Source organism: Phyllobates terribilis, unplaced genomic scaffold (assembly GCF_046119375.1).
Source record: "Phyllobates terribilis strain yellow unplaced genomic scaffold, ASM4611937v1 Scaffold_13__5_contigs__length_258822181, whole genome shotgun sequence".
NCBI lineage: Eukaryota > Metazoa > Chordata > Amphibia > Anura > Dendrobatidae > Phyllobates > Phyllobates terribilis.
In genome coordinates, this window is record NW_027362773.1 from 114,046,325 (window position 1) to 114,190,503 (window position 144,179).

Genomic DNA, 144,179 nt, shown 5'->3' on the forward strand with positions numbered 1-144,179 from the left:
AGTGTGCCCCAGATATTCAATTTCTCGTTTGAAGAGACGACACTTACGAGGCTTAATTTTCAGGCCGTGCCTTTGAAGCCATTCTAACACTTGTTCCAATCGGCGGAGATGATCTTCAAACGTAGCGGAATAGATAATTATATCGTCCAGATATATTAAAGTGGCTTCAAAGTTGAGGTCCCCCAAGCATCTCTCCATCAGCCGTTGGAAGGTTCCTGGCGCATTTGTTAGCCCGAACGGCATCCGATTGAACTCAAGCAGGCCCATAGGGAGAACAAAAGCTGACTTCGGACGATCCTTCTCAGCTACTTGGACCTGCCAATAGCCACTGGCCAGGTCGAGGGAAGAGAAGAATTTGGTGTTTCCTAGTGCAGATAGAGACTCCTCAATTCGGGGGAGTGGATAGGAGTCCCGTACTGTACAGGCATTCAGCTTTCGATAGTCTACGCAGAATCTCAGGGTACAATCCTTCTTCTGGACCAGCACGATCGGAGCCGCCCAAGGACTCTGACTTTCACGGATCACACCGTTCCGCAACATGTGGGCCAACAGCTCTTTCACCTCCTGGTACATTTGAGGCGGGATCTGCCGATATCTCTCTCTGATGGGAGCAGTATTTCCGGTGGGTATTTCGTGCTGAATGTCCCGAGTGCACCCGAAATCATCTTCATGCTGTGCAAACACTCCCTGATATCGCTGTAGAAGTTGTTCGATCTGCCTTACTTGTCCAGCAGAAAACTCAGTCAGATTAGCCTCCATTTCCTCCAAGAGGTGGCGCCCAGCCAACGGTTCTCTTCCATTCTCTTGGCTATTGAGGGACACCTCCAGGGTCCATGGCTTTCCTTCCACAGGTGCCAGCCCTATAGCGTCAGCTCTAGTAAGGGCTTCTGGCATTATACACACTTGCGCCACCTCTTGTCGGGGCAACAACTGTAAACTTGTGCACTTAAATTGATGCAACGCACGGGTACTCGACCGTGCCGCACGGTGGCCAGGGTCCGAGCAACCAGGAGTCCAGAAGGCACTTCCTCTCCCTCCATTGGTTCAATTTGAATGTCCATGCCCTCTAAGGACACATGTGCCAGCACCGGTAGAGTGAGTACTGTCTGTCCCACTGGCAGTGTCATTGTGGTTTCGGGTGGTGTCGATACCTTACCAAGGTACTGAGAGGTAGCGGGCAATTTTTGAATCTGACTGACCCGCACGAGATGCTGGAATACTCTCTTGTTAGCTGGGTCTCGAGTGGCACGGGTCCAGTTGTTTTTGTTATAGCCCTCAACCAGGAACTGTCCGACCTCTTTCAGCACATTCATGCCCAGGGTTACAATGGGCCCATCGCCTCCGGTCAGTACGATCCCTCTCCGACCGAGGTCCTTTCCACATGCCCGAACGGACATCCATACTACTCCCGCTACTGGGATAGGTAGTTGATTTGCCGCCACCAGTTTGACAGTGGGTTCCCGGCAGGAACGAGCGACTTCAGGAAAGTGACTTTGGAAATACGTCTCAGGCATAATGGTCACTTGAGACCTGGTGTCCGTTAAACAGCGGATCCGCTGCCCATTGAATTCAGCCCAGATAATGGGCCTCTCGGAGACAATGTCTTCAGAGCTCCCTCTTCCACTCTCTGAAGCTCGAGACCCCACGGTATGCTTCACAACCGTGGGGCATTTTAGTTTAACGGCTGTCCCCTCCTCCTTCTTTCTCGGTTGGGACAGTCTTTGGAGCTATGCCCCCTACCTCCTCAGGTCCAGCACTCTGGTCCTCGTTCTACCGATAGGTCGGGTACATGCCGTGCTGGGGTCGGGTAGGAAAGTCTTTCTCACTCTGGTCTCCGTCCGCGTTGGGCAGTACGGTCCGTCGGCAAGGGGGCAGTAGGGGTCTTTCTAATAGCATTCAACTCACCCCGAATGTCTCGAATTTCCTGACGTATTTCCCATACCCAATCAGGCTCTTTGTTGGTGAATCCAGGGGTAATTGCCTCATGACTTCTAACTGTGGCTTTGAGAACAGGAACTTCTCTCTCCAGGACTCTAGCTTCAGTCCCTACCTCCAGGAAGCCCAGATCAGGGATCAATCCCAGCCGCTCCTTCAGGATCTGCCTCAGGGAAGGGTCTTTCAAGCCAGCAATCAGTTGGTCACGCAACACCTCATCCAATGGTCCCAGTCTTCGGTTCCCATCTCGAGCTTTCTTAGTGATATGGGCCGTCACTTCCTGTAATGCATTAACATACTGATTTACTGTCTCATTTTCCCCTTGGACTCGCTGAAACAACCGTAAGTGCAAGTGTCCCAAATCTGTAGTGTCACCGTGCATGTCCTCTAGAATTTTTATCACTTTGTCCACGGTGTCACGGTCCCCAGGTGGGCGGTACATCACAGTCTGCCGGGCCTCTCAATCAAGGGTTAGGAGGGCCAGCTCCGCCTGGGCTAGGGGATCGAGGGGATACATACGTAGCATACTTCTCAGTCTTTCTACCCTGTCCCACAGTGACATGCCATCCCCCGTAAACTTGGGTAGATGGCTGAGCATAGCCCCCAAAGGTATATGGCTCCGGCCGGACCCAGTCACAGGCTGCTCCGCCATCTCTGCGTCTGAATGTTGCATCCTGCCAACTACGCTAAATGTAATGCAGGTGCCGGGATGCAATGCACAGAGACACAAGGCGAGAACAGTAAGAGTTGAATATAAACAGTTTATATATATATATATATATATATATATATATATATATAACAGGTACGCTGAACAAGGGATTGCAACAAGGGTAATAAACAGTAATTTGAAGTATTAGCAAAATGCGAAGTCTCTCAAGGTAATGTGGTGCCCTCTATCATGGGAGACACCATGTGAGTTCCTTAACTGTGCATATGGCTCTAGCGGGGGTCACCAGTTATTCCCGCTAGGCCGTGAGTCTTTTTCCGGATAAATTCAATTAGATCACGTTGAGCTTCTTTAGCCCCAACCGTCCCCCTCCCAACCTGAGTACCTAAACCCAATTGTCCCCGGTACCGTGGGTGAACAGTAGAAGTGACGGCCCTGTTCACGTATGCAGCTCCTCTGCTTTCGTTGGCGTGACTTTCCTGGGGCAGCCGTCTCTCAAGTCCTCTCTGCTTGGCCGTTGGAGGCAATCTCTCGAGCCTTGGGTAGGGGGGTCCAGACCTCATCTGTCGGCAGGCGACGTCGGGTTCCGCGAACTCACTCAGCACCGCAAGCAGGTTCCGAGTCTCCTCAGCAGGCACAGCACTCGGGTCACATCTGTGAGGGATCCGGAGCTCTTCTACTGGTGCCCGGCTGTGGCACCTCACAGGCCTCTGGCTTAGGCCTGTCACGCGGGGCTTCTCAGCACGCAGGGAACACGTCTGCTCCTTTCTGCTGCTTGGCGCCAAAGACCCCTTGGTTCCTCTTGACTGTGTCTGGCCAGCAGATGGCAGCATCTCTCCATCTTTGAAACATCATGTAGGAGTTCCCTTACAAGCTCTCTCGCCTTTGCTACACATACACCGTGACAGTGGCGTGGTAGCGTGTTTTACCCCCAAACAAGCGGAAGAGAAATTGGCATCCTGGAAGATTGCCTATGCTGCTAGACAACCTGCTAAAGGCAAGAAAATTGCGCAGGAATGGGTATCAACCTGAAAGAGGGGTGAGGACGCTATCCTGGCTTAGATGGAGCTGTTGGAGGATCGCTGACCTTTTTTTTTCTCTCTGTGTTTTTCTGAACTCTGAGTGCCTTTTGGCTTATTGACTGACGGTTCTCTGTTGTTCGGCGGAAGCCGTCCGGTTGGTGATCCTCTGGACTGTGATAAATCTTGCTGAGTGACGGCGAGATTTGAAAATCTCACGGGACCGTGGTCAGACTTATGTCAGAAGAATTAACTTTTTTGACTGAAGTTTTCTCTATGTTTTTTTCTGCGGACTTCTTCCCGCTGTGTTTTTTCTTTCTTTTTACTGTTTTTTATCTGTTTTTTTTTTCCAATTTAACCTGTGGTATATTTCCTCTATTGACGTAACTGCTGATTGTTCTAAGGATATATTTGCCCTTTTCAGTGAATGGCTCATAGCAATTTCCTCCTTTAGGTGTAAATATGAGTTTACAATTTCTTTCGTTGAATGTGAAAGGGTTAAATTCACCTGCCAAACGCTCTATGTTGTGGAGGGAGGTGAGGAAATCGAAGGAAGACATAGTGTGTCTGCAAGAGACGCATTTATTGGCAGCTGATAATCATAGATTGCATCAGGCACAATTCCCCCATATATTCTTTGCAAATGCCAAGACTAAGACAGCTGGAATCTGTATTATGATAAAAAATTCAGTGGCCTTCCAGAACATTCAGATGTGTGCAGACTCCATGGGTAGATACTTGGTGTTGGTGTGCACATTGAATGGGACCCCTCATACGATTTCAGTACTATACGCCCCAAATTCTGCCCAGCTCCCATTTGTGCGAATAGCCCTCTCTACTATTTCAATACTTAAACAAGGGGAGGCTATTGTATGTGGGGATTTCAACATGCCAATGGATGGTACCTTAGACTGCTCATCTAGATCGGGTCGCCCTCGGAGAGATTTGGGCAAGTTGATCAATGAATTTAGTCTGCACGACTTCTGGAGATACTCTCACGCCAGTGAAAGGGACTATACCTTTCATTCTCTCCGACACGGGTCCTACAGTAGGATTGACTTATTCCTAGTAGACAATAGAGCTCTAAATAGATGTATATCTGTGGAGGTTGGAACTATTACGTGGTCTGACCACGCACCGATCTACCTACGTGTACATCTTGCGCACCAATTCAACCCAACACCACACTGGCGACTAAACACCTCTATATTATTGAATGACTCTATAATGACAAAAGCAGCAGAATTGACATCTTATTTTGAATGAAACGACAATGGCACAGTCTCCGACGAGACTTTATGGACAGCGCACAAAGCGGTGATACAACAAGTGTCACAATTGAAAAGAAAGAGGGAGCAACACAGGACTGACCTCCTGACTGAGTTGAAAGAGCTAGAAATATTAAATAAAACCTCCCCCTCCCCGGCTACCACTGAGGCCATATATCAGTTCAGATTTAAACTGCGCTCTGATCTGCTAGCAGTATATGAATATAACCTCCGCAAGTTCCAACTTAGTCACTACGCCATGGGAGATAGGCTGGGAGCTGTTTTGGCCAGGCGGGTCAAGAAAAAGACTGCTAAATCCAGAATAGATCATATACGGGACTCGAAAGGGTTGATAGCCAGAAGTCCGAAGGACATAGCTGCAGTCTTTTCTGCATACTATAAATCTTTATATAACTTAAAAGATGATGTTGATACCCCACAGCCACAACAGTTACAATTATTGAATGCCCCCTTCACAGAAGTAGAACTGAAAGATGTTATTGATTCATCCAAATGTCATAAGACCCCTGGCCCAGACGGCATAGCTAACGAGTACTATCGTGGTTTCCAAAAAATTCTTACCCCATACCTTATGAGGTTATACAATTCCTGGAGAGACTCGGGAAAGGTAGCAGTACCTAATTTGGAGGCTACGATCGTCACATTGCCTAAGCCTGGAAAGACCCCTGATTTTCCAGGTAATTTTAGACCAATAGCACTTTTGAATAGTGATGTAAAGATCTTTACCAAGCTCTTGGCTGTTAGACTAAATTGTGTCGTTCCTTCCCTGATATCCTCGGATCAAGTTGGTTTTGTAGCTGGTAGGGAAGCTAAAGATGGTACGAGGAGGATGTTGGATCTGATTAAAGTGGCAGAGTTGAGCGGCCTCCCCAGTGCACTCCTGTCGCTAGATGCTGAGAAAGCGTTTGATAGGGTGCACTGGGGATACCTGAAAAGTGTTTTGCTTAAATTTGGACTAAAAGGACCTATTCTGTCTGCGATTAACGCATTGTACTCCACTCCTTCCGCTAAGGTTTTGACGTCTGGTTTCCTCTCTGAATCCTTCCCCATAACAAACAGGACATGGCAGGGCTGCCCCTTATCTCCAGTCATATTAGCTCTATGTATGGAGTACTTGGCTGAGAAGATTAGAAATAACTCAGAGATTTCCGGCATCTCGGTGGGGGGTCCTCCCACAAAATCGGTCTATATGCAGACGATGTGGTTATCCCGTGCAATGATCTGGACAGGTCCTTCTCTGCCATTATGTCCGATCTCAAAACGTTTACAAACATCTCGTATTATAAACTGAATGCAGCTAAGACAGTTGTCCTGCCGATTCTTGTTCCGTTGTCACTTAGGCAAAGACTGGAAGGGGCATACCCTTTTCAGTGGGCGCAGGAAGGAATGACATATTTGGGTATCACCTTAACCCTTTCAAAACAATTGGTGGAAGTAAATTTTACTAGACTGATAAATACGGTGCGGGAGGAGCTGGCGGTATTACAAAACGTTGTTGCATCGTGGATAGCCAGGATAAATATTTTTAAAATGAAGGTCCTTCCAAAAAATGTATACTATTTTAGGTGTATCCCAATTAAAATCCCTTCTAAAATCATAAATACCCTTCAAAGACTGGCTAATAATTATGTTTGGGACAATAGGAGACCGAGGGTGTCTAGTAGACTTCTGTATTATCCATATGACATGGGAGGGATGGGCATGCCCAATCTCATAGCCTACTATAGAGCGGCGGTCTTGACGGGAATCAGGAACTGGTGGAACATGGACAGCGGCCACAAATGGTTGCAAATAGAGTCCTTACTTGCCCGAAACCATTCTACCTGATTGATATTGGAGACAGAAGTAGTTAAGCGAAGCACTATGGTCGCCGAGTTACCAACATCAGAGGCTACTATGCACTGTTGGAGGAATTTGGCATCCAAACTGCTGTACTCCCCAGGACTGAGATCTCTTTACGACCTCTAGAATATCATATTCCATATATTAACCTTCAGTGTTGGGTGTCAGCTGGAGTTCAATCGCTAGCAGACCTGTTGGAGGATAATGTAATAATTCCTTTTGATAAACTAGTTATGAGATTCCTGGACTAACGGCCCTTGTTTTACCAGTATTTGCAAATAAGGCATTTACTCCACTCTACACAGACATCCCCCTTTTGTATTCTACCTAAGGATAAAAGAGCTATGGGTTACTTTCTCCACTCTAAGACCGGTTCTAACGGGGTGTCTATACTTTATAGGGCTCTAAACGACCCAGATCTGGACGATAAATTAACGTATATGACTCGTTGGGAACGGGATCTAAGAATTTCGACTGACCCTCAGGACTGGCGGGATGGTTTGGGTGAGGTCCAGCGAGTTTCGTCGTGTTTAAACCACCTAGAGCAGTTTAAAAAGACGCACATGAGATGGTACTACTACCCGGCACAGATGGTACACTTCGGGTCGGAATCATCATCTTTATGTTGGAGAGGATGCAATGGGGAAGGCTCGTTGGGCCACATGTGGTGGTTTTGTCCAAAACTTCAATCACTATGGGGGGCACTGGATAGTTTGATATGGGATGTACTGGGCACTCACCTAGAGTTAACACCTAGTATGGGAATACTTCATATAGGATTATTGGATGTCCCCTGGGAAATTAGAGGAATTTGGTCACATATTCTGATTGCAGCTAGATCAGCTATCGCGGCTAAATGGAAAGGAGTGGACATCCCTACGGTGGGGGAGATAGTGACCAGACTGAACCCGAACTGTCAATATGAAAGGGCTCTGGCACACACATTCAAGGCAAAGAAGAAAACTGATAAAATATGGGAACCTTGGTTAAACAGCCCATTGTCTATACATGGGGAACGTTGAGGAAGCGGGATATTTTGTGTGCCGTTCTGAGTTTGGGTGACGTGCGGGACGATTCTGGGCCCCTCTCCCTACCTTGCACCTCCGATCTTGCAATAGTGTAAATATGAGCCATGCGACATTCACGGATATAAATTATTTCTCACAACCATCTAATATATGGGGAAATTAATGTAATAAATCCATTCTTTTTTCTTTTGTTTTCTTTTATGTATATGTATTTTTCTTTTATTTTATTTTTATACTGTTCATTTTGTACAACTTGTAAGCCCAGAGGTTGGGGCACAATTTTGGGCATCTGTTGGCCATATAGATTGTATGTTCTGATTTTTGTGCAAAATTCAATAAACACATTGTTTAAAAAAAAAAAAAATAAGGGTGCTCACCACACATCTAGATAAGTTCCCTCAGGGGTCTAGTTTCCAAACTGATGTCACTTGTGGGGGTTTTCCACTGTTTAGGCTCATCATAGGCACATCCGCTAATTATTCAAGCAAATTTTACATTCAAAAAGTCAAATGGCGCTCCTTCCCTTCCGAACCCTGCCGTGTGCCCAAACAGTGGTTTTAACCCACATATGGGGTATCTGCTTACTCGGAAGAAATTGCACAACAAGTTGCATGGTGCAATTTCTCCTGTTACCCTTATGAAAATGCAAAACTGGGGGCTGAAAAACATTTTTGTGGGAAAAATGTGAAAATTTTATTTTCACGGCTCCATGTTATAAACTTCTGTGAAGCACCTGGGGGTTCAAGATGCTCACCACACATCTAGATAAGTTCCCTGAGGGATCTAGTTTCCAAAATGGTGTCAGTTGTGGGGGGTTTCCACTGTTTAGGCACATCAGGGGCTCTCCAAACACAACATGGCGTCCGCTAATTATTCAAGCAAATTTTACATTCAAAAAGTCAAATGGCGCTCCTTCCCTTCCGAACCCTGCCGTGCGCCCAAACAGTGGTTTTCCCCCACATATGGGGTATCGGCTTACTCAGGAGAGATTGCACAACAAGTTGCATGGTGCAATTTCTCCTGTTACCCTTATGAAAATGCAAAACTGGGGACTGAAATACATTTTTGTGCGAAAAATGTGAAAATTTTATTTTTACGGCTCCATGTTATAAACTTCTGTGAAGCACCTGGGGGTTCAAGATGCTCACCACACATCTAGATAAGTTCCCTGAGGGGTCTAGTTTCCAAAATGGTGTCACTTGTGCGGGGTTTCCACTGTTTAGGCACATCAGGGGCTCTCCAAATGCAACATGGCGTCCGCTAATTATTCAAGCAAATTTTACATTCAAAAAGTCAAATGGCGCTCCTTCCCTTCTGAGCCCTGCTGTGCGCCCAAAGAGTGTTTTTTCCCCACGTATGGGGTATCTGCGTACTCAGGGGAAATTGCACAACAAATTTTGGGGTCCATTTTTTCCTATTACCCTTTCAAAAATAAAAAAATTGGGGTCTAAAGTAACATTTTTGTGAAAAAGTTAAATGTTAATTTTTTTCTTCCCCATTCCTGTGAAGCACGTGAAGGGTTAATAAACTTCTTGAATGTGGTTTTGAGCACCTTGAGGGGTGCAGTTTTTAGAATGGTGTCACTTTTGGGTATTTTCTGTCATAAAGGCCCCTCAAAGTCACTTCAAATGTGATGTGGTCCCTAAAAAAATGGTTTTGCAAATTTTGTTGGAAAAATGAGAAATCGCTGATCAACTTTTAACCCTTATAGCGCACTAATAAAAAAAAATGTTGGTTCCAAAATTGTGCTGATGTAAAGTAGACATGTGGGAAATGTTATTTATTAACTATTTTGTGTAACATATCTCTCTGATTTAACGGAATAAAAATTCAAATTTTGAAAATTGTGAAATTTTCGCCAAATTTCCAATTTTTTCACAAATAAACACAAGTGATATAGGAGAAATTTTACCACTATCATGAAGTACAATATGTCTCAAAAAAACAGTCTCAGAATCAGTGGGGTCCGTTGAAGCGTTCCAGAGTAATTACCTCATAAAGTGACAGTGGTCAGAATTGTAAAAATTGGCCTGGTTATAAACGTGCAAACCACCCTGGGGGGTAAAGGGGTTAAAGAAAAATAAATAAAAATATGCCAAAAAAGAGTATTGGATGTTGTTAGAAATTTTTAATAAGTTAGAGTAGGGCTCGGCCAGAAGAGTCTCCATATCGTGGTGGCGGCTATAAAAATCTTTTGGCCAAAACAAAAGCTGCTGGCTATGTATGTGATCTTGTCTTCACTGGGTACTGGTAATGTGTGATTGGTGAGGACGTGGTGTAGAAGTGGAGTTTTTCCAAGAGTGGGCAGTGGGACTGTAGAAGGTTCAAGGGATGGAGGCGGAGCTGGGGTGGAGCCTGGCGGAGTCTCAAGGGGGCCCGAAAATTTTGCCAGTATGGGGCCCTGAAATACCTGGTGGCAGCCCTGTTGCCCAGCATGCAGCAGCTGCCCGGACTTCCTCCATCTTCTGCAGCTAATGCCATCAGACTGTTTACTGGATCTCAGAAGACTGTGAGTGGCAGCAGTTTTCATTTTTAAATATTATTTCATATGAAATTGATATGTGTGCAATAGAACAGTGTATATAGAGGTGCATCTCACAAAATTAGAATATCATCAAAAAGTAAATTTATTTCAGTTCTTCAATAAAAAAAGTGAAACTCATATATTATATAGAGTCATTACAAACAGGGTGATCTATTTCAAGTGTTTATTTCTGTTAATGTTGATAATTATGGCTTACAGCCAGACCTTAATCCCATAGAAAACTTATGGAACGAGTTGAAGCTCCGAGTTGCCAAGCGACAGCCTCAAAATCTGAATGATTTAGAGATGATCTGCAAAGAGGAATGGACCAAAATTCCCCCTGACATGTGCACAAACCTCATCATCAACTACAAAAAACGTCTGACTGCTGTACTTGCCAACAAAGGGTTTGCCACCAAGTATTAAGTGTTGTTTGCCAGAGGGATCAAATACTTATTTCTCACTGCAAAATGCAAAAAAATGTATCTAATTTATACAATGTGATTTTCTTGATTTTTTGGGGAGATATTCTATCTCTCAATGTTAAAATTAACCTACCCTTAAAATTATAGACTGTTCATGTCTTTGTCAGTGGGCAAACTTACAAAAACCGCAAGGGATCAAATACTTATTTCCCACACTGTACATACCAGGATGAGGGATATTAGTATAGAATTGGGGTACATTTCTCCTATAACAGTGTCAGCAGCAGACCCCCCACCTCCATAGCAGTACATCATGATCACATTTTGTGCTTAAATTTTTTTTTTCCTATTTTCCTCCTCTATAACCTAGGTGCGTCTTATAGTCTGAAATATACGGTAGCTATCATGATTTACACATTAGAGTGAAATTGTCGTTTCAGGAGAACTTGCAGTAGAATGTTTGTCTCCGCCTCTAACTCCACCCTCCTCCCTCCATAGAACTTTATGAGCACCAACTGTCATCTTCTATCTCAGTAATGGGAAAATCTGTATTCACTGAAGATTTTACCCAAGAATTAAGGACTTTGAGAATGAATGATCAGTCCAGGAGGAGAAAAAAGCAGATCTCTTTAAAAAAATATATTATAAAGTTTCTTATTTTCACGTGTACTATTGGTTTCTGAAATAAATTAATACATTTTACTTTAATACATTTTATGCTAGAGTTACATGGGGGCATGTGTCAGGTGACGTTTACATTGTGCGCCTCATTGCAAAATAGAATCTAACAATTTCTTATGCTGTCACATTGCGATTTTAACCTGCTATGATTACGACACAGAGATACAAATGTCTAAAATGTGCTAAATTTTCTTGATTACAGGAAAATAAAGGAGGCAAGACAAAGTTATATTTATAATCTTCTGTATTTTATTACTTCCTTATTCTTTAAACTTATAAATTTAAGGTTCTTAGTGTACATTTTGATCAAATTGTGCAAGCCCATCTGCCAACGACAAGGCGACCTCATCAGATGGGGCCCTACACTAACTAACCTATTTATTGTATTTATCTTATTCTTATTATTATCCTCACAATATATTGATTATTATTACAATATTATTGCTATTATTACTCTAGTACTATGAGATCCCTAGAATTAAAGCTGTTGATCCAGAAGAAGGCAAAAACCCCTGGACACATTAAACCAATTAGTGTCAAGGGGAAAAATTCCTTCTCGACCCCGGGAAAAAGCGATCAGTCCTAGAACCCTGGATCAAACCTGCTGATGCCTAATAATATCCTATGTTATTATTATACTATTTCTAATAATGCTATACTATTATAACTTATATTGCTATTTTATTACTACCTCTATTTTTTTTTTATATTTATTTATATTTTTTTACTTACTATTAATATTATAATTATTGTTACTAATATTTCTATTATTTCTCTAGTTACTATTAATTAGATCCTACTCCTAATGTTATTGATCCAGAAGAAGGCAAAAAAAAACCTGGACACATTCGGCCAATTTATGTCACAGGTGAAAAATTCCTTCTTGACCCCGAGAAAAGGCGATCAGTCCTAGAACCCAGGATCAAAACCCTAATATATATTAGTTATCTACTAAATATAATAATTACCTTAGATATTATTTTTTGTATTTCTATTATTTGTGTTATTTTAGTTTCCTGCTATTTTACTGATATTATTACTATTATATTACTAATATTCTACTCTTAATATTTTATTCTAGATATTTTTGTATTATTGCTATTTTATTCTTACCATTATTTCTAACATTTGTATTGATATTTTACTAAAACTAAAAATTGGATCCTAATTCCTAAAGATGTTGATCCAGAAGAAGGCAAAAACCCCCGGACACGTTCGGCCAATTTGTGTCATGGTGGAAAAATTCCTTCTTGACCCCGGGAAAAGGCGATTAGTCCTAGAACCCTGGATCAAATCTCCTAATACTTATTCAAATTGTAATAATTATTAATAATATTTTATTTTTAATATTATAGTATAATTGTATTATTACTTTACTAGTGACATTATTCCTGTGTTATGGTCACTAATATTACACTTTATACTATATTATATTACTACTCCACTAGTGCTAATTCTACTATAACCTTACTAATTCCTAGGTCATTATTCCTTAAGCTGTTGATCCAGAGGAAGGCAAAAACCCCTGGACACATTCAGCCAATTGGTGTCTCAGGGGGGAAATTCCTTCTTGACCCCGGGAAAAGGCGATCAGTCCTAGAACCCTGGATCAAACCTGCTGATGTTATTTTTATGTCTCTACCATTATTTCACAATTAATATTATATTACTGCTATTATTACTGCTCCTAATATTATTAAAGTCTTTATTATGATTTTACTACATTTTTAAGCTTTCTTAATCTAATAATAACTATTTTATGTCTATTATTTTTATTATTTTTAGATTTGAAGCTGTCGATGTTCCTACAGCAGGAATGTGGATGCCATAGAGTCCATCAGCGTCTCATTGATTTGAGGAGGATAGTCCAGATGATGTTCCTCCTTCCTCTGAAGTTGGTATTGACGTATTTAAGAAAGGACTGCTGGCGGATCTTGTGTCTTCCTGCCGGCTGGTTCTCAACTCTTCTGGCCCAGGTGTTGTTCTTTTCTTCTTTTGCTTCTGATTATTTAGCATCTTCTTCTTTTTTCCCCTTGGTATCTTCTGCCTTATCTTCTTCTTTCGCCTTGGTGTCTTCTGTCTCATCTACTTCCATTTCTTCTGCCTCCCAATACTTCATTGCCTCCTTCATCTCCTCTTCTTTCGGCTCTTCTGGCATCATTGATGTTGGCTCAGGTTTTTCTTCATCTAAAGGAAAAGGTAGATATTTCTTCTGAGCTTCTCTGTTGGTCTGCATGAGGCGCTAAGAAAGGAAGAGATTCAGTCAATTGTCTATTGAGACGTTCCTTTACATCTTTGGACAGAACATGGACGACATAATCTGCGGGAGGTTTCCTGATAGGCCTGGGCCTGGAGGATCCGGAGGATCCTCATAGAAGAGAGGGTACTGTTAGAACCCTCCTGTTAGTTTTTGCTATCATGTGTTTTGCGGTCACGTGACCAGCTGCCTATATATTCCAGCTCCGCCCTTCTGGCCTTGCTGGACTTCAGTGTTTTCTAGACTGTCTTACTAGCCAGGTGCTTCTGTGCCTATTCTGTCAGTTTGCTTGGTCCTCTGGGACCTCTAGTACTTTTTGTCAGTTTGTCTTTTGCTCTGCAACAACTTCTGTTAGGAGGCGTCCCATTTTTGTCCCAGTCCTTAGTTCTTTTAGGGACCCCTCCCTTTATTCTATAGGTCTCCGTTCAGACTAGCCGAGGACAAAGGCGGGTCTGTTCGCAAGGTACAGGCAGCCCGCTGCATCGTAGGGATTCAGCTTAGTCTTACGGTAGGGACAGCTTTGCCCTATCTTTCCTTAGTTTATGTTGCAGATGATAACACAGACCCTTTGCTCAGACACTCATATTTAAGTCACATACTGTCCATTTCCTTGTGATCCTCCTTGAGATGGTTCTACTCCTTCATTGGAGTCCAGCTGTGTTTAATTAAACTGATAGGACTTGATTTGGAAAGGCATCTAATAGGGACGCCACTGTCACAGTTCCACCTGTGGTGGAAGACGGCGAATATGAAATTTCTCGTATTTTGAATTCTAGATTGCATAGAGGGAAATTACAGTATCTTGTCTCCTGGAAGGGTTTCGGTGCCGAAGACAACTCCTGGGTAAGGACGGATGATGCTATTAGATACATAAAAAAGAAACTACCGCACTCCTGGAGTGGTGGTGGTGCCCAGGTAGGGTTACAAGCCCGTATAGATACAGAAAAACAACCTGGCACTCAGAAGACTCATGGGTTCTTTTAGTGATTTTTAATAAAGTAATGTAGTAAATAACAAATAAACAGACGTTTCGGTCACAATAGACCTTCATCGGTGTACTACAAAAGCAAAAAAATAATAGTGAGTACCACATAGAAATATGCAATTCATATAACATAGGTTTGACAGAATGAGATCAAAATTCAATTGGTCATGGATAATGTACATACAGAAAATACAACATCGGGAAAAAATAATAATATAGTAGAGGATCTGGGGAAAGGGGATGGGAAGGAGAACTAGGTTAGGAGGGAAAGGGAAAAATAAAAAGTGACATACCGGTTTTATTAAAGGCGTGATGCATTTGGGCCGCTGTCTGTAGAAATTTGTAAACTAAGGGAACACATATAAAAAAAATTTTTTCAAAAAAACCCTTTAAAAAAATTTTTTTAGAGGTCTAGAACAATGTAAGATGTGTGATGACACTTAGTATAATCGGTGGCTATGAGGTTAGAGATACCCCGATAGGTGCTATGGGATGAAGAACAATGAAGAGCACATAAAGTGTGAGGGCAGGGGATGAAAAAAACGTACCCGTTGCTTGCGGTAGGTACTTAAAGGTAATGGCCTGGTCGGTGCCGTAGGCTGTATAGAGGATGGAGTAAATAAATTAATATCTATGGGATATAGGGGCATTAAGTATAGTAGGAGCCAATAAAGAAAAAAGAAAAACATACCCATAGGAGAAAATGAATAACCAGAGGCAGTTGCCCGCTAGGAAGTTTTATGCTAAGGGAAAGAAAAAGGGCACATTAAATGAAGCCCCAATAAGTATTAAGGATAAGGGGACCAGTGTAGGAAGCGTACCTGAATTGTAAAGGACGCAGGACGCGGTATCCACCGTTTGTCCAGAAGCATGTGGCAGGATAAGGCACCAGGGGGCTTTAAATAGGGGGTAGGAGGGGTGAAAGGTTGTAATAGGAACCAATCATTGGTGGTAGTGGTGTGGGAACGCGCTTTACTAGCTTCTGGGATAGGACCTGAAAACCGGAAGTAGCGTCAAATGACGTTATTCAGGTCCTGTAAGGAAAAAACCGGTCACGTGACCGGAAGTGACATGTGTATGTGACGCGCCCCTGGGCCTGTGTCGCGCTGCGCTGCGCATGCGGGAGCTTACCCGGAGCCGGATCTGTGGAGGGTTGTAGTCTCGTGGCGGTGACCCGGTCCGTGCCCAGGGAGTCAAACTAGACGGCAGTCCATTAGTAGTAAATGGTTGATGACTACGCCACCCGTTGAGTGCAGCCAGGGGGCTGCTGCTGCAGGGCAGACCGCTGAGGACGATGGTGGGATTGTGCAGCGTGATAGTATAACCCCCAACGGGAGGGGTATGGCCTCAGGGCAGCCGACGTGGATGATGGGGGTAGCAGGAACCACTCAGAGACGGTACGGTGTAGTTCAGGGTCTTTACTGGTAACAACAAAAGACCCTCCCGGAGTACTTGCTAGCGGATGGGGCCTGGTCAGTCCTTGAGCAGATGGGATCTCCCCTGGCCAGGCGTAGTTGTAGGCCTCCCAAACTGACTGTACTCTTCTGGCTACCTTGCTAGGAGCTGATGTAAGTAGCCCACGTCCCTGAGTGTACCGTGTGGTGCTCACCCGTATGGCCGGTGACTCGGGGCCTTCTAATGGCTTCCGCTCCACGATGGCGGTGCTGGTCCCACGCGTGTGACCGTGCCTTCGGGCTTCTGGGCCAGAGGACCTGAAATCCCCTGCCTGACGGATTCTGCTGCTGGGCAGGAATTAGTCCCCACAGCCTCGGACTCCGGGTCCGGTAAAAAGTCTTCTTAGTCAGGGCGAACTCTGCAGCTGCCAGCCCCTGACTCCTTGTAACTGCTGTTTCTTCCTATGCTGTCTCTACTTCTTCTCTTCTTCTACTCACTCACCCTGCCTCAGCCCCAGGTTTATATAGGGGAAGTTCTTCCCCTCCCAAGACTGGGCAGGAGGTGTGGCATGCACAGGATCCCTGACTAAAGGACCTCCCACCTGCTCTCAGACATAACATTACGTTACTGTGGCAACCAGACCCCTGGGGTGTCACATTCCCCCCTAGTAAAATTTAGTACTCCGGGACTAAACACATTTAGAAAACATAACAAGGCAAAACATTAATAATACAATAAGAAAACACATAAAGATGGTTACGGCGTGTCCGCAACCGGGTGCAGTCTCTGAAGAAAGCAAGGTGTCCATTTCACCAACACAGGGAGACGTAACCAGGTAGGGGTCTGTTCTACCCCGAGTCCTTGACAGTCTTTAGTCCATCCTGGGTTACGCTCCAACTATATACAAGGATTCCCGGTAAATCCACCAAGGATTCCTAAAAACAACTAGAAATACAAAATTACACACAAGCAACTATAGACAGGTAAACATTATAAAATAGCTTAAACATTTAGATCCTCCAACGTGCGGGTAACTGGCCTCTAGTGGCCCTAGTGGACCTACGGAGCTGACTGTCTGGCCCTGAACTACAGGGTGTAGGAGCTGTCAAGGGTAAACTGGGCAGCTGTCTACCGGCTCTTTGTCTCACTAGGGGTACGGCAGGCTCACTATAAGCAGAGGGTTGATTCTCCTGTTCTACTTGTGTGGAGTCTTCTGCCTCCTGGACCGGCTGTTCTTCCAGCTCTACCCGTTGCTCCGTAGGTTCTTGGGATGATGGTTGGAGGAAGGTGAGTACGGGTACCACAACTGCACCATTGACTTGAGTCCAAGACCGAGGGAAGTCCCCGAGCACGGTACTAACCATATCTTCCCTTTCTCCCACGGGTCGATGGTCTTCTTGTTCCTCTTCAGGGTTCCTCAGTTGTTCGGGACACTTCTTCAGGTGGTCCCGGGATACAATGGCTGTGGTTTCCCCTCCGTCTTTACTGATGGTACAGACCTTCGGGTTCTCGTGGCTTGAGGGCAGTACGGTGTACGGGTCCTTCTCCCACTGGTCATCCAACTTGTGGAGCCGTCTTTTCCTCTTCAAGACCTGCTCTCCGGGTACCAGGGGAACAGCGGGAGCATACTGGTTGTAAGTCTTCTCTTGTCTTTCCCTAGCCTGACAGAGACTTCGCTCCACGCTCTCCTGTACTCTCCGGTACTGCTGCTGCCTCTCTGTGTCCCAGTCTGTTTCTGGTGAAGTGTCCTCAGGTGTCAGGACTCCCATTTCCAGGTCAACAGGTAACTTACCAGGTCTTGCCCTCATTAGGTAAGCCGGGGTACAGTTGGTGGAACCTACCGGGATGTGGTTGTATAGGTCCACCAGATCGGGCAACTTCTCAGGCCACAGACTGCGTTCTTCCAGGGGCAATGTTTTTAGAAGATCCATTACCACCTGGTTCATTTTTTCACAAAGTCCATTAGTTTGCGGATGGTAGGGTGTCGTCCTTATCTTCCGGCAGCCATACAGATTGCAGAATTCCTGGAAGACCTCCGCTTCAAAGGCAGGTCCCTGGTCCGTCAGCACTTGGTCCGGGTACCCGTGTGGACGGCAGAAGTGCTGCTGGAAGGCCCTAGCTGCTGTTTGAGCCGTTAAGTCCTTGACGGGGACGACAACCAAGAACCGGGAGTAATGATCCACGATGGTTAACGCGTAGACGTAGCCACTTCTGCTTGGGGTCAGTTTTACATGATCCAAGGCTACCAGTTCCAACGGTTGCCGGGTGACGATGGACTGCAGGGGAGTCTTCTGGCTGGCCCGGTCCTTCCTTCTCAGATTGCACGGGCCACAGTCTCTGCACCACTTCTCGATGGTTCCCCTCATGCCTACCCAGTGGAACCGCTCGCGCAGCAGGAACTCCAGCTTTTTCCACCCGAAGTGTCCAGCTCCGTCGTGGTATGCCTCCATCACCATGGCTGCGTCTCTTCGGGGCACCACTACTTGCCAGAGTAGTTCATGCATCCGGGAGTTGACCATTCTGCGGCACAACTTCCCCTTGTAAAGGAATAGTCGACTCTTCTCCGCCCATAGTTGTTTGGCTTCCTCCGGAGCGTCTGGTTCAAGGCGAGCCTCCGGCCGAGTCAGCATCTCCTTCACCAGTCGGACGGCAGGGTCGCTGTCTTGCGTTTCCGCCCAGTTGTAGTGGGGTAAGGGGTTCAACGTAGCAGCCTGCTTACCCCTTACCCGGTGGGAATACTGGATAGTCCCATGACGGTGGAACGCAGGGAGTTCAACTTCTTCCAGTCCCTCCGGATCTTCTCCTTCGTCCGGCAGGTTGGGCATCCTGGACAGGGCGTCCGCGTTAGTATTGGAGCGTCCTGCCCGGTATTTGATTGTGAACTCGTAGTTGGACAGACGGGCCATCCACCTCTGCTCCAGGGCACCGAGTCTTGCCGTGTCCAGGTGTGTCAACGGGTTGTTATCCGTGTATACGGTGAACCGGGAAGAAGCGAGGTAATGCCTAAAGCGCTCGGTGACTGCCCATACCACGGCCAGGAACTCTAGCTTAAATGAGCTGTAATTTTCGGGGTTCCTTTCGGTGGGTCGCAGTTTTCGGCTGGCATAGGAGATTACTCGTTCTCTCCCCTGCTGAATCTGGGACAGTACGGCTCCTAGCCCGATGTTACTGGCGTCGGTGTAGAGGATGAAGGGCTGGCTATAGTCCGGGTACGCCAAGATTTCATCCCCCGTGAGGGCCATCTTCAGCTGGCGGAAGGACTCTTCTTCTAGCTTTTCCCATTTGAAGGGCGGCTTCTGGTTCTTGGCCTTCCAGGACTGGCCTATCAGGAGGTCCTGCATAGGTGCTGCCTTTTTGGTGAAACCGGGAATAAACCTTCGGTAGTAGCCTACCAACCCTAGGAACTGCCGCACTTCTTTTACGCTGGAGGGGCTTGGCCATCCCTTAATTGCGGTGATCTTATCGGGGTCGGGAGCCACTCCGTCAGCGCTCACCACGTGTCCCAGGTATTGCACCTTTGGTTTCAGGAGGTGACACTTGGAGGGTTTCACCTTTAGGCCGTAACTCGCCAGAGCTTCGAACACCTCCGCCAGGTGTTTCAGGTGGTCCTCATAAGTTTTGGAGTATACGATGACATCGTCCAGGTACAACAGGACCGTCTCGAAGTTTCTGTGGCCCAGACAGCACTCCATTAATCGTTGGAAGGTTCCTGGGGCGTTGCAGAGTCCGAACGGCATGCAGGTGAACTCGCCAAGTCCCATCGGGGTGGTGAATGCGGTCTTCTCCCGGTCCGCCTCTGCTACAGGAACCTGCCAGTACCCGCTAGTGAGATCCAAGGTAGAGAAGAAGTTAGCAGATCTTAAAGCAGCCAATGACTCCTCTATCCTTGGTAAGGGGTACGCATCCTTGTGTGTGATACGGTTGATTTTCCGGTAATCTACACACATCCTCATGGTGTTGTCTTTCTTTTTGACTAAAACTAGTGGGGCTGCCCAGGGGCTACAGCTATCCCGGATTACCCCAGCCTCCTTCATGTCTCTAAGCATCCCCTTGGCGTGTTGGTAATGTGCAGGGGGTACGGGTCGATACCTCTCTTTTATGGGAGGATGATCTCCCGTGGGGATGCGGTGTTCTACCCCCTTGACTCGCCCGAAGTCTAACGGGTGTTTACTAAACACTCTCTCATACTCTTGAACCACCCGATAGACTCCTTGTTTCTGATGTGAGGGAGTGGAGTCAGTACCCAGATGTAGTTGCTGACACCAGTCCTCCATGTCTTTCTTAGAGCCGTTACCTTCCTCCGGGTGAGATGGAGGCAAGGGTTCCACAGATTGTATAGAATTTTGATTAGTGGTATATAATTTGGCTAGCGTGGCATACCGGGGCAGGTACACTTCCCTCTCCCCGATATTTATTATGCGAACGGGCACCCTCCCATGGCGTACATTGACCACCCCCCGTGCTGTCAAAATGGTGGGCCTACTGTCTGAGTAAACTGGTTCTACCATTGCCTGGTAATCTCTACCTCTCAGACCAATAGCTGCCCGGCACCAAATCATCATTTCACTTTTTGGGGGCATGGCAATAGGAAAAGGGTCACACATTCTTACGCTACCAATCTCACCGCCGGAGAGTTCCACTTGTTGCCGTTGCATCAGTGCCCGGATCTCTTTCTGGAGCACCCGCTGCTCGCCGGAGCTGGCGTTCTTGGCAACCTGCTGTAAAAGGAAAATCACCTCTGCAAGACAATTTTCAATTACGTTAGTTCCTAGAGTTATTTTTGGGTGACTCTCATGTTTATCAATATCTACAATGATCAGTCCCTGTGCGGCCAGTTCGACTCTACCGATTTTGAGGGTCACCTCTTTAAATCCGATCTGTGGCACGGGCTGGCCATTGCTGGCGATGATATTCAAGTCGTCGTCAGGGTAGCGGGTAATATCCGAGTCATTCCAGTACTGCTTGAAGAGCACGTACGGGATGGTGGTGACCTGTGACCCGGTATCCAGTAGGGCACTCATGGGAATGCCATCCAGTACCACAGGCAAGACTGGACGTCCTCCCACATATCTGTCGCGCCAGTTCGATGGGCCTGGTGATCTTTTTCCTGGGGGTTGGCCCTCTACCCCAGGTTGTGCCCATTTAAAGAACAGTACCTTTCCATATGTCCGGGTTGATTGCAGCGGCGGCAGATGGGTCGTCCGTCCTCGCTGTATCGGTCACTGGGTCTTCCTCTGGCCGGTGGGGTCCTCCTTGGTCGACGCCACGGGATGTCCTCCGGTCCGGATGCCAGCTGGATCTTCCCTGGGGTGGAAACCTGTAAAGACTGCACAGTTCGGGTTAGCGCAGCAACGCTCTTAACTAGCTCTTGGACCTGATGGTGTAGGTCTGGAGCCGGGTCATTGTCCAAAGCCTGCGCATGAGCTCCCACAGGCCCTGTCGACAAGGGCGCCGCCTCCTGGTGGTAAGTGATAGCTGGGCGCCTGTGGGTCACAACGCCACCCGGTGCTGGTTCTCGGAGCACCCGGATAGCTCTATCCTTGAACTGTGCAAAGTCCAGATGGGGATCCTGTAAGGCCATTGCCCGCAACTGGGTTCGGTGGGCATTGCAATATAAACCCTCTATAAATTGTTCAGTCAACAGCCTGTCCTCATTTCCCACCCCATCAGGGTCGGTCTGCTTTATGGCCCTCAGGGCCTCTTGTAGGTTTAGTGCATAGTCCCTTATACTCTCATGCGCTCGCTGCTTGCACCCGTAGAATCTAAGCTTGATCTCGGCTGAGGTGCGGGTATCGAAGGTGTCCCTCAGCCGGGTTAGTATCTCTGCGACAGTCCTCCTCCCAGGTGGCCAAGATTTTACTTCTCTTTTGGCTGCCCCGGTTAGTTGGGCCACCAGGATGCTCACTTTTTGCTCTTCTGTGAGGGGGTACACCTGGAAGAGGCTATCCAGCTTTTCTCTAAAGTCATGCAGGGTATGTGACTCCCCTGAGTACTGGGGTAGCCAAGCTGCTCCCGGGATATAGGGCATGGTGAAGGGCATAACTGCAGCAGCGGTAGCGCTGGCGGGGGTTGAGGCAGTGAAGCTCTCCTCCGTATCCGACATCTTCCTCCCCCCTAGTGGACCGTGGCCTACCTTGCGATGATCCTCTTCCGTAGGCCGCGGCTCCGCAGTGGATCGTCAGGGTTGAGGACCTTCCGTCGCGCTCCTGTGACGTCGGCGTCTGCTGGGCTCCTTCCAGGACCTTACGCAACGTCCGGACGTGAGGCGGGGCTTCAGTTCTCGCGCGCTTTCGGAGTCCACGCCCCTCTTCTTCCCGCGCGGCGTCCTCAAGATGGCGTCCAATGGCGGGAAAACTCCACGGATGGCGGGAAGAAGGTCGAAGATGGCGCCGGATGGCGGGAAACCTCCACGGATAGCGGGAATCTTCACCACTGGTAAGTTTGAACAGTCTTTGCTTTTCAGGCACGCAGTACCCGGTGGTTGCGGGCACGAAATCCTGCCGACTACGCCAAAGTTGACGCGCCCCTGGGCCTGTGTCGCGCTGCGCTGCGCATGCGGGAGCTTACCCGGAGCCGGATCTGTGGAGGGTTGTAGTCTCGTGGCGGTGACCCGGTCCGTGCCCAGGGAGTCAAACTAGACGGCAGTCCATTAGTAGTAAATGGTTGATGACTACGCCACCCGTTGAGTGCAGCCAGGGGGCTGCTGCTGCAGGGCAGACCGCTGAGGACGATGGTGGGATTGTGCAGCGTGATAGTATAACCCCCAACGGGAGGGGTATGGCCTCAGGGCAGCCGACGTGGATGATGGGGGTAGCAGGAACCACTCAGAGACGGTACGGTGTAGTTCAGGGTCTTTACTGGTAACAACAAAAGACCCTCCCGGAGTACTTGCTAGCGGATGGGGCCTGGTCAGTCCTTGAGCACATGGGATCTCCCCTGGCCAGGCGTAGTTGTAGGCCTCCCAAACTGACTGTACTCTTCTGGCTACCTTGCTAGGAGCTGATGTAAGTAGCCCACGTCCCTGAGTGTACCGTGTGGTGCTCACCCGTATGGCCGGTGACTCGGGGCCTTCTAATGGCTTCCGCTCCACGATGGCGGTGCTGGTCCCACGCGTGTGACCGTGCCTTCGGGCTTCTGGGCCAGAGGACCTGAAATCCCCTGCCTGACGGATTCTGCTGCTGGGCAGGAATTAGTCCCCACAGCCTCGGACTCCGGGTCCGGTAAAAAGTCTTCTTAGTCAGGGCGAACTCTGCAGCTGCCAGCCCCTGACTCCTTGTAACTGCTGTTTCTTCCTATGCTGTCTCTACTTCTTCTCTTCTTCTACTCACTCACCCTGCCTCAGCCCCAGGTTTATATAGGGGAAGTTCTTCCCCTCCCAAGACTGGGCAGGAGGTGTGGCATGCACAGGATCCCTGACTAAAGGACCTCCCACCTGCTCTCAGACATAACATTACGTTACTGTGGCAACCAGACCCCTGGGGTGTCACATATGCGTTCCACACAGTGTTCTATGCGTTCCACTGAGCGAGGGGAGCGCTGTAATACCTCTAACAGTGCTGTAGAGCAGAGGAGGCCCACTAATAGATGTGTGGTTGCGTTCCACACAGGTACCATGCGTTCCACAGAGCGGTGGGAACGCTATATTACTTGTGACGGCATAGTAGAACAAGGGAAAGCCAGGATAGGAGTCCAGGAAGGATGGGGATCAGGAGGAGGGATGCCATATTAGGATGGGATCTGGAGAAACAGATAATGACAGCATAAGTTATTTAGGCAGAAAATACGGTGTATATCATAAAAACCACAATAGAGTGTAGTCATATCATCAGGACCCCCCAAGTAACAAATAAAAGAGGTTCCAACAAATATACCTGTGGTCTTGGTAGTGAATACATGTATATATGTAATCCGTGTTGTGTGGCAAGAATCAGTCAAAGTGGAAGAACTTTATTTTGTTAGGAGGCTCACACCCATAAACACACATATACATTTATATATATCCACATGCGCATATGCACACCCATACTGAGGTGGCTCTAGTCGTTTAGGTAAAGGAGCTGAGATCGTATTCCTTATTTAAGCCCCTTGGGGATAACGACTGTAACTCGTGGATCCAAAAAGCCTCTCTATATTTAAGAAGGCGAATACGGTCGCCTCCCCGTCTGGGAGGGGGTACGTGTTCAATCACTTGGAATTTAAGCTGTGCCACTGAATGGCCAGCTGATGCAAAATGTGATGGAACCGGAAGAAGAAGGTTTTTACAACGTATGGTCGATTTGTGTTTCGAGATCCTATCTTTAACACACTGGGTGGTTTCCCCCACGTAAATGAGACCACAAGGACATTTAAGGATGTAAATAACATAGGAGGAGTTGCAGGTAAAGTAGTCCTTAATTTTGTACTGTTTCCCCGAGTGTGGGTGGTAAAACGTGTCGCCTCGGATGATATTGTTGCATTGGTAGCATTGAAGACATGGGAATGTCCCGTTTTTGGGTGTGGACAGAAATCTTTGTCTAGGTTTAGTGATGGGGGTGCCTACGTCGGAATGGACGAGGCGGTCACGGATGTTAGTGGGTCTCTTGTAGCATGGTAAAAATGGAGCTTTGAACTCTTGAACTGTGGGATAGGCTGTTTGGAGTATGTTCCAATGTTGTCGTATTTTCTTGTGTATTATCGAGACTACAGGATGATAGGTATGGACAAACGGTATACGGTTATTGGTGGAAGGTCTGGGTCTGTTGATGGGTTCTAGGGCTCGAGATAATGTATCAGGTGAGTAACCTCTGTTGAGGAACTTCTCTTTCATCTCGGTGATCCTGATGTCCCGTGTGGTAGGATTGCTAACAATTCGTTCAACGCGGTGGAATTGGGACTTGGGCACCGAGGTGAAGATGGATTTGGGGTGGAGGCTGGTATAATATAAGAGGCCGTTTCTGTCTGTGGGTTTAACATAAAGGTCCGATGAGAGGTGTCCCAGATTATCTTTTAAAATGGTAGTGTCGAGGAAGTTTATGGATTCCCTGCTAGAGGAAATGGTGAACCGTAGGCCCTCCCAGGATGAGTTAAGGGTCTCAAAGAATCGTGATAGGGTTTCAATGGGTCCCGCCCAGATGCAAAAAATGTCATCAATATAGCGTTTCCACATCCTGGAATAGGTTTGGAAGAGTGGGTTCGTATATACCACCTCTTCTTCAAACGATTACATGAAGCAGTTTGCATACGGTGGGGCTACATTGGATCCCATGGCGGTACCCTGTTTCTGTAAGTAGAAGGTATCCTGGAAGAGGAAGAAGTTTTTGGACAGGACCAAACGTAAAAGGTCTAGACAGAGGTGACTAATTTCAGGTGGTGTTTGGGACAACTCCAATAGATTTTTGACGCAAATGATACCCTTTTCATGTGGGATCGAGGTATATAAGTTGTTTACATCTAAAGTGACCAGTAGGGAGTCTGGGTGGACCTGTTTGATTTCTCTAATAATGGTAAGAAAAGCTCCTGTATCTAGAATAAAGGATGCAGTTTGTTTAACCAGAGGGGTCAGAACTTTCTCCAGAAAAATGGCTAATGGTGAAAGAATAGAATCAGTGGCGGCGACGATGGGACGTCCCGGGGGATTATCCATGTTCTTGTGTATTTTAGGTAGTATATAGAACACTGGAGTAATTGGGAATTTGTTAGTTAAAAACTCACAGGTTTTGATATCTATCGTCCCGTTTAGGGAATGGTGTTTCAATGTTTCGGAAATGGCCCCCCTGATCGTGGAAGTTGCATCATGTGAGAGCTTCTGATAAACTGAGCTGTCATTCAGTTGTCTCTGGATCTCACCCAGGTAGAAGGATGTGTCCATCACCACTATAGCTCCCCCCTTGTCTGCCGGTTTTATGGTAATTGAGGGGTCGGACTGAAGTGTTTTGAGTGCCTGTCTATCCAAAGAAGATAGATTCTGGTGGTAGTGTAACCGGCCCAGGTCAATGTCCGACCGTAGTTTTAGAAAGGATTGATTAATAAAATCGATAAAGGTCTCTGCTGCGTGATAATGTTGAGGGGGTCGATATGTGCTTTTGCTTCTCAAGCCTAAACTGGTTGCTGTGATGCTAACGGAGTTGTTAGTGGGTATAGTGGTGTCCGTAATAGTTGTCTGGGAGAAATGTGTCTTCAGTCTGATGGACCTAAAGAACCTCTGCAATTCCATTTCTAAGACAAATGTATTACATTTATATGATGGGCAAAAGGACAGGCCTTTTTGTAATACCATTAGTTCCGCTATACTAAGCGATCGAGAAGAAATGTTCACAACCAATGGGGTCGTACCTGGGAACGTGTGACTCTGGTGAAGTTCCTGTCCCCTCCTGTTGGTGCCGCCTCTCCTCGTCCTCCTCCTCTTCTGTTGTATTTCTTCCGGTAACCTGAAAAATGATGGGTAGAGGTGGAAGGTTGATCCCGTCTGTCCGTCTCCGAGCCGGAGGAGGATAGATCGGTTGAGGAGCGTCCAGGATACCCCGGTCCATGTTTTATGGTAGAAAAGTCGCGCCATTTGTAAACTCGATTTTTCTGGTAGTCCTCCGTATCACGGATAAATTTCAGCCTTTTCCTGTTTTCTGTATCTCGACGATGCTGTTCAAGGTTCTGGTTCACCTTGATCTTTAAGGAGCTTAACTCTTCCGCGGAGGTCGTAGATGTCAGTTGGGATTCAATGTTAGAGATTTGTTCTTTCGATATGACTATTTCCTTCTGTAAAGATTCAATTGTTAGGGTCATCAAATCAAACGAGCATTTGTTCAAAATACGTTCAAATTTTAGACAGTAGTCTTCTTGGTTGCTAAAAAGAGTGGGGCGTAATGGGACCCTAAGTCCCCTTGGAATACGTTGAACTCGAACGTATTCAGAAAGAGTCGCACAGTGTAATTCAAGATTGGTGCAATGGCGTAGTTCCTTCTCCCAATCCCTGCTTCTTGTTTCCCTGGGCGGTATTTTCAGAAAGTCACAAGAAAAATTGGAGTTGGAGATGATATTGGAAGTTTCCTCGGCGTTGTAGAAGAAGGTGTTGGTTGTCATGACACCACAGGGTGCTGGTATATAGAAACCAAATATATAAAAAAGAAACTACCGCACTCCTGGAGTGGTGGTGGTGCCCAGGTAGGGTTACAAGCCCGTATAGATACAGAAAAACAACCTGGCACTCAGAAGACTCATGGGTTCTTTTAGTGATTTTTAATAAAGTAATGTAGTAAATAACAAATAAACAGACGTTTCGGTCACAATAGACCTTCATCGGTGTACTACAAAAGCAAAAAAATAATAGTGAGTACCACATAGAAATATGCAATTCATATAACATAGGTTTGACAGAATGAGATCAAAATTCAATTGGTCATGGATAATGTACATACAGAAATTACAACATCGGGAAAAAATAATAATATAGTAGAGGATCTGGGGAAAGGGGATGGGAAGGAGAACTAGGTTAGGAGGGAAAGGGAAAAATAAAAAGTGACATACCGGTTTTATTAAAGGCGTGATGCATTTGGGCCGCTGTCTGTAGAAATTTGTAAACTAAGGGAACACATATAAAAAATTTTTTTTCAAAAAAACCCTTTAAAAAAATTTTTTTGTAAAAAATTTTTTTTAGAGGTCTAGAACAATGTAAGATGTGTGATGACACTTAGTATAATCGGTGGCTATGAGGTTAGAGATACCCCGATAGGTGCTATGGGATGAAGAACAATGAAGAGCACATAAAGTGTGAGGGCAGGGGATGAAAAAAACGTACCCGTTGCTTGCGGTAGGTACTTAAAGGTAATGGCCTGGTCGGTGCCGTAGGCTGTATAGAGGATGGAGTAAATAAATTAATATCTATGGGATATAGGGGCATTAAGTATAGTAGGAGCCAAAAAAGAAAAAAGAAAAACATACCCGTAGGAGAAAATGAATAACCAGAGGCAGTTGCCCGCTAGGAAGTTGTATGCTAAGGGAAAGAAAAAGGGCACATTAAATGAAGCCCCAATAAGTATTAAGGATAAGGGGACCAGTGTAGGAAGCGTACCTGAATTGTAAAGGACGCAGGACGCGGTATCCACCGTTTGTCCAGAAGCATGTGGCAGGATAAGGCACCAGGGGGCTTTAAATAGGGGATAGGAGGGGTGAAAGGTTGTAATAGGAACCAATCATTGGTGGTAGTGGTGTGGGAACGCGCTTTACTAGCTTCTGGGATAGGACCTGAAAACCGGAAGTAGCGTCAAATGACGTTATTCAGGTCCTGTAAGGAAAAAACCGGTCACGTGACCGGAAGTGACGTGTGCATGCGTTCCACACAGTGTTCTATGCGTTCCACTGAGCGAGGGGAGCGCTGTAATACCTCTAACAGTGCTGTAGAGCAGAGGAGGCCCACTAATAGATGTGTGGTTGCGTTCCACACAGGTACCATGCGTTCCACAGAGCGGTGGGAACGCTATATTACTTGTGACGGCATAGTAGAACAAGGGAAAGCCAGGATAGGAGTCCAGGAAGGATGGGGATCAGGAGGAGGGATGCCATATTAGGATGGGATCTGGAGAAACAGATAATGACAGCATAAGTTATTTAGGCAGAAAATACGGTGTATATCATAAAAACCACAATAGAGTGTAGTCATATCATCAGGACCCCCCAAGTAACAAATAAAAGAGGTTCCAACAAATATACCTGTGGTCTTGGTAGTGAATACATGTATATATGTAATCCGTGTTGTGTGGCAAGAATCAGTCAAAGTGGAAGAACTTTATTTTGTTAGGAGGCACACACCCATAAACACACATATACATTTATATATATCCACATGCGCATATGCACACCCATACTGAGGTGGCTCTAGTCGTTTAGGTAAAGGAGCTGAGATCGTATTCCTTATTTAAGCCCCTTGGGGATAACGACTGTAACTCGTGGATCCAAAAAGCCTCTCTATATTTAAGAAGGCGAATACGGTCGCCTCCCCGTCTGGGAGGGGGTACGTGTTCAATCACTTGGAATTTAAGCTGTGCCACTGAATGGCCAGCTGATGCAAAATGTGATGGAACCGGAAGAAGAAGGTTTTTAAAGGGTTTTTTTGAAAAAAAATTTTTTATATGTGTTCCCTTAGTTTACAAATTTCTACAGACACCGGCCCAAATGCATCACGCCTTTAATAAAACCGGTATGTCACTTTTTATTTTTCCCTTTCCCTCCTAACCTAGTTCTCCTTCCCATCCCCTTTCCCCAGATCCTCTACTATATTATTATTTTTTCCCGATGTTGTATTTTCTGTATGTACATTATCCATGACCAATTGAATTTTGATCTCATTCTGTCAAACCTATGTTATATGAATTGCATATTTCTATGTGGTACTCACTATTATTTTTTTGCTTTTGTAGTACACCGATGAAGGTCTATTGTGACCGAAACGTCTGTTTATTTGTTATTTACTACATTACTTTATTAAAAATCACTAAAAGAACCCATGAGTCTTCTGAGTGCCAGGTTGTTTTTCTGTATCTATACGGGCTTGTAACCCTACCTGGGCACCACCACCACTCCAGGAGTGCGGTAGTTTCTTTTTTATATATTTGGTTTCTATATACCAGCACCCTGTGGTGTCATGACAACCAACACCTTCTTCTACAACGCCGAGGAAACTTCCAATATCATCTCCAACTCCAATTTTTCTTGTGACTTTCTGAAAATACCGCCCAGGGAAACAAGAAGCAGGGATTGGGAGAAGGAACTACGCCATTGCACCAATCTTGAATTACACTGTGCGACTCTTTCTGAATACGTTCGAGTTCAACGTATTCCAAGGGGACTTAGGGTCCCATTACGCCCCACTCTTTTTAGCAACCAAGAAGACTACTGTCTAAAATTTGAACGTATTTTGAACAAATGCTCGTTTGATTTGATGACCCTAACAATTGAATCTTTACAGAAGGAAATAGTCATATCGAAAGAACAAATCTCTAACATTGAATCCCAACTGACATCTACGACCTCCGCGGAAGAGTTAAGCTCCTTAAAGATCAAGGTGAACCAGAACCTTGAACAGCATCGTCGAGATACAGAAAACAGGAAAAGGCTGAAATTTATCCGTGATACGGAGGACTACCAGAAAAATCGAGTTTACAAATGGCGCGACTTTTCTACCATAAAACATGGACCGGGGTATCCTGGACGCTCCTCAACCGATCTATCCTCCTCCGGCTCGGAGACGGACAGACGGGATCAACCTTCCACCTCTACCCATCATTTTTTAGGTTACCGGAAGAAATACAACAGAAGAGGAGGAGGACGAGGAGAGGCGGCACCAACAGGAGGGGACAGGAACTTCACCAGAGTCACACGTTCCCAGGTACGACCCCATTGGTTGTGAACATTTCTTCTCGATCGCTTAGTATAGCGGAACTAATGGTATTACAAAAAGGCCTGTCCTTTTGCCCATCATATAAATGTAATACATTTGTCTTAGAAATGGAATTGCAGAGGTTCTTTAGGTCCATCAGACTGAAGACACATTTCTCCCAGACAACTATTACGGACACCACTATACCCACTAACAACTCCGTTAGCATCACAGCAACCAGTTTAGGCTTGAGAAACAAAAGCACATATCGACCCCCTCAACATTATCACGCAGCAGAGACCTTTATCGATTTTATTAATCAATCCTTTCTAAAACTACGGCCGGACATTGACCTGGGCCGGTTACACTACCACCAGAATCTATCTTCTTTGGATAGACAGGCACTCAAAACACTTCAGTCCGACCCCTCAATTACCATAAAACCGGCAGACAAGGGGGGAGCTATAGTGGTGATGGACACATCCTTCTACCTGGGTGAGATCCAGAGACAACTGAATGACAGCTCAGTTTATCAGAAGCTCTCACATGATCCAACTTCCACGATCAGGGGGGCCATTTCCGAAACATTGAAACACCATTCCCTAAACGGGACGATAGATATCAAAACCTGTGAGTTTTTAACTAACAAATTCCCAATTACTCCAGTGTTCTATATACTACCTAAAATACACAAGAACATGGATAATCCCCCGGGACGTCCCATCGTCGCCGCCACTGATTCTATTCTTTCACCATTAGCCATTTTTCTGGAGAAAGTTCTGACCCCTCTGGTTAAACAAACTGCATCCTTTATTCTAGATACAGGAGCTTTTCTTACCATTATTAGAGAAATCAAACAGGTCCACCCAGACACCCTACTGGTCACTTTAGATGTAAACAACTTATATACCTCGATCCCACATGAAAAGGGTATCATTTGCGTCAAAAATCTATTGGAGTTGTCCCAAACACCACCTGAAATTAGTCACCTCTGTCTAGACCTTTTACGTTTGGTCCTGTCCAAAAACTTCTTCCTCTTCCAGGATACCTTCTACTTACAGAAACAGGGTACCGCCATGGGATCCAATGTAGCCCCACCGTATGTAAACTGCTTCATGTCATCGTTTGAAGAAGAGGTGGTATATACGAACCCACTCTTCCAAACCTATTCCAGGATGTGGAAACGCTATATTGATGACATTTTTTGCATCTGGGCGGGACCCATTGAAACCCTATCACGATTCTTTGAGACCCTTAACTCATCCTGGGAGGGCCTACGGTTCACCATTTCCTCTAGCAGGGAATCCATAAACTTCCTCGACACTACCATTTTAAAAGATAATCTGGGACACCTCTCATCGGACCTTTATGTTAAACCCACAGACAGAAACGGCCTCTTACATTATACCAGCCTCCACCCCAAATCCATCTTCACCTCGGTGTCCATGTCCCAATTCCACCGTGTTGAACGAATTGTTAGCAATCCTACCACACGGGACATCAGGATCACCGAGATGAAAGAGAAGTTCCTCAACAGAGGTTACTCACCTGATACATTATCTCGAGCCCTAGAACCCATCAACAGACCCAGACCTTCCACCAATAACCGTATACCGTTTGTCCATACCTATCATCCTGTAGTCTCGATAATACACAAGAAAATACGACAACATTGGAACATACTCCAAACAGCCTATCCCACAGTTCAAGAGTTCAAAGCTCCATTTTTACCATGCTACAAGAGACCCACTAACATCCGTGACCGCCTCGTCCATTCCGACGTAGGCACCCCCATCACTAAACCTAGACAAAGATTTCTGTCCACACCCAAAAACGGGACATTCCCATGTCTTCAATGCTACCAATGCAACAATATCATCCGAGGCGACACGTTTTACCACCCACACTCGGGGAAACAGTACAAAATTAAGGACTACTTTACCTGCAACTCCTCCTATGTTATTTACATCCTTAAATGTCCTTGTGGTCTCATTTACGTGGGGGAAACCACCCAGTGTGTTAAAGATAGGATCTCGAAACTCAAATCGACCATACGTTGTAAAAACCTTCTTCTTCCGGTTCCATCACATTTTGCATCAGCTGGCCATTCAGTGGCACAGCTTAAATTCCAAGTGATTGAACACGTACCCCCTCCCAGACGGGGAGGCGACCGTATTCGCCTTCTTAAATATAGAGAGGCTTTTTGGATCCACGAGTTACAGTCGTTATCCCCAAGGGGCTTAAATAAGGAATACGATCTCAGCTCCTTTACCTAAACGACTAGAGCCACCTCAGTATGGGTGTGCATATGCGCATGTGGATATATATAAATGTATATGTGTGTTTATGGGTGTGTGCCTCCTAACAAAATAAAGTTCTTCCACTTTGACTGATTCTTGCCACACAACACGGATTACATATATACATGTATTCACTACCAAGACCACAGGTATATTTGTTGGAACCTCTTTTATTTGTTACTTGGGGGGTCCTGATGATATGACTACACTCTATTGTGGTTTTTATGATATACACCGTATTTTCTGCCTAAATAACTTATGCTGTCATCTGTTTCTCCAGATCCCATCCTAATATGGCATCCCTCCTCCTGATCCCCATCCTTCCTGGACTCCTATCCTGGCTTTCCCTTGTTCTACTATGCCGTCACAAGTAATATAGCGTTCCCACCGCTCTGTGGAACGCATGGTACCTGTGTGGAACGCAACCACACATCTATTAGTGGGCCTCCTCTGCTCTACAGCACTGTTAGAGGTATTACAGCGCTCCCCTCGCTCAGTGGAACGCATAGAACACTGTGTGGAACGCATACACATGTCACTTCCGGTCACGTGACCGGTTTTTTCCTTACAGGACCTGAATAACGTCATTTGACGCTACTTCCGGTTTTCAGGTCCTATCCCAGAAGCTAGTAAAGCGCGTTCCCACACCACTACCACCAATGATTGGTTCCTATTACAACCTTTCACCCCTCCTACCCCCTATTTAAAGCCCCCTGGTGCCTTATCCTGCCACATGCTTCTGGACAAACGGTGGATACCGCGTCCTGCGTCCTTTACAATTCAGGTACGCTTCCTACACTGGTCCCCTTATCCTTAATACTTATTGGGGCTTCATTTAATGTGCCCTTTTTCTTTCCCTTAGCATACAACTTCCTAGCGGGCAACTGCCTCTGGTTATTCATTTTCTCCTACGGGTATGTTTTTCTTTTTTCTTTTTTGGCTCCTACTATACTTAATGCCCCTATATCCCATAGATATTAATTTATTTACTCCATCCTCTATACAGCCTACGGCACCGACCAGGCCATTACCTTTAAGTACCTACCGCAAGCAACGGGTACGTTTTTTTCATCCCCTGCCCTCACACTTTATGTGCTCTTCATTGTTCTTCATCCCATAGCACCTATCGGGGTATCTCTAACCTCATAGCCACCGATTATACTAAGTGTCATCACACATCTTACATTGCTCTAGACCTCTAAAAAAATTTTTTTACAAAAAAATTTTTTTAAAGGGTTTTTTTGAAAAAAATTTTTTTATATGTGTTCCCTTAGTTTACAAATTTCTACAGACAGCGGCCCAAATGCATCACGCCTTTAATAAAACCGGTATGTCACTTTTTATTTTTCCCTTTCCCTCCTAACCTAGTTCTCCTTCCCATCCCCTTTCCCCAGATCCTCTACTATATTATTATTTTTTCCCGATGTTGTATTTTCTGTATGTACATTATCCATGACCAATTGAATTTTGATCTCATTCTGTCAAACCTATGTTATATGAATTGCATATTTCTATGTGGTACTCACTATTATTTTTTTGCTTTTGTAGTACACCGATGAAGGTCTATTGTGACCGAAACGTCTGTTTATTTGTTATTTACTACATTACTTTATTAAAAATCACTAAAAGAACCCATGAGTCTTCTGAGTGCCAGGTTGTTTTTCTGATGCTATTAGATACGTCAGCCTTTTTCAACAAGGAAACATGAAACACAGGATTAATCTTCCAGGAAGTAGGGATATCCAACCTGACAGCAGATGGGTTAACAACCTGAAGCACTTTAAATGGACCCACAAACTTAGGACCCAGTTTTTTAGAGGGAATCCTCAACCGCAGGTTCTTCGAGGACAACCAAACCATGTCACCCACAGGAAACAAAACCTCTTACGTTTCCTGTCAAAATACTTCTTGGACTTCTTGTTAGCCTCTTGCAGGTTACAACGTACATTAGTCCCAACTCTCTCCAAATCACCGGAAAAATTCTCCTCCTCCGGCACCGCCGACCCCAATTTGGAGAACGAACCAAAAGACGGATGTCTCCCAGTACAACAAAAAAAAGGAGAACACGCAGCAGAGGAGGATGTATGATTGTTACGAGCAAATTCTGCGAGAGGCAGAAACTCAGACCATACCTCTTGATTGTCTGCCACAAAACAACGCAAAAACTGTTCAACATCCTGGTTCTTTCTTTCAGTCTGTCCATTAGACTCAGGATGATAACCAGACGAAAATGACAAATGGACTCCCAACCTGTCACAAAAAGCACGCCAAAAGCGAGCCACAAACTGAGGTCCTCTATCAGAAACAATATCCGTGGGAAGGCCATGGAGCTTGACAATCTCCTTAACAAACGCCTTAGCGAGAGTCTTGGCGCAGGGCAACTTAATGAATGGAACCAAATGACACATCTTACTAAAACGGTCTACGACCACCCAGATGACAGTAAACCCCTCAGACACAGGAAGATCAGTAATAAAATCCATAGTGAGATGCGTCCAAGGCACACTAGGAACCTCCAGAGGACAAAGCAACCCCGCAGCAGGAGTATGTGAAGCCTTTGACCTAGCACACACAGTACACTGACGCACCCATTTGATGACTTCCTTCTGCCATCCAGGCCACCAAAAACTGCGACTGATAAGTCTCTTAGTCTCGGAAACTCCTGGATGACCTGCCAACTGAGACTCATGACACTCCACAAACAAATCTCTCCTAAAGGCCCTAGGCACAAACAACCTCCCATGGGGAGTGTTAGATGGAGCATCATCTTGAGCATTCAGAATCCCATTCTCCAAATCGGGAGTCTAATGCCGCCTCCACAACTCCTTTCTGCAAAATGCTCTCCTCCTCCTCGGCACCGACCGTAGGAGAGAAGCTGCGAGATAAAGCATCAGCTTTAACATTCTTAGTACCAGGGATATAGGTAACAGAAAAATGAAACCGAGAAAGAAAAAGTGCCCACCTAGCTTGACGGGCATTCAAGCGCTTGGCAGCATCCAGTTAGATCAAATTCTTATGATCTGTGAAAACCTGAATAGGAAATCTAGCGCCTTCCAAAAAATGACGCCAGTGTTCAAACGCAAGTTTAATAGCCAGCAGCTCCCGATTACCAACATCACAATTCAGTTTGGTTTCCGAAATTTTTTTCGAAAAGAAGGCACAAGGATGTACTCCACCCTTGTTCTCTTGAGACAAAACTGCTCTGACCCCCACTGATGAAGCATCGATCTCAACCAAAAAAGGCTTGGTCTCATCAGGCTGCATAAGGATAGGGGCAGAACTGAACCTCTCTTTGAGATACTCAAATGCTTCAATGGCTGGGCCGTATTCGCACCTTTCCTGGTGAGATCGGTTAGAGGTTTAACAATTACAGAAAAATTCTTAATGAATTTCCTGTAATAATTGGCAAAACCCAAAAACCTCTGTATAGATTTCAAACCAATAGGCCTAGGCCATTCCTGCACAGCCTGAACCTTCACAGGGTCCATCTCAAAGCCCTCGCTGGAGATAATGTAGCCCAAAAAACTAATTTTCTGCACAGCGAACTCACATTTCTCCAGCTTAGCAAAGAGTGAATTATCACTCAATAACTGCAAAACTTCACGTACACTCTGCCAATGGGACTCAAGATCTGGTGAATAAATCAAAATGTCATCCAAATACACAACCACATTCTTACCTATCAAAGGTCTCAGGATGTCATTAATAAGGTTCTGAAAAAATGCAGGTGCATTGGTAAGACCAAAAGGCATTACCAGATTCTCAAAATGACCTACCGGAGTGTTAAAAGCAGTTTTCCATTCATCACCCTCCTTCACTCGTAACAAATTGTATGCCCCTCGGAGATCAATTTTTGAGAACCACTTGGCCCCCACTAACTGGTTAAACAAATCAGGAATTGCGGTAGGAATTGCGTACGGTAATCTTATTAATTTCACGAAAATCCAGACATGGACGTAAACCCCCGTCCTTTTTTTTAACAAAGAAGAATCCGACTGCCACAGGCGACTTAGAAGGTCTAATGTGACCTGCAGCCAGGCTAGTCTGTATGTACTCCTCCAAGGCCTTTCTTTCAGGGATAGTCAGATTAAACAAGCGACTTTTGGGAAGAGTAGCACCTGGACAAACTCAATGGCGCAATCATAATCCCTATGAGGAGGTAAAACTTGCGACTCCTCCTCCGAAAAAACCCTTCAAAAATCTTGAATAGGTACTGGTAATTCCCCTTTTTCCACAGCCGCCATGCGACCATTACAACAATTATCATAGCACTTCGGACTCCAAGACTTAATCACCTTAGTAGACCAGTCCAACAAAGGATTGTGCAATTTTAACCAAGGCAATCCTAGAACAACTGGAGAGGACAAATTATCCAAAACAACCAAGTCCAAAATTTCTTGGTGAACACCATTGATAGTGAGAGGAAATGCAGCAGTCTTGTGAGTTATACATTTCAAAGGAGTGTTAGCGATTGCAACCACCGAAATAAGTGATGACAAAGGTTTGGATTCCAATTTAAGTTTTTCCAAAAACTCTTTATCAATCACATTAAGTGTTGAACCACAATCCACAAATACCTGAAATTCAATCAAATCTCCCTGCAGAGTAGTACTCCCAGAAAGGAACACTCCTGCAGAGCGTAAACAAGCTATACGGGCGTAACTGACTTTTTTTTTGTTCTTTACTTAAACGACGCTCACAATACTTAATCAAATGATCAGCTTTGCCACAATAAAGACACAAACCTTCGGCGAATCTCCGATCTCTTTCTTGAGAGCGGAGTGACATCGCCCCAACCTCCATTGGTTCTCCGCTGTCAGAGCAGATTTTCTGGAAACTAGGACCTGAAGTTACAGGAGTTTTTACATCATTGACCCTGGACCTTATTCTCCTGTCCACATGAACAGCTAACTGCCTAGCTTCCTGCAGAGTCTCAGGTGCAGGGAATGCAATTAGCAAATCCTTAACCCTTTCACTCAGACCAGCAAGAAATAAACATTTCAGCGCAGAATTATTCCATTTAACTTCTGAAGCCCATCTCCTGAAGTGTGTGCAATAAATTTCAACATCATCTGACCCCTGATTCAAACGTCTAAGTTCTGATTCAGCAGATGAGATTCGATCAGGATCGTCATATAATAGCCCCATAGCAGAAAAAAATTCTTCAACAGAACTTAAACACGGATCATTAGGGTTGTGTAGAATGGGAGGAAGAAGGCGCTATTAGGCCGCTCACTATGGTGGCTGCAAACTTGTAGACAGGGAACCGATACCTGTCCGTATGGATGTATATATTATAGATATAAAGTTTAAAATTGCGCCAGCAATAGTGGAATAGATTGGGGAGACAGGCTAATTAGTTAAAATTCCTTTATTGGGTTACAATTTGTTATAAAAATGTGTAAAATTGGAATAGAGTAGGATAAAAGATAGTCCGTAAAAAGTACACTAGGTCCGGGTGTGTACGGTAAATATTCAATAGATAAAATAAAGTAAATAGAGTGCATAAAATTCAATACATGGGTATCAGTCAATAGGCCAGCAGGTAGTTCAATTGGACTGGGTCAGTACGGGCATATGGTTCCGGTTTTCCTTGATGGAGGTATTGGTGCGGAGACCTGGTCAGACGTGGTGATTGTTCCTCAGCGTAGAGGGGTTTTTTGCTCCTTTTGGATTTAGCTAGCGAGGAGGAGGAGGAGGGAAAGAAAATTTTAGTATAGAGTTGTGTATGCAGTTGGGTGATCAGGAATGTGATCACGTACCTTCTGCTGGATGTGATTGGCCCACTTTTATCGTTGATCCTGTCTGTGGGATCTGTAGGGCCTGTAGACTTCACAGTGTATTAGTCATATTCAATCGCTGGGTCAGATTCGAACATGGCCAATGTCCTGAGGAGGAAGAAGCGGGGTAAGTAGGATCCTGCCTGGGGACCCTGTTTAAGTGGGGTCTGACCTAGGTGGGGTACCCGTCCTTTTGGACGTGCTTTAGTGTGTAAGTTCACTGACCTGTGATGGGTCCAGGGGGTGGGTGTCCTTACTGGAAGTCACCTGGGTTTGAGCGTGGTGGGTGCAGCAGGAGGCTCTGGCTGAGCTGTCCGTGGCGGCTGCGATGGAGGTTAGCGTCCTGAGGGGCTGAGCAAAAGTGAGCAATGAGGGTGGTCCCAGAGTGATGCAAAGCAAACACAGAGGGGTTTCTGAAGTGCAAGGGGTACTTACACCGAGTGGTTGTGCCTTTTGTAAGCCAAGGGGCTTAGTGGTGGTCCAGAGAGGTGGTAGTAGAATATTATGGAGAAGCGCTCGGTGTCATACAGTCAGGTACGGCAGAAGATGCACTGGGTTTCCCAGGGTCACATGTAGCAGGAGGCTCTGGCTGCCCTATAGGGGAACAATGGTAGGCAGTCAGGAGGTTGCCACAGGGTGATGTAGGCTTATGTGGAGTGGTTAATATAGTGCAGGAAGTACCTTATATGAGCTGCAAGCCGTATTGGTGGTCCAGAGGAGTGTCAGAGTTCAGTGCAGGGACACTGGGTCTCATAGGGTTAGGAAAGCCACCTGGTCTCGTGCGGTCAGATGCAGCAGGAGGCTCTGGCTGCACTATGGGGAGCAGTGGTAGGTAGTCAGAGAGTAGTTTTACATAGGAATAGATTGTATATGCTAGGGGTCTAAGCCCACTGGTACTCACGGTCCTGGTGGTCCTGGGGTTTGGTTGTGACGTCCGGTAACCGGAGCGGGTGCGGTGTCCCGGCCGGTGACTCGGTGACTGCCGCAACCCGCGTAGTTCCGGTGTGAGGAGGTGGAGAGGAGGAGATCAGGACGCGCGCTTCCTGCAGAGAAGCGCGCGAGATGCTGAGCGTGTGACGCGGCGTCACGTGGTGAACGGAGTGCACGAGGTACGGAAGCCTGGGTGTGCTTCCTGGTCTGAGTTAGGGACCCAGCGATTGAATATGACTAATACACTGTGAAGTCTACAGGCCCTACAGATCCCACAGACAGGATCAACGATAAAAGTGGGCCAATCACATCCAGCAGAAGGTACGTGATCACATTCCTGATCACCCAACTGCATACACAACTCTATACTAAAATTTTCTTTCCCTCCTCCTCCTCGCTAGCTAAATCCAAAAGGAGCAAAAAACCCCTCTACGCTGAGGAACAATCACCACGTCTGACCAGGTCTCCGCACCAATACCTCCATCAAGGAAAACCGGAACCATATGCCAGTACTGACCCAGTCCAATTGAACTACCTGCTGGCCTATTGACTGATACCCATGTATTGAATTTTATGCACTCTATTTACTTTATTTTATCTATTGAATATTTACCATACACACCCGGACCTAGTGTACTTTTTACGGACTATCTTTTATCCTACTCTATTCCAATTTTACACATTTTTATAACAAATTGTAACCCAATAAAGGAATTTTAACTAATTAGCCTGTCTCCCCAATCTATTCCACTATCGCTGGCGCAATTTTAAACTTTATATCTATAATATATACGGATCATTAGGTTGGAGAGAAAAGGCCCACCCCTGTGGTTCTTTGCGCAAAAGTGACATAATAAAACCAATGCACTGTGATTCATTCCCAGAGGACCATGGTCTCAAACGAAAATATAACAAACAAGCATTTTTAAAGGAAAAAAAATCTTGCTGTTTACCATAAAAAATATCAGGCAGTCCTACCTTGGGTTCGACAAAATGCGCTCCAGGACAGCTACTCACATGTTGCTGAAGCTCGGCCACCTCCAGAGACAATCCCTGCAGGCGTTGAGCCAACTCCTGGACGGAAACCATACTGATCCCCGAATTTCTTTCCTATAGTTTTTTTTTTTTTTGGGCTGGACTTACTGTTATGATCTGCAACATATACTAAGGAAAGATAGGGGAAAGCTGTCCCTACCGTAAGACTAAGCTGAATCCCTACGATGCAGCGGGCTCCCTGTTCCTTGCGAACAGACCCGCCTTTGTCCTCGGCTAGTCTGAACGGAGACCTATAGAATAAAGGGAGGGGTCCCTAAAAGAACTAAGGACTGGGACAAAAATGGGACACCTCCTAACAGAAGTTGTTGCAGAGCAAAAGACAAACTGACAAAAAGTACTAGAGGTCCCAGAGGACCAAGCAAACTCACAGAATAGGCACAGAAGCACCTGGCTAGTAAGACAGTCTAGAAAACACTGAAGTCCAGCAAACCCAGAAGGGCGGAGCTGGAATATATAGGCAGTTGGTCACGTGACCGCAAAACACAAGATAGCAAAAACTAATAGGAGGGTTCTAACAGTCTGAATACTTATGACCATGTGATATTTCAGTTTTTCTTTTTTAATAAATTTGCAAAAATTTATACATTTCTTTTTTTCAGTCAAGATGGGGTGCAGCGTGCACTTTAATGAGAAAAAAAATGAACTATTTAGAATTTACCAAATGGCTGCAATGAAACAAAGAGTGAAAAATTTAAAGGGGTCTGAATACTTTCCGTACCCACTGTACCCCTCCCTCTGCACTTGGCACCATTTTTTTAATTTCTTCTCCATTTAACCTATTGTATGCCTGTAACTGTTTATGTATAAACCAAATGTACCAAACCTTTCACGTGGGTAAGACCCTATTGCGCTGTTGCATTTCTTTACCCCAGTGTTCAGAGCACAGCAGAGTAATCATCACACTGACTCAGCCGTGTATCTAATGCCCATCATGTGATACAACCTAGAGCCGTGTATCTAACGCCAATCATGTGATACAACCCAAAGCCGTGTATCTAACGCCCATTACACCACTGCTCCCATAGAAGTGGATGGAGAGGGGTCACACATTACACCACTGTTCTCATAGAAGTGGATGGATATGAGTGACTGAGCAAGGTGTCTGAATACTTATGACCATGCGATATTTCAGTGTTTTTTTTATTTTTTTTATAAATTTGCAAAAATTTCTACATTTCTGTTTCTTTTCAGTCGAGATGGGGTGCAGAGTGTACTTTAATGAGAAAAAAATGAACTATTTAGAATTTACCAAATGGCTGCAATGAAACAAAGAGTGAACAATTTAAAGGGGTCTGAATACTTTCCGTACCCGCTGTATGTACAGTCACATGTCTAAATACTGTGTATAAAGTTATATGATTGAATTTTTTTTCTAGAAAATAACAAGAAGAAATACTTATATTTAATTCTAATTCAAAATAAAGTGATTAAAAAATTGTAAATACTCTAGGAGATATGATGCTAGTAATGGCGGGAAAGAGAAAAATGGTAGAATAGCTTTATACACGGTATTTAGACATGTGACTGTACTTACCCCTCCCTCTGCACTTGGCGCCATTTTTTTTATTTTTTCTGCATTTAAACCATGTATGCCTGTAACTGGTTATGTATGGTTGTCATGAGGAAGGAGTCAGTGGACTCTGAAACGCATTGACAATACACCTACAATTCTATTACCAACATTTGTGTCGTATTCCGGAGAGCGCAGAAATACTTCCTATCCTGCTATATGTCTACTGAACACTGCGGTGACAGTGGCTGAGAGCGGTGATCAGCAGTATTGTTCTGCTAATGTCAGGCTGCAGAACACTACTCACCACCGCCGATACTCATCTCATCCTGAACCTCCGCTCAGCGTTCACCGCATCCCTGCGCCTCCTGTCACTGCTCGCACTGAGCAGTGTGAATGGTGACAGGGGGAAAGTGTAGATCGCTGTACAACTGTGGGATTCAAAAAACATAGTGCTGATCTCCTCCCACAGTTGTGACCTGGACAGCCCAGGAGGCGTGCCTAGGTCACAGCAGGAGGCAGCCACAATGCAGGAGGTGCAGTAGGACACAGTACGCAGTCTCCTATGTACAGGGCTGCCATATTTGAAGTGTGTAAGTGTCGTGCTCAGACATTTACAAAACAGCAAACTAATATGGCTGACCACTGTGGCTGTAGATAAAGTTAATAAATTAAAAAATATTAAACCAGTGCATTTAATTTTGTATTAAAAATAATTGATTATATAATTAATAATTATATTAATACCTAAATAAAATCATGGCACCTTCCATTTAAGATGGACATTGTACACTCCAGTCTTAATGAAGGAGTATTTTATAGTTAGATGCATCAAATTTATTAATGAATTAATCACATCTTCTCAGTGGTGTCGCCTCTGTGTATTCTGCTGGAAATGTTACTCCAGTTTCTAATCTTTCTGGTGTGAGTGACGCAACTAAAGTGATGTAACTTTTCATGAATAGGACAGGCGGTCACGTCCACACCCTGTCTTGCCCATGCTCTCCTCACTTTTTCGGAATTGGCTGGGTCTGTAGTGAAAAGTGTTCTATACATTATTAGACTATCAAAGTGCCATAGAAGAGTTAATTAAATTACATTACTTTCAATAACCTCTTCTAGGACATTATATTTTGTGTCTCTTACATGCTGGTGGTTTAGAGGGTATGGGGGACCTGTCAGGTTCCCATAACGACACTTATTGTTACAATTATTTAATTTTTCAGTCTGCCTTTAAATTACTGAATATAGGGTGTTTTTTTTTCTCTTGTAATGTAATATATGTTATACTTTGTTGTGTTGCTTGCAATGTATTACTGTGACCTCTAAATGGCTTTGGTGCAGCAATGATATATAGCACATTACTGACAAAGAGTACTGAGCGGTGTGTGTTGTGAGCCACATGGACTGTCGGGGAAACCTGTTACCTGCTACCACAAAGCTGAAGGACCTGGAATATATAATTGTGATCAGTAAGAAAAGAGGCCAGCAACAGAGTAAACTGAGCAACTGAGAAAAAGAAGCTGCAAGTCCTGCAGTAATCATCGGCAAGGCAGCCATCAGGGCATTACTGCCCTTACTACTGTATGGGGCCCGGTGAACAGAAGCAAAAAGGTGACCACCCTCTCTTTGCTTCTACTCACCGGCCTCAGGGAGTCAGGCTCAACAGTTCAGAGCATAATGCACCCGGCGGTCGGAAATGAGTGCTATACCTTTAATCCGCGGTCGGGTGCATCATGGTCCTGACACCGGTCACGTGACACGCTGCACGCTCATTTTTATTCCGGAGAAGAGCAGCAGCGTACCACACGTCTATTGGGACCCGAGACAGGCAGGCTTAGGCGGAGGCAGGCAGTGTGTGTTACAGTGAGGAGGAGGAGGTGGCAGTAGCGGGCAGTGTATGAGGACTGGGGAAGGCTGCTGAGGGGTTTCTGGCGAGGGGAGGAGAGGCTGCTGAGGAGATTCTGGTGGTGAAGGGAGGCTGCTGAGGACATTTTGGTGGTGAGGGGAGGCAGCTGAGGAGATTTTGGCAGTGAGGGGAGGCTGCTGAGATTTTGGCAATGAGGGCAGGCTGCTGAGGAGATTTTGTCAGTGAGGGGAGGCTGCTGAGAAGATTCTGGTGAGGAGGCGGTTAAGATGACAAAGGCTAGTCGACGAGGATTACATTCAAGAGAGTGCCAACCAGAAGGTAGGAACAAGAGTAGTTGAAAAATCGGGTGATCCCACCCTTTTTACTCTTGGCTACTTGATATTTTTTTTATTTCATCACTTTTTTTAGTTATGTTTTGAGGTGTATTTTTATTTATATTCTAGAATTTATAGGTTTTTAATGAATACTTTGTGACAGAGTCACTGGTGTGTTATATGAGGGGAGGTATGTGTCACTCAGGTTGCTATCCTGTGTGAACTGAGACCTAATGAATTTCCCCCAGCATGTTATATTCTGGGGGTTAACTCTTTTAAATGGCGTGGTTTTATGTGAATGACATAGAGACGGGAGGGACGTCATTCACCATACCTCCCCTCAGGGTATGGCTGAGCATGGTTTTAATGTTCAGTCCTGTTTTTTTTCATTGTTGTTGGTTAGTCTTGAGAGACAAGTCTCCAGGCTGTGTAACTTCAGCTCAGAGAGGAGTTGAAGGTGCTGCAAACTGGTGCAGGGCAACCCGCACAAATATGGACTGTGTTTCCATTTGTCTTTTGTTTCACCTTTATGCCATGAAGGCTGAGTTTATTTTTGCTGAAGTCTTCAGTGCTTTATGCTGACATAATAAACCTGCAGACGTAACCGTTCCTGTGTCTACTTCCGAATGAGTCGTCTTGCCACAACATATAAAGATATTTTTAGTTGTGTATATTCGGTGAATATATACGCAATAAAATACACTGGTTACATTTATTAATTCAATGACCACAGGCTGAGGCGATGGCAGTGGGTAGGCTGAGGTGGTGGGTAGGCTGAGGCGGTAGGCAGGCTGAGGTGGTGGGTAGACTGAGGCGGCCATTAGATTCTGCTTGACTGGGCAGCGGGCGCGGTGGAGCCACTGGCTATGTGAGTAGCTAACTTAAGTCCATTTATTCATTTGTCCATCATCTCAGTACGTGATTGTAGGATACAATCATTCTCTACCCTCACCCTTTCATCCCTGAACCAAAATGTATAAGCTATTGGATGATCCTGACGCTGCTGCAAGACCCAATGCCCAATTACAACATCAGTGAGCAGCGCTCAGGATTCTCCAGTAGCTTATAAATTTTGGTTGGAGGTTTGAAGGGGGGAGGGAATGATTGATGTAGGTGGGTATAAATGATTGGAAAACATCTTTATTAGATACGCTCGGCCTTCAGTGCGTGGACTGGGCACCAGTCTCATGACCCGCATCCTCATACATGCTGTGAGGCTGCTGAGCTCAGGTCAGGAGACCTGTGGCCAGTCCAAATGCAGACTGATATTCACCGACGGCTGAATGAGCCTTAAAGGTGCTGTCCAGTTTAAATCCACAAGTCTGAAGTTTCTCTGCATCACTCTGACTGCAGACTTGTGAATCATCACATTGTTTGCACTGTGAGGATTTGCCAGTATCAGAGCCGGTAATGGTGATCACATGGCTGCAGACTCACTCAATACACTTGCATTAAGTGAGGCTGCACTCCTCAAGTTGGATTATGGCTGGGAGTCTGCATTTCACAACCTTGATCACGTGACCGCCGTTCCCGGCTCTGATACTGGCAAATCCTCACAGTGCATAAAAAGTGAAGATTCATAAGTCTGCAGTCAGTGACTCAGAGGAAGGTTGAGGGGCGGAGATTTAGCTGGGGTGGAGCCTGGACGGAGTCTTAAGGGGATCCAAAAATTTTGCCACTATGGGGCCCTGAAATTCCTGGTGGCAGCCCTGATCATCGGCATACCTGTAGTAGAAGGCAATGAACCATCAGGAGAACTCTTGCAGGATGTGCCAGAGATGAGGAGAGATTGCCATCTGCTGGCCAGATGAAATCAAGCGGAACCAAGTTGTGCTAGAAGAGTTGAAGGGGGAGCAAATTCAGATGCCGGACCTAATCAGGTGACCTCCAGGAAGGATTTCCTGGATATAAAAGTCCAGTGCACCAAGCCACAAGCAGATTTGGTGCCAGGTTGCAGAGTGGAGCAGACGTGCTCCAGAGGTACCGCAGAGCCCAGCGCGACAGGCCTCAGCCGGAGGCCTGTGTTGAACAAGAGCCGGATACCGCCTGATAAGCTCCGGACTCCTCACAGAAGTGTTCTGTGCAGGTTGATTAGAGTCAGGACCTGCGCCCCACTCTGAGTAAGTTCCCGGAATCCGACGTCACCTGTCAAGAGCCGAGGTCTGGATCACCTTACACCAAGCCTGAGAGACTACCGTCGACGGTCAAGCCGAGAAGAGCTGAGAGAGGACTGCGACAGCAGAGACATGAAGTTACTGGTATTAACCGCTTCCCGACCGCCCACTGTATATAAACGTCGGCGCTGTCTGGGCTCTGTGCAGCGCCGATGTTTAAAAACGGTGGGTGGTCCCGTAGTGCTCAGGACCCCCAGGGTCCTGCAAGCGCTGCGGGTGCAGTGCAGAGCGATAGCTCTGACAGGGGACATCATCGGGACCTGATTCGATCAGGTCCCAATGATGTTAACCCTTTGCTATCTTCTATATGCCGCGATCTATAGTGATCGCGGCATATAGAAGATAGTGAGAGCAGAGGGGGTCGTCCACTTACCTCTCCGACGGCCCCTGATGTCTTCCAGGACCTGCCGTTGTTATGGCAGCTGGAGGTCACATGACCGCCTACAGATCTGCCATATATTTTGTCCTGCTAGGCTCAGCCTGCAAGCTAAGTCCAGCAGGAGACAGACAGTGTGAAACTGTCAGCATAGATCTCATCCAATGCAATACATATCTATTGCATTGCATGAGATCAGTGATTAGAAAAATAAAAAATAATGTCCCATACAGGGACTAAGTAAAAATGTAAAAAAAAGTCAAAAAAATGTTTTCAAACTGTTAAAAAAAATCACAAAATAAATAAAAATAAATAAATAAAATATTAAACCAATAAATCCGTATATTTATGCAAAAACAAAAAAAGTACACATATTTGGTATCGCCGCATCCGAAACAACCCAATCTATAAAACTGTCACACTAATTAACTCCTTCTGTGCACACCGTAATAAAAATAAATAAAAAACGGAGCAAAAAACTATGCTTTTTCATCATATCGCCAAACAAAAAGTGGAAAAAAATGCGATCAAAAAGCAAAATGGAAATAAAAATGGTACCGCTGAAAACGTCATCTTGTTCCGCAAAAAAAAAAGCTGCCATACAGCTCCATCAGCCGAAAAATAAAAAAGTTATAGCTCTCAGAATAAAGCGATGTAAAAAAAAATTTTTTTCTCTAAAATTGTTTTATTGTGTAAAAGCGCCAAAACATAAAAAAATATTCAGTAAGTGTACTATCGCTGTAAATGTACTGACCCGAAGAATAATGCTGCCTTATCACTTTTACCACACGCAGAACGGCATAAAAAAACCCTGAAAAAACAATTCCTGAATTGTTGGTTTTTGTTAATTTTACCTCCCAAAAAACGGAATAGAAAGCGATCAAAAAATCTCACGTACCCTAAAATGGTACCAATAAAAATGTCAACTCGTCCCCCAAAAAACAAGCCATCACATGACTCGGCCGAAATATGGAAAAATTATAGCTCTCAAAATATGGCGATGGAAAAACTAGATTTTGCAAAAACAAGCGTCTCTTAGTGTGTGACAGCTGTCAGTCATAAAAAGCCGATATAAATCTGGTATCTCTGTAATCGCACCGACCCGAAGAATAAAGTAATCTCATCACTTATACCGCACGAGGAACGGCGTAAAAAATAAATAAAACCAATTCTTCACCTGCTACTGATTTGTTTATTATGTCTCCCAAAGATCGCAGTAAGGCTATGCTCACATTTATCCTGCGCTCTGCGCTGAGCACTTACACCAGAGTTTCCGTGTAAATCTCTGAAATACGTGATTCAGACGGAACCCATGATGGAAGATTCCCTGTAATGAGGCAGATATAGGCCACTGTGGATGCCGTCTGGCCTGTGATCCCATGGTGTCAGTTTTTTTAGGCGTGCATAAAAGTGCGGTTGGCCACAGTTTTGTGCACTTCTGAAAAAAAGGACACCACTAAACAGAGGCCAGACGGAGTCCAGAGTAACTCTGCTGCCTCATTACAGTGAATGGATCCCACAAGGGTTTCATCTGAATTACATCACTTGGAAATTTAGATGGAAACCCCGATGTAAGTGCTCAGCCTCGAGCGCCGAATAAATGTTACGTAAAATGTTCCCAATAAAAGCTTCAACTCAGTCCTCAAAAAAAGCTAGTCCCCACTCAGGTCCGTCATCTGTTAAAAATATTCCAAGTTACTGGTAGCAGAAAGGCTCTGGAAAAGCGAAATGGCCCTTGCCCCCAAAAAATTCAGAAAATTTTGTGCTCCCAAATCCAAATGCCTATTCTACAATAATTTGTTCTCCAATTGTCAAATAGCGCTCTGTCCCTCCCAGATCTCGCCGTATGGCTAAGCGGTACGATACAGCCACATATGGGGTATTGCCACTTTTAGAAGAAATTGTGTGACACATTTCGGCACCATTTTTACCCACTGCCCTGTGTGAAAATGTAAAATCTGGGGGTAAAACATTTTTTTGTGGTAAAAATATAATTATGTTTTTTTACTGCCCAATGGTATAAATTTGAAAATTAAAAAATACTACTTCCCTAGATGAATTCCTTGAGAGGTGTAGTTTACAAAATGGGGTCACTTGTGGGGGTTTCTGCTGTTTCGGCATGTCAGCGACTCTTCAAATGTGACATGGTGTCTGCAACCTATCCCAGCCAACATAGCGCTCCTTTCTCTTCCGAACCCTGCCGTACACCAAAGCATTGGTTTTCCCCCACATATGGGGTATCGGCGTACTCAGGAGAAATTGCACAACAAATTTCATGGTGCAATTTCTCCTGTTATCCTTATGATAATGCAAAATTAGGGAATGAAAAACATTTTTTGTGGGAAAAATGTGAAAATTTTATTTTTACGGCTCAATATTATAAACTTCTGTGAAGCACATGGGGGTGCAAGGTGCTCACCACACATCTAGATAAGTTCCCTAAGGGGTCTAGTTTCCAAAATGATGTCACTTGTGGGGGGTTTCCACTGTTTAGGCACATCAGGGGCTCCCCAAATGCAACATGGCGTCCGCTAATTATTCAAGCAAATTTTACATTCAAAAAGTCAAATGGCACTCCTTCCCTTCCAAACCCTGCCGTGCGCCCAAACAGTGGTTTTCCCCCACATATCGGCATGTTCAGGAGAAATTGCAGAACAAATTTCATGGTGCAATTTATCCTATTACCCTTATGATAATGCAAAATTAAGGGATGAAAAACGTTTTTGTGGGAAAAATTTGAAAATTTTATTTTTACAGCTCAATATTATAAACTTCTGTGAAGCACCTTGGGGTTCAAGGTGCTCACCACACATCTAGATAAGTTCCCTAAGGGGTCTAGTTTCCAGAATGGTGTCACTTGTGGGGGGTTTACACTGTTTAGGCACATCAGGAGCTTTCCAAACGCAACATGGCGTCTGCTAATTATTCAAACAAATTTTACATTCAAAAAGTCTAATGGCGCTCCTTCCCTTCCGAACCCTGCAGTGCGCCCAAACAGTGGTATTCCCTCACATATGGGTTATCAGTGCGCTCATGAGAAATTGTACTACAAATTGTCTATTCCATTTTTTCCTGTTACCCTTGTGAAAATAAAAAAAATTAGTACTAAAGTAACATTTTTGTGAAAAAAAGTTAAATGTTCATAGTTTCTTCCACATTCCAAAAATTCCTGTAAAACACCTGAAGGGTTAATAAACTTCTTGAATGTGGTTTTGAGCACCTTGAGGGGTGCAGTTTTTAGAATGGTGTCACTTTTGGGTATTTTCTGTCATAAAGGCCCCTCAAAGTCACTTCAAATAAGATGTGGTCCCTAAAAAAATGTTTTTGTAAATTTTTTGGAAAAATGAGAAATCTCTGGTCAACTTTTAACCCTTATAGCTTCCTAACAAAAAAAAATTTGGGTTCCAAAATTGTGCTGATGTAAAGTAGACATGTGGGAAATGTTATTTATTAGCTATTTTGTGTGACATATCTCTCTGATTTAAGGGCATGAAAATTCAAAGTTTTTAAATTGCTAAATTTTCTAAATTTTCGCCAAATTTCCGATTTTTTCACAAATAAACGCAAGTGATATCGAAGAAATTTTACCACTATCATGAAGTACAATATGTCACGAAAAAACATTCTCAGAATCAGGGGAATCCATTGAAGCGTTCCAGAGTAATTACTTCATAAAGTGACAGTGGTCAGAATTGAAAAAATTGGCCCGATCACGAAGGCAAAAACAGGCTCTGGAGCCAAGTGGTTAAAAAGTAACTTCAAATCCCATAGAGACAGAAAAATTTGGGAATACAAACTCATGACAACCTTTGACACACTCAGTGCAGAAATGAATGTGTCGCATGGATTTTTGTCATTGTACATCAGCTAAGGAATGTGCTCCTCAGACCTGTGGGATCATCACAACCATGGACCAGACTTCAATCACAGGACAATTTAACTATCACACTCCTTATCTATGAACTGCTCCAATATTTAAGGCCACGACTCTTTCTTGCCCCTCCCACACTCATAGTTCTGCTTCACGTCAGTTGTCTCATCTATTGCATTATTCTTGTGCCCTGCTGTGTATAAATATGTGATTCTTCAGATTTTGTGTTATTCTATGCCTGATGAAGAGGCATAAGTAGTCTGAAAGCTTGCAATTTGTTACCATCTTTTCAGTTAGCCATTAAAAGGTATCAACCAGTGAGGACTCTCATATCTTAATATTCTTCTTTATATAGGCACATTGTACTGGTACATAGAGATACAGCTCTATATACCCATATACCTCTATGTACAAACTAGTTAAAGAGGTGGTCCACTACAATATATAATTTGCCTATCAATGTAAACCTTGTAAAGAAGTATTTTTGAAAATACCTTCTGCTGCCATAGGTGACTATGAGCAGCGGTCTCACTGATTGCTCAGTCCGCATCACTTGACCCCAGCTGCAGCCACCGCTGACATCTGCTGATGTCACATCAACTTCCAGATTTCCTTGATTCACCCAGGTGTGATCCAGTTGCACGCATCCCTCCTGACTGACTGGGCTATGGGCGGTGTTTCACTGCACGTCACAGCCCAGTATCCCATATATTAGTTAAAATAATACATTAGCCCCCATACTGTACGAGGGCCCCACTCATTAGCTCCCACACCATATGATGGCCCCCACATTAATTCCCATACTGTATGAGGGCCACCATGTTAGTTCACACACCATATGATAGCCTCCACATTAACCCCCAAACTGCATGAAGGCCTCAACATTAGGTCCCACACCATATGGTGGACCCCACATAAGTGCCTATATTGTATGAGGGCCCCTACCATATAATGGTCCCCACATTAACCCCCATACTGTATGAGGGCCCCACTCATTAATTCCCACACCATATGATGGCCACCACATTAGCCCCCAAACTTTATTAGGACCCCCACATTAGCTCACATGCTGTACAATGGCCTCCAAACTTTGTGCCCCCCCCCCACATTAAACCCTAAAATGTAAGAGCCCCCCTCCCAGACCAAAAGTATGAAGCAAAATAAAAAACATCATATACTCACCTAATCCAAGATATCGATCAGTTCACTAGGTGGACCAACGCGTAGATGACTCTGCACTACCACTCAGCCTGTCTGTCACGGCAGGATGATGGCAGTGGCTGAGTAACCGATGCAGGCACAGGACATCAGAGTCCTGACTCGGCGAGAAGATGTGACCGGGACTTTGACATCCTGTGCGTGTGCCAGCGCCACAACATCATCCTGCCGTGGCTGAGAGGCTGAGCAGTAGTGCTGGGAGACCGTGCCTCACTGCTCTGCCGCAGACCCTAATTATAAATCGTCGGGCTGCTCATGACTGTACAGTTAAGGGTATCTGTAGCTCTAGATAAGCCTCTCTGACCGTGGGGCCTGGGGCAACCGCCCCACTCTACTACCCCGGTAGCTACACTACTGGCACAGGAATAATCACAATTCTGCTACATGCACAGCACATGTGTGTATTTACACACAGCTGTACTTATACACTCACAGCTCTGCTACATGCGCTCGCACACACACACACGGCAATGGTACACACACAGCTTTGCTACAAACACACACAACTCTTCTACATCAACACACACAACTCGGCTACATCATCGAAACACATATAGCTCAGCTACACTTTTCTCAGCTTAGCTACATCATCAAAACATAAACAGCTCCACTACAACATACTCAGCTGAGCTATATTATTGAAACACACATTTAAGCTACAACATACTCAGCTGAGCGACATCATCAAAACACACTCATAGCTGAACTACACCACAATCAGCTCATCTATATCCTCAAAACACACAGTGCAGCTACAACACACACACTGTATACATTACAGTATATTAAAATTCCCTCCCGGTATGTGAGGAGGGGCATACATAGAAATCATGGGGCCCCATAGCAAAATTTTTAATTGCACCCCCCCCCCCCCAAAAAAAAAGAATATTTGTCAGGGTCACAGAAGAGCAGATCTCACAACTTTCCAGCCTTTACATAGTAATTTCCCTCCTGCTGAAGTCCTAGATTCCTCTTTCATTGATCCCATAAAGTATGATGCCAATAAAAGTGCCCCCCAAACAGAGTATGATACCCCCGTGGTGAATTCCTCCACATGCACAGTATACTGACCCTACTGTACCCCACCTCAACTCCCAAAGAAAAGTAAGGTGACCCAAACACAGTATGAGCCCCCACACAGCCCTCCATACTGTATAATGGCCCCACATTGTATACTGGCCCGCACACCTTCCCACACTGTATAATAACCCACACTAGCCCTCCAAACAGTATAATGGCCCCCACACAGCCCTCCACACAGTATAATGGTCCCACATTATATAATGACCCGCTCTAGCCCTCCAAACAGTATAATGGCTCCAACACAGCCCTCCACACAGTATGATGGACCCCACTCAAACCTTCACACTGTATAATTGCTTGCATACAGTATAATGGCATATAGTATAATGCGCACCTCATAATTCTCCATAAAGTATAATGCACTCCCCATGGTGCTCCATAGAACATAATGCATTTGTCATGGTCCTCCATATAGTATAATGCACGCCCCATTGTCCTTTATACAATAAAATGCACCCCCCCATGGTCCTCCATACAGTATAATGCACTTCCCATAGTCCTCTATACAGTATAATGCACTCCCCATGATCCTCTATAGAGTATAATGCACCCCCATGGTTCTCTATAAAGTAAAATGTACCTCCATACAACATAATGCAACTCCTATAGTCTTCTATACAATAAAATTATCTCCCCTTGGTCCTCCATACAATATAATGCACCCCTCATGGTCCTCCATACAGTATAATGCACCCCCCATGGTCCTCCATACAGTATAATGCACCCTCCATACAATATAATGCACCTTCCATGGTCATCCATACAATATAATGCACTCACATGGTCCTCCATACAGTGTAATGCACCCCCATGGTCCTCCATACAATATAATGCACCTCCCATGGTCCTCCATACAATATAATGCAACCCCTATGGTCCTCCATACAATTAAATGCACCCCCCATGGTCCTCCATACAGTATAATGGCCCCACATTGTATAATAGCCCGCACATCTTCCCACACTGGATAATGACCCGCATTAGTCCTCCAAACAGTATAATGGTCCTCAAACAGCCCTCCACACAGTATAATGGCCCCTGATAATCCTCCATTTAGTATTATGCACTCCCCATGCTGCTCCATAGAATATAATGCACTCGCCATGGTCCTCCATATAGTATAATGCACCCTCCATGGTCCTCCGTACAATAAAATGCACCCCCCAAGTCCTCCATACAGTATAATGCACTCCCCATAGTCCTTTATACAGTATAATGCACTCCCCATGATCCTCTATACAGTATAATACACACCCATGGTTTTCTATACAGTATAATGCACCTCCATGGTCCCCCATACAATTTAATGCACCCCAAGGTCCTCCATACAATATAATGCACCCCCATGGTCCTCCATACAATATAATGCACCCCCATGGTCTTCCATACAGTGTACTGCGCCCCCAATGGTCTTCCATACGATATAATGCACCCCCATGGTCTTCCATACAAGATGATGCACCCCCATGGTCTTCCATACAATATAATGCATCCCCCATGATCCTTTATACAATGTAATGCACTCCCCATCGTCCTCCATACAATATAATGCAACCCTTGTGGTCCTCCATACAATATAATGCACCCCCCATGGTCTTCCCTAATAATAATAATAATCTTTATTCATATAGCGCCAACATATTCCGCAACGCTTAACAATTCACAGGTTCATGTACAACAGTCATAAGTAACATAGCTAAAGATAATACAATAATTACAGCAAAAATAATGACGACCCTGCTCCTAAGAGCTTACAATCTACAATGAGGTGGGGGTGACACAAAGTACTGTTAGAACCCTCCTGTTAGGTTTTTTCTATCTTGCTGGTCACATGACCTTTTTTGCCTATTTAATCCTGCTCCGCCCTTCTGGCCTTGCTGGACTTCATCGTAATTTCTACTCTTAAGTTAGCCTGGTGCTTAGTTACCTTTCTCAGTCAGTTTAGCTAGGTCTTCGGACCTTTATGTTCTATGTTGTGCGTTTGTCTTTTACTGCTACAATTTCTGCTAGGAGGTGTCCAACTTTATCCCAGTCCCTAGTTCGTGTAGGGATCCCTCCCTTGCATCTATAGGTCTACGTACAGGCTAGCCGAGGACTTTAGCGAGTCTGATCGCAGGATCAGGTTCCCCGTTACATCGTAGGGATCTAGCTTAGTTCTATTGTAGGGACAGATTTCCTTTCTTTCCTTAGTGCTTGTAGCAGATCATAACAGTAAGTCCAGCCTAAAAAAATTTCTGAGACTGAACTTAATTACGATATTGGTAATCGGGAATTGCTGGCTATTAAACTCGCATTTGAACACTGGCGTCATCGCTTGGAAGGTGCTGAATTTCCCATTCAGGTTTTCACTAATCATAAAAATCTGATCTATCTTCATGCTGCCAAGCGCTTGAATGCCCGTCAGGCTAGGTGGGCACTTTTTTTCTCGCGGTTTAATTTTTCCGTTACTTACATCCCAAGTACCAAGAATGTTAAAGCTGATGCTTTGTCTCGCAGCTTTTCTCCCATGGTCGGTGCTGAGGAGGAGGGGAGCATTTTACAAGAAGGTGTTGTGATTGCTGCATTGGATTCCGTTTTGGAAGATGAGATTCTTAAAGCACAGGAGAATGCCCCATCTAACACTCCCCATGGGAGGTTGTTTGTGCCTAGGACCTTTAGGAGAGATTTGTTTGTTGAGTGTCATGAGTCTCGGTTGGCAGGTCATCCAGGAATTTCTGAAACCAAGAGACTTGTGGGTTGCAGTTTTTGGTGGCCTGGATGGCAGAAGGAAGTCATTAAGTGGGTGCGTCAATGTACTGTGTGTGCTAGATCTAAGTCTTCTCATACTCCTGCAGTTTGGTTGCTTTGCCCTCTGGAGGTTCTTAGTGCACCTTGGACACATCTGGCTATGGACTTTATTATTGACCTTCCCTCCTCTGAGGGTTTCACAGTCATCTGGGTGGTCGTGGACCGTTTTAGCAAAATGTGTCACTTGGTTCCTTTCATCAAACTGCCCTGCGCTAAGACACTCTCTAAGGCCTTTGTCAAGGAAATTGTCAGACTACATGGCGTTCCTACTGACATTGTTTCGGATAGGGGACCTCAGTTCGTGGCTCATTTTTGGCGTGCTTTTTGTGACAGGTTGGGAGTTCATTTGTCGTTTTCATCCGGATATCATCCTGAGTCTAATGGCCAGACAGAAAGGAAGAATCAGGATGTTGAGCAGTTCTTGCGTTATTTTGTGGCAGACAATCAGGAGGGGTGGTCTGAGTTTCTGCCACTTGCTGAGTTTGCTCTTAACAACCATACATCCTCTTCTGCTGGTTGTTCGTCTTTTTTTTGTTGTTCTGGGAGACATCCGTCTTTTGGGTCATTCTCCAAATTGGTATCGGCTGTGCCTGAGGAGGAGAGTTTTTCCGGTGATTTGGAGAGAGTTTGGACGGATGTGCGTGGTAATCTTCAGGAGGCTAACAAAAAATCTAAGAGGTACTTTGATAGGAAACGGCAAGAGGTTTTGTTTGCTATTGGTGACATGGTTTGGTTGTCCTCTAAGAATCTGCGGTTGAGGATTCCTTCTAAAAAATTGGGTCCCAAGTTTGTAGGGCCCTTTAAGGTGCTTCAGGTAGTTAACCAATCTGCTGTTAGGTTGGAGGTTCCTACCTCCTGGAAGATTAATCCGGTGTTTCATGTTTCTCTGTTGAAAAGAGCTTATGTGTCGGATGGAGATGCCTCTGCCACTGTTCCTCCGGTGGTGGAGGACGGGGAATACGAAATTTCCCGCATCCTAAATTCTAGACGGTATAGAGGGAGTTTGCAGTATCTCGTCGCTTGGAAGGGTTTCGGACCCGAGGATAACTCATGGGTGAGGGCGGATGATGTTTCTGCTTCCAGACTTGTCAGAGCGTTTCACAAGAGGTTTCCTGATAAGCCTGGGCCTAGGGGATCCGGAGGATCCTCATAGAAGAGGGGGTACTGTTAGAACCCTCCTGTTAGGTTTTTTTCTATCTTGCTAGTCACATGACCTTTTTTACCTATTTAATCATGCTCCGCCCTCCTTGCCTTGCTGGACTTCATTGTAATTTCTACTCTTAAGTTAGCCGGGTGCTTAGTTACCTTTCTCAGTCAGTTTAGCTAGGTCTTCGGACCTTTATGTTCTATGTTGTGTGTTTGTCTTTTACTGCTACAATTTCTGCTAGGAGGTGTCCAACTTTATCCCAGTCCCTAGTTCGTGTAGGGATCCCTCCCTTGCATCTATAGGTCTTCGTACAGACTAGCCGAGGACTTTAGCGGGTCTGATCGCAGGATCAGGTTCCCCGTTACATCGTAGGGATCTAGCTTAGTTCTATTGTAGGGACAGATTTCCTTTCTTTCCTAAGTGCTTGTAGCAGATCATAACAAGTACAATGGCTTATTTACAAGGATGGTCCAGCCATCTTGAGGGGATGAGGGATAGATAAAGGCTGCATGCGCTCATCACCAGCCAGTATCTGTAGTGCTTTTTGGTTCGGTGGAGACTTATGTTTGGAGAAATAAGGAATGGGCTATAAGAATATGAAAGAACTTTGATTAGGGAACGTGATAGGCCGCCCTAAAAAGATGTGTTTTTAGGGAGCGCCTAAAACTGTGTAAGTTGTGGTTCATCCTAATTTCTTGGGGTAGAGCATTCCAAAGAATAGGTGCAGCGCGGGAGAAGTCTTGAAGCCGGGAGTGGGAGGTACGGATTAGTGCGGATGTTAGTCGAAAGTCGCTTGCAGAGCTTAGAAAACGGGTAGGCCGATAAACAGAGATGAGGGAAGAGATGTAGGGGGGTGCCACACTGTGGAGAGCTTTGTGGGTGAGAACAAGCAATTTAAATCGAATCCTATAATTCATGGGCAGCCAGTGCAGTGACTGGCACAGAGCGGAAGCGTCTGAGTAACGATTAGCCAGATAGATGACCCTGGCTGCAGCATTAAGGATGGACTGGAGGGGGGAAAGTTGAGTGAGGGGGAGGCCAATTAAGAGAGAGTTACAGTAGTCAAGGCGGGAGTGGATCAGGGCAACAGTGAGGGTTTTTGTTGTTTCCAAGGTGAGGAAGGGGCGGATTCTAGAGATGTTCTTCAGGTGCAAGCGACAAGAGCGGGCAAGAGATTGTATGTGGAAGGTGAAGTAGAGATTGGTGTCAAACACAACGCCAAGGCAACGCGCCTGCTTGCTCGGCATTATTGTGGTGCCACACACTGAGAGAGAGATGTCAGATTCCCTACAATATAATGTACCCCCATGGTCTTCCATACTATATAATGCACCTGCCATGGCTCTCCATACAATATAATACACCTCCCTTGGTCCTCCATACTCTTTTGTCACTGATTTAAAAAAATAAATGCAGTACTTAACTCGCTTCGCTCCACACGATGCTCTGATCTGCTGAGCCTTTGGTGTGAAGCGTCGCACATCTCAGAGCAGCAGGCCCCATAATGATATCATCGATGCCGCTGCTCTGACACGTCAGATGCTGAGGAAGAATGATGGGAGTGGAAGCATCTGCTGACACTCACTTCTCCATCATCATTGCTCGCGTTGACGGCTGGAGCCCCCCTCTGGTCGTCAGCACAAGCAATGATAATGAAGGAGTAGGCATCAGCAGACGCTTCCACCCCATCATTCTGTGCTGTCAGTGCGGGCGCGGATGGTATCGCGGTGTCAGTGCCGGTTCACGGGCCCATAGTAGTGGCGTGGCCTGCCACTATTGGCAGTACGCCACTGTATGTGAGTGATCACATGATCTGAAAGATCTTCAGTTAATTAGAACCTGCGGCATTTGTGCAGCTTTAGTGATGAGCCGGTCCCAGTATCTTTCTCTCCTGCAGTGCACTAATCAACTAGATCAGTGTAGGGCAGGAGGAGAGAGATCAATTTTCTCAGTGATTAGGAAGGATTCTCTGTCAGTGTTCTTCTCCATTACTGAAAGCTACCATCTGGACTAAAAGACACACACTTTATAGCAAGATTTTTTATTAGTAAAAATGTGTCTTATAGTCCAAAAAATATGGTACTCCTCACACAGCACATAAATGCAATGCTGGAAGTTATTGCACAACTGAGATCAGTGGGTGAGGATTAGTGTTGAGCGAGCAAGCTCGACACTGCTCGGTACTCGCCCGAGCATCTCACTACTCGGGATGTTCGGCGAGCACCGAGCATTTCCGGGTTACTCGGGCGGGAGCTCGGGTCTCCGCCCTGCACGTTTGGCGCTCTTTACAGAGCCAAAGAACATGCAGGGATTGCCAGCCAGTCACTGTAATGCAGCAGCCATGTTGCTTGTGGGCATTACAGTGATTGGCTGGCCGCACAGCGTCACCTCGAGTATTTAAAACCGGGCGCCGCCATCTTGGACACAGTCGCTCCGGATCAGACAGTGTAGGGTCAGTGCTGCTGAGCTAGGGAGAGATTTATACTGCAAAATAGTTAGTGTAGGGTCTCTAAAGCCTGTCAAATCAAACAAACAGTCGTTCTCAGGACTAATATCTGACGCGCCCCCTGGGCCTGTGTTATGCAGGGGAATACCCGGAGCCGGATCGCTGGGGGTTGTAGTCTCCGTGGCGCTGACCCGGTCCGTGCCCAGGGTGGTCAATTCAGTGGCATTCTTAGTGTAATAACAAATGTCCGACTACGCCACCCGTGGATTGCGGTCAGTGGGGACCGCCGCTGCGCTGCAGACCGCTGAGGCTGATGTTGTAAGCGCAGCCAAGTATGGGATAACTCCCCACGGGAGAAGTATTGCCTCAGGGCAGCTAGTGTGGATGATGAGAGTGATGGTGTGAGCATCCCAGTACTGATGGTGCTGGTGCGGCGATGAAACACAGAGACGTGTGGTTGCAGTTTCCAATGCTTTACTCACAGTTGTTATCCGAGTCACTTCTGCAGGGAATGACTGCCCAAGCCGTGCTGCGTCCACCAGGCAAGGGGCTCGACCAACTCCCAGGCAATTCCAGAGCGTGGCACAGGGCTCCCTTCTCTTCCCTTCTCTGGCCGTCCTCACCTGTGACCCACCTTTGTCCAGCTCCCTCGGGCCTTCTCTTGGCGAAACCTATCTCCGGTTTCCCTGACCCTATGTGGTATGCTTTCCTGGTGGATGTAGTGAGAGGTCGCACCAAGATGTGGTCACAACCTCCGGTCTTTGGCTGAGGAATCTGTTGCCTCCACCAATTTGGGTTCCGGTACCCTGCTCTGCCAACCCTTCACCCACAATCTCCTGGGCCTTTGGGGTTCCTTCCACCTTCGTGTCTCTGGGCCTTTCTCTGTGTTCCTGTTCCTTGTTTCCTTTCTTTCTTCCTTTGCTGTTCCTTCTCCTTCTCTCTCTCTCAGGCCCTGGCCTCCTGACAAGGCCTGCCCGTGGAGCAGAGCCCCTGGAGCAGCTCTGCTCCCTGTCACTTCTCCTCGGACTGCACTCCTCTCTGAACTAACTCTCTTCTCCCAGAACTAAGATGGTGCCCACCTTATATACCTCCTTCTAACACCCGAGCCCGGGTGACTAGCAACCAATGGGCTCCTACCTATGCCCAGAGACCCACCCCTATCTGCTCCTACACCACTGGGTGTACTTTCTCCTCCCCACTCCAGCCAGGGTCCACGACCAGTGTCAGCGGGTGTCACCACTGCTTCTTCTGCAGTTGTGCGTGTAAGAGAACCCCCTGTTGTGCGTGCAAGGCAATCCCCTGTCCATGCTGCATGCTAAGATGCCCCCTCCTCTCAGTCTTCACTTGTTATGGCAGTTTCTCAAGAAACAGCATCAATGTCCACGTCCACGTCCCACCGCAGTGTTCAATTGTCCATATCCCAGACCTTTGAACGAAAGCGCAAATTCGCATCCTACGCCCCACAGGCCACAGTCCTAAATTCGCAAATTTCACGACTGCTTGCGTTGGAAATGCTGCCTTTTAAGCTGGTGGAGACGGAATCCTTCCGCAACCTTATGGCGGTGGCCGTCCCTCGGTACTCGGTCCCCAGCCGACACTATTTTGCCCGGTGTGCCATCCCCGCACTACACAAGCACGTGTCCCAAAACATCTGCCGTGCCCTCAACAACACAGTTACTGGGAGAGTCCATCTGACAACGGACACGTGGACAAGTGCTTGTGGCCAGGGACGGTACATCTCCCTGACGGCACACTGGGTAAACATAGTGGAAGCCGGGACCCAGTCGGACCTTGGGACGGAAAACATCCTCCCCACACCGAGGATTGCGGGCCCTATGTCAGTCAGAGTTGCCCCCACAGTGTACAGCTCCTGCGCATCATCCTCCTCCTCCTCCTCATGTTCAGCCGCCATCTCAGATATCACCACATCAGTTACAAGCTGGAAGCACTGCAGTACTGCCTCAGCCAAGCGGCAACAGGCTGTGCTGAAACTCATAAGCTTAGGTGATAAACCTCACACTGCTTGTGAGTTGTGGACAGCTGTGAAAGAGCAGGCAGATCTGTGGCTGAGACCGCTGAACCTACATGCAGGCATGGTCGTGTGTCACAATGGCCGTAACCTGGTGGCGGCTCTGAGGCGAGACGAGATCACACACGTACCATGCCTGGCTCATTTGCTTAACCTCGTGGTTCAGCGGTTTCTTAAATCGTACCCCGAGTTGCCAGATCTGCTCGTCAAAGTACGCCGCCTGTCAGCTCATTTTCGGAAGTCGGCTACAGCTTCCGCCGCCCTTGCTGTGTTTCAGCAGCGTTTGCAGCTTCCGGCACACCGACTGGTGTGTGATGTCCCCACTCGTTGGAACTCTGCCCTCTACGTGTTGCAAAGGATTTGTGAGCAGAAGAGAGCAGATGTGGAGTACCAGCTGCAACAAGGCCGTCGATATTCAGGTCAGACTCCACACATAAGACCTCAGGAGTGGACCTGGATGTCTGACATATGTACCATCCTGACAAACTTTGAGGAGTCCACCAAGATGGTGAGTGGCGATGACGCCATCATTAGCATCAGCATCCCACTTGTCTGTCTTTTGCAACGTTCTCTGCAGAGAATTAAAGAGGAGGCATTGCAGCCAGAGTATGATGAGATGGATCAAGACCCGTAGCGGGTGATTACGCACAGCCCAGCCTCATCTCATCCCAACGTGCATTGGGGGACAATGAGGGAGAGGAGGAGGAGGAAGAACAGGAGCTGGTATCATGCGCTGTAGACGGTAGTACCTGTACAACTGTCATACCGTCGGTTCAGCGTGGGTGGCCTGAGGACAGGGAGGAGGAGGAGGAGAGCATGGTCAGTCATCATCTTGGTGAGGACACGGAAGTCTTGCCTGTTACCAGTCTGGCACGCATGGCTGACTTTATGTTACGCTGCCTTAACCGTGACCCTCGCGTTGTCAAAATGTTGGGTGACAGTCATTACTAGTGGTTGGTGACACTTTTAGACCCCCGCTACAAGTAGAACTTGCACTCTCTTATTCCTGAGATGGAGAGGTCTACAAAAATGGGGCAGTACCAAAAGGCCCTTTCTGCAGAACTGTTAAAAAAATTCCCATCTGAACACGCTAGCGGCAGAGGTCACAGTTCATTGCCCAACCAAGGCGTACAGGTGAGAGAGACGCAACTCCAATCCAGCAGAGGCAGGGGAACACTGTCAACGTTCTGGGGCAGTTTTCTGAGACCCGCCCAGCTTACAGGCCCTGAGGCGCAGGGTACTCTCACAAGGAGTGGAAAGTTCCAAAAGATGGTGAGGGAGTACCTTGTTGACCGTACCAGCATCCTCCGTGATTCCTCTGTGCCTTTTAATTATTGGGTATCCAAGCTGGACACTTGGAATGAACTCGCTCTGTACGCCTTGGAGGTCCTGGCCTGCCCTGCCGCTAGCGTGTTATCGGAGCGTGTTTTTAGTGCCGCTGGGGGAATTATAACTGATAAGCGCACTCACCTGTCAACTGACAATGCTGACAAGCTGACCCTTATCAAAATGAACAAGGGCTGGATTGGGCCAGACTTCTCATCACCACCAAATGACAGCAGAGTAACATAAAGTCAAATCCACTGTGTTATTTCGGGAGTTGTATTCCCATGCACCGCTTCACACCCACACATGGGTATACGCTTCCTCATTTCGGCTGTTTTTTGCTCATCCTCAGCCTCCACCACCACTATACCACCAGGGTGACTGTGGTCCGTGTTGCCAGCATTGCAAGTTCCTCCATCCTAATTTTTGGCAGCTTTTGCTTGGAAGGCATAGGCAAAGACTATGGGAGACCCACTCCCCAATAATGGAAATAATGTATTTAATATGCTGTACTGCATGGCTCTTGTAAGGGGCATTAAAATCGTCTTATTAAGCTACTGCGACCTCCACCACTCTTCCAAGGGGCATTAAAACCATCTTGATAAGCTACTGCGACCTCCACCTCTCTTCCAAGGGGCATTGATATTGTCTTTTTATTCCACTGCAACCTCCATCACTCTTCCAAGGGGCAATAAAACAGTCTTGTTAAGCTACTGCGACCTCCACCACTCTTCCAAGGGGCATTAAAACCGTCTTGTTAAGCTACTGTGACCTCCACATCTCTTCGAAGGGGCATTTAAACTGTCTTGTTAAGCTACTGTGACCTCCACGTCTCTTCCAAGGGGCATTAAAACCGTCTTGTTAAGCTACTGTGACCTCCATCACTCTTCCAAGGGGCATTAAAACCGTCTTGTTAAAATACTGCGACCTCCACCACTCTTCCAAGGGGCATTGATATTGTCTTTTTATTCCACTGTGACCTCCACGTCTCTTCCAAGGGGCATTAAAACAGTCTTGTTAAGCTACTGTGACCTCCACCACTCTTGCAAGGGGCATTAAAACCGTCTTGTTAAGCTACTGCGACCTCCACCACTCTTCCAAGGGCATTGATATTGTATTATTATTCCACTGTGACCTCCACGTCTCTTCCAAGGGGCGTTAAAACCATCTTGTTAAGCTACTGCGACCTCCACCACTCTTCCAAGGGGCATTGATGTTGTCTTGTTAAGCTACTGCAACCTCCACCACTCTTCCAAGGGCATTGATATTTTCTTTTTATTACACTGTGACCTCCACATCTCTTCCAAGGGGCATTAAATCTGTCTTGTTAAGCTACTGCGACCTCCACCACTCTTCCAAGGGGCAGTGATATTGTCTTTTTATTCCACTGCAACCTCCACTACTCTTCCAAGGGGCATTAAAACCGTCTTGTTAAGCTACTGCGACCTCCACCACTCTTCCAAGGGGCATTAAAACCATCTTGTTAAGCTACTGCGACCTCCACCACTCTTCCAAGGGCATTGATATTGTCTTTTTATTCCACTGTGACCTCCACGTCTCTTCCAAGGGGCATTAAAACCATCTTGTTAAGCTACTGCGACCTCCACCACTCTTCCAAGGGGCATTAAAACCGTCTTGTTAAGCTACTGTGACCTCCACATCTCTTCCACGGGGCATTGATATTGTCTTTTTATTCCATTGCGACCTCCACCACTCTTCCAAGGGGCATTAAAACCGTCTTGTTAAGCTACTGTGACCTCCACGTCTCTTCCAAGGGGCATTAAAACGTTCTTGTTAAGCTACTGTGACCTCCACGTCTCTTCCAAGGGGCATTAAAACCGTCTTGTTAAACCACTCTGAACTCCACAGCTCTTCCAAGGGGCATTGAAATGTTGTTTTTAATTAACTCTAACCTCCACGCCTCTTCCAACGGTCATTGCATTTCCTCCTAATTTTAGTCAGCTTTTGCTTTTCAATGCATTGGTGAACACTAAGGGAGACCCACTCCCTAATAATGGGTAGAAGGTATTTAGTGCACTGTAATCCACATCTGTTTCAAGGGGCATTGCAGTTCCTCATAATTTTTGGAAAGCCTTCCATTCACTGCTTAGGCCAACAGTGTACAGGAGACCCAGTTGCTATAAATGGAAAAAACGTTTTAGTTAAGGCCCTCTGACCTCCATGTCACTTCCAAGGGGCATTGGAGTGCCTTGAAATTTTTGGTAGGCATTGCACTTACTGTATGCCCTATAACTGTGTAGCCGAACCACTCCTTTTGGTACAGAAACATATCCTACAAGACCTGTGTGGTTGACTGGCCTGATATTGATGTGAATGGTCCCTGTTGCTCTTGCTCTTTCTCCTTTTCCACCACCTAATCCATCATTCATCACCTGAAGCTTTGTTTTAACGGGAGTCATAGAACTGGGATAGTAGCAGGAAAACATCCAGCAATCCTTGGAGGAGGTAGGATATGCGCCAAAACGCTGACCACCTCAGGCCTAGCCTCTCCTACATACATGCGCTTGCATTCCAAGGAACAGAAAGCTAAGGAGATGGATGGCCTCATGATCATGAATAATTTACTCGTTGTGTAGGAGGCCACTGCTGCTGTCTACCTTCTGAACTTTGTGTTGAAGCCTGATTGACCCAGGACCCGCAATCCTCTATGTCTGGAGGACGTGTTGCATCCCAGTGTCCAACTGTGTCCCGGCTTCCACAATATTAACCCAGTGTGAAGGCGTCAGTGAGATGGACCATCCCTGGCCACATTAACTTGTCCACGTGTTTGTGGTTAGGCTGTCCTTCAAATAGGGGCGGCTGGGGACCGTTTATGGACACCCGGCCGCCCCCAGGCGGCTGGGGACCGTGTGTGGGCACCCGGCCGCGGGGCGGCTGGGGACCGAGTATGGGCACCCGGCCGCCCCCTGGCGGCTGGGGACCAAGCGTGGACACCCAGCCGCTGGGCGGCTGGGGACTGAGTATGGATACCAGGCCGCCGACGCAGCCATGACATGGTGGCCAGTTTCCGCCTCCACATGCCTAAAAGGCTCAATTTCAAGTGCAAGCAAGCAGTATGGTATTGCAGCCTGGGGGTGGGTTGGTGGCAGGCTGCATACTTGCACTTGCATTGCAAGGAATGGGGGAGGTACAATTGAACACTGCCCTGGGACAAGGACTTGCATGGGGATAGTTGCAAGTATGCATCTTCTGATGCGGCAAGGATCACTTCTGATGGGCACACTTTTAGGCAGTGACCTGGATGTCAGAGATGCTTCCAAGGGTCTTCCCCATGCTGTTCCCATGTCTTTTCAGCACTGTATGCATGTGTCACACAGCACGTGGCCAGATAAGGTTGTAAAATGTTAAAATGACATTTCCCGGTGAATGCATTTGTCACGGTTGAAAGCAATACAAAAGTGCAAAAACGCATAAAAAATGCTACTTGTGAACATAGCCCAAGGTGTGGAGGAGTATTTTTGCTTTTGGTTATTTATTTTACCTTATACACAAGTCTTTACCCTGGAAAGGATGTTCCTTAACATATTTCACAGGAAACCAGTTTCAGTTTCGTTTTTGAACGTTTTCTTGTGAGCCCGTAAAAGTGTCTCAATACCTCTAACCACGTTGTTGACAGCAGTGACCTGGGGGTCAGAAATGCTTCCTGGGGCGATCCCCATGCTGTCCCCATGTCATTTGAGCACTGTTACTATTGTTTTGGGCACTTTTTAGGCTTTCTACAGGCTGCTGGGGGTGCCGCCGAAAAAATGCTCGGGTCTCCCATAGACTAACATTGGGCTCGTTGCTTGGGTCGAGCACCCGAGTATCACGGTGAGCTCGGCCCGAGCTTTGAGCACCCGAGCATTTTAGTGCTCGCTCAACACTAGTGAGGATATAAAAGACAGATGTATTGCAGCCATAATGTTATGCTGTTTACATGGAGCATATACTGTTGATTGATGCCCTAGAGACAAGGCCTGAGACAGACCTGATGCTAGGATTTGTAAAGACCAAGCTACTAGTGAAGGGCACTCGAACTTGAATTTTTCTGTAATTCAGCAGCCTGCATACTAATAGGTCACCAAGTATACAGCACTCTATACATGCAAGAGCCATGAGATAAGGATTATTGGCCATGTTTCCTCTTTCTATCTAGCTTTTGCATTCTTGCTAAGTTAGAAAAATTGGTCCCAAAGGGCATGTTGACATCAAGTTTTTTTAGGAAAAATTGCTCACAAAACGCTTAAAAGACTCTTCCTATCCAGTCTTTTAAGCATATTTTTAAATTTCAGGATTAAAAAAAAAAAAAAAATGCGGGCAAAAAATGAAAAAGTGTATATCACTTCTTTCGAAATTAGACACCATCCAATGAAAAGGTTGCAAAAAATCGCTCCAGGAAAAAATCTCTTCCAAAAATGAAAAATATATCTTCCAAAAACTTCCAAAACAAGGATGATTTCCTGCTGCGGTTTCCACTAGAAATATCATCACTTCCCCGCACGTTTACCACCAGGAGCTTGGCGCAGCTACAACCGAGCTCCTGTGGTAACAGTCAGGGACAATGGCCGCACTGCCCCAGGCTGATTAACTGTCTTGTGTTGCAGCCAAAAATTTCACATTTTGACTCATCGGTTAAGAGCACCTGCTGCCATTTTTCTGCACCCTGTCACTATGTTTTCATGCATAGTTAAGTCTCTTGACTTTGTTTCCGTGTCTAATGTATTCGTTTTTGCCTGCAATTCGTCCATGAGAATCAGTTCTGACCAGACTTATCCGAACAGTCCATGGGGGTAGCTGAGTCCCACTGGTTGCTGCCAGTTCTGAGCTGATGGCACTGCTGAACATCTTCTGATTTCAAGTGGAAGTAAGCATGATGTGTCTTTCATATGCTGCACTAAGTTTCCATGGCAGACCACTGCGTCTATGATCTCCAACGTTGCCCATTTCTTGGAGTCCTCAATGATGAGGAATATAGGTAAATACTTATCCATGAGGAAGAACAATAAGTCCTGGAAGTGATGATATGGACCCACAGAACCCTGATCTTACATCAAACAGTCTGTCTGGGATTACATGAAGAGACAGAAGCATTTGCACAAGAGACATCCACAGAAGATCTGTGGTTACTTCTCCAAGATGTTTGGAACAACCTCCTGCCGAGTTCTGTAAAAAACTATATACAATTGTAGTTAGAAGAATTGATACTTTGAAGCTCTTATTGAAGGCAAGAGTTAGTCAAACCAAATGTTGATGTGATTTAGATTTCTCTTTTGCTCATTAACTTTGCATTTGTTTGCTAAAAATAAATGATTTCCTCTTCTATTTTTTAAAACATTCTTACTTTGCAGCATTTTTCCAACACCTGTCAAAAATTCTACAGTAATATATATAAATAAATCTCTGTGTGTCCCAATATCTCACCCATGTTCCCCATTCTTCTACTTACTTTTCTGTGTGTTGATGTAAGACAAGTGTCTGCAGCAGGAGCCTCCCCCCTCTGCCCTGTTTGTAGTAGGACAATACATCATATCATCTCCTTGTCCAAGGGTCAGGGCTTCAGCAGCCAAAGATGGAACTGATTGACAAGAGATTGATCCTTGTGTTCTCTGCAGGATTTCTACAAGACAGTTTCATGATCAGGCCAGAAATACTGCAGACTAACAAGCAGAGAGGACAACAATTTTCTTATTTTATTTGAGCATTTATTTTAAAGATTAGTGTTAATTTAAAGAAAAGCTATCAGCAGAAATGACTGATTGTATGTTTCAGAGTGTTGTGTTGCATTATTTTTTTAAAATTGTTGGCAATGTTTTTTTCCATATGATGATCTTTATTAAAAAAGAAAAAAATTCACAATGGCCACTTGTGTTTTTTTTAGACTCATACTTTCTATCTTTTCAGGAAGAGTTTTCAGCAGGCTCCTTATCATTAGAGGCAGGATTACAATGAGAGGTAACATCTCTAAACACAGCTGATAACACAGGATCCAGCAATCACAATAGGCAATGTTATAGCTCTCCCTGCTCCCTCTTCCTTCACAATGACCTTTGCACACGCTCATTAGATGCTTTAATGTAAAAGATAGGATCTTTTCATTGTGGTTAATGGACACGTGTTTTTTTTCCTGAAACAACAGGAAGTTAGAGTAAAAAAAAGCCCAAGTGGTCAGTTTGAAAATTGCAAGATTTGTGGTTTTTATTTATAGTACACATTTTCTGATAGCTTCACTTAAGTAAAAGAAGTTGAGTTTCAATACCAGACAATTTCAATACTCCGCCTATATGAGAGATAAATTATTGCAAATAGTCTGACATACAAGCAGGCTCGGACTAGCCCACCGGGGAATTGGTGAATCCTCCGGTGGGCCCTGATGCAGGTCCAGCTCTGACTGCATTAGAAGGCTCCTCCCCCACATACCCTAGCAAAGGGATGCACTGCCCGACTAATGTCATCCATAGCAGCATGCTCCCTCCTAACATCTGTGCAGGAGAGGTGTCACTGACAGTAACACCTCTCAGGCATAGGTGTCATTCTGACTGGACACATAGCAGGAGCACAGCAGGGGAAGGAGGGAGCATGCTGCTATGGGAGCAGATTAGCCTGGCAGTGCATAGCTAATTAGTGTGGTAAGTGACAGCTCTCCTGCAGAGGTGCAATCTAACAAGCTTCCATAGCCTCGCCCCCTCCCCCAAGGCACGGGTATGGCTGGGGAGATGACTACCACAGCAGCCTGAACGCCTTCACCCCTCTCTTGCAGGAGGAGTTTGATGAAGCTAGGCTGTCATTGGTGCTGTGTCATTGCCCAGCAGGGCGGCAATCAGGGCATTACTGCCCTTACTGCTGTATGGGGCCCTGTGAACAGCAGTACAGAGGGGGGCTCGGGCCCAGTCGGGGCCCCCCTCTTGTGCTTCTGCTCATGGAGCCTCATGCTGCAGTAAGGAGTAGAGCGCCAGGGTGCCGCCTAAGGCGGCGCACACCCACCGCTAAGTGCCTTACTAGAGCTATGCTGGCAGCTCCCTCATATTTCTTCTGACTTCTGGTCAGATGACCAGAAGTCAGGAGAACCCGGCGCACGTACCGCTAAAAGCGCAGGGACCTCAAGGAGCGCTCGCAGCCTTCAACACTGAATGTCTGTGCAGCTTCTCCAAGGGGGTCCCTCCTCCCCTGTGACGCCCTGGTGAAGGCGCATATGTGATCACTCATCGTATACCCGCCTGCAGAGAGCGGGAGCCACGCCAGGATGCCAGCACAGCTGCAGGGATCGTATGACAGGTAAGTATGAAAACTTTATTTTTTTAAATTAATGGTCTTGGGGATGAGCACTGGAGGGTGGGAAGAGCACATGGGGAATTTGGAGTGAAGGGTGGGAAGAGCACATGGGGAATTGGGAGTGGAGGGAGGGTGGGAAGAGCACTTGGGGAATTGGGAGTGGAGGGAGGGTGGGAAGAGGACATGGGGAATTTGCAGTGGAGGGAGGGTGGGAAGAACACATGGGGAATTTGGAGTGAAGGGTGGGAAGAGCACATGGGAAATTGGGAGTGGAGGGAGGGTGGGAAGAGCTCATGGGGAATTTGGAGTGGAGGGAGAGTGGGAAGAGCACATGGTGAATTTGGAGTGGAGGAAGAGTGGGAAGAGCACATGGGGAATTTGGAGTGGAGGGAGGGTGGGAAGAGCACATGGGGAATTTTCAGTGGAGGGACAGTGGGAAGAGCACATGGGGAATTTGGAGTGGTGGGAGAGTGGGAAGAGCACATGGTGAATTGGGAATCGAAGAGAGTGGGAAGAGCACATGGGGAATTTGCAGTGGTGGGAGAGTGGGAAGAGCACATGGGGAATTTGGAGTGGAGGGAGAGTGGGAAGAGCACATGGGGAATTTGCAGTGGTGGGAGAGTGGGAAGAGCACATGGGGAATTGGGAGTGGAGGAGAGTAAATGATGATGAATAGAGGTTGGAGGTGGGGAGAGCATGGACATGACATAATGAATTGGGGCAGAGGGTGCATATAAATATAATGAATAGAAGGAGCAGGAGGTACAGAATGGGGGGCTTTGAGGATGACGGAGTGTGACTGGTAGTAAATTGGGGGAAAGAGTACAGGTTCTAATTAATTTATATATTTATTAGGTGGGGAAGTGGCTATTTACAGTTAGTGGGGGAGCAGAGATGGATTACAATTTATATTTGGAATGGTGGGTTGCATAATAACTAATTATATATTAATGGTAGGTGCACGTCTGTATTCAGCTGTGTAATGTAGAAGTTGGGGAATGTGCTCTAGATAGCTGTGTGTTATTTTATGCAGAGACGAGTCCTGGCTGGAAGAAGTGATGTTGGTCTGTGCTGGATGAAGGAGAAAAGCAAAGATGAAGGACTTCACCTAGAGATGTCGCTGGTGAATCAGTGTATTACGTGTACACTGACACTATACGTTGTATACTATATATAGCGCTCCTGTGTATAATGTCACTGCTGATCACTGTATTACCTGTACACTGACACTATATACGGAACTCCTGTGTATAATGTCACTGGTAATCACTGTATTACCTGTACATTGACACTATATACAGAGCTCCTGTATATAATGTCACCGGTGGTCACTATATTACCTGTACACTTACATTATACACTGTATACCATGTACTGAGATCCTGTTTATAATGGCATTTATGGTAATATTAGTATTGTGTTTTTTTAATAATGATCAGTATTGTAGTATTCGATCACTATGTGGTGGTAATATTTGGTCTGGTCATGGTGTGGCGGTTTTTGTCCCTTGTATGTGGTATTATTCAGTCACTATGTGGTGGTAATATGTGGTCTTGTCATCGTGTGACATTTTTTGTCCCTTGTATGTGGTATTATTCGGTCACTATGTGGTGGTAATTAGAGATGAGCGGTGTTCGACTCGAACTGTTCGCCAATCTCAAATTCGAGCTGTTTTGGGCGGTGTTCGAGCCGTTCGGCGAACACGAACAATTTGAAAAAAATTCGGCTGTTCGTGGTTATGTTCGATAACTGTTCATGCACCAAAATCATAACTGGATTTTTTCTCAGTAATGCTGAAAATTAATGTTAATACGCAGTTTGAGTGTACAGCGGGGCGGGGGGGGGGGGGGGCAGGGGATGGATCTCTGCAGAATTAATGAAGATCTCCATTTTTTTTTCTCTTTCCCGCATTTACAGTGCAGTCTGTCAGCCTATCAGCAGCGCACACGCGGAGCGAAGTGCTTTTTTTCACACAAGCAAGGGCATGTGTCATTGGCAGTATGTCACATGTCCTTGCCCTATAAGACCCAGCCATTTTCCTCGTCGCCACCATTTTCTCACTGCTGCAGCTGCGTGTTAGACGGCACCGCTGTTGCTGTGTGCGATATACTTTCAGTCTTAATTTCAAGCCAATTTTCGCACAAATCTACAGATATCTTGGGAGTAGGCAATAGTTGTGATTGCAGTCCTTTTGAGGACTAGGTTACATAATTTCCTACGACTTTTATCAGGCAGGTCTGTGCTCTTAAATAGATAGGTTGGGAGTAAAGACTAATTATAATTGCAGTCCTTTTGAGGGCTAGGTTACATCAGTTCCTATCACTTTTATCAGGCAGGTCTGTGCTCTTAAATAGATAGGTTGGGAGTAAAGACTAATTGTAATTGCAGTCCTTTTGAGGGCTAGGTTACATCAGTTCCTATCACTTTTTGCCAGGCAGGTCTGTGCCAGTGCTGTGTAAGTTTTTTTCACAGCATTTGGCTAAATCTAGCAAAGCAAATCCTTTTTGGCCTCTTGCAGTGTGTGTTAGTCAGTGGAGTAGCCTATCTGTGTTGCAAGCTACACCACCTGTGTATAGAATACAATTTTTTTACTGCACCTAGTGAAGTAAAACCTTTTGGGCATAGCATCATTCTTTTAGTCCATCTATACTAACCTCCACCAGGTTGGAAATTCAAAATAATTTTTATCTGCATCTAGCTCTGAAAAAATATTTTTGCTTCGGCTTATAGCAGTGTGTGGGACTTGTTCTATTAGTCCATCTATACTAACCTCCACCAGGTTGGAAATTCAAAATAATTTTTATCTGCTTCTAGCTCTGAAAAAATATTTGGGCTTCGGCTTGTAGCAGTGTGTGGGACTTGTTCTATTAGTCCATCTATACTAACCTCCATCAGGTTGCAAATTCAAAATAATTTTTATCTGCATATAGCTCTGAAAAAATATTTGGGCTTTGGCTTGTAGCAGTGTGTGGGACTTGTTCTATTAGTCCATCTATACTAACCTCCACCAGGTTGCAAATTCAAAATAATTTTTATCTGCATCTAGCTCTGAAAAAATATTTTGGCTTCGGCTTGTAGCAGTGTGTGGGACTTGTTCTATTAGTCCATCTATACTAACCTCCACCAGGTTACAAATTCAAAATAATTTTTATCTGCATCTAGCCCAGCCAATACTTTTGGGCTAATACCACAGTTTGGCCACTCAGCTCTGCTCGGTTCCCATCCATTGTTTTTTGCGCAAACAACTCCAGAGTTGTCAATTAGTTAACCACCAAAATGAGTGGAAAAAGGCCTACTGCTGGTGGAAAGGGGAATAGGCGTGTTGGGAAGGGAAAAAAGGTTGTGTCCGTGGGGTAGGTGTTAAAGCAACAGTAACATCTGCAGAAGAAAGACCATCTTCCAGCCAAACTAAGATGTCTACTTCTTTTAGCGGACAATGTGATAAGATCCCTTTCTTACGGCCACGCCAATCGCTAAAAATTCCAGATGAGGCACAAAAACAGCAGGTGCTTCAACGGATATCAAGTGCTCCTTTAAGTGGGCTCTCCTCCACCTCAACTTCAACATCACAAATACTCCAGTCCTCAAAGGTGTCACCCCAATCGCACTTGCTTCCTCACAGCTCCCAAATCTCCAGCTACCCGTCTGAGTATGGGTTAGAACAGATGGTTGAGTCTGCAGAGCTGTTTACTCATACTATAGCCTGGGAATCAGAGGTCGGCTCCAGAGCTTCTGTGAATCCAGACGAGGAAATGATCTGCACTGATGCCCAGAATCTTTATGAGTCGGATCCAGGACCAGACGCAGAAGTTTCTGACCATAATGTAGACCCTCATTCCCAAACTGTAACTCCTGTTGGTGGAGACAATGAGGAAGACGATGATGAGACTCAAATACCTGATTGGAGCGACAACTTTAGTTTTTTGTCAGGGCAGGAAGAGGTTGGCTCTGAGGACGACGGGTGTGATAACACACAGGGTGATGATGACGAGGTTGGAGATCCCACTTACTGTCAACCCACAGTCAGCCAGTTGATGAGGTCAGCAGAGGAGGTGGAGGAGGATGCTAGTGACGACAAGGTCAGGTTGCGCCTTCCTGGACAGAGACGTAGTACTGGAAGCACGTCAACAACTGCATCCTCAAACACAACTCTGCCTCTGACCACAAGTCGTGGTGACTCTTCAGGTCGCATGGGTGCTAAGCCTTGCATAGCCTGGGCATTTTTTCAGATCGATAAGGATGACCCAACTCGTGTTATCTGGAACATTTGTTAGCAAAAGCTAAGTAGAGGCCAAAAAATACATAGTTTGAGTACTTCATGCATGAACCGGCACATGGATATGAAGCATAAGTTGCAGTGGGAACCTCACTGTGCTACAATGCGGCCCAGCAGGCCGGGCCAACCACCGTCTGCCACATCTTGTGCATCCGCGGCCTCTTCATCCTCTGTGACTGGGGGGACAGCAGTCACACCTGTTTTGGGACGCAGACCTGCCACCTCTTTACCCGCAACAGCCAGCGTGATTGGCAGGTCATCATTTTCTTTGGAGGTGGAAACACCAGCTGGTGTTCAGCGCTGTCCGACATCGATAGCACCACCTTTGGATCAAGGCAACCTAACATGTCCGCCTGCATCTTCCTAACAGACCGGCAGTTTGCCGGGGACACCCTTCTCAACCCCGTCTAAGCACAACAGCCAGCCCTCGGTCCCTCAGATGTGGACAAGTAAAAGACCATTTCCTCCTAGCCATGAGAAAGCTAAGAGGTTGAATTTCACCATCTGCAAGCTCTTGGCTACAGAAATGCTACCTTTCTGCTTGGTGGACACAGAGGATTTTCGAGACCTGTGTGTGACAGGGTGCATTTCACCACAGACACTTGGACGAGTAGGCATGGACAGGGGCGTTACATGTTGCTGACAGGGCACTGGGTAACTATGGTGACAGCAGGACAAGGGGCTGCTGTCCAAGTCTTGCCGTCCCCACGAGTTGTGCGTCAATCCTCTTTATCTCAAAGTTCCTCCACTGCTTCTGCCTCCTCAACCTCCTCTCGGTCCTCCACCTGCACCCAAAGCTTGTCTGATCATGCCACAAGCTTTCTAACTGCGCATAAGGGATCCTGCACACCTCCTTACTATGCTGGCAGCAGGGCTCAACGTCATCAGGCAGTTTTTACTTTGAAATGTCTGGGAAATGTGAGTCACACAGCTGAGGAGTTGTGGTCAGCTCTGGAGAACCAGTTTCATGAATGGTTGTCTCCACTGGACCTGAAACCAGGGAAGGCCGTGTGCGACAATGCTGCAAACCTGGGTGCGGCCCTTCGCCGGGGCAATGTCACACATGTGCCTTCTATGGCTCACGTGTTGAACCTGGTTGTCCAGCAATTTTTAGCCCACTATCCCGGACTAGATGGCCTTCTGCAGAGGGCACGGTCGCTGTGTGCTCACTTCCGCCGTTCGCATCCCGCAGCTCAGCGACTTACATCTCTACAGAAGTCGTTGGGCCTGCCACTTCACCGGCTAAAATGCGATGTGCCTACCCGGTGGAATTCAACTCTGCACAGGTTGCAGCGACTGTGGCAGCACCGACAAGCCCTGGTGCAATACGTTCTGACGTATAGCCTGGGCCAACGAGATCCAGAGGTGGGGCAAATCACGCCGCAGGAGTGGTCTCAGATCAGGGACCTATGCACCCTTCTGCACAGTTTTGAAATGGCGACGAAGATGTTTAGTGCTGACGATGCCATTATCAGCATGACTATTCCGGTGATTTACATGCTGGAGCACATGTTAAACAGAATTCGGAGTCAGGTGGTGGCACAAGAGGAGGTGGAGGAAGTAGAGGAGGAGGAGTTGTATACGGAAGGGCTAACATCTGCAAGGTCCAGACGGTCGGCAGCACCAAGGCGGCAGGCATGTGAGGGTGGGGGAGATGGTTTTACCAGGGCGCATGGTAGCAGCCAAACTAGTGAGGAAGGTGCAGGAGCCCAGGAAGAAGTGGAGGACGAACTGATGGAAGACTCATCAGATAAGGGAGACCTTGATCACATTTCTGTTGTGCGAGGTTGGGGGGAGAGGGCAGAGGAAGGAAGCATGATTGTTACCTCGCCACCAACACAACAGGGACTTGGTGCTCCTGGATGCGCAAGACACATGAGTGCCTTCTTGCTGCACTACCTGCAACATGACCCTCGAATTGTGAGAATTAGAAATAATCCTGACTACTGGGTTGCCACACTCTTAGATCCCCGGTACAAAAGTAAATTTGCAGAAATTATTCCTGCCATAGAAAGAGATGCACGCATGCAGTAGTATCAGCAGAGACTGTTGCAGAATCTTACATGTGCTTTTCCACAAAACACTAGTGGTGCACGTAGTGAATCTCACAGTTCCAACTTGCCAACCGTGGGACCGTCGAGTGTTCAGCACTCAAAACGTAACAGAAACACAGTATCTGCTGGTAACATCAATTTTGCGGAATAATTTCACCACTTTTTTAGCCCATCCTTTGCAAGGCCACAGGAGACAAGAAGTCTGACACATAGTCAACGCCTAGAGACGATGGTACAGGAGTATCTCCAAGTAAACATTGAAGCCATGACTGTGTCACTGGACCCTTGCTCTTTTTGGGCTTCCAATCTGGATAAATGGCTGGAGCTCGCCACTTACGCCATGGAGATTTTGTCATGCCCCGCAGCCAGCGTTCTGTCTGAACGTGTGTTCAGCGCTGCTGGTGGTGTGCTGACAGATAAGCGCACTCGGCTCTCCACTGATAATGTAGACAGACTCTCGTTCATAAAGATGAACAAATCATGGATCCGAAACGACTTTTCTACCCCTGTGTCATCCTGGGGAGAGTAAAAGCTTGATGATTTGTTAAAATCACCCTACCAACCGTTTTAAGCTTTCAAATTACTAATCATGTTTATCTGTATCTTGGCTGGAATGGATGGATATATGTGATTGAGTGATATATACTAGGACATCATCAGCAAATGCAGAGCACTTGTACTCGGTGCCTCCCACCTCAATCCACCTAATATTGGGGTTATGGCGAATTGATGAGAGCAGGTGCTCCGTCACTAGGATGTATAAGAGAGGGGACAGAGGACATCCCTGCCTTGTCCCATTGGTGATTATGAAAGGTGATGAAAATGTTCCATTTATCTTCAGCCTAGGTGACGTATTGCGATACAGGGCCGTGATTTTGCCTATAAAAGGGTCCCCTAGACCCCTACCCCAAGCTTTTTAAGAGAATCATATATGGCGTGCCAGGAGACTCTATGGAATGCTTTCTCAGCATCCAACGAGAGTATCTAATTACAAATTTTTAACTGCATCTAGCCCAGGAAATACTTTGTGCCTAGTAGCAGTGTCTGCTAGTCAGCGGATTATCCCAGCTGTTAAGCAAGCTACACCACCTGTAGTTTGGACACTTTGTTTTTTCAAAGAAAATGGTTCGGGCCCCCGGGACACTCAGTGAAGAGCATCGGGGAGGCACCCCAAGGCACAGGGGCTGGGACTGGCGGTAGGACACCTTGCGGTGGACCGCCAAGCTCGATCCTTATAAAAGCTTTTTAACTGCAGCAGCTTTAGTGGACGCTACTGGAGCATGAATTACCGCGGCTGCTGGCATGAGACTTGCCCTCCAATAGATCCTTGTAAAAGGATTTAAAGTGTACTCATTCAAATTAGAGAGACAATTTAAATTAAAAAGATTAGACCTGCCTCCACCGCAGGGGGGCTCGCTCGACCCACCAGCGGACAGGCACCAGTATTGGGAGAGGGGGGCTGGCCGTCAGGGTCCACCGCAGCTCTGGCACAAACCCAGCGACACTGAGGTCGCACGGGCAGGAACGGACTGGCCGTGTCGGCTTCGCACTTTTTTGGTTTTAGAAGGGCATGACATGCCTATATCTGTGTCTCCCCCTCCTTTTACTCCTCCACCTCTTTTCTTTTCGCATGACTGTATGTACTTGTCACTTTTCCATGTGTTAGTTGTGTCTTCTGAGCAGTTTGTCAGCTTTTGGACACCTTTGAAGGTGTTTTCTATGTGTTTCTATGTGTTTTTGTTTGCCTGCCATTGGTTTTAACGGTATTCGAAGGTGTTCGACGAACAGTTCGGCGAACATACGGGTGTTCGACGAACCGAACTCGAACACTACGGGGGTGGCTCAACACTAGTGGTAATATGTGGTCTGGTCATGGTGTGGTGGTATTTGATTCTTGTATGTGGTATTATTGGTCATTTTAAAAAATGTATATGACGCATTTTCTTAAAGAAAAATAAATAAAAATATACCTAAAAAGAGTATTGGATGTTTTAAGAAATTTTTAATAAGTTAGTGACTCGCCCCCAGGGCCATGGGGTACTCGGCAGCCTGGGCCTTATGGCTGCTTTTGGGGGATATCACGGTGGCTGGCCTGGTCCGTGACCCAGGGCGGTCAGTGCAAAAAGGGGATATTTATAGTGGATTTGTCGTGACGCCACCTGTGGTGCCTGGTGAGGATCACCAGCACTGCGGCAGTCCTCTGAGGCAGGTGTTAAGGCAGCTGGAGATGGAACGGCTCCCCACAGGTGGAGCAGGCCTCAGGGCAGTGTATGGGTAGATGGATGGTTGTGCAGGGGAGAGACGGCAGGACGGTTCCAGAGGAAAGGACAGACACTCACACAGGGGTGCGCTTCAGTACCTTTACTGGTGATGATGCAGGCACGGTCCAGGGTACTCCAGGCGAAGGGCGCACTTTTGGACTTCTCCCCAGTGACCGGGTATAGGGCCTCCTGATCGTCTGCCTCCACATGCTAAGCTCTGACCTGCCTGAAGCTAGGCATGGCTTGACTACGGTCTCTTCCTCTTGTACCTGCTGACCTGGTTGTAGGGCTTTCTCCTTGGAGATCACTCTCCCTGGACGCTGGGGCCTCCGTGACTCCTAGCCCTGGTAATGCAGTCAGCGTTTGGTAACCTGGGACCTGTAGTCCTCCAGGGATTCCGGTGATTCCTACTGGGTATAATGAGTCCCTGTAGGCTCGGACCCAGTGTCCGGTTTACAGTTTGGGGTGAGCCTGGTATGCTCCTCTGCCCCCTTCTTTACTCCTTTCTTTCTCTCGCCTTCGGCCACACTCGGGGCCCTCACTAGGCTTCAGTGCTGCTGGAGGCCTAGCTTGCCTCACACAGCAGCCTGCGTGCTGCTCTCTCTCTGAGCACGCTGCAACACTGACTGAAACTAAAAGACCGAGCTGCCTGGCTCCACCTTCCCTATATATATCCCTATCAGGGCTCCCTCTGCTGGTATGAGGTGGAAGGTGGAGGTGTGTGAATGTAGTGAGGGCCTCTTGTGGAGAAATCCATCCATGCACCCTTCTGGGTTCTGTGGCACCAATGCGTAGCAGGGCGCCACATTCCCCCCTAGTAAAACTCAGTACTCCTGGACTGAAGCATTTTTGCAAAAACAGGTTACAACAATAATAACAATTACAATAATAACAATAACAATATGGTTACAGCAAGTCCCGTAATCCGAAAACCCTCAACGTAGGCCCTGGGCTTGGCTGCAGGGCTTAAGTGATCCAGGTGATGGACCACGTCTTCAGCCACGCCAAATGGGTTTTTGTTCAGTGGTCTCTTACAAGGCACTCCAGGGAGTGCAACTATTTACAGGACAGTTTTTGGGCTGCTCACAGTCCTCAGCCTCCAAGTCTTTATATATATATATATATATATATATATATATATATATATACCCTTACGGGTAACTAAGTGAACACATATTAATTCAGTTTATACAATAAACAATAGCAATAAGCAATGCACAACTGGACAACTAATTACGCTGTCAGTGTTCCTCATTTACTCTCTATACCTGACAGGGGTCTGACCTTGCGTGCTACGTGTTGACCTACGGAGTACTGGGAATCGTGAGGTACTGGTGTTTGTACTACCTCCCAATCTGTCAGTTCTAGGTGTGGAGGGGCTGCAAGACTGCCTTAACTGCCTGCGGGTACTGGCAGGTTCCTGTGGCAGAGGCTGACAAGGAGAAGACCGCCTTCACCACCCCGATGGGATTGAGCGAATTCAACTGTATGCTCTTCGGGCTCTGCAACGCACCAGGGACCTTCCAGAGGCTGATGGAATGCTGTCTAGGGCACCTAAACTTCGAGACGGTCCTACTTTACCTGGACGACGTGATCGTCCATTCGAAGACCTACGAGGACCATCTAAAACACCTGGCAGAGGTGTTCGAAGCCCTGGCAGGTTATGGCCTGAAGGTGAAACCCTCAAAGTGTCACCTGTTGAAACCGAAGGTCCTGTACCTAGAACACGTGGTGAGTGCAGAGGGAGTAGCCCCCGACCCCGACAAGGTTACAGCAATCAAGAGCTGGCCAAGTCCCTCTAACATCAAAGAAGTGAGGCAATTCCTCGGGTTGGTAGGCTACTACCGAAGGTTCATCCCCGGGTTCACAAAGATGGCAGCTCCAATGCAGGGCCTCCTGATAGGTCAATCCAAGACCAGAAGCCAAAAGCCACCCTTCAAATGGGACAAGCCAGAAGAGGAGTCCTTCTGCCAGTTGAAGATAGCCCTAACGGGGGATGAGATCCTGGCCTACCCCGATTATGGCCAGTCTTTTATCCTCCACACAGACGCCAGCAATGTGGGGCTGGGAGCCGTACTGTCGCAGAACCAACAGGGCCGAGAAAGGGTGATCACGTACGCCAGCCGGAAGCTGAGGCCCACTGAAAGAAACCCGGAGAATTACAGCTCCTTCAAGCTAGAATTCTTGGCAGTGGTGTGGGCCGTCACAGAACGGTTTAAGCATTACCTGGCCTCCGCAAAGTTCACTGTGTACACAGACAACAACCCGCTGACACACCTGGACAATGCAAGACTAGGTGCCCTAGAACAGCGGTGGATGGCCCGGCTATCCAATTATGACGTCACAATCAAGTACCGGGCAGGCAGGACAACGCCAACGCAGACGCCCTATCAAGAATGCCCCACTAACCTGAAGGAGAAGAAGACTCGGAAGAGCTGGAGGAAGTAGAGCTCCCTGCGTTCCACCGGTATGGGGCCACTCAGTATTCTCACCGGGTAAGAGACAAAGACCTAACCACCGTCATGTTCAACCCCTTACCCCACCACGGCTGGGCTGAAACGCAAGATAGTGACCCTGCAGTTCACCTGGTGAAAGACCTGTTAACCCAGGCAGACGCTAGCCCTGGCCCAGACGCTCCAGAGGAAGCCAAGCAGTTATGGAAGGAGAAAAGCAGGCTATTCCTCTACAAAGGTAAGTTGTGCAGAAGGCTTGTCAACCACCGGACGCACGAGCTGACCTGGCAGGTAGTGGTCCCGAGACGAGATGCAGCAATGGTCCTGGAGGCCTACCATGACAGAGCGGGACACTTCGGGTGGAAGAAACTGGAGTTCCTACTGAGAGAGCGATTCTACTGGGTCGGTATGAGAGGGGCCATAGAGAAGTGGAGCAGGGACTGCGGCCCATGCCACCTCAGAAGGAAGGACTGTACCAGCCAGAAGACACCCTTGAGGCCCATCGTCACCAGGCAGCCTCTTGAGCAAGTGGCTCTGGACCATGTGAAGTTGGCTCCAAGCCGGTCCGGCTACATCTATGCCCTCACGATTGTGGACCATTACTCCCGGTTCCTGGTGGTGGTTCCTGTTAAAGACCTGACAGCCCAAACAGCGGCCAGAGCCTTCCAGCAACACTTCTGCCGTCTACACGGGTATCCGGAACAGGTCTTGACAGATCAAGGTCCAGCGTTTGAGGCGGAAGTCTTCCAGGAGTTCTGCAACCTCTACGGCTGTAGGAAGATTCGGACAACGCCTTACCACCCACAAACCAACGGGCTGTGTGAGAAAATGAATAATATCGTCATTGATCTCCTCAAGACGTTGCCCCTGGAAGAACGCAGCCTGTGGCCGGAGAAGCTGCCAGACCTAATAGACTTGTACAACCATATCCCGGTGAATGCTACCAATTGCACCCCGGCTTACCTGATGCGAGCAAGACCAGGTAAGCTGCCGATAGACCTGGAGATGGGAGTCCTGACACCCGAGGACACCTCCCCAGACGCGGACTGGGTTTCGGAACGGCGGCTACAGTACAAGAAGGTACAGGAGAGTGTGGAGAGGAGTCTGGCTCAAGCGAGAGAAAAGCAAGAGAGGCTCTTCAACCAACATGCCCCTGCTGGTCCCCTGGAACCTGGTGAGCAGGTCCTGAAGCGGAAGAGAAGGCTTCACAAGCTGGACGACCAGTGGGAGAGAGACCCGTACACAGTACTGCAGTCTGACCACAACAACCCGAAGGTATGTGTGATTACAAAGGATGGAGGAGAAACCACTAGCACCGTCTCCAGAGACCACCTAAAACGGTGCCCCGAGCAACTACAGAGTCCAAGTGAAGACCAAGATGACCTTGAACCCGCAGAGGACAAGGAAGAAATGATCAGCACAGTTCTCGGAGAGTTCCCCCGCACCTGGACTCGAATAAACGATGCCATAGTGGTACCCGTCCTACACTTCCTTCAGCCTACCCAGCAAGAGCCTACAGGTGAGCAGGAAGAACAAGAAGAACAAGCAGCCCCAGAGGCAGAAGAACCCATGCAAGCAGCCCAGGAGAGTCAACCCTCTGCTGACAGTGAGCCTGCCATGCCTGCGGTAAGCCAAAGAACCCGCAGACAGCTGCCTGCCCTGCCTGTAAACCCAGCTAGTAGCAATACCCTAAATACTAGTGGGGAAAGCCAGGTTAGACCACCACCAGACAGTGGGTTACGGAGGTCAACCCGGAGCACTAGGGGTCAAATACCAGCTCGCTGGAAGATCTAAATGTATAATGTATATATTTAATGTGTTATGTTTGTACCCTGGTTATTAATAATGTTTCTCCAGTTTTCCTAGATGCAATGGACTGACAGGTTATGGACAGTGAATAACCGGAACTACCATGTAGATAGTTGCACCTGGTGCCCTCTTGTGAAGTTGGCCACAGAAGAAAAACCTGTCCGGCGTGGCCTCCTTGTGGTCCAAAGTAGGTAGCTCAGCCTTGCCACCACGCCCAAGGCCAGGAACTTGGGGTTTATAGGGAAAGGTCCCCACATCGCTCAAAAAACTTCGCCTTATTGGGTGAAATGGACACCCGGTCACAGACCACACTGTGACCTAAAGAACTCAATATGTGGTGTTGTTTGTTATTTCTTTCCCTGTTGTGTTTATGGTCATGCATTTATACCCTGTATTTGTGTTTCTTGTTTTGTCCCGGAGTACTAAAATTTACTAGGGGGGAATGTATCACCCCAGGCCTGGATGCCACATTAAAGGCTGTGTCTGAGAGCAGGAGGGAGGTTCCCTGGTCAGGGACCATTAGCATGCAGCACCTCCTGTCCCAGGCCAGTAGGGGGAGCAGGCTGCCCCTATAAAAGCTGGAACTGAGGGCAGGGTTAGAGAGACCAGGACCCACTTCTGAAGCATCCAGAAGGGTTCCCAAAGGAAAGGGACAGGTCAGCAGCAGCTGAGGAGTCCGGGAGGCAGAGGAGGAACAGTAAGCCAGGGACAGAGGCGACGAGTGCCGGTCCTGGCTGAGAGAGAACTACACAACCGGACACTGGGGTCCGAGGCTGTCAGGGTTGCAAGCCTGGCAGCAGAAAACCAACCCGCAAGGGATTTCAGGTTCCTTGGCCTAAGAAGCCTGGAGGCTCCGCCACACAGAGGGACCAGTACAGCACGGAGAAGTAACAGGTACCTAAGGCCCAAGTCGCAAGCCATACGGGCGAAGTACACGGCCAGCCCAGGGACGTGGGCTATCACACCACGAAAAGGGGGATAGTCAGCAAGGGCAGAGAGAGAACGGTAGGCCTACCCACTCACCCTGACCAGTGGGGCTCACCCGAATGCTCTGACACCCAGGCCCATTCCTACCCTGTACTCCTGTTGGGTCATTAGTACTAACTACAATAAAGACCCTGGACTGTTTGATGCAGACTCTGAACCCTTATTATTGCGGCCTGCACCATCACCCCCAGCATCCTATTACACTACCCTGAGGCTACACTCTTCCCGTGGGGAGTTATCCTATCCCTGTGCTCCATACCAATCACATCATCCAGGTATAGTAACACAGTCTCGAAGTTGCGGTGTCCCAGGCAGCACTCCATCAACCTCTGGAACGTTCCCGGGGCATTTCAGAGTCTGAACGGCATACTGTTGAACTCACAGAGTCCCATCGGGCTGGTGAAGGCCGTCTTCTCCCGATCCTCCTCAGCCACAGCTACTTGCCAGTACCCACTAGTGAGGTCAAGGGTGGAAAAGTAATTTGCAGACTTTAAGGCAGCCAGGGATTCCTATATACGTGGTAAAGGGTATGCATCTTTATGTGCAATGTGATTTACTTGTCTGTAATCTACACACATTCTCATGCTCCCGTCCTTTTTCCTGACTAAAACTAGGGGAGCTGCCCAGGGACTACAACTATCCCTTACTACCCCTGCCTTCTTCATGTCGTGCAACATCTCCTTGGCTTTCTGGTAGTGTGCTGGTGGTATAGGCCTGTAACGTTCTTTGATGGGTGGATGGTCTCCTGTGGGAATATGGTGTTGGACCCCCTTTATCCTCCCAAAGTCAAGTGGGTGCTTGCTGAATTCCTGCGCGTATTCCTGAACCACCCAGTGTACCCCCTGTTTCTGCTATGCAGGAGTGGTGTCTGTCCCAACATGGATCTGCTGACACCAATCCTCCACCTGGGTTGCCGGGTCATTATCCTCCACCTGGTCTGGGGAGGTCAAGGACTCCACCGTAAGAATGGAGTTGTTATTTACAGCATGTAACTTGGCAACAGTGGCATAGCGTGGTAATCTGACCTCATCTTCCCCATAGTTGAGAAGACGGACGGGCACCCTCCCATTGCGTACATTCACTATCCCTCTGGCAGTTAAGAGTGTAGGTCTGTGCTCTGAGCTAAGGGGTTCTACTACCGCCTGGTAGCTCTGTCCTTTAAGACCTATTGCTGCTCTTCACCAGATAAGCATTTCGCTCATTGGGGGAATTACAATGGGTATGGTGTCTGTTACCTGCACATTACCAATCTCACCACCGGATAGCTTTACTTGCTGCTGGTACATCAGGGCTTGGATCTCCTTCTGGATCGCTCTTCTCTGCCCCAGTCTGGCGGCGTTAGCTAGCTGTTGGAGCAAAAACACCACTTCCTCCAAACAGTTACCAACAATGTTAGTGCCTAGTACCATATTCAGTCCTGAGTCATCAGAGACAGTCTCTCCTAAAATGAGCCCCTGGTCTCTCAGGTCCACTCTCCCCACCTTTACCGTCACCTCCTTAACCCCGACTAGGTTAAGAGGGAGACCGTTGGAGGCATATACTGAAAAGTCTGGGTTCGGGGGTTGGAGACTGTCCATGGACCATTATCTCTTATAAAGGACATCAGGCATAATTGTTACCTGAGATCCAGTGTCCAGCAGGGCAGGTACTGCAATGCCATCCAGGATTATGGACAGGAAAGGTCTTCCTCCCACGTACCTGCTGTGCCAGTCCGAGGGGCCTGCTGAGTTTATTCCTGGGTGTTGGCCCTCAGACCCAGGGTTTTCTCGTTTAAAGGACAGCTCTGGATGGTGTGACCTGACTTGTGGCAGCGGTAGCAGACAGGGTCCCTCGGTGGACGGCGTTGGTCGCTGGTCCTCCCAGGGGGTGGCGTTGTGCAGGCACTGGGGTGGCCCCACCCTGGTAACATTGGATGGCAGTTGTTTCCAGGGGCTGCAGTCCTTTTATAGCCATGTCCTTAAGGGTGTCAAAGGTGGCATCTGGATGATCCAGGGACCACCAGCGCACAGTCCTGCTCTTCTCTTGGGACCTCAGTCCCCGGATAAACTGTTCTTTCAGCATTTTATTTTCATCATTGATGCTAGTTGGACTAACCTGTTTCAGAGCTCGCAGAGCCCCTTGTAGACGCCAGGCATAGTCCTGAACACTGTCCTCCGGTTGCTGAGAGCAGTTGTAGAACCTCATCCGGAGGTCTGTCTCAGTACGATTCTCAAAGACAGTCTGTAACTTTTTAAAGATTGCGGACACCGACTCCTGGTCTGCGGCCGACCAGGTTTCTACTACTCGCTCCGCAGCTCCAGTCAATTGTCCTATTACAACAGCGGCTCTCTGTTTGCCTGTCATAGAGTACATGTCCAGTATACCGCATATCTTCCTTTTGAATCCAGACAGGGTATCTGGTTTGCCGCTGTACTGTGGGAGCCACTTCGCTCCTGGGATGTACGGTAGGGCCATGGATATGACAGGGGTTACAAGTCCTGCAGATGGAGCAGCTGCTTCGGCCTGCTCGGCGCCAAGCTCAGGTTGGACATGAGGGCGGTTAACCGGTGCTCCGGCGTTGTGCTGTTCCTCGGACATTCTGGCGCCCCCCTAGCGAACCGTGGCCTACCTTCTTTTCTTTGCTTCCGGTAGGCCGCAGCTCCGCAGGTGACGGTCTTCTTCAGGACCCTGCGTCCTACGTCAGAGCGCTCACCAGCGCTCCTTCCAGGACCTGGGGCTTCCTGGTCTGACGTCGAGGCGTGGGGCGTGTCCGGGGCTTCGCGCACTTTAGCAGGTACGCCTCTCGGTTTCCTGCGGTTACGCCTTTCTTCCCGCTCGGCAGCCTAACAATGGTGGCAATCTTCGCCACAGTTAAATACACAGTTTTGATTAAAAAGGCGCACAGTACCCGGTGGCAACGGGCACAACACTCCGTCGTTGCAGCGGGCACGGAATCCTGTTCGTGACGCCAGGAAAGACATGACGAGCCCAGGGGATGGGGACGACTCGGCGCCCGGGCCGTGTAGTTTGGTCTTGGGGGGATGTCGCGGTAGTCGGCTCCCGGGCCCGTACCCTGGGCCTCTCTTTTAAAAGGGTGGATAATTATGGGAAAGTTCATGACGCCACCTGTGGTGTCTGGTGAGGATCACCAGCGCTGCGGCAGCCCTCTGAGGCCGGTGTTAAGGCAGCTCGGGTGGTATAGCTCCCCACAGGTGGAGCTAGGCCTCAGGGCAGCGTAAGAGGGGGGATGCAGGACAGGAAGGCCCAACCGGGCCTGAAGAAGGATAGGCAAAGACACAGTTCACTTCTGTACCTTTTACTGATGGAGGTTCAGGCATATCCCGGAGCACTGTAGAGTGAAGGGTGCATATCAGGATACTCCCCAGTGAGCGGGTATAGGGCCTCCTGTTTCTTGCCTTTGCGTAGTAAGTTTCTGACTTGCCTGGAGCTAGGCCTAACTTTGTCTCTGTCCTGCACCGGCTGACTTTGTGGTAGGGCCTTCTTTTGGAGTACACGCTCCCAGCTTGTGGGGCCTCTGTGTCTCCTGGCTCTGATACATATCAGCTCTTGGGTGATCCTGGGACCTGAAGTCTTCCAGGGGTCTCCGGTGTCTCCACAGGGGGGATATACGGCCGTGTAGACGCGGACCCGGTGTCCGGTATACGTCTTCTGGGGTGAGCTTGTACAGCGCCTCTGCCCCCAATGCTACTCACTCCTCTAGCCTTCGGCCTCGCTCGAGGCCCTCACTAGGCTATACACACTAGCGGCAGCTTGCTGCGCTTCACCGCTCTTATGGCGTCGGCACACCTTGGGCTCTAACTGAACTCCCTGAGTCTAGTTTGCAGGAGCCTCGTGCTCCACTGCTGAACTATTAGTTATGTTCTGTAGAATGAGCTCAACTCTGGAGTCAGACCTGTTCTTGCAGTACTCTCCAGAGGAACCTCTCCTGCCTAGCTCCACCTTCCCTATTTATATCCCTAGCGGGCTCCCTCTGGTGGTCTGAGGTGGAAGGTGGAGATGTGTGAATGCTCTGAGGGCCTCTTGTGGAGGAATCCGTCCATGCACCTGTGGCGCCTCTGAGGGTTCGGTCGCCACAGAGGTATTGCATCTCAACCAGAGGTGTGGTATCTCACTCTCAGGTAAGGAAGGAGTATGGCTCAGGACCCTAACACTACACCCACTACACCACATTTCCGGGGGACAGGGCGATAATGCTCCTACGGGAGAGCACAAGTGTCCCTGATCCCTGGCTGGAGTGGGGAGGAACCACTTAGAGAGGGGGAACTAAGTAGTGGGTGGGTGGAGGACGCAGATCCTGGGCGCACTGAGAAGGAGGTATAAGAGAAAAGAGCCATCTTAGATCAGTGTTCAGTTCCAGTCAGACAGACTGAGGAGGAGTCAGGGAGCAGAGGCTCTGTATGAGCTCTGCTCCAGAGGCGGGCCTAGTCAGGAGGCCTGAGCCTGGAGGAGAAAGGAGGAAACGGGGAGCAGGAGAGGCTCCAGGACGAGGAGAGAAGTGACCCCAGTTGTACGGGCCGTGCAGCAAGCCACCTGTACGCCCGCCGCTGCCAGGAGGTAGGGGGGGTCAGGCCAGAAGAAGGGAACCGTGCCCTTCAACCAGCAGAGACTACAGGGCTCAACTGGGAACCGGAGGCTGCAGGACTTTAAGTACAGTAACCACATAGGGCCCAGGGGACGGAACATACGTCGCCCGCTAAGGCCCGAGGTCACTGGACAGAGGTGCCGCTAGGTTTGAGGTACAAGGAAAGAGGCCAGAAAGGACACACAGAAGGGGGTCCTGCAAAATACTCCGGAGTTACCTGAGGGTCGACCGGGCCCCACACTGCGTGAGCACAGGACGCCGTGGGCTCTTACACTGTCCCTGTAAGTGGAACTGCTTAAACCTTGAGTAAAGGATCTGGGACTGCATCGTGTGGACTCTGTGATTATTGTTGCACCGTGACACCTTGCACCATCACCACCATCATCCCTACACGCTGCCCTGAAGCTACACTCTTCCTGTGGGGAGTTACATCACCTTGCTGCACATAACACCAGCTTCAGTGGACTGCTCCGCAGCGGCGTTTCCCAATAACCGCATTCCACAGGTGGCGTAGTCGGACTATATATAACCTATACACATAGACAACCCTGGTTTGACCCCTCTGGGTCACGGACCGGGTCGCCACCACGGTGACTACAACCCCCAGCATCTACAAGGCCCGGCTCCGGGTATCCCCACGGCCCAGGGGGCGCGTCACACCCTATCAAGATCTGCGGTACCAAGCGCAGCTGGGCGCCACATGTGAGATATAGATATATCGGTCGCTCTACAGGAAAAACGTAGCCCCGGCAAAGCCATGGGTGTAGTGACCCATGACTCAGCTATGTAGGGTATAGCAGGGGTTACAATTAGTAGGTGGTTGGGAGTTAACTGGGGTGAAAAGTTCAAGAATGAGAAAAAGGGGGTGTGTTTGGGGAAAAGAGTGGTTCTATAAAGTGTTAGGATGGGGTGGTGTCCTCCTAAATTGCATGTAGGCACTACTCTGAAAGGTCCCTATCACCCTGTTATTAATTTTGTTGAAGGGTAAGTCAATGGACTTACTATAATTAGGGTTGATTGTTTTGTGTAATTTCGACAGGCAGTGGGATGGAGTTCTTGGAGTGGGTGAAAAAAATAGTAAAGGGGGGTTGTATATCGTGGAGATGGTAACCTCCTATTAATTTTGGAATTATGGTAATTGCCTGGCGGATTTTGGAGCTTTTAAGGGTGGGGTCCCTGGGAATCGGTAGTATGGAAATGTTTTTTTGACTGTTGAGGTGCCCCTGAGCCTGTGGTCGTGGCTGGGGGTAAGGATAGATGGTTAAATATATTTTGTTTCCGCCCGGTTTCGAGCTCCAAGAACCTCCTTACTCCAAGATATTAATTATCTGTTATGCTTATTGTAATAAAGGCCGATTTGGACAATTTACTCCAAAATGGTGTTGTGACTGTTATTTGGGATAAGCCGGAAATAAGGGGTTTGACCAGGTAAAAGGAGAACGGGTGAGTTAAAGGGGAGCCTCTACAATATTATAGTCATGACCCTACTGTAAACATTTATGCTTGAGTCGGCCATGCTTGTTTTTCAATAATGATCCCAGGATATATAGTATGTCACTGTCAATTACCTCTATTACTACTTTGGAAAACTAAGGATCAGGCATATTTAAATCCAGATTTTGAGAGATGGTTGGAATGACCGCCTAGATCATTACATTGTCAGCAGAGGTGTAACTTGATGCTCCAATGTAAAGTCTTGGGCCCCCATCTACTATATTCCATTAATATTAGTGAAGTGTTCCAATGTAATGAAGGGGTTTTGGGCCCCTTTAGGCGCCAAGACTTTGGTCCAACTACTAAATGTGCATTTACAGTGGGGAAAAAAATTATTTAGTCAGCCACCAATTGTGCAAGTTCTGCCACTTAAAAAGATGAGAGAGGCCTGTAATTGACATCATAGGTAGACCTCAACTATGAGAGACAAAATGAGAAAGCAAACCCTGAAAATCACATTGTCTGATTTGGAAAGAATTATTTTTAAAATTTTGGTGGAAAATAAGTATTTGGTCAATTACAAAAGTTCATCTCAATACTTTGTTATATATCCTTTGCTGGCAATAACAGATGTCAAACATTTTCTGTAAGTCTTTACAAGGTTGGCACACACTGTTGCTGCACTGGTTTCTGGGTGAATTTTCGTTTTGGCACATTTTTGAAACTTTTTAAAGTATTTGCCACTTTTGGTGCTCAAAAGTCACAAAACTGATTTAAAATGGGGGAAAAAAGAGCATTTTCAAACGTTTTTGCATCAAATTCATGAATTGCGTGTGTCATATTGAAGAATTTGGCACAAAAAAAGAAATGACAAAAAAAGAAATCGCAAATGACAAATCAGAGCCTTTGTGTTTGACCTACCATTATGAAGATATGCTGTAGGTCAAACAACAAAAAGGAATCCTCCAGCGATGTAAAAGTAAGTATAAAACATCACATTTATTATGTATCTTTAAAAAACTATGACAAAATAAATAATTGTTGTTTATTAGCCCATCGTGGCAGTGGCAACTTTTCGATTCTGAAGTATGAACCTTTCTCAAGCAGTGATAGGATACAAATGCCACATATTTAAAGGCAAAGTGATTAGGAAGGTGATTATACAATGTTATAAAAATACATATATAAGGTGAATATACAATATACAGATATATGACCATGTACATATACATTAAATAGTATGAAAGGGATGTGAAATGACTAGTGTTGAGCATTCCGATACTGAAATATCGGGTATCGGCCGATATTCGCGGTATCGGAATTCCGATACTTAATTCCGATACTTTTACAATATCGAATACCGGAATCGGAAGTTCCCATAATGCCTGCGCTCTGCAGTGTCTCTGAACGATGATAAGCTGGATGGCAGCGCTCAGCTGAGATCCAGCCTGTCATCAGAATGCCATCCCAGCGTGGGAGAATTCTCCTGATTGTTTAAAAGCCGGCGGGCGGTAAAAAGCCGCCGGCTTTTAAACAATCACACAGCCCCATACTGCTTCCCCGCAGCCTCCCACCCCGATCCTCCGCTCCCCTCGCCACCTCCCATCCTGATCGTAAGTTAGGACCGGGCGGGGAGCGCAGCACCAAGGAGTTGGGAGCGAAGGACCCGGGCGGGGAAGCCGGCAGTGAAAAGACTTCACCGCCGGCTTTCCCGTTCTGTGCTGCGCTTTCCCGCCGGTTATTTCAAATGAACAGCTGAGGTATCAGGTGATGCCGATCAGCTGTTCATTTGAAGTCGCCGCGGTGCCCTCAGAGGGTTCATGTGAGTTCATGCTTGACTGCATTGCATGAACTCACATGAACTTTCCCACGGTCGCACAGGTCAGCCTCACCTCCCAGACCCGTCATGATTGGTGTGTGTGGGTGTCTGTGCGATGTCTGCGAGTGTGTGCGCGGTGTGTGCGCGGTGTCTGCGGGTGTGCGCGGTGTGTGCGCGGTGTCTGCGGGTGTGTGCGGTGTCTGTGCGATGTCTGCGGGTGTGTGCGGTGTCTGTGCGATGTGTGCGGGTGTGTGCGCGGTGTCTGTGCGATGTCTGCGAGTGTGTGCGGTGTCTGTGCGATGTGTGCGGGTGTGCGCGGTGTCTGTGCGATGTCTGCGGGTGTGTGTGCGCGGTGTCTGTGCGATGTCTGGGGGTGTGTGCGTGCAGGCAGACATAGGCCGATGTGACACTATTACTCCCATCGGCCTATGTCTGTCCCCCGTCCACTCGTGCCAGCAGGATCACCTCGATGGGAGCAGTAGTTCCCATCAGCCTGATCCTGCTATATAAATTGCCCTATTGTGTCCCCAATAAATGTTAAATACATGTCATTGGTGGCCAGTGGTTGCCTACAATAAATTAGTTTATACATTACCTGTCCCCGCCGATCGGCACCTAAAATAAAGTAAAAAATAAAAAACTACACCTATACTCACCTAGACACCTAATTCCCCGAAGCCATCGATCTCCTGTAATAAAATATAAAATAATAAACCACAACCTTATCCTTACCCCTCCGTAGTAGTCCACGAGTGTCCCACGAAGATCTCCAGTTTAGAGCAGCCACATAGAATGTGACCGCTCTGAACCGCTGCCGCCGCTAGAATGATGGGGCCGTAAAGCAGCCCCGTCATTGCATAAGCGGGTTCGCCGGAGTTCAGGCAGCGCTGCTCCGGTCAACTCCTTTACGGCCCTGCTGTACCGTGAGAAATTCCCACGGTACAGCAGTGCCGTAAAGGAGGTCTCCGGAGCTGCGCTGCCTGAATGCACTCCGGTGACCTCAGTCAGTGGCTTCCGCTGCCAGGAGCGGACGTGTTCCCGGCAGTGTGAACTTACAGCAGCCATGCACAGCTGTCACCATCTCCAGATGTGACAGCTGTGCATGGGAGATCAGCGCAGGAACGTGGACAGGTAACTATTTTTTTTTAGTAAACTAAGAATTAAATAAAATGGTGTGTTTTATTTCAAATAAATTATTTTTTTCTGGGTGTAGTGTGTTTTTTCTTTTTAACACTTTGTAGGTTAGTAATGGGGGTGTCTTATAGACGCCCATCATTACTAACCTGGGCTTCATGGCAGCTGGCGCTGACATGAACCCCAGCCCTATTACCCCCTGCCACCGCACCAGGGCAGCGTGGAAGAGCGAGGCTAAGTGCCAGAATTGGCGCATCCTATGGATGCGCCATTTCTGGGGCGGCTGACGGCTGGTGTTTCTAGCCTGAGAGGGGGCCAATATTCATGGCACCCTTCCTGGGCTATTAATATCAGCCCCCAGCTGTCTGCCTAGCCTTTGCTAGCTATTAAAATAGAGGGTACCCCACATCATTTTTTTGGGGGGGTCCCCCATTTTAATAGCTAGTAAAGGCTAGGTATTCAGCTGGGGGCTGATATTAGTAGCCTGGGAAGCTCCGTGGGTATTACCCCCTTCCCAGGCTTCAAACATCTGCCCCAGCTGTCTGCTTAACCTCCGCTAGAGACTAAAATTATGGGGAACCCCACGCCAATTTTTTTTAAAATAAATCCTTTATTTTAACTCTAAATGACAAGTACAGTAATCAACACTGTCACTGTACTTCATATATATGTGACTGACATGTTTCTATCTATCTAATCTATGTATGATTCTCTATTCCTTCTATTCTAAATTGTCGGGTACAGATGCTGAATTGCCGGCCGGCTTTCTTAAAGAGACGGTGCATGAAAACACTATTATTTTTTTAAATAAATCCTTTACACTAAATGACAAGTACAGTAATCAACACTGTCACTGTACTTCATATATATGAGACTGACATGTTTCTATCTATCTAATATATGTGTGAAGCTCTATTCTGTCTATTATAAATTGTCGGGTACCGCTGCTGAATTGCCGGCCGGCTTTTTTAAAGAGACGGTGCATGAAAACACTAATATTTTTTTTAATAAATCCTTTGCACTAAATGACAAGTACATTAAGCAACACTGTCACTGTACTTCATATATATGTGACTGACATGTTTCTATCTATCTAATCTATGTGTGATGCTCTATTCTTTCTGTTGTAAATTGTCGGGTACCGGTGTATGCCGCTGCTGAATTGCCGGCTTTTCATGTAATACATTCTACATTATTCTTAGTTGTTTTACTTCATGTAGAATTAACCTACAAGGAAAGAAAGGGTTTATTTTCATTCCGATATTTCTGTCCCATTGACTTGCATTGGTTTCCGGTATCGGAATCGGCGATATCCGATACTTTTTGAGTATCGGTCCGATCCAATCCGATACGATATTTCCTGATATCGGAAGGTATCGCTCAACACTAGAAATGACATCACAGTGTGTAAAGGAAGCCAGAGGCATTGCTGCACAGTAGATGGTGTTGAAAACGCCATTTTGCTGAAGGGCAAATGTACTGGCAATAAATCCTTTTAAAATGAGCATTAGCTGAAGATCACCCATTATACTGTCCAAGAAATTTAATTTTTGAATAATATAGTTCACTTTTCCAGCATATTTACTGCATACTGAGCTGGAAGCTAAATCCACATACTTTTTATTTGAAAGCTATTGAACTCTACACATGTAGTTTCATTGTCTGACATTTTTTGGTGGGAAAATCGTAGTGTATCCGGTAACAGACCACTTATTTCTTCCAGCTCCTCAGTAACTCATTGCTGGTTTTGACACAGAGTTGGTTTCCCTATAGACTTTTAAGCTCTTGTATTATAAGCAGCAGTGTCTTAAAGGAGCACTCTGGTGATTTCTTTTTATTTTCCACTTCTTCCTTTGTTAGCAACAATTCCCTAAGAGAACGGCCCAAAAATTATTTAAAGGGATACACCCAAATAAACTACGGTAAATAACCGATAAGTGATGGAAGCAAAACACCCAAACTAATGTGTGTGTGTGTGTGTGTGCGTGTGTATATATATGTATATATATATATATATATATATATATATATATATATACATATATATATATATATATATATATATATATATATATAAATTATATATATATAAAAGACAGCACCATTTCATATTACTCACTAGTCGGTGCCAAGCCTCCAAACAGTCTGTCCAAACTGCTGCATGTCAATAGAAAAAATATAAAGAGGCAGCACTCCAAGAAATTTTTGAAAAGGCTTGAGAAAGGTTCTGTGAACCGAAACGTCGCCTTTGGGCTCATTAAAGTCCATTTTTTTCAAAAATTTCTTGGAGTGCTGCCTCTATATTTTTTCTATATATATATATAGAAAATCTTTACTAGTAAATAGTGTTGAGCCACCCCCGTAGTGTTCGAGTTCGGTTCGGTTCGTCGAACACCCGTGTGTTCGCCGAACTGTTCGTCGAACTGTTCGTCGAACACCTTCGAACACCGTTAAAACCAATGGCAGGCAAACAAAAACACATAGAAACACATAGAAAACACCTTCAAAGGTGTCCAAAAGCTGACTAACTGCTCAGAAGACACAACTAACACATGGAAAAGTGACAAGTACATATAGTCATGCGAAAAGAAAAGAGGTGGAGGAGTAAAAGGAGGGGGAGACACAGATATAGGCATGTCATGCCCTTCTAAAATCCAAAAAGTGAGAAGCCGACACATTCAGTCCGCTCCTGCCCGTGCCACCTCCGTGTCGCCGGGTTTGTGCCAGAGCCGCGGTGAACCCTGATGGCCAGCCCCCCTCTCCCAATACTGGTGCCTGTCCGCTGGTGGGTCGAGCGAGCCCCCCTGTGGTGGAGGCAGCTCTAAGCTTTTTAATTTAAATTGTCTCTCTAATTTGAATGAATACACTTTAAATCCATTTACAAGGATCTATTGGAGGGCAAGTCTCATGCCAGCAGCCGCGTAATTCCAGCTCCAGTAGCGTCCACTAAAGCTGCTGCAGTTAAAAAGCTTTTATAAGGATCGAGCTCGGCTGTCCACCGCAAGGCATCCTACTGCCAGTCCCAGCCCCTATGCCTTGGGGTGCCTCCTGATGCTCTTCACTGAGTATCCCGTGGTCCCGAAGCATTTCCTTTGAAAAAATTAAGTGTCCAAACTACAGGTGGTGTAGCTTGCTTAACAGCCGGGATAATCCGCTGACTAGCAGACACTGCTACTAGGCACAAAGTATTTCCTGGGCTAGATGCAGTTAAAAATTTGTAATTAGATACTCTCGTTGGATGCTGAGAAAGCATTCCATAGAGTCTCCTGGCACGCCATATATGATTCTCTTAAAAAGCTTGGGGTAGGGGTCTAGGGGACCCTTTTATAGCCAAAATCACGGCCCTGTATCACAATACGTCACCTAGGCTGAAGATAAATGGAACTGTAGCACCCTGAGGGCTCGGTTGCTACAGAGGTATTGCACCTCACCCAGAGGTGTGATATCTCACTCTCAGGTAAGGATGGAGTGTGGATCAGGACCCGACACCTGCATGCATTACACCACATTGCCGTGGGGCAGGGCGACCAATATGCCTCTGAGATGGGCACGACAGTCCCTGTCCCTGGCTGGAGTGGGGGGAGGGAACACTGAGGAAGGGGAACCCTGTAGTGCAGGAGCAGGGAGGAAGCAGTTCCTGGGTGCATTGAGAAGGGAGTATAAAAGGTGGGCACCATCTTAGTTCAGTGCAGAGAAGTCTGAGCAGAAGTGGCAGGGAGCAGGGGCTCTGCATGAGCTCTGCTCCGGAGGCGGGCCTAGTAACAGAGGCCCAGGCCTGGAAGAGGGAGAAGGAAGGAAGAGGAGCGGAGAAGGCTCCAGGAACGAGGAATGAAGGGATCCCAGGGGTGCGGACGGGCGAGTCGCCACCGCACGCCCGAATCCACCTGCGTGGAGGGGTCAGGCCAAAGGGGGAGACCGGTCCCCGAAACTAGTGGAGGCAGGAAACGACCCTCAGCTAGAAACCGGAGGCTGTGACATTTTATGTGGCGCAGCCCCTCACTACACCCGCTAGGAAGGCACCACATAGGGTCAGGGAAACTGGCGCCAAGTTTACCAAGAGGAGGCCCGAGGCAGCCGGACAGAAGGGTTGGTAAGAAAGGCCAGACAAAGGACACACAAAGGGGGTCCTGTGAAGCGCTCCAAAGTTATCTGGGAGTTGTCTGAGCCCCTCACCTGGTGAGCACAGTACGACGTGGGCAGCCGTTACCTGCAGACGTGGTCTGGATAATAAGAACTGTGAGTAAAGGCCCTGGACTGCATCACTGACTCCGTGTCATTACTGCTGCTGCCCTGCACCATCACCCCCATCCTCCGCATACACTGCCCTGAGGCTATACTCCTCCCGTGGGGAGTTATGCTACGCTCTGCTGCACCCACAACACGAGCCTCAGCGGTCTGCCCTGCAGCGGCGGTTCACTCTGACCGCAATCCACGGGTGGCGTAGTCGGACATTTAAACATCAAAACCACATAAATAGTTCCGCCACTGGTTTGACCACCCTGAGCCACGGAACCGGGTCGCCGCCACGAAGACTACAACCACCAGCATCCACCAAAAAGGGTCCGGCTCCGGGTGTCCCAAGGCCCAGGGGGTGCATCAGAACATTTTCATCACCTTTCACAATCACCAATGGGACAAGGCAGGGATGTCCTCTGTCCCCTCTCTTATACATCCTAGTGACGGAGCACCTGCTCTCATCAATTCGCCATAACCCCAATATTAGGTGGATTGAGGTGGGAGGCAACGAGTACAAGTGCTCTCTATTTGCTGATGATGTCCTAGTATATATCACTCAATCACATATATCCATCCATGCTGTTATGGCTGAAATAGATCACTTTGTTACATGGTCAAATTTTAAAATCAATGCAGCGAAGTCTGAGGCCCTCGATGTCTCCCTCCCCAAATCCATATAGGATTCCATCCAGTCCAACTTTCCCTTTGCCTGGCCCTCACAGGGTATCAAATACTTAGGAATTCCTATTCATAGAGACCTCTCCCATCTATGTTATCTTAATTTTGGGCCCTTTATTGAACAACTCCATACAGACCACGGTTGGCAAGTTAGAACTGTAAGATTCACTACGTGAACCACTGGTGTTTTGTGGAAAAGCACATGTACACTGTGTTCCAAATTATTATGCAAAAAGTGTTTAGGAGTGATAAGGGAAGAATTTGTTTGTTTGTCAGTTAAACTCATTGATGGTGATGTGTGTCAGGGCTCTTTATATCACTGTAAGCAATTGCAGACACCTGTCTGCAACGGAGTTTGCTGCTCACCGAGCAGACACTCAATGGGTCAACACTGGGGGTGGAGCTTAGTGGGGAAGCGCAGGCTGAACAGGCAGGGAGCTGGGTAACAGTTAGAAGGGATAGAGGGAAGAAGTATAGGAAGGCTGGTTCAGAACCGGCATTATTGGAGCACGACAGATCCTCTGACTGCCGGGGGAGTGTATGCTCCAGTAATGAGGGGGAGGGGGGAAGTGTAGGGCAGGCTAGACAGGTCCTGGTAGTGGGTGACTCTATTATTAGGGGGACAGACAGGGCAATCTGTCACAAAGACCGGGATCGCCGAACGGTGTGCTGCCTCCCTGGCGCTCGAGTCCGGCACATCGCGGATCGGGTTGACAGGTTACTGGGTGGGGCTGGCGAAGACCCAGCGGTCATGGTCCACATTGGCACCAATGACAAAGTGAGTGGTAGATGGAGGGTCCTTAAAAATGATTTCAGGGATCTAGGTAGGAAGCTTAGGGCAAGGACCTCCAAGGTAGTTTTCTCAGAAATACTACCAATCCCGCGAGCCACACAGGAGCGCCAACGGGAGGTTAGGGAGGTGAATAAGTGGCTAAAGAGTTGGTGCAAGGCAGAAGGGTTTGGGTTCATGGAGAACTGGGCCGACTTCGCTGTCGGCTACAGGCTCTACCGTAGGGACGGGCTGCACCTCAATGGGGAGGGTGCAGCGGTGCTGGGGAAGAAGATGGCTAATAGGTTGGAGGAGTTTTTAAACTAGAGACGGGGGGGGAAACCAAGGAAATAGGTGGGATGTGAGGCAAGCAAGGGGGAAGGGGAGAAGTGAATATAATGAGGGTGGAGAGGGGGGTGGGGATAGTACAGTTAGATCGTTAGAGAAGAATAGGATGCTAAATAACCCCAAAGTTTTATCTTGCATGCTGACCAACGCAAGAAGCCTGACCAATAAGGCGGATGAGCTGCGGGCGCTTATATCGGAGGAGAGGTATGACATCGTAGGTATAACAGAGACTTGGCTAGACGATAGCTACGACTGGGCGGTAAATTTAACAGATTATAGTTTATTTAGAAGGGACCGGAAACAGGGGAAGGGCGGAGGAGTCTGCTTATATGTAAGGTCACGTCTAAAGCCCAGACTAAGGGAAGATATAGGAGAGGGAGAAGAGGGGGTCGAGTCCATGTGGGTAGAGATAGAGGGGGCAAAAAATAATAATAAAATATTACTGGGGGTCTGCTATAAGCCACCTAATATAACAGAGGAGAATGAGAAACTGCTATTAGGACAAATAGACAAAGTAGCAAAACATAATGAGGTGATTGTAATGGGGGACTTCAACTACCCAGATATTGACTGGGAAACAGAAACCTGTAGATCGCAGAAAGGAAAAAGGTTCTTGACAAATATCAAGGATAATTATCTCTCCCAACTAGTGCAGGAACCAACGAGAGGGAAGGCCGTGTTGGACTTAATATTGACTAATAGGCCTGATAGAATAACTGAGGAACAGATAGGGGGGCACCTAGGTAATAGTGACCATAATATTATCGACTTCAAAATGCCCTTCAGTAGGGTTATCAATAAGGGAACAACTAAAACATTAAACTTTAGGAGGGCGAAGTTTGATCAGCTGAAAGAAAACCTTCAACTTATAGACTGGGACAAAGTTCTTAATCAAGGAAATACGAATAGTAAATGGGAAACCTTCAAAAGAATTCTGAATACTCAGTGAGAGAGGTATATACCGTATGGGAATAAAAGGGCCAGAAATAAGAGGAAACCAATATGGTTGAATAAGAACGTAAAAGGGGCGTTAAATAGCAAAAAAGAGGCATTCAAGAGATTAAAACAGGAAAACAGCAAGGAGGCACTAATGTGTTACAAGGAAAAAACGAGAACCTGCAAAAAACAAATAAAAATAGCAAAGGAGGAAACAGAGAGACGTATTGCTAGGGAAAGTAGATCAAATCCCAAACTGTTCTTTACGTATATAAATAGTAAAAGGATTAAATCGAATAATATTGGACCGATAAAAAGTGATGAAGGCAAAATCATAGAGAAAGATGAGGATAAAGCTAATCTATTAAATAAATTTTTTTCGTCAACTTTCACAAAGGAAAAAGAACTAACAGGCGAAATGAGAAGTGACAAACTTAATCCTCCACTAAGTATGACTAATCTAACCCAAGCTGGGGTACAGAAACGCCTCAGTAACATTAAAATAAACAAATCACCAGGACCTGATGGCATACACCCACGGGTACTAAGGGAACTAAGTAATGTGATAGACAGACCGTTATATCTTATATTTAAGGACTCTGTTGAGACTGGGTCTGTACCACTTGATTGGCGACAGGCGAATGTAGTGCCAATATTCAAAAAGGAGCAAAAAGTAACACCGGAAACTATCGGCCGGTGAGTCTGACGTCCGTTGTGGGCAAAATTTTTGAAGGCTTTATTAATGAGGCAATCATGGAGCATCTTGATGCTAATAATCTATTAACCCCGAACCAACATGGATTCATGAGGAATCGCTCCTGCCAAACAAACCTGATTGACTTCTACGAGGAGGTTAGCTCTCGAGTAGATCAGGGGGAACCAGTGGATGTCGTGTATCTCGACTTCTCAAAAGCGTTCGATAGCGTGCCACATAATAGGTTGGTATACAAAATGAGAATGATGGGGCTGGGGGAAAATGTCTGCAAGTGGGTAGCTAACTGGCTAAAGGATAGAAGGCAGAGTGTGGTTATAAATGGAATATACTCAGATTGGGTAAGCGTCACTAGTGGGGTACCACAGGGGTCTGTACTAGGCCCAATGTTATTTAATATCTTTATTAACGACATAGTCAACGGGATAAATAGTAAAATATCAATATTTGCAGATGACACAAAGTTATGTAAAACAATTAATACAAAAGAGGATAGTGAAGACCTACAGAGGGATTTGGATAAGCTGGGTAGGTGGAGCACTAAATGGCAAATGAGGTTTAACGAGGAGAAATGTAAGGTCATACATATGGGAAGGAAAAATGGAAGTCACCAGTACTCACTGAATGGGAAACCATTGGGGAATTCAGAGATGGAGAAGGACTTGGGCATCTTGATTGATAGCAAACTAAATTGGAGTGCCCAAAGTCAGGCCGCTGCTGTAAGGGCAAACAGGGTAATGGGATGTATCAGAAGAGGTATAGCTGCAAAGGATGAGAACATTGTTCTTCCACTGTACAAAGCACTGGTCAGACCACACTTGGAATACTGTGCTCAGTTATGGGCCCCAATATATAGAAAGGATATAAATGAGCTTGAAAAGGTACAAAGGAGGGCAACAAAATTAATAAGGGGAATGGAGGGACTGCAATACCCAGAGAGGTTGGCAAAACTAGGACTATTCAGCCTGGAAAAGAGAAGGTTGAGGGGGGACATAATAAATGTGTACAAATATGTTAGGGGACAGTATAGAGACCTTGCCCGGGATTTGTTCAAAAGGAGGGATATTACGGTAACAAGAGGGCATTCACTAAGACTGGAAGAGAAAAGGTTTCAGCACCAGCATAGGAAGGGGTTCTTTACGGTAAGAGCAGTGAGAATATGGAATTCACTGAGTGAGGAGACGGTAATGTCGGATTCACTAAACCAGTTCAAGCGGGGACTGGATGCTTTTCTAGATACCAGGCAGATTTCTGCATATACTTAAAAATAGAATAAAATAGTAGGTTGATACAGGGATTTATTCTGACTGCTGGTTTCAGAGTCGGGAGGGAATTTTTCCTCAGGTGAAGATTGGCTAAATCATTTGGGGTTTTTGCCCTCCTCTGGATCAACTTTAGCAATTACAGAACTAACAGGTCGAACTTGATGGACGCAAGTCTTTATTCGGCTTTACTAACTATGTAACTATGTAACTATGTGCTAATTAGTTTGGCAGGTGTGTCCAATGAAAGGCAAGACTACTTAAGAAGGCTGTCTCACATTATTAAGCAGCCTACATTTTCTGCCAAAATGGGAAAGAAAAAGGATGTGTCGGCTGCTGAGAAGCAACAAATTGTGGAGTGTTTAGGTCAAGGCATGACTACAATCAACATTGTGCGATGATCAGGATGAAGTGTCTTGGCAATCAAGAAGTATGTAGCTGATTCACAGTACACACGTGTGCGTGCTGATAAGGGCAAATTGAGGACTCTTTCCTACAGGCAATTACGTCAGGTTAAAAGAGCAGCGGCAAAAAAGCCTTGTCATAGCAGCAGACAAGTTTTTGAAGCTGCTGGTGCCTCCAACGTCCCCCGAACAACAAGATGCAGGGTCCTTCAGAGGTTTGCAGCTGTGCATACGCCATCCTGTCGACCTCCTCTATCCACTTCACACAAGTAGAAACGGCTCTAGTGGGCTAAACATTACATGAAGACTGATTTCAAAACTGTTTTGTTCACGGATGAGTGCCGTGCAGCGCTCGATGGTCCAGATGGATGGAGTGGAGGATGGCTGGTTGATGGACACCCCACGCAAACACGGCTACAGCGCCAACAAGGAGGAGGTGGAGTAATGTTTTGGGCTGGAATCATGGGGAGAGAGATTGTCGGCCCCTTTAGGATCCCTGAAGGCGCTAAAGATGAACTCCATAATGTATGTGGATTTTCTCAAACAGCACTTCCTGCCATGGTTCAAGAAGAAGAACCGTGTATTTCACAGCAAGATCATTTTTTTGCATGATAATGCACCATCTCATGCTGCACATAAAACATCTGCATCTCTGGCTGATATGGGCATAAAAGGGGACAAACTTATGGTGTGACCCCCATGCTCCCCTGACCTCTACCCCATTCAGAACCTCTGGAGCATCATCAAAAGGAGTGTCTATGATGGCGGGAGGCAGTTCACATCTAAGCAACACCTCTGGGAGGGTATTCTGTCCTCATGCAAAACAATTGAAGCAGAAACCATCCAAAACCTGACAAATTCAATGGACGAGAGAGTTCAGAAGCTCCTTTCGAACAAGGGGTCCTATGTGAAAATGTAACATCACCTAGAATAAAGTTTTGAGTTGAAAACTGTTTGATTTCAGTTTCTAATAACCTGCTAATGCTTATAATTTCAAAAATTACCATTTTTTTGGTCTTTATTAAAATGAAAAGGTTGATCGAAAAGTTTGGGGGATCTAAGAGTGTGGCAACCCAGTAGTCATGATTACTTCGAATTCTGACAATATGAGGGTCATGTTGCAGGTAGTGCAGCAAGAAGGCACTTATGTGTCTTGCGCATCTCGGAGCCCCAAAATTATTTTCCGGGCTAAATGCAGCTAAAAATTATTATTAATTTTAAATCATGTGGAGCTTAGTATAGATGGCCTAATAGGATCAGTGCTGCACACTGCTACAAAGCCCAAATTATTTTCCAGCCAAGATACAGATAAACATGATTAGTAATTTTAAATCTGGTGGAGCTTATTATAGATGGCCTAATAGAATCAGTGCTGCACACTGCTACAAAGCCCAAATTATTTTCCAGCCAAGATACAGATAAACATGATTAGTAATTTGAAAGCTTAAAACGGTTGGTAGGGTGATTTTAACCAATCATCAAGCTTTTACTCTCCCCAGGATGACACAGGGGTAGAAAAGTCGTTTCGGATCTATGATTTGTTCATCTTTATGAACGTGAGTCTGTCTACATTATCAGTGGAGAGCCGCGTGCGCTTATCTGTCAGCACACCACCAGCAGCGCTGAACACACGTTCAGACAGAACGCTGGCTGCGGGGCATGACAAGATCTCCAAGGCGTAAGTGGCTAGCTCCGGCCATTTATCCAGATTGGAAGCCCAAAAAGAGCAAGGGTCCAGTGACACAGTCATGGCTTCAATGTTTACTTGGAGATACTCCTGTACCATCGTCTCTAGGCGTTGACTATGTGTCAGACTTCTTGTCTCCTGTGGCCTTGCAAAGGATGGGCTAAAAAAGTGGTGAAATGATTCCGCAAAATTGATGTTACCAGCAGATACTGTGGTTCTGTTACGGTTTGAGTGCTGAACACTTGACGGTCCCACGGTTGGCAAGTTGGAACTGTGAGATTCACTACGTGCACCACTGGTGTTTTGTGGAAAAGCACATGTAAGATTCTGCAACAGTCTCTGCTGATACTCCTGCATGCGTGCATCCCTTTGTATGGCAGGAATAATTTCGGCAAATTTACTTTTGTACCGGGGATCTAACAGTGTGGCAACCCAGTAGTCAGGATTATTTCTAATTCTCACAATTCGAGGGTCATGTTGCAGGTAGTGCAGCAAGAAGGCACTCATGTGTGTTGCGCATCTAGGAGCACCAAGTCCCTGTTGTGTTGGTGGCGAGGTAACAATCAAGCTTCCTTACTCTGCCCTCTCCCCCCAACCTCGCACAACAGAAATGTGATCAAGGTCTCCCTTATCTGATGAGTCTTCCATCAGTTCGTCCTCCACTTCTTCCTGGGCCCCTGCACCTTCCTCACTAGTTTGGCTGCTACCATGCGCCCTGGTAAAACCATCTCCCCCACCCTCACATGCCTGCCGCCTTGGTGCTGCCGACCGTCTGGACCTTGCAGATGTTAGCCCTTCCGCATACAACTCCTCCTCCTCTACTTCCTCGACCTCCTCTTGTGCCACCACCTGACTCCGAATTCTGTTTAACATGTGCTCCAGCATGTAAATCACCGGAATAGTCATGCTGATAATGGCATCGTCAGCACTAAACATCTTCGTCGCCATTTCAAAACTGTGCAGAAGGGTGCATAGGTCCCTGATCTGAGACCACTCCTCCAGCGTGATTTGCCCCACCTCTGGATCTCGTTGGCCCAGGCTATACGTCAGAACGTATTGCACCAGGGCTTGTCGGTGCTGCCACAGTCGCTGCAACATGTGCAGAGTTGAATTCCACCGGGTAGGCACATCGCATTTTAGCCGGTGAAGTGGCAGGCCCAACGACTTCTGTAGAGATGTAAGTCGCTGAGCTGCGGGATGCGAACGGCGGAAGTGAGCACACAGCGACCGTGCCCTCTGCAGAAGGCCATCTAGTCTGGGATAGTGGGCTAAAAATTGCTGGATAACCAGGTTCAACACGTGAGCCATACAAGGCACGTGTGTGACATTGCCCCGGCGAAGGGCCGCACCCAGGTTTGCAGCATTGTCGCACACGGCCTTCCCTGGTTTCAGGTCCAGTGGAGACAACCATTCATGAAATTGGTTCTCCAGAGCTGACCACAACTCCTCAGCTGTGTGACTCACATTTCCCAGACATTTCAAAGTAAAAACCGCCTGATGACGTTGAGCCCTACTGCCAGCATAGTAAGGAGGTGTGCAGGATCCCTTCTGCGCAGTTAGAAAGCTTGTGGCATGACCAGACAGGCTTTGGGTGCAGGTGGAAGAACGAGAGGAGGTTGAGGAGGCAGAAGCAGTGGAGGAACTTTGACATAAAGAGGATTGACGCACAACTCGTGGGGACGGCAAGACTTGGACAGCAGCCCCTTGTCCTGCTGTCACCATAGTTACCCAGTGCCCAGTCAGCGACATGTAACGCCCCTGTCCATGCCTACTCGTCCAAGTGTCTGTGGTGAAATGCACCCTGTCACACACAGAGTTTCTCAAAGAAGCGGTGATGTTGTGTGCGACATGCTGGTGGAGCGCAGGCACACCTTTCTTTGAGAAGTAGTGCCGACTGGGCATCTGGTACTGGGGCACTGCGACGGACATAAGGTCTCGAAAATCCTCTGTGTCCACCAGGCGGAAAGGCAGCATTTCTGTAGCCAAGAGCTTGCAGATGGTGAAATTCAACCTCTTAGCTTTCTCATGGCTAGGAGGAAATGGTCTTTTACTTGTCCACATCTGAGGGACCGAGGGCTGGCTATTGTGCTTAGACGGGGTTGATAAGGGTGTCCCCGGCAAACTGCCGGTCTGTGAGGAAGATGCAGTCGGATATGTTAGGTTGCCTTGATCCAAAGGTGGTGCTATCGATGTCGGACAGCGCTCAACACTAGCTGGTGTTACCACCTCCAAAGAAAATGATGACCTGCCAATCACGCTGGCTGTTGCGGGTAAAGAGGTGGCAGGTCTGCGCCCCAAAACAGGTGTGACTGCTGTCCCCCCAGTCACAGAGGATGAAGAGGCCGCGGATGCACAAGATATGGCAGACGGTGGTTGGCCCGGCCGGCTAGGCCGCATTGTAGCACACTGAGCTTCCCACTGCAACTTATGCTTCATGTCCATGTGCCGGTTCATGCATGAAGTACTCAAACTATGTATTTTTTGGCCTCTACTTAGCTTTTGCTGACAAATGTTACAGATAACACGAGTTGGGTCATCTTTATCGATCTGAAAAAATGCCCAGGCTATGCAAGGCTTAGCACCCATGCGACCTGAAGAGCCACCACGACTTGTGGTGAGAGGCAGAGTTGTGTTTGAGGATGCAGTTGTTGACGTGCTTCCAGTACTACGTCTCTGTCCAGGAAGGCGCAACCTGCCCTCGTCGTCACTAGCATCTTCCTCCACCTCCTCTGCTGACCTCATCTCTTGGCTGACTGTGGGTTGACAGTAAGTGGGATCTCGAACCTCATCATCATCACCCTGTGCGTTATCACACCCGTCGTCCTCAGAGCCAACCTGTTCCTGCCCTGACAAAAAACTAAAGTTGTCGCTCCAATCAGGTATTTGAGTCTCATCATCGTCTTCCTCATTGTCTCCACCAACAGGAGTTACAGTTTGGGAATGAGGGTCTACATTATGGTCAGAACCTTCTGCGTCTGGTCCTGGATCCGACTCATAAAGATTCTGGGCATCAGTGCAGATCATTTCCTCGTCTGGATTCACAGAAGCGCTGGAGTCGACCTCTGATTCCCAGGCTATAGTATGAGTAAACAGCTCTGCAGACTCAACCATCTGTTCTACCTCATACTCAGACGGGCAGCTGGAGATTTGGGAGCTGTGAGGAAGCAAGTGCGATTGGGGTGACACCTTTGAGGACTGGAGTATTTGTGATGTTGAAGTTGATGTGGAGGAGAGCCCACTTAAAGGAGCACTTGATATCCGTTGAAGCACCTGCTGTTTTTGTGCCTCATTTGGAATTTGTAGCGATTGGCGTGGCCGTAAGAAAGGGATCTTATCACATTGTCCGCTAAAAGAAGTAGACATTTTAGTTTGGCTGGAAGATGGTCTTTCTTCTGCAGATGTTACTGTTGCTTTAACACCTACCCCACGGACACAACCTTTTTTCCCCTTCCCAACACGCCTATTCCCCTTTCCACCAGCAGCAGGCCTTTTTCCACTCATTTTGGTGGTTAACTAATTCACAACTCTGGAGTTGTTTGCACAAAAAAACAATGGATGGGAACCGAGCAGAGCTCAGTGGCCAAACTGTGGTATTAGGCCAAAACTATTGGCTGGGTTAGATGGAGAAAAAAATTATATTCGATTTGCAACCTGATGGAGGTCAGTATAGATGGACTAATAGAACAAGTCCCACACACAGCTAGAAGCCCAAATATTTTTTCAGAGCTAGATGCAGAAAAAAATTATATTCAGTTTGCAACCTGATGGAGGTCAGTATAGATGGACTAATAGAGAAAGTCCCACACACTGCTAGAAGGCCAAATATTTTTTCAGAGCTAGATGCAGACAAAAAATTATTTTGAATTTGCAACCTGATGGAGGTCAGTATAGGTGGACTAATAGAACAAGTCCCACACACAGCTAGAAGGCCAAATATTTTTTCAGAGCTAGATGCAGAAAAAAATTATATTCAGTTTGCAACCTGATGGAGGTCTGTATAGATGGATTAATAGAACAAGTCCCACACACAGCTAGAAGCCCAATATTTTTTCAGAGGTAGATGCAGAAAAAAAAATATTTTTAATTTGCAACCTGATGGAGGTCAGTATAGATGGACTAATAGAGAAAGTCCCACACACTGCTAGAAGGCCAAATATTTTTTCAGAGCTAGATGCAGAAAAAAATTATATTCAGTTTGCAACCTGATGGAGGTCAGTATAGATGGACTAATAGAACAAGTCCCACACACAGCTAGAAGCCCAAATATTTTTTCAGAGCTAGATGCAGATAAAAATTATTTTTAATTTGCAACCTGATGGAGGTCAGTATAGATAGACTAACAGAGAAAGTCCCACACACTGCTAGAAGGCCAAATATTTTTTCAGAGCTAGATGCAGATAAAAATTATTTTTAATTTGCAACCTGATGGAGGTCAGTATAGATGGACTAATAGAGAAAGTCCCACACACTGCTAGAAGGCCAAATATTTTTTCAGAGCTAGATGCAGAAAAAAATTATATTCAGTTTGCAACTTGATGGAGGTCAGTATAGATGGACTAATAGAACAAGTCCCACACACAGCTAGAAGCCCAAATATTTTTTCAGAGCTAGATGCAGATAAAAATTATTTTTAATTTGCAACCTGATGGAGGTCAGTATAGATGGACTAATAGAGAAAGTCCCACACACTGCTAGAAGGCCAAATATTTTTTCAGAGCTAGATGCAGATAAAAATTATTTTTAATTTGCAACCTGATGGAGGTCAGTATAGATGGACTAATAGAGAAAGTCCCACACACTGCTAGAAGGCCAAATATTTTTTCAGAGCTAGATGCAGATAAAAATTATTTTTAATTTGCAACCTGATGGAGGTCAGTATAGATGGACTAATAGAGAAAATCCCACACACTGCTAGAAGGCCAAATATTTTTTCAGAGCTAGATGCAGAAAAAAATTATATTCAGTTTGCAACCTGATGGAGGTCAGTATAGATGGACTAATAGAACAAGTCCCACACACAGCTAGAAGCCCAAATATTTTTTCAGAGGTAGATGCAGATAAAAATTATTTTTAATTTGCAACCTGATGGAGGTCAGTATAGATGGACTAATAGAGAAAGTCCCACACACTGCTAGAAGGCCAAATATTTTTTCAGAGCTAGATGCAGATAAAAATTATTTTTAATTTGCAACCTGATGGAGGTCAGTATAGATGGACTAATAGAGAAAGTCCCACACACTACTAGAAGGCCAAATATTTTTTCAGAGCTAGATGCAGAAAAAAATTATATTCAGTTTGCAACCTGATGGAGGTCAGTATAGATGGACTAATAGAACAAGTCCCACACACAGCTAGAAGCCCAAATATTTTTTCAGAGGTAGATGCAGATAAAAATTATTTTTAATTTGCAACCTGATGGAGGTCAGTATAGATGGACTAATAGAGAAAGTCCCACACACTGCTAGAAGGCCAAATATTTTTTCAGAGCTAGATGCAGATAAAAAATATTTTTAATTTGCAACCTGATGGAGGTCAGTATAGATGGACTAATAGAGAAAGTCCCACACACTGCTAGAAGGCCAACTATTTTTTCAGAGCTAGATGCAGAAAAAAATTATATTCAGTTTGCAACCTGATGGAGGTCTGTATAGATGGATTAATAGAACAAGTCCCACACACAGCTAGAAGCCCAATATTTTTTCAGAGGTAGATGCAGAAAAAAAATATATTCAGTTTGCAACCTGATGGAGGTCTGTATAGATGGATTAATAGAACAAGTCCCACGCACAGCTAGAAGCCCAATATTTTTTCAGAGGTAGATGCAGAAAAAAAATATATTCAGTTTGCAACCTGATGGAGGTCAGTATAGATGGACTAATAGAGAAAGTCCCACACACTGCTAGAAGGCCAAATATTTTTTCAGAGCTAGATGCAGAAAAAAATTATATTCAGTTTGCAACCTGATGGAGGTCAGTATAGATGGACTAATAGAACAAGTCCCACACACAGCTAGAAGCCCAAATATTTTTTCAGAGCTAGATGCAGATAAAAATTATTTTTAATTTGCAACCTGATGGAGGTCAGTATAGATGGACTAATAGAGAAAGTCCCACACACTGCTAGAAGGCCAAATATTTTTTCAGATCTAGATGCAGATACAAATTATTTTTAATTTGCAACCTGATGGAGGTCAGTATAGATGGACTAATAGAACAAGTCCCACACACTGCTAGAAGCCCAAATATTTTTTCAGAGCTAGATGCAGAAAAAAATGATATTCAATTTGCAACCTGATGGAGGTCAGTATAGATGGACTAATAGAATGATGCTATGCCGAAAAGATTTTACTTCACTAGGTGCAGTAAAAAAATTGGTATTCTATACACAGGTGGTATATCTTGCAACACAGATAGGCTACTCCTCTGACTAACACACTCTGCAATAGGCCAAAAAGGATTAGCTTTGCTAGATTCAGCCAAATGCTGTGAAAAAAACTTGCACAGCACTGGCACAGACCTGCCTGGCAAAAACTGATAGGAACTGATGTAACCTAGTCCTGAAAAGGACTGCAATTACAATTAGTCTTTACTCCCACAATCTATCTATTTAAGAGCACAGACCTGCCTGATAAAAGTCGTAGGAAATGCTGTAACCTAGTCCTTAAAAGGACTGCAATCACAACTATTCCCTACTCCCAAGCTATCTGTAGATTTGTGCGAAAATTGGCTTGAAATTAACAAGGTATAGCGCACACAGCAACAGCGGTGCCGTCTAACACGCAGCTGCAGCAGTGAGAAAATGGTGGCGACGGGGAAAATGGCTTGGTCTTATAGGGCAAGGACATGTGACATACACTGCCAATGACACATGCCCTTGCTTGTGTGAAAAACAGCAGTTCGCTCCGTGTGTGCGCTGCTGATAGGCTGACAGACTGCACCTCCCCACTGCAAATGCGGGAAAGAGAAAAAAAAATGGAGATCTTCATTATTCCTGCAGAGATCCATCCCCTGCCCCTCCCCCCACCCCGCTGTACACTCAAACTGCGTATTAACATTAATTTTCATCATTACTGAGAAAAAATCCAGCTATGATTTTGGTGCACGAACAGTTATCGAACATAACCTCGAACAGCCGAATTTTTCTCAAATCGTTCGTGTTCGCCGAACGGCTCGAACACCGCCCAAAACAGCTCGAATTTGAGATTGGCGAACAGTTCGAGTAGAACAACGCTCATCTCTAGTTGCCAGTACAACCGGTAGGTCTTCCAGAGTCTGGAATTTTTTTAAAGACTCTGCTGATAACCCCAAAAAGGCCATTTGTACCACCTGCCAGGCCAGCATCAGCAGGGGTGACAAAACTACCAGCCTAACCACCACCAGCATGATCAGGCACATGTCAGCTAAGCACCCGACTTTGTGGGGCGAACCCCAGGGTCCACGACCAGTGTCAGCGGGTGTCACCACTGCTTCTTCTGCTGTTGTGCGTGTAAGAGAACCCCCTGTTGTGCGTGCAAGGCAATCCCCTGTCCATGCTGCATGCTAAGATGCCCCCTCCTCTCAGTCTTCACTTGTTATGGCAGTTTCTCAAGAAACAGCATCAATGTCCACATCCACGTCCCACCGCAGTGTTCAATTGTCCATATCCCAGACCTTTGAACGAAAGCGCAAATCCGCATCCAACGCCCCACAGGCCACAGTCCTAAATTCGCAAATTTCACGACTGCTTGCGTTGGAAATGCTGCCTTTTAAGCTGATGGAGACGGAATCCTTCCGCAACCTTATGGCGGTGGCCGTCCCTCGGTACTCGGTCCCCAGCCGACACTATTTTGCCCGGTGTGCCATCCCTGCACTACACAAGCACGTGTCCCAAAACATCTGCCGTGCCCTCAACAACACAGTTACTGGGAGAGTCCACCTGACAACGGACACGTGGACAAGTGCTTGTGGCCAGGGACGGTACATCTCCCTGACGGCACACTGGGTAAACATAGTGGAAGCCGGGACCCAGTCGGACCTTGGGACGGAAGACATCCTCCCCACACTGAGGATTGCGGGCCCTATGTCAGTCAGAGTTGCCCCCACAGTGTACAGCTCCTGCGCATCATCCTCCTCCTCATGTTCAGCCGCCATCTCAGATATCACCACATCAGTTACAAGCTGGAAGCACTGCAGTACTGCCTCAGCCAAGCGGCAACAGGCTGTGCTGAAACTCATAAGCTTAGGTGATAAACCTCACACTGCTTGTGAGTTGTGGACAGCTGTGAAAGAGCAGGCAGATCTGTGGCTGAGACCGCTGAACCTACATGCAGGCATGGTCGTGTGTCACAATGGCCGTAACCTGGTGGCGGCTCTGAGGCGAGACGAGATCACACACGTACCATGCCTGGCTCATATGCTTAACCTCGTGGTTCAGCGGTTTCTTAAATCGTACCCCGAGTTGCCAGATCTGCTCGTCAAAGTACGCCGCCTGTCAGCTCATTTTCGGAAGTCGGCTACAGCTTCCGCCGCCCTTGCTGTGTTTCAGCAGCGTTTGCAGCTTCCGGCACACCGACTGGTGTGTGATGTCCCCACTCGTTGGAACTCTGCCCTCTACGTGTTGCAAAGGATTTGTGAGCAGAAGAGAGCAGTTGTGGAGTACCAGCTGCAACAAGGCCGTCGATATTCAGGTCAGACTCCACACATAAGACCTCAGGAGTGGACCTGGATGTCTGACATATGTACCATCCTGACAAACTTTGAGGAGTCCACCAAGATGGTGAGTGGCGATGACGCCATCATTAGCGTCAGCATCCCACTTGTCTGTCTTTTGCAACGTTCTCTGCAGAGAATTAAAGAGGAGGCATTGCAGCCAGAGTATGATGAGATGGATCAAGACCCGTAGCGGGCGATTACACACAGCCCAGCCTCATCTCATCCCAACGTGCATTGGGGGACAATGAGGGAGAGGAGGAGGAGGAAGAATAGCAGCTGGTATCATGCGCTGTAGACGGTAGTACCTGTACAACTGTCATACCGTCGGTTCAGCGTGGGTGGCCTGAGGACAGGGAGGAGGAGGAGGAGGAGAGCATGGTCAGTCGTCATCTTGGTGAGGACACGGAAATCTTGCCTGTTACCAGTCTGGCACGCATGGCTGACTTTATGTTACGCTGCCTTAATTGTGACCCTCGCGTTGTCAAAATGTTGGGTGACTGTAATGCACACGCCCGGGCTGAGCGGAGTGTGCGTGTGATTCCACTGGACCGTGCCGGAGAGTGAATGCCTGGAGGGGCGTAACTAGGCATTCACCCGATCCGACCAGGGTCGCACGACGGCATACGTCGCCAGTGCACCAAGGAGGAACCGAGCTGAGGGACCAGGTGCTACTCCAGGACAGACCCCGGACACGGCTGTTGACCCACACAGGGGAATACAGGAACAGACAGGTTAGGCTGGCACACAGACTGGTGGGTATAGGCAGGCACGACTGGTATGCAGGCAGGCGGGTATGCAGGCAGGGGGGTACAGGCAAGCACGGCTAGAGTGCAGACAGGGAGGCACTAGCAGGTAGGAACACAGGGGGGATAGGACCCAGTACACACTGGGACTCAGGAACAGAACCACAGATGTGGCGGACAAACACAGCAGAGTAAGGCCGCCCAGAGTGGTGAGCGAGAGCAGGGCAAGACGAGACCGCCAAGAGCGGTGAGCAAGAGAAGAGCAGGACGAGACCGCATGGAGCGGTGAGTGAGAGTAGAGCAGGACGAGGCCGCCTGAAGCGGTGAGCAAGAGTAGCGCAGGACGAGGCCGCCTGGAGCGGTGAGCAAGAGTAGAGCAGGACAGGGCCGCCAGGAGCGGTGAGCAAAGGGTCAGAGCTGAGCGAGACTGCCGGAGCAGTGAGCAAGGAGTCAGAGCAGAGCGAGACTGCCGGAGCAGTGAGCAAAGGAGTCAGAGCAGAGCGAGACTGCCGGAGCAGTGAGCAAAGGGTCAGAGCAGAGCGAGACTGCCGGAGCAGTGAGCAAAGGGTCAGAGCGGAGCGAGACTGCCAGAGCAGAGAGCAAAGGGTCAGAGCGGAGCGAGACTGCCAGAGCAGTGAGCAAAGGGTCAGAGCAGAGCGAGACTGCCGGAGCAGTGAGCAAAGGAGTCAGAGCAGAGCAAGACTGCCGGAGCAGTGAGCAAAGGGTCAGAGCGGAGCAAGACTGCAGGAGCAGTGAGCAAAGGGTCAGAGCGGAGCGAGACTGCCGGAGCAGTGAGCAAAGGGTCAGAGCGGAGCGAGACTGCAGGAGCAGTGAGCAAAGGGTCAGAGCGGAGCGAGACTGCCGGAGCAGTGAGCAAAGGGTCAGAGCGGAGCGAGACTGCCGGAGCAGTGAGCAAAGGGTCAGAGCGGAGCGAGACTGCCGGAGCAGTGAGCAAAGGGTCAGAGCGGAGCGAGACTGCCGGAGCAGTGAGCAAAGGGTCAGAGCGTAGCGAGACTGCCGGAGCAGTGAGCAAAGGGTCAGAGCGGAGCGAGACTGCCGGAGCAGTGAGCAAGGCAGAGCGGGGGGACAGGGCTCTGTACACACGGAACAGGCAGGAAGGGAAAGGCAGAACCAGATACCCACAGGGTACTTGCAGTGAAGTAGCGAGTGGACCACAAACTCACAAACGGAAGTACAGAGACAACGAGCAGGAGTTAGGTACGAGTTAAGACTCTGCAGAAAAAGGAAAGGTACGGACATAGAGAAACACAGGAAACAGGCTAGAAAAGTATACAGACAAGAACAGACACAGTAGCAAGATACAGGAGCCGGTCTAGGTATGCAACCCCTAGAAGGTGGGAGGAACAGGCTAGGAGCGTGTTCAGACAGGACAGACAAGATACAGGAGCGGGTCTAGGTATGCAGCCCCTAGAAGGCGGGAGGAACAGGCTAGGAGCGTATTCAGACAGGCCTGGAAATACAGCCTCCAGGAAAGGCAGACAAGCAAACACAGAAAGGGACCTGGCACATTCAGAGTGAAAAAGCACATTGAATGAAACACAATGCTCAGGCAGGGATTCATTGGAGCAGCTGGGTTAAATACCAGATGACAGACAGCAATAGGCTGAGGACGCACAAGGGGCGTCCCCGCAGCAGGTACAAGAAACAAGAAGTGATCGGGCGCCGCCCTTAAGCAGCAGAAACAGAGGTAAGCAGACAGCATGGAGGGAAGCCAGGCTAGCAGACTGGACTGGAGATCAAGTGCGCGCTCTTGCAGAGTGGGAGATGGACCACTATGCAAGGACGCCGCCAGGTATGTTACAGTGACAGTCATTACTAGTGGTTGGTGACACTTTTAGACCCCCGCTACAAGGAGAACTTTCACTCTCTTATTCCTGAGGTGGAGAGGTCTACAAAAATGGGGCAGTACCAAAAGGCCCTTTCTGCAGAACTGTTAAAAAAATTCCCATCTGAACACGCTAGCGGCAGAGGTCACAGTTCATTGTCCAACCAAGGCGTACAGGTGAGAGAGACGCAACTCCAATCCAGCAGAGGCAGGGGAACACTGTCAACGTTCTGGGGCAGTTTTCTGAGACCCGCCCAGCTTACAGGCCCTGAGGCGTGGGGTACTCTCACAAGGAGTGGAAAGTTTCAAAAGATGGTGAGGGAGTACCTTGTTGACCGTACCAGCATCCTCCGTGATTCCTCTGTGCCTTTTAATTATTGGGTATCCAAGCTGGACACTTGGAATGAACTCGCTCTGTACGCCTTGGAAGTCCTGGCCTGCCCTGCCGCTAGCGTGTTATCGGAGCGTGTTTTTAGTGCCGCTGGGGGAATTATAACTGATAAGCGCACTCGCCTGTCAACTGACAATGCTGACAAGCTGACCCTTATCAAAATGAACAAGGGCTGGATTGGGCCAGACTTCTCATCACCACCAAATGACAGCAGAGTAACATAAAGTCAAATCCACTGTGTTATTTCGGGAGGTGTATTCCCATGCACCACTTCACACCCACACATGGGTATACGCTTCCTCATTTCGGCTGTTTTTTGCTCATCCTCAGCTTCCACCACCACTATACCACCAGGGTGACCGTGGTCAGTGTTGCCAGCATTGCAAGTTCCTCCATCCTAATTTTTGGCAGCTTTTGCTTGGAAGGCATAGGCAAAGACTATGGGAGACCCACTCCCCAATAATGGAAATAATGTATTTAATATGCTGTACTGTAAGGGGCATTAAAATTGTCTTATTAAGCTACTGCGACCTCCACCACTCTTCCAAGGGGCATTAAAACCATCTTGTTAAGCTACTGCGACCTCCACCACTCTTCCAAGGGGCATTGAAATTGTCTTATTATTCCACTGTGACCTCCACGTCTCTTCCAAGGGGCGTTAAAACCATCTTGTTAAGCTACTGCGACCTCCACCACTCTTCCAAGGGGCATTGATATTGTCTTGTTAAGCTACTGCGACCTCCACCACTCTTCCAAGGGCATTGATATTGTCTTTTTATTCCACTGTGACCTCCACGTCTCTTCCAAGGGGCATTAAAACCGTCTTGTTAAGCTACTGCGACCTCCACCACTCTTCCAAGGGGTATTGATATTGTCTTTTTATTCCACTGCAACCTCCACTACTCTTCCAAGGGGCATTAAAACCATCTTGTTAAGCTACTGCGACCTCCACCACTCTTCCAAGGGGCATTAAAACCATCTTGTTAAGCTACTGCGACCTCCACCACTCTTCCAAGGGCATTGATATTGTCTTTTTATTCCACTGTGACCTCCACGTCTCTTCCAAGGGGCATTAAAACAGTCTTGTTAAGCTACTGCGACCTCCACGTCTCTTCCAAGGTGCATTAAAACCATCTTGTTAAGCTACTCCGACCTCCACCACTCTTCCAAGGGGCATTAAAACCGTCTTGTTAAGCTACTGTGACCTCCACGTCTCTTTCAAGTGGCATTAAAACGTTCTTGTTAGCTACTGTGACCTCCACGTCTCTTCCAAGGGGCATTAAAACCGTCTTGTTAAACCACTCTGAACTCCACAGCTCTTCCAAGGGGCATTGAAATGTTGTTTTTAATTAACTCTAACCTCCACGACTCTTCCAACGGTCATTGCATTTCCTTCTAATTTTAGTCAGCTTTTGCTTTTCAATGCATTGGTGAACACTAAGGGAGACCCACTCCCCAATAATGGGTAGAAGGTATTTAGTACACTGTAATCCACATCTGTTTCAAGGGGCATTGCAGTTCCTCATAATTTTTGGAAAGCCTTCCATTCACTGCTTAGGCCAACAGTGTACAGGAGACCCAGTTGCTATAAATGGAAAAAACGTTTTAGTTAAGGCCCTCTGACCTCCATGTCGCTTCCAAGGGGCATTGGAGTGCCTCGAAATTTTTGGTAGGCATTGCACTTACTGTATGCCATATAACTGTGTAGCCAAACCGCTCCTTTTGTGTACAGAAACATGTCCTACAAGACATGTGTGGTTGACTGGCCTGATATTGATGTGAATGGTCCCTGTTCCTCTTGCTCTTTCTCCTTTTCCACCACCTCATCCATCATTCATCACCTGAAGCTTCGTTTTAACGGGAGTCATAGAACTGGGATAGTAGCAGGAAAACATCCAGCAATCCTTGGAGGAGGTAGGATATGCGCCAAAACGCTGACCACCCCAGGCCTAGCCGCTACTACATACATGCGCTTGCATTCCAAAGAACAGAAAGCTAAGGAGATGGATGGCCTCATGATCATGAATAATTTACTCGTTGTGTAGGAGGCCACTGCTGTTGTCTACCTTCTGAACTTTGTGTTGAAGCCTGATTGACCCAGGACCCGCAATCCTCTATGTCTGGAGGACGTGTTGCATCCCAGTGTCCAACTGTGTCCCGGCTTCCACAATATTAACCCAGTGTGAAGGCGTCAGTGAGATGGACCATCCCTGGCCACATTAACTTGTCCACGCGTTTGTGGTTAGGCTGTCCTTCAAATAGGGGCGGCTGGGGACCGTTTATGGACACGGGGCCGTAACCAGGCGGCTGGGGACCGTGTGGGGGCACCCGGCCGCGGGGTGGCTGGGGACCGAGTATGGACGCCCGGCCGCCCCCTGGCGGCTGGGGACCAAGCATGGACACCCAGCCGCTGGGCGGCTGGGGACTGAGTATGGATATCAGGCCGCCGACGCAGCCATGACGTGGTGGCCAGATTCCGCCTCCACATGCCTAAAAGGCTCAATTTCAAGTGCAAGCAAGCAAGCAGTATGGTATTGCAGCCTGGGGGTGGGTGGGTGGCAGGCTGCATACTTGCACTTGCATTGCAAGGAATGGGGGAGGTACAATCGAACACTGCCCTGGGACAAGGACTTGCATGGGGATAGTTGCAAGTATGCATCTTCTGATGCGGCAAGGATCATTTCTGATGGCCACACTTTTAGGCAGTGACCTGGGAGTCAGAGATGCTTCCAAGGGTCTTCCCCATGCTGTTCCCATGTCTTTTCAGCACTGTATGCATGTGTCACACAGCACGTGGCCAGATAAGGTTGTAAAATGCTAAAATGACATTTCCCGGTGAATGCATTTGTCACGGTTGAAAGCAATACAAAAGTGCAAAAACGCATAAAAAATGCTACTTGTGAACATAGCCCAAGGTGTGGAGGAGTATTTTTGCTTTTGGTTATTTATTTTACCTTATACACAAGTCTTTACCCTGGAAAGGATGTTCCTTAACATATTTCACAGGAAACCAGTTTCAGTTTCGTTTTTGAACGTTTTCTTGTGAGCTCGTAAAAGTGGCTTAATACCTCTAACCACGTTTTTGACAGCAGTGACCTCGGGGTCAGAAATGCTTCCTGTTGCGATCCCCATGCTGTCCCCATGTCATTTGAGCACTGTCACTATTGTTTTGGGCACTTTTTAGGCTTTCTACAGACTGCTGGGGGTGCCGCCGAAAAAATGCTCGGGTCTCCCATAGACTAACATTGGGCTCGTTGCTTGGGTCGAGCACCCGAGTATCACGGTGAGCTCGGCCCGAGCTTCGAGCACCCGAGCATTTTAGTGCTCGCTCAACACTAGTGAGGACATAAAAGACAGATGTATTGCAGCCATAATGTTATGCTGTTTACATGGAGCATATACTGTTGATTGATGGCCTAGAGACAAGGCCTGAGACAGACCTGATGCTAGAATTTGTAAAGACCAAGCTACTAGTGAAGGGCACTCGAACTTGAATTTTTCTGTAATTCAGCAGCCTGCATACTAATAGGTCACCAAGCATACAGCACTCTATACATGCAAGAGCCATGAGATAAGGATTATTGGCCATGTTTCCTCTTTCTATCTAGCTTTTGCATTCTTGCTAAGTTAGAAAAATTGGTCCCGAAGGGCACGTTGACATCAAGTTTTTTTAGGAAAAATTGCTCACAAAACGCTTAAAAGACTCTTCCTATCCAGTCTTTTAAGCATATTTTTAAATTTCAGGATTAAAAAAAAAAAAATGCGGGCAAAAAATGAAAAAGTGTATATCACTTCTTTCGAAACTAGACACCATCCAATGAAAAGGTTGCAAAAAATCGCTCCAGGAAAAAATCTCTTCCAAAAATGAAAAATATATCTTCCAAAAACATCCAAAACAAGGAGATTTCCTGCTGCGGTTTCCACTAGAAATATCATCACTTCTCCGCACGTTTACCACCAGGAGCTTGGCACAGCTACAACCGAGCTCCTGTGGTAACAGTCAGGGACAATGGCCGCACTGCCCCAGGCTGATTAACTGTCTTGTGTTGCAGCCAAAAATTTCACATTTTGACTCATCGGTTAAGAGCACCTGCTGCCATTTTTCTGCACCCTGTCACTATGTTTTCATGCATAGTTAAGTCTCTTGACTTTGTTTCCGTGTCTAATGTATTCGTTTTTGCGTGCAATTCGTCCATGAGAATCAGTTCTGACCAGACTTATCCGAACAGTCCATGGGGGTAGCTGAGTCCCACTGGTTGCTGCCAGTTCTGAGCTGATGGCACTGCTGAACATCTTCTGATTTCAAGTGGAAGTAAGCATGATGTGTCTTTCATATGCTGCACTAAGTTTCCATGGCAGACCACTGCGTCTATGATCTCCAACGTTGCCCATTTCTTGGAGTCCTCAATGATGAGGAATATAGGTAAATACTTATCCATGAGGAAGAACAATAAGTCCTGGAAGTGATGATATGGACCCACAGAACCCTGATCTTACATCAAACAGTCTGTCTGGGATTACATGAAGAGACAGAAGCATTTGCACAAGAGACATCCACAGAAGATCTGTGGTTACTTCTCCAAGATGTTTGGAACAACCTACTGCCGAGTTCTGTAAAAAACTATATACAGTTGTAGTTAGAAGAATTGATACTTTGAAGCTCTTATTGAAGGCAAGAGTTAGTCAAACCAAATGTTGATGTGATTTAGATTTCTCTTTTGCTCATTAACTTTGCATTTGTTTGCTAAAAATAAATGATTTCCTCTTCTATTTTTTAAAACATTCTTACTTTGCAGCATTTTTTCAACACCTGTCAAAATTATACAGTAATATATATAAAGAAATCTTTGTGTGTCCCAATATCTCACCCATGTTCCCCATTCTTCTACTTACTTTTCTGTGTGTTGATGTAAGACAAGTGTCTGCAGCAGGAGCCTCCCCCCTCTGCCCTGTTTGTAGTAGGACAATACATCATACCATCTCCTTGTCCAAGGGTCAGGGCTTCAGCAGCCAAAGATGGAACTGATTGACAAGAGATTGATCCTTGCGTTCTCTGCAGGATTTCTACAAGACAGTTTCATGATCAGGCCGGAAATACTGCAGACTGACAAGTAGAGAGGACAACAATTTTCTTATTTTATTTGAGCATTTATTTTAAAGATTAGTGTTAATTTAAAGCAAAGCTATCAGCAGAAAATGACTGATTGTATGTTTCAGAGTTTTGTGTTGCATTATTTTTTTTAAATTGTTGGCAATGTTTTTTTTCCATATGATGATCTTTATTAAAAAAGAAAAAAATTCACAATGGCCACTTGTGTTTTTTTTAGACTCATACTTTCTGTCTTTTCAGGAAGAGTTTTCAGCAGGCTCCTTATCATCAGAGGCAGGATTACAATGAGAGGTAACATCTCTAAACACAGCTGATAACACAGAATTCAGCAATCACAATAGGTAATGTTATAGCTCTCCCTGCTCACTCTTCCTTCACAATGACCTTTGCACACGCTCATTAGATGCTTTAATGTAAAAGATAGGATCTTTTCATTGTGGTTAATGGACACGTGTTTTTTTTCCTGAAACAACAGGAAGTTAGAGTAAAAAAAAGCGCAAGTGGTCAGTTTGAAAATTGCAAGATTTGTGGTTTTTATTTATAGTACACACTGTGAAATGGAAAAAAATGTCCCCAAACAATAGGTTTAACACAAAAACCCGATATAAACAATGGTCCATTTTCTGATAGCTTCACTTTAAGTAAAAGAAGTTGAGTTTCAATACCAGACAATTTCAATACTCAGCCTATATGGGAGAGAAATTATTGCAAATAGTCTGACATACAAGCAGGCTCGGACTAGCCCACCGGGGAATCGGTGAATCCTCCGGTGGGCCCTGATGCAGGGCCAGTTCTGACTGCATTAGAAGGCTTCTCCCCCACATACCCTAGCAAAGGGATGCACTGCCCGACTAATGGCATCCATAGCAGCATGCTCCCTCCTAACATCTGTGCAGGAGAGGTGTCACTGACAGTAACACCTCTCAGGCATAGGTGTCATTCTGACTGGACCCATAGCAGGAGCACAGCAGGGGAAGGAGGGAGCATGCTGCTATGGGAGCAGATTAGCCTGGCAGTGCATAGCTAATTAGTGTGGTAAGTGACAGCTCTCCTGCAGAGGTGCAATCTAACAAGCTTCCATAGCCTCGTCCCCTCCCCCAAGGCACGGGTATGGCTGGGGAGATGACTACCACAGCAGCCTGAACGCCTTCACCCCTCTCTTGCAGGAGGAGTTTGATGAAGCTAGGCTGTCATTGGTGCTGTGTCATTGCCCAACAGGGCGGCAATCATGGCATTACTGCCCTTACTGCTGCATGGGGCCCTGTGAACAGCAGTACAGAGGGGGGCCCGGGCCCAGTTGGGGCCCCCCTCTTGTGCTTCTGCTCACGGAGCCTCATGCTGCAGTAAGGAGTAGAGCGCCAGGGTGCCTCCGAAGGCGGCGCACACCCACCGCTAAGTGCCTTACTGGAGCTATGCTGGCAGCTCCCTCATATTTCTCCTGACTTCTGGTCAGGTGACATCGCGTACGCGCCATCACATGACCAGAAGTCAGGAGAACCCGGGGCACTTACCTCTCCTGGGGCAGGGACCCCCCGGAGCGCTCACAGCCTTCAACACTGAATGTCTGTGCAGCAGCTCCAAGGGGGTCCCTCCTCCCCTGTGACGCCCTGGTGAAGGCGCATATGCGATGACTCATCGTATACCCGCCTGCAGAGAGCGGGAGCCACGCCAGGATGCCAGCACAGCTGCAGGGATCGTGTGACAGGTAAGTATGAAAACTTTATTGTTTTAAATTAATGGTCTTGGGGATGAGCACTGGAGGGTGGGAAGAGCATATGGGGAATTTGGAGTGAAGGGTGGGAAGAGCACGTGGGAAATTGGGAGTGGAGGGAGGGTTGGAAGAGCACTTGGGGAATTGGGAGTGGAGGGAGAGTGGGAAGAGGACATGGGGAATTGGGAGTGGAGGGAGGGTGGGAAGAGGACATGGGGAATTTGGAGTGGAGGAAGAGTGGGAAGAGCACATGGGGAATTTGGAGTGAAGGGTGGGAAGAGCACATGGGGAATTTGGAGTGGAGGGAGAGTGGGAAGAGCACATGGCGAATTTGGAGTGGAGGAAGAGTGGGAAGAGCACATGGGGAATTTGGAGTGAAGGGAGGGTGGGAAGAGCACATGGGGAATTTTCAGAGGAGGGACAGTGGGAAGAGCACATGGGGAATTTGGAGTGGTGGGAGAGTGGGAAGAGCACATGGTGAATTGGGAGTGGAGGAGAGTGGGAACAGCACATGGGGAATTTGGAGTGGAGGGAGAGTGGGAAGAGGACATGGGGAATTTGCAGTGGTGGGAGAGTGGGAAGAGCACATGGGGAATTGGGAGTGGAGGAGAGTAAATGATGATGAATAGAGGTTGGAGGTGGGGAGAGCGTGGACATGACATAATGAATTGGGGCAGAGGTGCATATAAATATAATGAATAGAAGGAGCAGGAGGTACAGAATGGGGGGCTTTGAGGATGACGGAGTGTGACTGGTAGTAAATTGGGGGAAAGAGTACAGGTTCTAATTAATTTATATATTTATTAGGTGGGGAAGTGGCTATTTACAGTTAGTGGGGGAGCAGAGATGGATTACAATTTATATTTGGAATGGTGGGTTGCATAATAACTAATTATATATTAATGGTGGGTGCACGTCTGTATTCAGCTGTGTAAAGAAAGGGGCTGGAAGCAAGGGAAGCTGGATGGAAGCCCCACATGACCGGGATGGGCCACGAGGGTGGAATTTTTTGAGATAAAGGATCAGGATTGGGTATTAGAGCTGAGGGGCGGGCAGTTGGTGGTGGGAGGGTGAGTATATCAAGAAAAAGTGCGGGAAATTAGTCAGTCCGGCAGGGAAGTTACAGGAGAAAGTTCACCAAAAAAAAAAAAAAAAAAATTTAATATCTGCTCACCCATTGTTCTGGACACTGACCGGGCGTAATGGAGACCGTGGAATCTCTGTTTAGCAGACTGTGGGATGCGGCTCGATCCAGGCGTGGAGGGTGGCTGGAGGCAAAGCTTTAAGGGTTGCTGCATGGCTCATCCGAGGAATCGGTGGCGGGGTCAGGAAGAAGGGCAAGGAGAACGCGGCCCCCCGAGAGGCTTTTGCCAGCGACTCCCACGTGCTGCAGACGCAGGCTGCGGAGCCCCTCATGGGACCCTGAGCCAGGTGAGCCCGGCGGCGGAACCCCCCTGCCGCTGCGCCCGCCGCTGCAGGAATCCGCCCAGCCGGCCTGTGGGCGCTTCCGTCAGCGGATCGCTAGCAGGGTCTGGACCGAGGGCCCCACCGGAAGTGCGGCCTGCTCCGGCGGCGCGCCGCAGTAATAGAGCCCGGGCCGCGCCGGAAGCAAGGCCCGGACTAGAACCGCGTCACCAGTCCGGGGGCGTGGCTTCGCCGGAAGTTCGGCCCGCGTCACTTCCTGTACACGTGACCGGGCCGGACAGGAAGTTGTGGGGCAGCGATGACGCTGGCCCCCGTAAACAGGGCCAGCAGCGGTTCACGGCGGCGGACGGCCGTTATAAAAAAAAAAAAAAAAAAAAAAAAAAAGAAGGGCCAGGAGGAGCAGCAGCGCGGCAGGCACACCTGGCGATGTACCAGTCGGGGTGCCTGCCAGTCAAATCGACAGTGGAGGACAGTATGGCGTTTTTCGGGCAGGCAGCGGCAGTTTGGAGACCTGTTGCCTGGCCCCAGTCACCGGAGTCACGGTAGCAGAGCGGCGGGGAGCAGCATGGAGCTGCCTGGCAGCCCCCCCCCCCCCCCACAGATCAGCACAGACTGGGCTGGGGGGCCCAGGTCTAGAGGTCTTGCTGGATCACGGACGGCAGGAAGAATCGGTGCAGAAACGTGCAGCGGACGAGCTGCGGGGGCATCGGCACGTGCTCAGGTCCCCCCTGGTGACGAGGAGGCCAGGGGCGCGGGCCTTGAGCAACAGCGAGAGGGAGGATCGGAATACGGAGAGGATCAGGACGACCCAAGGAATCGGCAGGACTCAGGACGTACGGCTGGCGGGGACACAGCACCTGCGCAGCTCCGTGAGTATGCGTCTATGTTTGTTTTGTCACCCACTGGGTCTGTAGCGGATGGGGTAGGGGATAGGCAGTTGGCAGGGCCCTGTGGTGTAAATGTTAGGGGGAGGCGTGGTTAGATGTCGTGGGGCTCAGGGATAATTTGGCAAACATGTCACAAATTCTGGCTAGTTTAGGCACTGGTGGAGCCAGTGAGGCAGGGTTATCTCCGATGGGGGCTTGGTTACCCAGTCGACGTGTGGCGTCGCAGGTGGGGAGTGAATCGGCAAGGGCGGCGGTGTGTACTGAGGGGGACTTTAGGGGGTATCGGTTTCTGTACAGACAGAAAAGGATAAAGCGGATGCCGTAAAACTGGATGATAGGGCGAAAGGGGAGGTATACGTGTGCTTTGAGGGGCAGCTGGGCACATTTAAAAAAATAAATAAATAAAGAGGTTAAAGAAAAAATTGGGTGGGATGAATTTGTAGAAATTTTTTCCCTACTTTCTCTTGAAAAGTTTAATTTGGACAAGGGAGAAAAGGACGACAGCAAAAAAAAAAAAATAAATAAATAAATAATAAAAAAAAAAAATAATAATAATAATAATAATAAAATGGAGGAAGAAAAGCGTAGGTGGAGGTTCATTCCTCAGACGTTTGTTAATTGGTTGCAAGCTTTTGCAATAATGGCTAGTGTCATTGGGAAAAAAGCTCCAGATAATTCCTCAGGCTTATTTTGCTACCTGGATGCTATAGGGGAGGCTCATCGCACATAGGGGGGCCAGACATGGTTACGATACGACTAGCAATATCGGCAGAGGAAGGCAGTCCGCCCGGAGATTAGATGGGATCAAAGGACATCGGGTTGTGGCTGAAAGTTGTGACTCCGGTGAGGTATGGGCAGTCCTTTCACGGGAGCAGCGGTAGTGGGAACTAATCGGCAGGACACGGGGGAAGTAGTCAGAGTGCACAAAGAAGGAAGCGGGATCTTGCTGGCAATTTAATGATGGCCAGTGTAAGTACGGGAACTCCTGCAAATTTAAACATGTGTGCTCCCATTGCAACGGTATTTCACACGGAGCATCTAAATGCTTTAAGAAGGGTAATGGAAAAATGCCAATGGGTACCGGTCAAGGGGGTGACTCCGGTGAGGGTTCACGAGATGGCCCCCTTTCGAAGTAGGTATCCAGATCAGTTGAAGGCTAAGGCCATTTCAGATGGTCTTTTTTGGAAGGTTTTAGAATTCCTCCTCCTGATCATGAGGTCCCCTTTTCTCTTAAAAAAGTGATGTCGGCTTCCCTTCATCCGGAAGTGGTTAGCTTGAAACTGGCAAAGGAGGTGGAATTGGGCAGGATGGCTGGTCTGTTTCAGGATTTACCTAGCAGCAGGGTGATTGTTTCGCCGTTGGGGGTCGTGCCCAAAAAGAGGCTAATAAGTTTCATTTGATTCAGCATTTGTCATACCCTAAGGGGTTTTTTCGGTGAATGATGGCATTGCTCAGGAATTATGTTCGGTGGATTATTCAGCATTCGATGCGGCGGTGGGATGGGTGTGGAGATATGGGCCAGGATCGTTGCTAGCTAAAACTGATATGGAATCGGCATTTGGATTGCTGTCAGTACATCCGGATAGCTTCCCATTGTTAGGTTGTTTTTGGAAAGGGGAATACTACGTGGACAGGTGTTTGCATATGGGCTACGCAATTACGTGTTCCCAGTTTGAAACGTTTAGTACCTTTTTGGAATGGGTGGTGAGGGACCTGGCATCAGTTCAGTCGGTCATTCATTATTTGGATGACATTTTGTTTATAGGCCCTCAGCAATCGTTGATGTGTAGGACTTTGTTAGGAACTATGGTGTGGGTAGCGGAGCATTTTTGGCATACCTTTGGCAGGAAATTTAAAAAAAAAAAAAAAAAACAGAGGGACCTTGCACCTTGTTAATTTTTTGGGCATCCTAATTGATACGGAGAGGATGGAGTGTCGGTTACCTGATGATAAATTGAGTTTGCTCAAGCAGGAGGTCGATAGAGTCAGGAGGTTGCGTAAGGTGACGCTGAAGGAGCTCCAATCCCTGTTAGGTCATTTGAATTTCGCATGCAGCATTATGCCAATGGGCAGGATATTTTGTCGCGGGTTGGCAAGGGCGACAGCAGGAGTGCGCGCCCTCCATCATTTCATTCGTTTAATGCAGCATTTCATTCGTTAATTCAGCACGAGTTTTTGAGCATTCGTGATTGTGAGATTTTTTACAGATACTGCAGGAGGTGCTGGTGTAAAAATTCCTTCGCAGATGCCTTGTCTCATTTTCAGTGGGATCGTTTTTCGGGCGCTAGCACCAGAGGCGGAGGACGTGGGACAGGAATGCCCTTCGCATTTGTGGCAGCTGGTTATGGAGGAGTGGGGACGTTTAATACGAGAGTCCATTACGAGGCAGACCTGGTCCTCATACGAGGCATCGTGGCGAGTATGGAAATGTTGGATAATGCAGTGGGGTTTGGTGGAGAATGTCGGTGATGGGGAGACGGCGGTGTTCTTTCTTGTAGGTAGGGCAGCAGAGATTGGATGGTCTGTTTCAAAAGTGGGGATAAGAGATGTTACAAAGTCCTTTTTAGTGTAGCAAGCACTTAGGGGCTTTAGGAGAGGAGATAAGGTGCTGGATAAAAGAAGACCGGTGACTTTTAAAATCTTGGAACGTTTGGGTTTAGTGTTAGACGAAACTTTTTGTTCAGTTGTGAAGCTACATTGTTTAGGTTAACCTTTTCGTTAGCGTTTTTTGGTGCGCTGAGATTGTCTGAATCGGTGGCACCAAGTAGACTGGCAATTTTGGCCTGGGCGAGTGGGTTCCTTATTATGTCATGAAAATGGGGACTTTTCTTAAATAGCAGTATTTAAGAAAGGAGTTTGGGAGTTGGGGCTTTCGCCCGGAGGTGTACGGGTCACATTCTTTTAGAATTGGCGCGGCGTCAGAAGCCAATGGCTTGGGCTTAGGCAAGGATGTGACAAAGCGGATAGGGAGGTGGAGTTCTGATCGTTATTTGTCCTTTGTGCGGCATTAGGTACAGGGGGCTGAGGTTTGTTTTTCATCTTGTTAAGTATTGAATACATTGTGGTTGTTTGTTGCAGATGGTGTCCCATTGTTAGCGTGGATTCTGGGACATTCCTTCGTCCACTGGGGGTGTTGCGAGCGGACGGGAGGCCAGACGGTAGGCAGTTGGGTTTTAGGAGAGAGCAAGTTGTGGTTCGGTGGCTCGTCTCCAGAGGCATGGTATGGAGAAGGGTGCTGCCTGAATTTCATAAGGCAGCCCGTTTGGTTCGGACGCTGGATATTTTGGTGGTGCATATGGGGGGGAATGACTTAGGGGCTCGCCCGGTCAGGGAACTGATGAGGGACATTCGATTTAATTTTTAAGGTTATGGACATCCTTTCCTGTGGTGTTGACGGTCTGGTCTGACATTGTGCCAAAAAAAAAAAAAAAAAAAAGGTGGAGGGAGGCTAGATCTTTGAAGGGGATTAATAGGGTGAGAGTGAGGTTAAATAGAGCCATATCAGCCTTTGTGTCCAGGAATGGGGGAGTAAGCGTTCGACATTTTGAACTCGAGGCGGGAGTTGGAAATTTTTGGGCAAATGATGGTGTACATTTGAATTACATTGGTACCGATTTGTGGGCATTGGTTATACAGGAGGGGAATGAGAGGGCTTTGGCGATTTTTTGGGGCACTCACGAGCCTGAGGTGGTCAGGGCTGTTCGTTTGTGGCGGGGGGTGGGGTTCTTGGAGTTGGCACAGAAGTGTCGGTGGGAATAATTTGGTTAAAATTACAGCCAATTGGTTAATTGAGCGGGGTGATCTGGCATTTGGTTTTTGGGCTCTGGACGGGGTTTTACCCTGGGAGCTTTTGGTGCCCTTGAGCTGGTGATGGACGGCTGAGGGTAATATGGTGGTTCCAGTTCGGTTTAATTTATGCCAGATCTAATTTTTAACTCCAAGAACCCTCCCTTCTTATTTATTTATAACACTGTTAATGTGTTAATGTTGTTTGTTAATAAAATGGCCGCTGTGGCCAAATTTATCCAAAGAAATTACAGGTGCAGTGTTTTTATTTGTGGGAAAAGGTGAGTGCTGGAAAATGGGAGGAACAGGTTAAACGGTGGAACCCGGGTTGGCCGTACACGGTCAAGAAAGGGGCTGGAAGCAAGGGAAGCTGGATGGAAGCCCCACATGACCGGGATGGGCCACGAGGGTGGAATTTTTTGAGATAAAGGATCAGGATTGGGTATTAGAGCTGAGGGGCGGGCAGTTGGTGGTGGGAGGGTGAGTATATCAAGAAAAAGTGCGGGAAATTAGTCAGTCCGGCAGGGCAGTTACAGGAGAAAGTTCCCACCCACCCACCCCTTTTTTCTGGTAGCATCTGTTCAAGTATAAGTGGGAAGTGGCGGTGGTATGGTGGAAAACGTTAAGGAGTAATATGGACATATGTCTATTATAATTGTTAAAAAAATAAAAAATAAATTAAAAAAAAAAAAAAAAAGTGAATAAAAAATAAAGAAAAATGAGGTAGGGTGTTTGTCGCAGTGGCTTGGTGGGGGGTGGGGTTCTTGGAGTTGGCACAGAAGTGTCGGTGGGAATAATTTGGTTAAAATTACAGCCAATTGGTTAATTGAGCGGGGTGATCTGGCATTTGGTTTTTGGGCTCTGGACGGGGTTTTACCCTGGGAGCTTTTGGTGCCCTTGAGCTGGTGATGGACGGCTGAGGGTAATATGGTGGTTCCAGTTCGGTTTAATTTATGCCAGATCTAATTTTTAACTCCAAGAACCCTCCCTTCTTATTTATTTATAACACTGTTAATGTGTTAATGTTGTTTGTTAATAAAATGGCCGCTGTGGCCAAATTTATCCAAAGAAATTACAGGTGCAGTGTTTTTATTTGTGGGAAAAGGTGAGTGCTGGAAAATGGGAGGAACAGGTTAAACGGTGGAAGCCGGGTTGGCCGTACACGGTCATGTAGAAGTTGGGGAATGTGCTCTAGATAGCCGTGTGTTATTTTATGCAGAGACGAGTCCTGGCTGGAAGAAGTGATGTTGGTCTGTGCTGGATGAAGGAGAAAAGCAAAGATGAAGGACTTCACCTAGAGATGTCGCTGGTGAATCAGTGTATTACGTGTACACTGACACTATACGTTGTATACTATATATAGCGCTCCCGTGTATAATGTCACTGCTGATCACTGTATTACCTGTACACTGACACTATATACAGAGCTCCTGTGTATAATGTCACTGGTAATCACTGTATTACCTGTACATTGACACTATATACAGAGCTCCTGTGTATAATGTCACCGGTGGTCACTATATTACCTGTACACTTACATTATACACTGTATACCATGTACTGACATCCTGTTTATAATGGCATTTATGGTAATATTAGTATTGTGTTTTTTTATTAATGATCAGTATTGTAGTATTCGATCACTATGTGGTGGTAATATTTGGTCTGGTCATGGTGTGGCGGTTTTTGTCCCTTGTATGTGTTATTATTCGGTCACTATGTGGTGGTAATTAGAGATGAGCGGTGTTCGACTCGAACTGTTCGCCAATCTCAAATTCAAGCTGTTTTGGGCGGCGAACACGAACAATTTGAAAAAAATTCGGCTGTTCGAGGTTATGTTCGATAGCTGTTCATGCACCAAAATCATAACTGGATTTTTTCTCAGTAATGCTGAAAATTAATGTTAATACGCAGTTTGAGTGTACAGCGGGGCGGGGGGGGGGCAGGGGATGGATCTCTGCAGAAATAATGAAGATCTCCATTTTGTTTTCTCTTTCCCGCATTTACAGTGCAGTCTGTCAGCCTATCAGCAGCGCACACACGGAGCGAAGTGCTTTTTTTCACACAAGCAAGGGCATGTGTCATTGGCAGTATGTCACATGTCCTTGCCCTATAAGACCCAGCCATTTTCCTCGTCGCCACCATTTTCTCACTGCTGCAGCTGCGTGTTAGACGGCACCGCTGTTGCTGTGTGCGCTATACTTTCAGTGTTAATTTCAAGCCAATTTTCGCACAAATCTACAGATAGCTTGGGAGTAGGCAATAGTTGTGATTGCAGTCCTTTTGAGGACTAGGTTACATAATTTCCTACGACTTTTATCAGGCAGGTCTGTGCTCTTAAATAGATAGGTTGGGAGTAAAGACTAATTATAATTGCAGTCCTTTTGAGGGCTAGGTTACATCAGTTCCTATCACTTTTATCAGGCAGGTCTGTGCTCTTAAATAGATAGGTTGGGAGTAAAGACTAATTGTAATTGCAGTCCTTTTGAGGGCTAGGTTACATCAGTTCCTTTCACTTTTTGCCAGGCAGGTCTGTGCCAGTGCTGTGTAAGATTTTTTCACAGCATTTGGCTAAATCTAGCAAAGCAAATCCTTTTTGGCCTCTTGCAGTGTGTGTTAGTCAGTGGAGTAGCCTATCTGTGTTGCAAGCTACACCACCTGTGTATAGAATACAAATTTTTTTACTGCACCTAGTGAAGTAAAACCTTTTGGGCATAGCATCATTCTTTTAGTCCATCTATACTAACCTCCACCAGGTTGGAAATTCAAAATAATTTTTATCTGCTTCTAGCTCTGAAAAAATATTTGGGCTTGGGCTTGTAGCACTGTATGGGACTTGTTCTATTAGTCCATCTATACTAACCTCCACCAGGTTGCAAATTCAAAATAATTTTTATCTGCATCTAGCTCTGAAAAAATATTTGGGCTTCGGCTTGTAGCAGTGTGTGGGACTTGTTCTATTAGTCCATCTATACTAACCTCCACCAGGTTGCAAATTCAAAATAATTTTTATCTGCATCTAGCTCTGAAAAAATATTTGGGCTTTGGCTTGTAGCAGTGTGTGGGACTTGTTCTATTAGTCCATCTATACTAACCTCCACCAGGTTGCAAATTCAAAATAATTTTTATCTGCATCTAGCTCTGAAAAAATATTTTGGCTTCGGCTTGTAGCAGTGTGTGGGACTTGTTCTATTAGTCCATCTATACTAACCTCCACCAGGTTACAAATTCAAAATAATTTTTATCTGCATCTAGCCCAGCCAATACTTTTGGGCTAATACCACAGTTTGGCCACTCAGCTCTGCTCGGTTCCCATCCATTGTTTTTTGTGCAAACAACTCCAGAGTTGTCAATTAGTTAACCACCAAAATGAGTGGAAAAAGGCCTACTGCTGGTGGAAAGGGGAATAGGCGTGTTGGGAAGGGAAAAAAGGTTGTGTCCGTGGGGTAGGTGTTAAAGCAACAGTAACATCTGCAGAAGAAAGACCATCTTCCAGCCAAACTAAGATGTCTACTTCTTTTAGCGGACAATGTGATAAGATCCCTTTCTTACGGCCACGCCAATCGATACAAATTCCAGATGAGGCACAAAAACAGCAGGTGCTTCAACGGATATCAAATGCTCCTTTAAGTGGGCTCTCCTCCACCTCAACTTCAACATCACAAATACTCCAGTCCTCAGAGGTGTCACCCCAATCGCACTTCCTTCCTCACAGCTCCCAAGTCTCCAGCTGCCCGTCTGAGTATGGGTTAGAACAGATGGTTGAGTCTGCAGAGCTGTTTGCTCATACTATAGCCTGGGAATCAGAGGTCGGCTCCAGAGCTTCTGTGAATCCAGATGAGGAAATTATCTGCACTGATGCCCAGAATCTTTATGAGTCGGATCCAGGACCAGACTCAGAAGTTTCTGACCATAATGTAGACCCTCATTCCCAAACTGTTACTCCTGTTGGTGGAGACAATGAGGAAGACGATGATGAGACTCAAATACCAGATTGGAGAGACAATTTTAGTTTTTTGTCAGGGCAGGAAGAGGTTGGCTCTGAGGACGACGGGTGTGATAACACACAGGGTGATGATGACGAGGTTGGAGATCCCACTTACTGTCAACCCACAGTCAGCCAGTCGATGAGGTCAGCAGAGGAGGTGGAGGAGGATGCTAGTGACGACGAGGTCAGGTTGCGCCTTCCTGGACAGAGACGTAGTACTGGAAGCACGTCAACAACTGCATCCTCAAACACAACTCTGCCTCTAACCACAAGTCGTGGTGGCTTTTCAGGTCGCATGGGTGCTAAGCCTTGCATAGCCTGGGCATTTTTTCAGATCGATAAGGATGACCCAACTCGTGTTATCTGTAACATTTGTCAGCAAAAGCTAAGTAGAGGCCAAAAAATACATAGTTTGAGTACTTCATGCATGAACCGCCACATGGATATGAAGCATAAGTTGCAGTGGGAACCTCACTGTGCTACAATGCGGCCTAGCGGGCCGGGCCAACCACCATCTGCCACATCTTGTGCATCCGCGGCCTCTTCATCCTCTGTGACTGGGGGGACAGCAGTCACACCTGTTTTGGGACGCAGACCTGCCACCTCTTTACCCGCAACAGCCAGCGTGATTGGCAGGTCATCATTTTCTTTGGAGGTGGAAACACCAGCTGGTGTTCAGCGCTGTCCGACATTGATAGCACCACCTTTGGATCAAGGCAACCTAACATGTCGGCCTGCATCTTCCTCACAGACCGGCAGTTTGCCGGGGACACCCTTCTCAACCCCGTCTAAGCACAACAGCCAGCCCTCGGTCCCTCAGATGTGGACAAGTAAAAGACCATTTCCTCCTAGCCATGAGAAAGCTAAGAGGTTGAATTTCACCATCTGCAAGCTCTTGGCTACAGAAATGCTGCCTTTCTGCTTGGTGGACACAGAGGATTTTCGAGACCTTATGTCCGTCGCAGTGCCCCAGTACCAGATGCCCAGTCGGCACTACTTCTCAAAGAAAGGTGTGCCTGCGCTCCACCAGCATGTCGCACACAACATCACCGCTTCTTTGAGAAACTCTGTTTGTGACAGGGTGCATTTCACCACAGACACTTGGACGAGTAGGCATGGACAGGGGCGTTACATGTCGCTGACAGGGCACTGGGTAACTATGGTGACAGCAGGACAAGGGGCTGCTGTCCAAGTCTTGCCGTCCCCACGAGTTGTGCGTCAATCCTCTTTATCTCGAAGTTCCTCCACTGCTTCTGCCTCCTCAACCTCCTCTCGGTCCTCCACCTGCACCCAAAGCTTGTCTGGTCATGCCGCAAGCTTTCTAACTGCGCATAAGGGATCCTGCACACCTCCTTACTATGCTGGCAGCAGGGCTCAACATCATCAGGCGGTTTTTACTTTGAAATGTCTGGGAAATGTGAGTCACACAGCTGAGGAGTTGTGGTCAGCTCTGGAGAACCAGTTTCATGAATGGTTGTCTCCACTGGACCTGAAACCAGGGAAGGCCGTGTGCGACGATGCTGCAAACCTGGGTGCGGCCCTTCGCCGGGGCAATGTCACACACGTGCCTTGTATGGCTCACGTGTTGAACCTGGTTGTCCAGCAATTTTTAGCCCACTATCCCGGACTAGATGGCCTTCTGCAGAGGGCACGGTCGCTGTGTGCTCACTTCCGCCGTTCGCATCCCGCAGCTCAGCGACTTACATCTCTACAGAAGTCGTTGGGCCTGCCACTTCACCGGCTAAAATGCGATGTGCCTACCCGGTGGAATTCAACTCTGCACAGGTTGCAGCGACTGTGGCAGCACCGACAAGCCCTGGTGCAATACGTTCTGACGTATAGCCTGGGCCAACGAGATCCAGAGGTGGGGCAAATCACGCTGCAGGAGTGGTCTCAGATCAGGGACCTATGCACCCTTCTGCACAGTTTTGAAATGGCGACGAAGATGTTTAGTGCTGACGATGCCATTATCAGCATGACTATTCCGGTGATTTACATGCTGGAGCACATGTTAAACAGAATTCGGAGTCAGGTGGTGGCACAAGAGGAGGTGGAGGAAGTAGAGGAGGAGGAGTTGTATACGGAAGGGCTAACATCTGCAAGGTCCAGACGGTCGTCAGCACCAAGGCAGCAGGCATGTGAGGGTGGGGGAGATGGTTTTACCAGGGCGCATGGTAGCAGCCAAATTAGTGAGGAAGGTGCAGGGGCCCAGGAAGAAGTGGAGGACGAACTGATGGAAGACTCATCAGATAAGGGAGACCTTGATCACATTTCTGTTGTGCGAGGTTGGGAGATCTTGTCATGCCCCGCAGCCAGCGTTCTGTCTGAACGTGTGTTCAGCGCTGCTGGTGGTGTGCTGACAGATAAACGCACGCGGCTCTCCACTGATAATGTAGACAGACTCTCGTTCATAAAGATGAACAAATCATGGATCCGAAATGACTTTTCTACCCCTGTGTCATCCTGGGGAGAGTAAAAGCTTGATGATTTGTTAAAATCACCTCAGCAACCGTTTTAAGCTTTCAAATTACTAATCATGTTTATCTGTATCTTGGCTGGAAAATAATTTGGGCCTTGTAGCAGTGTGCAGTACTGATTCTATTAGGCCATCTATACTAAACTCCACCAGATTTAAAATTACTAATCATGTTTATCTGTATCTTGGCTGGAAAATAATTTGGGCCTTGTAGCAGTGTGCAGTACTGATTCTATAAGGCCATCTATACTAAACTCCACCAGATTTAAAATTACTAATCATGTTTATCTGTATCTTGGCTGGAAAATAATTTGGGCCTTGTAGCAGTTTGCAGTACTGATTCTATTAGGCCATCTATACTAAACTCCACCAGATTTAAAATTACTAATCATGTTTATCTGTATCTTGGCTGGAAAATAATTTGGGCCTTGTAGCAGTTTGCAGTACTGATTCTATTAGGCCATCTATACTAAGCTCCACCAGCTTTCAAATTAATAATAATTTTTAGCTGCATCTAGCCCGGAAAATAATTTTGGGGCTCCTAGATGCGCAAGACACATGAGTGCCTTCTTGCTGCACTACCTGCAACATGACCCTTAGATTGTCAGAATTCAAAATAATCCTGACTACCGGGTTGCCACACTCTTAGATCCCCCACACTCTTCGATCAACCTTTTCATTTTAATAAAGAACAAAAAAATGGTCATTTTTTAAATTATAAGCATTAGCAGGTTATTAGAAACTGAAATCAAACAGTTTTCAACTCAAAACTTTATTCTAGGTGATGTTACATTTGCACATAGGACCCCTTGTTTGAAAGGAGCTTCTGAACTCTCTCGTCCATTGAATTTGTCAGGTTTTGGATGGTTTCTGCTTCAATTGTTTTGCATGAGGACAGAATACCCTCCCAGAGCTGTTGCTTAGATGTGAACTGCCTCCCACCATCATAGACACTCCTTTTGATGATGCTCCAGAGGTTCTCAATGGGGTTGAGGTCAGGGGAGCATGGGGGTCACACCATAAGTTTGTCCCCTTTTATGCCCATATCAGCCAGAGATGCAGATGTGTTATGTGCAGCATGAGACGGTGCATTATCATGCATGAAAATGATCTTGCTGCGGAATACACGGTTCTTCTTCTTGAACCATGGAAGGAAGTGCTGTTTGAGAAACTCTACATACATTATGGAGTTCATCTTTACCCCTTCAGGGATCCTAAAGGGGCCAACAATCTCTCTCCCCATGATTCCAGCCCAAAACATTACTCCACCTCCTCCTTGTTGGCGCCATAGCCGTGTTTGCATGGGGTGTCCATCAACCAGCCATCCTCCACTCCATCCATCTGGACCATCGAGCATTGCACGGCACTCATCGGTGAAAAAAACAGTTTTGAAGTCAGTCTTCATGTATTGTTTGGCCCACTGGAGCCATTTCTGCTTGTGTACAGTGGATAGAGGAGGTCGACAGGATGGCTTACGCACAGCTGCAAACCTCTGAAGGACCCTGCATCTTGTTGTTCGGGGGACGTTGGAGGCACCAGCAGCTTCAAAAACTTGTCTGCTGCTATGACAAGGCTTTTTTGCCGCTGCTATTTTAACCTGACGTAATTGCCTGTAGGAAAGAGTCCTCAATTTTCCCTTATCAGCACGCACACGTGTGTACTGTGAATCAGCTACATACTTCTTGATTGTTCGATCATCAGGATGAAGTGTCTTGGCAATGTTGATTGTAGTCATGCCTTGACCTAAACACTCCACAATTTGTTGCTTCTCAGCAGCCGACACATCCTTTTTCTTTCCCATTTTGGCAGAAAATGTAGGCTGCTTAATAATGTGGGACAGCCTTCTTAAGTAGTCTTGACTTTCCTTGGACACACCTGCAAAAACTAATTAGCACAGGTGTCTGCAATTGCTTACAGTGATATAAAGAGCCCTGACACACATCACCATAAGTGAGTTTAACTGACAAACAAAAAAATTCTTACCTTATCACTCCTAATCACTTTTTGCATAATAATTTGGAACACAGTGTACATGTGCTTTTCCACAAAACACCAGTGGTTCACGTAGTGAATCTTACAGTTCTAACTTGCCAACCGTGGTCTGTATGGAGTTGTTCAATAAAGGGCCCAAAATTAAGATAACATAGATGGGGGAGGTCTCTATGAATACGAATTCCTAAGTATTTGATACCCTGTGAGGGCCAGGCAAAGGGAAAGTTGGACTGGATGGAATCCTGTATGGATTTGGGGAGGGAGACATCAAGGGCCTCAGACTTCACTGCATTGATTTTAAAATTTGACCATGTAACAAAGTGATCTATTTCAGCCATAACAGCAGGGATGGATATATGTGATTGAGTGATATATACTAGGACATCATCAGCAAATGCAGAGCACTTGAACTCGGTGCCTCCCACCTCAATCCACCTAATATTGGAGTTATGGCGAATTGATGAGAGCAGGTGCTCCGTCACTAGGATGTATAAGAGAGGGGACAGAGGACATCCCTGACTTGTCCCATTGGTGATTATGAAAGGTGATGAAAATGTTCCATTTATCTTCAGCCTAGGTGACGTATTGCGATACAGGGCCGTGATTTTGCCTATAAAAGGGTCCCCTAGACCCCTACCCCAAGCTTTTTAAGAGAATAATATATGGCGTGCCAGGAGACTCTATGGAATGCTTTCTCAGCATCCAACGAGAGTATCTAATTACAAATTTTTAACTGTATCTAGCCCAGGAAATAGTTTGTGCCTAGTAGCAGTGTCTGCTAGTCAGCGGATTATCCCAGCTGTTAACCAAGCTACACCACCTGTAGTTTGGACACTTTATTTTTTCAAAGAAAATGGTTCGGGCCCCTGGGACACTCAGTGAAGAGCATCGGGGAGGCACCCCAAGGCACAGGGGCTGGGACTGGCGGTAGGACACCTTGCGGTGGACCGCCAAGCTCGATCCTTATAAAAGCTTTTTAACTGCAGCAGCTTTAGTGGACGCTACTGGAGCTTGAATTACCGCGGCTGCTGGCATGAGACTTGCCCTCCAATAGATCCTTGTAAAAGGATTTAAAGTGTATTCATTCAAATTAGAGAGACAATTTAAATTAAAAAGAATAGACCTGCCTCCACCGCAGGGGGGCTCGCTCGAACCACCAGCGGACAGGCACCAGTATTGGGAGAGGGGGGCTGGCCGTCAGGGTCCACCGCAGCTCTGGCACAAACCCGGCGACACTGAGGTCGCACGGGCAGGAACGGACTGGCCGTGTCGGCTTCGCACTTTTTTGGTTTTAGAAGGGCATGACATGCCTATATCTGTGTCTCCCCCTCCTTTTACTCCTCCACCTCTTTTCTTTTCGCATGACTATATGTACTTGTCACTTTTCCATGTGTTAGTTTTGTCTTCTGAGCAGTTTGTCAGCTTTTGGACACCTTTGAAGGTGTTTTCTATGTGTTTCTATGTGTTTTTGTTTGCCTGCCATTGGTTTTAACGGTGTTCGAAGGTGTTCGACGAACAGTTCGGCGAACATACGGGTGTTCGACGAACCGAACTCGAACACTACGGGGGTGGCTCAACACTAGTGGTAATATGTGGTCTGGTCATGGTGTGGTGGTATTTTATTCTTGTATGTGGTATTATTGGACATTTTAAAAAATGTATATGACGCATTTTCATAAAGAAAAATAAGCCTAAAAAGAGTATTTTATGTTTTAAGAAATTTTTAATAAGTTAGTGACTCGCCCCCAGGGCCGTGGGGTACTCGGCAGCCGGGCCTTATGGCTGCTATTGGGGGATATCACGGTGGCTGGCCCGGTCCGTGACCCAGGGCGGTCAGTGCAAAAAGGGGATATTTATAGTGGATTTGTCGTGACGCCACCTGTGGTGCCTGGTGAGGACCACCAGCACTGCGGCAGTCCTCTGAGGCAGGTGTTAGGGCAGCTGGAGATGGAACGGCTCCCCACAGGTGGAGCAGGCCTCAGGGCAGTGTATGGGTAGATGGATGGTGGTGCAGGGGAGAGACGGCAGGATGGTTCCAGAGGAAAGGACAGACACACGGGGGTGCGCTTCAGTACCTTTACTGGTGATGCAGGCACGGTCCAGGGTACTCCAGGCGAAGGGCGCACTTTTGGACTTCTCCCAGTGAGCGGGTATAGGGCCTCCTGATCGACTGCCTCCACATGCTAAGCTCTGACCTGCCTGAAGCTAGGCATGGCTTGACTACTGTCTCTTCCTCTTGTACCTGCTGACCTGGTGGTAGGGCTTTCTCCTTGGAGCTCACTCTCCCTGGACGCTGGGGCCTCCGTGACTCCTAGCCCTGGTAATGCAGTCAGCGTTTGGTAACCTGGGACCTGTAGTCCTCCAGGGATTCCGGTGATTCCTACTGGGTATAATGAGTCCCTGTAGGCGCGGACCCGGTGTCCGGTTTACAGTTTGGGGTGAGCCTGGTATGCTCCTCTGCCCCCTTCTTTACTCCTTTCTTTCTCTCGCCTTCGGCCACACTCGGGGCCCTCACTAGGCTTCAGTGCTGCTGGAGGCCTAGCTTGCCTCACACAGCAGCCTGCGTGCTGCTCTCTCTCTGAGCACGCTGAAACACTGACTGAAACTATAAGATCGAGCTGCCTGGCTCCACCTTCCCTATATATATCCCTATCAGGGCTCCCTCTGCTGGTATGAGGTGGAAGGTGGAGGTGTGTGAATGTAGTGAGGGCCTCTTGTGGAGAAATCCATCCATGCACCCTTCTGGGTTCTGTGGCACCAATGCGCAGCAGGGCGCCACATTCCCCCCTAGTAAAACTCAGTACTCCTGGACTGAAGCATTTTTGCAAAAACAGGTTACAACAATAATAACAATTACAATAATAACAATAACAATATGGTTACAGCAAGTCCCGTAACCTGGTGTCCTTTCCACCGAAAGTAGAAGAGTAGCATGAGGGACCCATCCGAAAACCCTCAACGTAGGCCCTGGGCTTGGCTGCAGGGCTTAAGTGATCCAGGTGATGGACCACGTCTTCGGCCACGCCAAATGCGTTTTTGTTCAGTGGTCTCTTACAAGGCACTCCAGGGAGTGCAACTATTTACAGGACAGTTTTTGGGCTGCTCACAGTCCTCAGCCTAGAAGTCTTTATATATATATATATATATATATATATATATATATATATATATATATATATATACCCTTCCGGGTAACTAAGTGAACACATATTAATTCAGTTTATACAATAAACAATAACAATAAGCAATGCACAACTGGACAACTAATTACGCTGTCAGTGTTCCTCATTTACTCTCTATACCTGACGGGTCTGACCTTGTGTGCTACGTGTTGACCTACGTAGTACTGGGAAGCGTGAGGTACTGGTGTTTGTACTACCTCCCAATCTGTCAGTTCTAGGTGTGGAGGGGCTGCAAGACTGCCTTAACCTCTCTACGGGACTGTCAAGTGTACCATTGGCTGGGCCTTCTTGCTCTGCTCCAACCGGGGATCCTTCTTCCGGGGATTCTTCCTGAACAGGCTCTTCTGGGGCATCTACAGGTCCTACTTGCTGTGGAGGGTCTTCTGGCTGTTGGTAGAAGTGGATCACGGGTATTATCACTGCTCCTCCTTGTTGGGGCCAATCTGCCGGGAAATCTCCTAATTCAGTATGTATTACTGCTTCTTTAGGCTCCTCCGGTACGATGAGAGGCACTTCTTCCTGGGGCTTTAGCATACCTGGACACAACTTCAGATGGTCTCTAGATACCGTTGCAGTTGTTCTTCCTCCATCTTTGCTAATTAAACAGGTCTTCCTGTTATCAAATCTTGAATTTAACACAGTGTAGGGTTCCCTCTCCCACTGGTCATCAAGTTTGTGGTTTCTTCTTTTTCTCTTTAGCACAACTTCTCCAGGTGTAAACGGTTCTGCTGGTGCACTCTTGTTGTACTGTGCTTCCTGCTTGTCTCTTACCCTATTCAGACTGTCTTCGACACAGGCTTGTACTCTCCTGTACTGCTCTTGTCGGGTCATATCCCAGTCTTCAGTGGACATATCTGCTTCTGGCTCTACTACACCAAGCTCCAGGTCCATGGGCAACTTTCCGGGTCTTGCTCGCATGAGATATGCTGGAGTACAATTGGTGGAACTCACAGGTATGTGGTTGTACAGATCTACCAGGTCAGGTAGCTTGTCTGGCCACTGGTTTCTTTTTTCTAGCGGTAAGGTCTTCAACAGGTCGATGATGATGTTATTCATCTTTTCACATAACCCATTGGTTTGGGGGTGGTACGGTGTAGTCCGGATCTTCTTACACCCGTACCGATGGCAGAACTCCTTGAACAATTCGGCTTCAAAGGCAGCGCCTTGATCTGTCAGCACCTGCTCCGGGTATCCATGGGGCCTGCAGAAGTACTCTTGAAACTTCTTCGCCGCCGTTTCTGCCGTCAGATCCTTGAAGGGGGGGACCACCAGGAACCGGGAGTAGTGATCCACCATGGTCAGGGCATAGGAATATCCTGACCTGCTGGCTGACAGCTTGACATGATCCAGGGCCACGATCTCCAAGGGTCGAGTTGTCTTGATGGGTTGCAGGGGTGCCTTCTGGCTGCTGTAGTCTTTTCTTCTGAGGCTACAGGGTCCACAATCCCAGCACCATCTCTCTATGGAACTGAGCATTCCAACCCAATAAAACCGACCTTTCAGCAGGGTTTATAGCTTCTTCCAGCCAAAGTGCCCCGCTTGATCGTGGTAGGCCTCCAACACCATCTGGATGTCCGTCCTGGGCACTACGATCTGCCACACCATCTCATGGGTCCTCGGGTTGACATACCTTCGGCACAGCTTCTCCCTATAGATGAACAGCCGCCTCCTCTCATTCCACAGCTGCTTGGCTTGTGGAGACGCATCCTTCTCCAGGAAGGAACCTTCCTGGGTTATCAGTTCTTTAATACGGTTGACAACCGGGTCGCTGTCCTGGGTCTCCTTCCAGCTGTGGTGAGGCAAAGGGTTTAACGTCTTACCGCGATGCCTCCTGGAGGCTTGTTGCTCGTGGACCATTCCATTACGGTGGAAGGCAGGTAGCTCAACCTCCTCCAGGTCATCCACTTCTTCTTCAGTGTCCGACTGGTGAGGCATCCTGGACAGGGCATCGGCGTTGGCATTCTTGCGGCCTGCCCGGTACTTAATGGTGAACTGGTAGTTTGACAGCCGAGCCATCCATCGTTGTTCCATGGCTCCTAACTTGGCTGTTTCCAGATGAGTCAAGGGGTTATTATCAGTGTAGGCAGTGAACTTACTGGAGGCTAGGTAGTGCTTGAACCGCTCGGTGATGGCCCAGACCAGGGCCAGGAACTCCAACTTGAAGCTGCTATAGTTCTCTGGGTTCCTCTCGGTCGGGCGGAGCTTCCTGCTTGCATAGGCGATCACCTTCTCCTGGCCATTCTGCTTCTGACTTAACACAGCTCCTAATCCATCGTTGCTGGCATCAGTGTATAGCAGGAACGGTTGGCTGTAGTCAGGGTAGGCTAGGATCTCTTCGCCGGTCAGGATCTCCTTCATCACCTCAAAGGATTCAGCTTGCTCCTTACCCCACTGGAACAGGGGGTTTCTGCCTCTCCCGGACTGTCCTACCAGGAGATCTTGCAAAGGCGCCGCTTTCTTGGTATAGTCCTTCACAAACCTCCGGTAATTCCCGACTAGCCCCAGGAACTGACGTACCTCCTTGAGGCTCTTCGGCTCCGGCCATTTCTGGATAGCAGTGACCTTCTCTGGGTCCGGTGCTACTCCTTCTGGACTGACGATGTGCCCCAAGTACTGTACCTTTCGCTTGAGCAGGTGGCACTTGGAGGGCTTCAGCTTCATCCCATACCGGGACAGCGACTCAAATACCTCTGCCAGGTGCTTCAAATGGTCCTCGTATGTTTTGGAGTACACTATCACGTCATCCAGGTATAGCAGTACAGTCTCGAAGTTGCGGTGTTCCAGGCAGCACTCCATCAATCTCTGGAACGTTCCGGGGGCGTTGCAGAGTCCGAACGGCATACTTTTGAACTCGCAGAGTCCCATCGGGGTAGTAAAGGACGTCTTCTCCCGATCCTCCTCAGCAACAGCTACTTGCCAGTACCCACTAGTGAGGTCAAGGGTGGAGAAGTAATTTGCAGACTTTAATGCAGCCAGGGATTCCTCTATACGGGGTAAAGGGTATGCATCTTTGTGTGTTATGCGATTTACCTGTCTGTAATCTACACACATTCTCATGCTTCCGTCCTTTTTCCTGACTAGGACCAGGGGAGCTGCCCAGGGACTACAGCTATCTCTTACTACCCCTGCCTTCTTCATGTCGTGCAACATCTCCTTCGCCTTCTGGTAGTGTGCTGGTGGTGTGGGCCTGTAACGTTCTTTGATGGGTGGATGGTCACCTGTGGGTATATGGTGTTGTACCCCTTTAATCCTCCCAAAGTCAAGTGGGTGTTTACTGAATACCTGCTCGTATTCCTGAACCTCCCGGTTTACACCCTGTTTCTGATGGGCAGGAGTTGTGTCTGTCCCTACATGGAGCTGTTGACACCAATCCTCCACCTGGGTTTCCGGGTCATTATCCTTCACTTTGTCTGGTGAGGTTAAGGACTCCGCCGTGTGTATGGAGTTGTTTTCTACTGTGTACAGTTTGGCAACAGTGGCGTAGCGTGGTAATCTAATCTCATCCTCCCCATAGTTTAGGAGGCGTACGGGCACCCTCCCATTGCGTACATCCACTACCCCTCTGGCAGTCAAGAGTGTAGGTCTATGCTCCGAGCTAAGGGGCTCTACTACCGCCTGGTAGCTCCGTCCTTTGAGACCTATTGCTGCTCTACACCAAATCAGCATCTCACTCATCGGGGGGATCACAATGGGTATCAGGTCTGTCACCCGTACATTACCAATTTCACCACCTGTTAGCTTTACCTGTTGCTGGTACATAAGTGCTTGGATCTCTTTCTCGAGCACCCTCCTCTGCCCTGGTTTGGCGGTGTCAGCCATCTGTTGGAGCAAGAACAGCACTTCTCCCAAACAGTTACCAACAATATTTGTGCCAAGTACCATATACAAGTCTGTATCATCAGGATTAGTCTCTACTACAATTAGTCCCTGGTCCTTCAGTTCCACTCTTCCCACCTTTACTGCCACATCCTTAACCCCGATTAGGTTAAGGGGAAGGCCATTAGAGGCATACACGGAAAGATTTGGAGCTGGCGGGTGAAGTTCGTCTTTGGACCAGAACCTTTTGTAGAGGACATCAGGCATGATGGTTACCTGAGCCTGAGATCCAGGGTCCAGCAGGGCAGGTGTCGCGATGCCATCCAGCACAATGGACAGGAAAGGTCTTCCTCCCACAAACCGGCGGTACCAGTTTGATGGGCCTGGGGAGTCTACTCCTGGGTGTCGGCCC

General features: G+C 47.0%; 1 protein-coding gene across 1 annotated transcript; it reads left to right on the top strand.

Annotated features, from left to right (window-relative positions):
• The first annotated feature begins 29,513 nt into the window (after positions 1–29,513).
• On the top strand, positions 29,514–33,070 carry LOC141174560 (uncharacterized). The gene is made up of 2 exons (XM_073659498.1): positions 29,514–30,406; positions 32,978–33,070. The coding sequence occupies exons 1-2, from the start codon at positions 29,663–29,665 to the stop codon at positions 32,987–32,989; spliced, it is 756 nt and encodes a 251-aa protein (XP_073515599.1). The 5' UTR covers positions 29,514–29,662; the 3' UTR covers positions 32,990–33,070.
• Positions 33,071–144,179: the final 111,109 nt, after the last annotated feature.

What these genes read in the sequence shown, in the direction of transcription:
- LOC141174560 (XM_073659498.1), top strand. Translation starts at nt 29,663, where the DNA reads ATGACAACCAACACCTTCTTCTACAACGCCGAGGAAACTTCCAATATC.